The following is a 142,382-nucleotide window of genomic DNA, read 5'->3' as shown; positions in this document are numbered from 1 at the left end:
CAGGAGGTGCGTGTGTATTCACGGTGGAGCTGAACTGAGCTGACAGCTTACGTGCCCATAGAGAGGGAGGGTGCTGCGTGCCACCTCTGGCACACGTGCCAGAGGTTCACCATCATGGTCCTATACCTGTGATGGCGAACCTATGGCACGCGTGCCACAGGTGGCACGCATAGGCATATCAGTGGGCACGCGAGCTCAGCTCCGCCAGCTGATTTTCAGGTCTTCTGGGGCTATCAGAAGTAGGGAAACGGGCTGTTTTCAGCCTCCTGGATGGGGAAGGCTGTTTTTGCCCTCCCCAGACGCCTAGAGAGACCCTGGAGCCAGGTGAGAAAGAAAAACAGGCCTACTGGGCCATCGTGTGCCAGGAGCACGGGGAGTGGGGGGGGGGTCATGCGCACGGGGTCGGGGCGCATAGAATTATGGGTGTGGGCACACACGCATGCGACCCCCCCTCCGCTCCCCGCTCCTGGCACGCGATGGCAAAAAGGTTAGCCATCCTTTTGTCCTATACCCGTGATGGCGAACCTATGGCAAGCGTGCCACAGGTGGCACTCGGTGCCATATCGGTGGGCACGCAAGCTCAGCTCCCGCCACCTGATTTTTGGGCCTTCTGGGCCACCAGAAGTAGGGAAACAGGCTGTTTCCAGCCTCCGGAGGGCCTCGGGAGGGTGGGGAAGGCCCATTTTTTGCTTTCCCCAGGTTCCAGAGCCTTTCTAGATGCCTGGGGAGGGCAAAAATGGTCTTCCCTACTCTCCCTCCTCCGGAGACCCTCCAGAGGCCGGAAATTTGGCAAACGGCCATTTCCGGCATCCGGACGGCCTCCATGGGGGTGGGGAAGGCCATTTTCACCTCCCCAGGCTCCTAGAAAGGCTCTGGAGCCTGGGGAGAGCGAAAAAACGGGCCCACCGTGCCATCGCATGCCAAAAGCAGATGGAGCGCGGGGTGTGTGTGTCATGCGTGCATATGCAGGGGGCGGGGTGCGTAGACTTATGGCTGTGGGCACGTGGGCGGTCGGCCCCCCCATACTCCCCCTGCTTTTGGCACAGCTGTTCCACTGGTTAATTGTGCATACTATTAGGAAGTTTCTCCTTAATTCCAGGTAGAATTTATCTGGAATTTACCATAACTTACAACTATTCATTTAATGACCGTTTTAAAATTACAACGTTTTTCACAGTTACGACCTTGTGCAGCATCCCCATGACGGTCACGTGATCAAAATTTGGACACTTGGCAACGGGTTCCAATTTATGACGGTTCCAGTGTCCTGGGGTCATTTGATCTCCTTTTGTGACCTCCTGACCAGTGGAGAAGCCAGTTACACCCCGTGGGACTAACTTAATCCCTGCCGCGATTCACTTAACAACCGTGGCAAGGAAAGGTCTTAAAATGGGGCAAAACGCACTCGACAGCTGTCTCGCTTAGCAACAGAAATTTCGGGCTCAATTGTGGTTGTTAAGTCAAGGACTACCTGAATTGTTAACCTATTTAACCACACACCAACTTGAAGACGAGCAGACTTCAACTCCCAGAATTCCCCAGCCAGCAGACGTATCTCCAAATACACCACACACATCGTCCGGTGTGGAAGAAGGTTCAGAGAATCGCTAAAGTACAAAAGACAAGGTGAAGATAGGCTTAAGATACAGAAGGATCTGGACAGGACTTGGTCATTGGGCGCTATCTAACAAAATGAAATTCAACAGTGAAGAAAGCAAGGTTCTACATTTAGGGAAGAAAAACAAAATGCACAGGTACCATATATGTGATATCACGCGGAATAGTAGTAACTGGGAGAGGGATCTTGGAGTCCTGGTGGAGAATTGCTTAAATAGGAGCCAGCCGTGTGCAGCAGCTGCCAAAAAAGCCAACACAGTTCTGGGCTGCATCAACAGAGGGATGGAATCAAGATCACGTCAAGTGTTAATACCACTTTATAATGCCTTGGGAAGGCCATACTTGGAATTCTGCATCCAGTTTTGGTCACCATGATATAAAAAAGATGTGGGGACTCTGGAAAGAGTGCAGAGAAGAGCAACAAAGATGATTAGGGGATTGGAGGCTAAAACATATGAAGAACGGTTGTATGAATTGGGTATGTCTAGTTTAATGAAAAGAAGGACTAGGGGAGACATGATAGCAGTCTTCCAATATCTCAGGGGCTGCCCCAAAGAAGAGGGAGTCAAGCTATTCCCCAAAGCACCAGAAGGCAGGAGAAGAAGCAATGGATGGAAACTAATCAAGGAGAGAAGCAACTTAGAACTAAGGAGGAATTTCCTGACAGTTAGAACCTTAATCAGTGGAACAACTTGCCTGCAGAAGTTGTGAATGCCCCAACACTGGAAATTTTAAAGAAGATGTTGGATAACCATTTGTCTGAAGTGGTGTAGGGTTTCCTGCCTGGGCAGAGGGTTGGACTAGAAGACCTCCAAGGGCCCTTCCATCTGTTATTCTATTCTAATTTATCATCCACAAATCCAGCTGTTGCAGATGTAGGCCCTGGACCAGTGTTTCTCATTGTAGAATGGGTGGCTTCCACTCCCAGAAAGCAGCATTTAACATCCAGCTGTCTGCAATTACTGCAGGTTCGAATCTCGCCAGGCTCATGGTTGACTCAGCCTTCCATCCTTTCTAAGGTAGGTAAATTGAGGACCCAGTTTGTGGGGGCAATAAGCTGACTTTGTATAAATATACAAAAGGATGAAGGCTATTGCTGAGCACATTGTAAGCCGCCCTGAGTCTCCGGAGAAGGGCGGCATATAAATCAATTTTTTTAAAAAAAATTCCTGATAGTGAGAATAATCCACTAGAACAGTGTTTCAATCTTGGTAGCTTGAAGATGGGTGGACTTCAACTCCCAGAATCCCCCAGCCAGCAGCGCTGGCTGGGGGATTCTGGGAGTTGAAGTCCACCCATTTTCCAGCAGCCAAGGCTGAGAAACACTGATCCAGAACCCTGTTTGTGACAATCTTGGCCAGTTGAAGATGGGTGGATTCCAATTCCCAGCATGTTGGCTGGGGAATTCTGGGAGTTGAAGTCCACAGGTCCTAAAAGGACCATAGTTGACCAATCTAGTGCTAAGGAACTGGTCTCGTAAGTCCCATGTACATATGCAGCCAAGTTATGGGAGTTGCATGAATGCAGCTAATTGAACGTCTGACCAGCTCCGTAATATCCTGTACATTTTCGGCTCCAAAAAAAGATCTGGGAATATCCTCTTGACCAGGAAGAAAGACCTGAATTCCAGCAGATTCTTCTCGCCTCCTTCTCCTCCCCCTCCCTCCCGCCCCCCCCCCCCACCCCCATCAGACTAGACCAGTTGGAACCAGAGGCTGGGGCTGGGATTGTGTTCGGATTTCCTGCCCCTCCTCACGTCTGTTTCCGTCTTCACCACCTTCTCCATCCTCTGGAAAACTCAGGGCTATGCAAAAAAAGAAAAAAAAAAAGAAAAAGAAAAAAGGCCAGGATCATTATAGGACCATCAGAACACCAGAGTCGGAAGGGACCTTGGAGGTCATCTAGTCCACCCACCCCCCACCCCCACCCCCCGCTCAGGCAGGAAACCCTACACCAGTTCAGACAAAAGGCAGTTGGTGGGTTTCGCATTATGTTACTACCGGTTCGGGTATGCATGCAACTCAGTGGTGAGTTGCCCCCCCCCCACCCCCCCGGTTCGCATCGGTTCTATAGAACTGGTAGTAAAACCGGAGGGAGTCTCCGCCCACCGACTCCGACGTCATCAAAATGCTTCTGCGCATGTGCAGAAGTTTCGCGAGCGCACGCGCGCGGCCCCGTTGCAAAGCAGTAGTAAAGGTAAGTAGAACCCACCCCTGGCATGTATGCCTCATGCACATTTGCGGCCAGTTTGCATGCGTGCCTGCCTTTTATGCATGCACCTGGCCTCAAAAACTTGCCTAAATAGGATGGCATAGAGCTGGGGCATAGAGCCGCAATTTCCGCTACTGCTTCAGTCAAACCTGGTCTGAACCGGCTGAATAGCACCTCTGTTGTCCAGACTCTTCTTGAAAACCTCCAGTGATGAAGCACCCAGAACTTCCGGTGGCAAGCAGTTCCACGGGTTAATTGTCCTCACTGTTAGGAAGTTTCCCCTTAATTCCAGGTTGCTTCTCTCCTTGATGTGTTTCCATCCGTTCTTTCTTGTCCTGCTTTCAAGTGCTTTGGGGAATAGGTGGATTTCCGCCCCCCCCCCCCCACAACTCTTCTTTGGGGCAACCTTGAAGTTAAAGTAGAATTCAAACAGGGAGGCGCCTGCCCCACAAAGCTCCTCCGAGATTTAACAATTGTTTAATATGAAAGACAAGTTTTGGATAATGGAGGAGGAGGCAGGATGTGGAGACAGCCGAAGAGAAGAGGAAGAACTGGTGAGGATAACAGAGTTAGGAGGCGATGGGTTTGGGGAGAGGAGGGGGAGGAGGAGGAGGTGGTGAGGAGGAGGACTGTGGGATCCATTGTGCTCTCTGAGCTTGGTAGTTTCCCTGAAGACATTTCATTACCCAACTAGGAGATATCATCAGTGCTAGAAGGGGGGAGATGGATGTCACTGCGGTCTTGTGAGACATTGGACTACTGCGCACGTCTACATTCTTTCTTTTCTAACTTCCTGATTTATACTTCTTTTTATTCGTCTCTGAGATGGGCTGCCGGTAAAAGATGTAGTTATCTAGTTTTGTTTGTTTTTATAATAAAATCCTTATTAGAATATATACTTTGGGTTTTCTTTCTTTGAAAGTATACAGCATGGAAAACAAGATCCATTCACCTCTAATTAATTACAGTTTCCCAAAGGGGGGGAACGAGGCTGATTCACGCTTCGACAGAGGAGGAGGGGGAGGAGGACTGCGATATCCTTAGTGCTCTCTGAGCTTGGTAGTTTCCTTGAAGACATTTCATTACCCAACTAGGTAACATCATCAGTGCTAGAAGTGGGGAGGAGGAGAAGGACTGCGATATCCTTAGTGCTCTCTGAGCTTGGTGGTTTCCTTGCAGACGTTTCATGACCCAGCTAGGGAACATCATCAGTGCTAGAAGGGAGTGGGATATACAGGGAGGAGGAGGACGACTGTGGGGTCCTGGATGCTCTCTAAGGTTCATTGGTTTCCCGCAGGCATTTAGCTGCCCAACTAGGTAACCTCATCAGTGCTCAAAGTTTGCACGCTCTATATACAAGTGACTTGCGTTGGCAGTGTGATTTTCTCCTTGAAGGTTCTTTGATTAGAGTGTTGCTATCTGCTTAGCGGTGGCTCAGTGGCTAAGACGCTGAGCTTGTCGATCGAAAGGCCGGCAGTTCATCGGTTCGAATCCCTAGTGCCGCATAACGGGGTGAGCTCCCGTGACTCGTCCCGGCTTCTGCCAACCTAGCAGTTCGAAAGCACGTAAATAAATGCAAGTAGAAAAATAGGTACCACTTTTGGTGGGAAGGGAACAGCATTCCGTGCGCCTTTGGCGTTGAGTCACGCCGGCCATATGACCACAGAGACGTCTTCGGGCAGCACTGGCTCTTCGGCTTTGAAACGGAGATGAGCACCGCCCCCTAGAGTCGGGAACGACTAGCATACATGCGCGAGGGGAACCTTTACCTTTTACTTTTATCTGCTTAGTACTTTGTCTGGGGTCAATCCCTGCTTATCTTAATGTTGCTTACTTTGCTCATGTTCCCTTGTTAGCTGCACGGATGGTCTCTTTTCAAAAAACCAATGAAACATCTGCAAGAAAGCCAAGCTCACGAGACCCCCAAGGACCCCCCTTGGGCGACCCAGCGAGGACTGTTGCAAAGGGACAGCGCCCGCATCTCGCTGCCCAGAGGCGGCCACATCTGGCAAGCGAACTCTGGTGAAGGCTGCAGCCGGGGATCCTCCTGGCTCGCTTTTGGGAAAAGGTTGTCGGGATGAGCCTGGATCATCTGGGGGATGGAGGGATCGGGTGGTGGGGGGGGAGAGAGTGCCATCCTGGGTTTGACAGGAAGCGACCCACAGAGGGGCGACCTCCTGGCCAGCTGTCCCGAATGCAACCATCCCGTTCCTGGACTTTTGCGCAAAGAACTTTTTCCTGGCTGGCTGTCCGGCCGGCCGTTTCCTCCGTGGGAGGGGCCGGCAAAGCTTTTCCCATCTGGAGAGACCCCACCGTGAGCAGGAAGGTGGCCTGAACAGCTGGCCAGACAGGCTGGAGCCAGGCTTAGTGGGGAGGGGTGGCGCAGGGGGAGGGAAGGAGGGAGGGGGGGGCAGCGGCGAAGGGAAGGTTGTGATTGCACTGGTCCAGGTGTTGGGGAAACCGAGGCAGGAGGAAAGGGTGGAGAGGGAAAAAAAAGGGGGGCTTCCCTGGAGCCTCGGTGATGCGACCCCCAGACCCACCCACCCCAGGCATTCAGAATAGGAAGTCCTCGCCTTACAGCCACTCGTTTAGTGACTAAAGTTACAAGGGGCCTGAAAAAGGTTTATTTATTTATTTTTATTTATTTTTATTTATTTTTATTTATTTTTATTTATTTTTATTTATTTTTATATGCCGCCCTTCTCCGGAGACTCAGGGCGGCTTACAGTGCGTTAAAAAATAGCCTTCATACTTTTGTATATTTTTATACAAAGTCATCTTATTGCCCCCACAAACCGGGTCCTCATTTTACCCACCTTAGAAAGGATGGAAGGCTGAGTCGACCTTGAGCCTGGTGAGATTTGAACTCGCAGTAATTGCAGGCAGCTGGATGTTAAATGCTGCCTTGGTAGGAGGCATTAGCCTCCTACGCCACTCAGGCTCCTAACTGTTAACTTAACAACTGTTTTTTTCCCACACTTACGACCGTCGCAGCATTTCCCGTGATCAAAATTGGCAACCGGTTCGTATTTATGACGGTTGAGGTATCCCGGGGGGGTCACATGGTCCCCTTTTGCGACCATCGGACCACCAAAGTCGATAGGGAAGCCGGATTCTCTCTTCACTCACCTGAACGACTGTGGCGAGCCAGGTGGGAAAAGGAGGCCAAACTCTCTTAATGACTGTCTCGCTTAGCAAAAGAAATTGTGGGCTCCCTTGTGGTCGTAAGTCAAGGACTACCTGTACAGAGTTGGAAGGGACCTTGCAGGTCTTCCTAGTCCAATTGGGCATGGCACGGGCAGCCGCAATCCAAAGCCATCCTGGCAGGGGATGATGGGAAATGTTATACAAGGCAGGCAGCCCCAGGCTGGTATGGACTGTCTGAGTATGCCAGAGGGCAGAGTTTTCAGGACAGTTGGCAGGAAAATTTATGCAGGAGTCTCTCTCTCTCTCTCTCTCTCTCGTTCTTTCTCTCTTTCTTTCTCCTTTTCTTTCTTCCTTCCTTTCTCTTTCTCCTTCTATCTTTTTTCTTTCTCTTTTTCTTTCTCTCTCTCATTCTTTCTTTCTTTCTCCTTTTCTTTCTTCCTTCCTTTCTCTTTCTCCTTCTATCTTTTTTCTTTCTCTTTTTCTTTCTCTCTCTCATTCTTTCTCTTTCGTTTTCTTTTTCCTTCCTTTGTCTCTCTTTTCTTTCTTTTCTTTCTTTTTCTTTTTTCTCTGTTTTTCTTCCTTCCTTCCTTTCTTTTTCTCTTTCTTTCCTTTCTCTCTTGTCTTTCTTTCTTCCTTTCTTTTTTCTTTCTTTTTCTTTCTTTCTCTCCTTTCTGTTTCTTTCTCTTTCTTCTTTCTCTCCTTTCTCCTTTCTTTCTTTCCTTTATCTCTTTCTTTTTCTTTTTTCCTTTCCTTTCTCTTTTTCTTCCTTTTCTTTCTCTTTCTTTCCTTTCTTTTCTTTCTTTCTTTCCATTTCTCATCTCTTCTTTCTTTCTTTCTTTCTTTCTTTCTTTCTTTCTTTCTTTCTTTCTTTCTTTCTTTCTTTCTTTCTTTCTTTCTTTCTTTTTCTTTCTTTTTCTTTCCAATTCTCCCATCCTCTTCTCCGGCCCAGGCTCAGGCGCCCATCCTTGCAGCCGAGGCCACTAGTAGCTGGCGAAATCACATCTGGAGTCTAGACTTGGTGACTCCTCGGAGGGCCGGTCTTGTGCGGGGCAGCCGTGCCCGTCCCGGCTGAACCGTGTTTGCTTAGCTGGAGGTATTTAATCGCCACTCCAGCGGCCTCTCTCCTCCTCGCGGTGGGCCGAGGCGGCTGCAAGAAAAGAGGCCGCGAGCCGTGGCGTAACATCTGCGGGAGACAGCAAAGGGTCACCCCATGGCAGGGGAGAGAGGCGCCGGGATTGAGGCTCCTCGCAGCCGGATGACAGTGAGGTTTCAATGCTGTTTTTGTGGATGCTGAAGCCGGCCAGCAAACACCAGTTGTTGACTCTGGCAGCTGGCAGATTCCCCAGCCGTGCCAGTTCCCTGCCAGCAGAGAGGCAGCTCACACAGCAGGGCAGCCGCAGAGCCATCCAGCAGAGGCTCGGCTAACCCGACGGGCGAACAAATAAAACTAAAAATGGTAGATTTTGGCTGGAAGGCAACAGCGACAGGCCCTGGAAGGGTCTGAATTATGGGGGGGAGTCTTAAAGGCATCATCTGTCCCCCCCTCCTCTAATTCTCCCCGGCCTCTACCGTCCAAACATAAGAGGAGAGAGCTGGAGAGCTGAGCCTGGGACAATTTACGACTTCTCCGCCAAATTTGGGGAAGGGTTTTAGCTCAAGGATAACAGAATAACAGAGTTGGAAGGACCCTTGGAGGTCTTTCACTCCAACTCCCTGCTCAGGCAGGAAACCCTTGTCCTTCTTTTCATTAAACTAGCAGAACAGAATAAGAGTGTTCGACGGGACCTTGGAGGTCTTCTAGTCCAACCCCCTGCCCAGGCAGGAAACCTTATACCATTTCGGACAAAATGTTGCCCAATCTCTGCTTAAAAACTTGCGGTGTTGGAGCATTCACAACTTCTGGTGGCAAGCAGTTCCACTGATGAATTGTCCTCACTGTTAGGAACTTTCTCCTTAGTTCTAGGTTGCTTCTCTCCTTGATGAGTTTCCACCAGTTGCTTCTTCTCCTGCCCTCAGGTGCTTTGGAGAATAGCTTGACTCCCTCTTCTTTGGGGCAGCCCCTGAGATATTGGAAGACTGCTATCATGTCTCCCCTAGTCTTTCTCTTCATTAAACTAGACATACCCAGTTCCTGCAACCGTTCTTCATATGTTTTAGCCTCCAGTCCCCAAATCCTCTTTGTTGCTCTTCTCTGCACTCTTTCTAGAGTCTCAGCATCTTTTTTACATCGTGGCGACCAAAGCTGAATGCAATATTCCAAGTGTGGCCTTATAAAGGCCTTATAAAGTGGTATTAACACTTCATGTGATCTTGTGTTGTGGCTCCGTTACCTGAGCCTGTGTCATTGGCAGGAGAGGACTCCGAGAGTGAAGGAGAGGAGTTGGCAAGGCCTTCCTCTCCAGGACCCTCCTCTCTGGCAATGCCTTCGGTGTCTGCCGAAGGTCAAGAGACAGGGCCGGGGCCAAGCACATCCATGCAGCCACAGATGGACAGTGATGAGGGTAATGAGTCTTGGCTGGATCCACGCCAGCGTCGCAGAGATAAGCGCGCGCAACAGAAGAAAAGGCGTGCCCGAGATTAGGCTGAGTCACTGGACCACACCCCACAGGGTATAAAAGGGAGCGTGGTGGCCAGTCAAACCTTGTGACAAACAAAGCTGAAAGCTTCCACGCCATTCTGCATTGCCGGACTTTTTGCTATAGATTTTGCTGGATTATCTCTGGACTTGATTGACTCCGTAATTATTGAGCTGTTTCTTTTGATGTACCAGGAGTGGGGGGAAGTTATCTCTCCTCTTCGTAAATAATAAACTCTTGGCAGGCAGCCACTAGGTTGGTGCCAAGTTCCGTTATCATAAGGAAAAGGATTTTGCCGGCTGGTTTGGTCTTTAACTCTTGAACGTCTGTTGGTGTGTGTGCGTGTGGTTGGGGACAGAACATCTTGATTCTATCCCTCTGTTGATGCAGCCCAGAACTGTGTTGGCTTTTTTGGCAGCTGCTGCACACGGCTGGCTCCTATTTAAGCAATTCTCCACCAGGATTCCAAGATCCCTCTCACAGTTACTACTATTCAGCGTGGTATCACATATAACTAATTTAACAATTGCAGTGATTCACTTCATCACTTAAACAAATGTGGCAAGAAGGGTTGTAAAAGGAGGCGAAACTCACTTGACAAATGTCTCACTTAACAACAGAAATGTTGAGTTCAATCGTCATCGTAAAGTGAGGACTACATGGTTGTTAAGTGAATCTGGTTTCCCCATTGACCAGAAGGTCGCCAATGGGGATCACATCATCATAAATACGAGTCAATTGCCAAGCGTCTGACTTTTGATCACATGACCGCAGGAATGCTGCAATGGTCATAAGTGTGAAACAGTCATAAGCCGTTTGTTTCAGTGCCGTTGTAACTTCGGTCACTAAACAAACTGTTGTTGTCTATGGAAATTCTCTGTCATCCAGGTTACGATTGCCCAAAAGTGTTTTTCTTTGAAGGTTTTTCGCTTCTCATCCAAGAAGCTTCCTCCGCTCTGACTGGAGTGGGGGTGGGCGGTTGTTAAGCAGAGGACTACCTGGCGAGATTGGCAACCTGGTTTCCACCTGGAGCAAGGGTGAAATCCAGCAGGTTCTGACAGGTTCTGGAGAACCGGTAGCGGAAATTTTGAGCAGTTCGGAGAACCGGCAAATGCCACCTCTGGCTGGCCCCAGAGTGGGATGGGAATGGAGATTTTGCAGTATCCTTCCCCCAGGAGTGGGGTGGGAATGGGGATTTTGCAGTATCCTTCCCCCAGGAGTGGGGAGGGAATGGGGATTTTGCAGTATCCTTCTCCTGGAGTTGGGTGGAAATGGAGATTTTGCAATATCCTTCCCCCAGGAGTGGGGAGGGAATGGAGATTTTGCAGTATCCTTCCCCTGGAGTGGGGTGGAAATGGAGATTTTGCAATATCCTTCCCCCAGGAGTGGGGAGGGAATGGAGATTTTGCAGTATCCTTCCACAAGAGTGGGAAGGGAATGGGGATTTTGCAGTATCCTTCCCCTGGAGTGGGGTGGAAATGGAGATTTTGCAATATCCTTCCCCCAGGAGTGGGGAGGGAATGGGGATTTTGCAGTATCCTTCTCCTGGAGTTGGGTGGAAATGGAGATTTTGCAGTATCCTTCCCCTGCCAAGCCCGCCACACCACTCCCACCAAGCCACGCCCACAGAACCGGTGGTAAATAAATTTGGATTTGATCACTGACCTGGAGAGTTCACCCCCCCACCCCACCGTGTGGCTCCAGGACCCTGCTGGGGTCAGTCCATGGCCCTGTCCTCAGTGGAGCTGGCCACGAACGGCCAGCCTCGCTGGACACAAAGCTCTCCCGCGCCCCCAGTCCATCAGCTGGGAGGGTCCCTTGGAAACAGCCCAGCAACAGAGGGTTGCATTGATGTGGTTGGGCTCCGGACCCCCCCCCCCCACTTCAAGGGGGAGGGGAGGGAAGTGTCCAGAAAGGACCCACCTGCATCTGAACAGAAGGGTCAGTGTGAAAAGAGAGGAGAAAGGCCGGCCGGAGAGGAGGGGCAGGGGAAAGATCCCTGCTGGGTCATTGCTCCAGATGTGAAAACAGCAGTGGTCATCCCCAGCAGCAGATCTGCTCATCTTCGACTCATCTGGTCCAGCCTTCGGGGTTGGCCGCTACAGAAGTCGACTTATAACGCTTAGTGACCCTTCGAAGTGACAGCAGCATCGAAAGAAGGGACTTACGGCCGTTTTTCACACTTAGCGACCGTTGCAGCATCTTCCCCCCCCCCTGCATGGTCACACGATCGAAATTCATACGCTTGGCAATTGACTCAAATTTACGAATGACCGTGTGACTCATTGAACAAGGGAAGTGCGATTCGCTTAACAACTGTGGCAAGAAAGGTCGTAGAATGGGTCAAAACTCACTTCACAGTCGTGTTGTTTTAGCAACAGAACGTTTTGGGGGCTCCGTTGCAGTCTTAAAAATTGCCAGGGTTGAACAAACCCAGTTCTAGCCAGGATCGTGCTGAAAGACCCCAGATCTCCAGATTTTTTGAGGGGGGGGGCTAATCATTTAAACTGTGTTCTTTCGAAAATTATCTTTATATTCCTATTTTTGCCTCCAGCCGGCTGTACCATCTTTGCCATACTAAATAGTAATCAGTATCGTCTTTCTCTTGTATTTCTTTTGTGAGCTTATCCAATTCTGCACATTCTGTAATTTTGGCTATTATTATATATATTATTAATATATTATATATTATTATTTCGATTATTCAATAGAAATGCATAGAAGTAAACAAGGAGTCAATTATATATATACATATATAACCATGTAAACATGTGAATGTAGATATAGATACAAATAGAAGTATGAAAATAACCCACCGTTGTAGTAACTTCTAAGAGTCAGTCATTGGACTGAATTGATGTTTGTTCGTTTTGTATGTTGTTTTAATGTATCTATGTTGGTTGGTTTTTTTTTTATTATTAATAAAAATATTATTAAAAAAAAAATAAACTGTGTTCTTTATCTGGGACGGAATAACGACTCGGTCAGGGGGTTGGACTAGAAGACCTCCAAGGTCCCTTCCGGCCTTCGAAGATTCTTCGCCTGAGTGATTTGCAATTCATCCTGGGGCGAGAGTGTCTGTTTGTGGCTGGAGCAAAGGGTGCCAAAGCTTAAATCGAGCCCTCGTGCCATCCGTCATGAGGTAAACTCGCAAGATTCGTTTTTCTCGCCATGTACATGTATACCGCCAAACTAAACTGTGGTCTTTCTCTGGTGTCCTCTAATGTAGGTGGGTGTAGGCATAATTTTGCATTGATCGATTGGTTGGTTCTGCCATGTTTATGTAAGTGTATCTTGGAGGTGGCGGCCCTTTTGAGAGCTGGGTGGCAACGAAATTTCGTTTTAATGTATGCAGATTAATGTACGTTCAAAGTGACAATAAAGTTATTCTATTCCATTCCATTCCATTCTATTCTAATTCTATTCTATTCTATTGTTATTCTATTTTGTTCTGTTCCGTTCCATATATTGTTGTGTTCTATTTATATTCCATATTTTCTATTCTATATTTTTTTTCTTTTCTTTTCTTTTTTTCTTTTCTTTTCTTCTATTCCTTTATTCTCTTTTCTATTCTATTCTTCATTCCAATGTCTATTCTATTATTCTATTTTATTCTTTTCTGTTTTTTTCTTTTCTTTTCTATTCTTTTTTCTATTCTATTCTATTCTATTCTATTCTATTCTATTCTATTCTATTTTCTTTTCTATTCATCTATTCTATTCATCCCAATGTCTATTCTATTCTTCTATTTTATTCTTTTCTTTTCTATTCTTTTTTCTATTCTATTATTCTATTCTATTCTTCATTCCAACGTCTATTCTTCTATTGTATTGTATTGTATTGTATTGTATTGTATTGTATTGTATTGTATTGTATTATATTGTATTGTATTCTATTCTTCTCTATTCTATTTTCTTCTTTTCTTCTCTATTCTATTCTATTCTATTCTATTCTATTCTATTCTATTCTCTATTCTATTCCATTCCATTCCATTAATCTATTCTTTTTTTTCTCTTTTCTTTTTCCTTTCCTTTCCTTTCCTTCTCTCCTCTCCCCTCCCCTATTTCTATTCTATTCTATTCTATTCTATTCTATTCTATTCTATTCTATTCTATTCTATTCTATTCTATTCTATTCTATTCTATTCTATTCTATTCTATTCTATTCCCTCTTCTCCCCTCATCTCCTCTCCCCTTATTCTATTCTATTCTATTCTATTCTATTCTATTCTATTCTATTCTATTCTATTCTATTCTATTCTATTATTTCCTGTTCCTGTTCCTGTTCCTGTTCCTGTTCCTGTTCCTGTTCCTGTTCCTGTTCCTATGGTTTGGGCCCAGTGTGGCACGCAAACATAACAATAGAAGCTGGGTTGACAGAATCGCATGCAATTCATTTTCTTGCGGTAAATTCCGCACCAAATACAGCTGGTTTCACTGAACGGGATGAGGCTGTTAAGAAGAGATAAAATCAGCCTATTGCGTAGCAAACATGCAGAAACAAGGCCTTTTAACTGACTCGGCTCAGCGTGTTGTGTGAATGTATACAAGCTTCTGGGTGTTCCAGAACTCTTTGAGAGGCTGCGCTGTCAAATGCAAATTGCCATTTAAAGCCAAAATTCTTTCTTTGGCGCCATATGGTCTTGATCTAAAATTCAGGATTGCTTTTCAGCCTCCCAGCTGGTTACACTGCTGGTTTTTGACTAGGGCAAAGCTTAGCCTGGGATGATCAAGACAGATAACCAAATATATATATATATAATATATATATAGGTCTTTGGTTATTCGGGTTTTCTCCCGCGTAAAATTGGAGGTGTCTTGGCAACGTTTCGACGAAGTCTCATTCGTCATCTTCAGGCTGGTGTTTTCGGCTTCGTGCTTCTAGGAGCAATGTGTGATCGCAGCTGTTTCTTCCTTTTAAATGCCAGTGGGGGTGTGAACTGATTGGGTGGGAGCTTGGCTGTGTTCTGATTGGGTGGAGGTGTGTTCTGATTGGTTGGGGGTTTGGCTGTGCTCTGGTTGGATGGGGGGTTGGCTGTGCTCTGATTGGCTGGGTGTGTGTTCTGTTTAGGTGGGGGCTTGGTTGTGCTCGGGTTAGTCTGAGTAGCAGGGGGATTTGAGCTGGTGAGCTGTGTTGCTGTTGTTTGGCTTCGTGTTCGTGGCCGTGCCACCTCTTCATGGTGGGTGTCAGTCTGCTTCATGTATGGATTGGAGGGGTTTAAAGTGGCTAATGATGCAGCTGTGGTATGGCTTCTGGTCCGTGGTCGTGCCTCATCGTCAGTGTCATATAATATAATAATATAATATAATATAATATAATATAATATAATATAATATAATATAATATAATATAATATAATATAATATAATATAAATATAATATAATATAATATAATATAATATAATATAATATAATATAATATAATATAATATAATATATAGTGTAATATATATAATATATATAATGTTATTATTCATTTAACCAAACCTCAGCTTTCTGCCCAGAGGACCCTAAAGCAATCTCACAGATTTTTTTTTTTTTTAAATGCAAACCATTAAAAAGTTATAATTTTTAACTAACTGAAACAGAAAAGGTTTGAAGGATGAGGTGGGGGGTTATGAAAGCAGGGAAGGTAAGCATAATTGGGGCCACAAGGGGGGTCCCTCCTTATGAATTGGATGGTGGAATTTCTCCTAACCGAACAACTCCAAATCAGTCCTTATCAAGAGAAAAGGACCCTCGGATAGCCAAGTCTAAAGCTGTTAAAATTATCATGGAATCCTAGGATTGGAAGGGACCTTGGAGGTCTTCTAGTCCAACCCCATATGAGGAACACTGCTTAAATTGTACCCCCCCCATGCAGAAAATCTGGCAGTTGGGGGGGGTCTTTCAGCATTGATTCCTTCCATGCTTCTAACTGCCCCACAGAATCTTTCAGAGCGGTGTTTCTTAACTTGGCAAATTTTAAAATAGGTGGACTTCCACTCCCAGAATTCCTCAGCCAGTGTGCTTTAAGATGGGAGTACTTCAATTCCCAGAATTCCCCAGCCGGCGTGCTTTAGGATGGCTGGACTTCAACTCCCAGAATTCTCCAGTGAGCATACTTTAAGATGGGTGGACTTTAACTATCTAGCCAACATCCTTTATGGTGGCTGGACTTCAACTCCCAGAATTCCCCAGCCAATGTGCTTTAAGATGGCTGGACTTCAACTCCCAGAATTCTCCAGTGAGCATACTTTAAGATGGGTGGACTTTAACCTCAGAACTATCTAGCCAACATCCTTTATGGTGGCTGGACTTCAGCTCCCAGAATTCCCCAGCCGGCGTGCTTTAGGATGGCTGGACTTCAACTCCCAGAATTCTCCAGTGAGCATACTTTAAGATGGGTGGACTTTAACCTCAGAACTATCTAGCCAACATCCTTTATGGTGGCTGGACTTCAGCTCCCAGAATTCCCCAGCCAATGTGCTTTAAGATGGCTGGACTTCAACTCCCAGAATTCTCCAGTGAGCATACTTTAAGATGGGTGGACTTTAACCTCAGAACTATCTAGCCAACATCCTTTATGGTGGCTGGACTTCAGCTCCCAGAATTCCCCAGCCAGCGTTGCTGGCTGGGGAATTCTGGGAGTTGAAGTCCATACATCTCAATATGGGCATTAATGTGGCTCCTGTTTATTAATCCAGAGTCATACGCTGCCCTCTGCTGTCCAGATCGAGAAATGATCTGGACATCAGGTACAGATTAAAGAACTCGATTTAGGAAAAACACCTGGACAAAAGGTATGCAAGGCCTTCTGAGCAGGTGACACACCTGTTTGGCTTTCCCCAGTGGGTGCTCACCAGCAACGGACCTGCCACTGCCACCAAGGAACGACCCTAAAGCCGAGCTTTAATTCAACCACGAAAACTGCAGGAGCTGAAAATCTCCACCCCACTATGAACTGAATTGAAAGAGGAGGTGGTAGCACAGAAGACGTCGGTGGCAGGTAGTCCTCGACTTACAACCGCTCGTTTAGCGACCATTTAGGAGCCTTGATAGTACAGTGGTTTAATGCACCCTGTTATTAACACAGCTGCCTGCAATTTCTGCTGGTTCGAATCTCTCCAAGGCTCAAGGTTGACTCAGCCTTCCATCCTTTCTAAGGTAGGTGAAATGAGGACCCAGTTTGTGGGGGCAATAAGCCGACTTTGTATAAAAAAAAATATACAAAAGTATGAAGGCTATTGCTTAACGCATTGTAAGCCGCCCTGAGTCTCCGGAGAAGGGCGGCATATAAATCAAATTAAAAAATAAATAAATAAAAAATAAATAAAAAATTCGAACTCGCACCAGCACTGAAAAGAAGTGACACGACCGTACTTCCCACCACCACTGCGGCATCCTCGTGGCCACGTGCTCCAAATTACGACGCGTGGCAACGGACTCCTATTTGTGACCTTTGCAACGTCCTGGGGTTTTGTGATCCCCTTTTGAGATAAGCCGAGTCCACGGGGAAGCTGGATTCACTTTAACAACTGTGTGACTAATTTAACAATCTGTATCGGAATAACAAGAGTTGGAAGGGACCTTGGAGGTCTTCTAGTCCAACCCCCTGCTTAGGCAGGAAACCCTACACCGCTTCAGACAAATGGCTGTCCAGTCTCTTCTTGAAAACCTCCAGTGATGGAGCACCCACGACTTCTGGTGGCAAGCAGTTCCACTGGTTAACTGTTCTCACTGTTAGGAAATTCCTCCTGAATTCCAGGTTGCTTCTCTCCTTCGTTAGTTTCCATCTGTTGCTTCTTGTCCTGCCTTCTGGTGCTTTGGAAAATAAGTTGACCCCCAACTCTTCTTTGGGGCAGCCCCTCAAATATTGGAAGATGCTATCATGTCCCCCCTGGTCCTTCTTTTCATCAAACTAGACATACCCAATTCCTGCAACCATATTTACTATTGATCCTACTGTTGCTATCACAGTCGTTCTATTTCTATTTGCAGGCCTTCGGATTTGGGTGCCTTTCTCCAAGGTTTATTATTTATCAAATTTATTTGAGGACCGTCTCCTGTAACCGATCTCCCCTGAGCTGCCTGTGAAGGCCATGAGACACCCCCCCCAAATCCAGCCCCTCCCCCAAATACCTCCCAGGAGAGATAATTCATTCCGAACAAATTATCCGGTCAGGTCTGCTTTTGGCTTTCATCTTTTTTTCCCTTTTAATATGAGAAGAAGCAAATCCACAATACAAAATTTAAAAATCAGCACCCAGGACCCCTCCCTCTACCTCCACCCCCCCCCCCAGGCAACGAAGACGGGAAGGGGGACTGGTGTCAAAAGCTTCTTTTTTTGGTGGGGGGGGGAAGTGGGGAGGGAGGTGGGGGGGGGGAGAACTGTTAACTCCACATACATCCCCCTCCCACCTGCCTGTTTCCTCCCCCAGGGAGGGGATTCTAAGTCCAGGAAGGCAGATCTGAGATCCAAACCACGGATCGGCCTCCGGGGCTGCCCCAAGTCCGACAGACAGACAGACAGACGCACAGAGACACAAGCGCACCGCACATACGGCCGTGGCGCCATCCAGTTGGCTTGGAAAACAAAAATGAAAACCATTTGCGATGGGGAAAGGGGTCGGAGGGAGGGGAGGGGAGGGGATGGGGGAGAGAAGCCCAGCCTGGCCAGTCGCTCGCCGTTATTTCTCTTTCTTCTCGGGGTCTGTCTCTGTCGTCTCTTCTTTAGGCTCTTCCTTTGCTTCCTTCGGGGCGGTGTTCTCCTCGTAGCTGGGGAGCAAGAGGGAAAGGAGGGTGAGGCCGACTCGTGGCCAGAGGGGGTCAGTTATAGAACGCTTCCCCACCATAATCACAATTTAGGTTATTTTAGGCTAGGTGGGCTTCAACTCCCAGAATTCCCCAGCCAGCAGGCTTTAAGATGGATGGACCTCAGTTCCCAGAATTCCCCAGTGAGCAGGCTTTAACATGGGTGGACTTCAACTCCCAGAATTCCCCAGCCAGCAGGCTTTAGGATGAGTGGACTTCAATTCCCAGAATTCCCCAACCTGTCATGTTTTAATATGGGTGGACTTCCACTCCCAGAATTCCCCAGCCAGCAGGCTTTAAGATGGGTGGACTTCCACTCCCAGAATTCCCCAGCCTGTCATGTTTTAATATGGGTGGACTTCCACTCCCAGAATTCCCCAGCCAGCAGGCTTTAAGATGGGTGGACTTCCACTCCCAGAATTCCCCAGCCTGTCATGTTTTAATATGGGTGGACTTCAACTCCCAGAATTCCCCAGCCAGCAGGCTTTAAGATGGGGGGACTTCAACATCTTAAAAAATGCTAGCTGGGGAATTCTGGGAGTTGAAGTCCAACCCCTCTTAAAGCGGTTGAGAAACTCTAATCCAGAGTGAGGCCTCCAATGTGGAGCAGCAAACCCTGAAGGAGCCTGGAGAAGACCAGCCCCACCCCCCCACCCCCTCAAGACCCAAACCATCACCACAGACAGAATTCAATTCAGTCTTCTGACTGCGGCAGCGACCCACCGCTTAAGACCCCCTCCCCTTCCACAGTTCAACCCCCAACAAGGTTGCAGAGCTTGGAGGGGAAACTGGGTTAATATTAAATTATTTATTAAAAATTAAATTAAATAAATAAATATATGGCTGATGGAAATCTGAAGTGCAGGGATTTATATTGAGCCTGTCGTGCCCCAGCATATATCTTTTATATACTGTTATTACTCTCTAGCCCCATCTAGTGGCAAGAGGGACAAATATGCCCCAACATACAATCTTTATATACTGTTGTTGCTCTCTAGCCCCATCTAATATTTATATACTGTTGTTGCTCTCTAGCCCCATCTAATATTTATATACTGTTGTTGCTCTCTAGCCCCATCTAGTGGCCAGAGGGACAAATATGCCCCAACATACAATATTTATATACTGTTGTTGCTTTCTAGTTCCATCTAGTGGCCGGAGAGACAAATATGCCCCAACATACAATCTTTATATACTGTTGTTGCTCTCTAGTTCCCTCTAGTGGCCGGAGAGACAAAATACAGATTAACAGAGTTGGAAGGGACTTTATAGGTCATCTAGTCCAACCCCCTGCCCAAGCAGGAGACCCCACACCATTTCTGACCGATGACAGTCCGGTCTCTTCTTGAAAGCCTCCAGGGATGAAGCTCCCACAACTTCTGAAGGCAACTTCTGTTCCATCGGTTGATTGATCTCACTGTCAGAAAATTCCTCCTTATTTCCAGGTTGAATCTCTCCCTGATCAGTTTCCATTCATTATTCCTTGTCTGGCCTTCAGGTGCTTTGGAAAATAGCTTGACCCCCTTCCTCCTCTCTGGGGCAGCCCCTCAAATATTTGAAGATGCTCTCCTGTCTCCCCTGGTCCTTCTCTTCACTAGACTAGCCAGGCCCAGTTCCTGCAACCGTTCATCATATGTTTTAGCCTCCAGTGTCCAGTCCCTTAATCATCCTGGTTGCTCTTCTCTGCACTCTTTCTAGAGTCTCAACATCTTTTTTATAGTGTGGTGACCAAAACTGGATACAATACTCTAGGTGTGGTCTTACTAGGGATTTATAGAGTGATATTAGCACCTCCTTTGATCTTGATTGAATCCCTCTGTTAATGCAATTTAGGATTGCATTGGCTTTTTTGGCTGCCACCGCACACGGCTGGCTCCTATTTAATTGGTTGTCCACTAAGACTCCAAGATCCCTCTCCCGGTTCCTGCTATTAAGCCTGGTTTCACCCAGTCTATATGTGTAATTTTGGTTTTTCTTGCCTAAGTTGTAAGACTTTCCTTTTCTCTACGTTGAATTTCATTTTGTTAGATAGGACAGACAGAGTTCAAGTCTGTCAAGATCCATCTGGATCTTCAGCCTATCTTCTAGGATGTTGGCTATTCCTGCCAGCTGTGTGTCATCTGCAAATTGGGTGAGTTCCCCTCCTATTCCCTCGTCTGAGTCGTTGATGAAGATATTGAAGAGTACTGGGCCTAAGAAGGAACCTTATGGTACCCTATTGCTTACTTCTCTCCATGTAGACTTAGATCAGTGTTTCTCAACGTTGGAAGCTTGAAGATGGGTGGACTTCAACTCCCAGAATCCCCCAGCCAGCAGCGCTGGCTGGGGGATTCTGGGAGTTGAAGTCCACCCATCTTCAAGCTTCCAACGTTGAGAAACACAGACCCATTAAGGGCTACTCTTTGAGTACCAAGTATATTGTTTGAAGCTGACCCCATCCCTTTACCCATCAGCCCGCACTCTCAAACCAAGTGAACCCTGGGAAATCAGACTCCATTTCCCTTTAGCATTTGGGGAAGGCAGAAGCACAAGGAAGCATCCACCTTAATCTGTGGCACAAGGTCATCCAAGGACAAACCCACATCCCACACAAAGAACATCGCAGGTGAGATTTAAATTGCTTGTATTTATTCATTGTTGCGTTCAGCAGTTACTCAATACTGCCTATCTTGTATTTTGGTTCTCGTTGTATGTATCCCTATTTTCCCCCAGTTTCACCGTATCCTGTTCTTTCAACGAAGCATCCAGATCTAGGCACACGGTCCGTTTTATTGGAGAATAAGTAAGTTTAGCTGCACAGTTCGAGCTTGCACGCAGACTAACTTAAGAGTGGGGAACAGAACAAAGCCCTCAATTTCTGTTGCTAAGCGAGACAAGCTGTTAAAGGAGGTCTGCCCCGTTTTACGACCTTCCTTGCCACAGTTAAGTGAATCACTGCAGTTGTTAAGTGAGCCGGACGGTCGTTAAATGAATCTGGCTTCCCCACTGATTTGGCTTATCAGAGGTCGCAAAAGGGGGATCGCGGGACACCCCCCTCCACATCCCCAGGACACTGCGACCGTCATAAATAGGAGCCAGTTTGCCAAGCGTCTGAATTTTGACCCTGCAACAGTCGTAAGTGTGAAAAAAACGGTCCTAAGTCACTTTTTTCCAATGTAACTTTGAATGGTCACTAAGCGAACTGTTGTAAGTCGAGGACGCCCTGTAGTCTGTTCACCTCTTTTCCGACTAACCCCGTTTGTGAAAAGGGATAAGCAATGACAAAGATTTTCTGCGGCTCACGAACATGGCTTCCGCTTTGAAATAAAACCGGTTACAGGTAGTCCTTGACTTAAAACCGTAATAGAGGCCGACGGTTGTACATCGAGACACTCACTTGACCAGCCTGATTTTATGACATTTTTTTGCACAAGTAGTTAAACAAACACAGTGGTCGTAAAACGAACGCTGAGGTCATTAAGCGAACGGCCTTGTCCACAATGGACGGGTTTTTTTGGCCAGGAAGCGGGAGTAAAACCCCGGTTTCTGGCAAAAAAACCACAACCCGTCATAAATCAGGGTCAAGAAATAACTTTTATTTATTTAGCGTACGGCATATCATGATGGAGCAGCCCAAATCCAGCAGGTTCTGGAGAACTGGTAGAAATTTTGAGTAGTTCGGAGAACCGGCAATACCACCTCTGGCTGGCCCCAGAGTGGGGAGGGAATGGGGATTTTGCAGTATCCTTCCCCCAGGAGTGGGGTGGGAATGCAGATTTTGCAGTATCCAACCCTGGAGTGGGGTGAGAATGGAGATTTTGCAATATCCTTCCCCCAGGAGTGGGGAGGGAATGGGGATTTTGCAGTATCCGTCCCCTGGAGTGGGGTGGGAATGGAGATTTTGCAGTATCCGTCCCCTGGAGTGGGGTGGGAATGGAGATTTTGCAATATCTTTCCCCCAGGAGGATGGGAATGGAGATTTTGCAATATTCTTCCCCCAGGAGTGGGGAGGGAATGGGGATTTTGCAGTATCCATCCCCTGGAGTGGGGTGGGAATGGAGATTTTGCAGTATCCTTCACCTGGACTGGGGTGAGAATGGAGATTTTGCAATATCCTTCACCTGGAGTGGGGTGGGAATGGAGATTTTGCAATATCCTTCCCCCAGGAGGGTGGGAATGGAGATTTTGCAATATCCTTCCCCCAAGAGGGTGGGAATGGAGTTTTTGCAATATCCTTCCCCCAGGAGTGGGGAGGAAATGGGGATTTTGCAGTATCCGTCCCCTGGACTGGGGTGAGAATGGATATTTTGCAATATCCTTCCCCCAGGAGTGGGGTGAGAATGGATATTTTGCAATATCCTTCCCCCAGGAGTGGGGTGGGAATGGAGATTTTGTAGTACTCTTCCCCTAGAATGGGATGGGAATGGAGATTTTGCAGTATCCTTCCCCTGCCACGCCCACCAAGCCACGCCCACAAACCGGTAGTAAACAAATTTGAATTTCACCACGGGAGTAGCCTATAAATTAATATTTCCACTAGATTAGTAGAAATAAGCAAATACAAGCTTATTGCTAAACACACAAAATGTGATTGTGTAAAAGCAGGAAGGAGCCTATCCGTTGCAATTGTGAATATGGGTTCCAAATACCTTTTGAGGGGGGGCTTGGATATATCTTGAAACAGTTGATCAGTGGCCAGTCGTAACTTGAGGACCACTTAGGCAGATAGCCCTCGACTCGCGACCACAACGGAGCCCAAAATTTACGTGGCTAGGTGAGAAACTCGTTTGCCCCCATTTTACGACTTTTCTCGCCACATTGTTAAGCGAATCACTGCCGTTTTTAAATGAGTCACGCAGTTGTTAAGTGAATCCGGCCTTCCCCGCTGGTCAGAAAGGGGATCGCGTGACCCTGGGACACTGCGACCGTTGCCAAGCGTCTGAATTTTGATCACATGACCATGGGGATGTTACGACGGTCGTAAGTGTGAAAAACGGTCATAAGTCACTTTTTTTCAGCGTCGTCGTAACTTTGGACAGTCACTGAATGAACCACCATGCGTTTAAAGTTAAGACACTGATCTAGTCGCTCACTGTACATCACAACTTGTTTTGTTTTCTTGTTGTTGGTCCAGATCAGCTTTTCGTAAGAATTACAGAGAATCTCCTACAGACAATCCTCAACTTACAACTATTCACTTAGTGGACCGTTTCAAGTTACGACGGCACTGGAAAAAAAGTGACTTATGACCATATCTCACACTTAACGACCGTCGGCAGCATCCCTGGGGGTCGCGCGATTTACGTTCGGATGCTTGACCACCGACTCGTATTTACGACTGTCGCAGTGTCCTTGGGTTACGTGATCCCCTTCTGCGACCTTCTGACCGACAAAGCCACCGGGGGGGGGGGGGGAAAGCCGGATTCACTTAACATCCGTGTGACTAATTTAAGTGTTTCACTTAAAGACAACTAAGGCCAGAAAATGGAGCAAGCTCGCTTCAGTTTCTCGAGTTTACCACCTACATTTCGGGCTCGATTACGGTCGCAATTCCAGGACTACCCGTACTGTGCTGAACAACTGCCCTGATTCGCTTAACAACGCTTGGCAAGAAGGGCCCGTCAAATGGGACAAAGCTCCCTTGCTCGGCAGTGACAATATTGCGCTCAACTCCGGTCGTAAAACGAGGACTGCCCTGTAGTTCCCTAACACCCCGTTCGTGAGAATTAAAAATAACCTCTTATTGATAAGGGGCTCACGCCGTGCCCACCCATCCCACCCCAGACCCTCCCCGCTCCGTGGGGCCCTCGGCTCTCCCCCCTACCTGGCCAGAGTGTCACAGGTGGACAGGGCCTTGCCTTTGGGGGGGAGGGAAGGGGGGGCTACATGACGCTGGGACTCTGCTGGCGGCGTCTGTGGGAACAAGTCGGGCTCTGCTGCATGGAATCGGCCAAGCTGGACGGAGACCCGGAGACGTTAGGGAAATGGGTCAGCCGTGGGGTGTGGGGCAAGATTTCGGCAGAAGACTCATAGCTGCAGGAGAGAGAGAGAGGGGGGGGGAGAAAGGGGGCCGGTAGGAAGTGGGGGGAGAGGAGAGACAGAGACAAAGTGGGGAAGGGGGCGAAAGAGAAGCTTAGGAAGAGTTGGCAAGGCATAGACGAGGTTGGCAAAGCTGCCCGCATTCCCTCCCTTTCCGGCTGGATTACCCACGGAGAAAGAGTTCGGGGTGGGGAGGTGTCAAAACTGGGGCAGTCCCATGGGGTGATTCGATGACAGAATTAACAGAGTTGGAAGGGACCTTGGAGGTCTTCTAGTCCATCCCCCTGCTTGAGCAGGAGACCTTCTACTAGAGATGTTCAACGTTGGCCACTTTTAAGACTTGTGGACTTCAATTCCCAGAATTCCCCAGTCCGCTACGGAAGTTGAAGTCCACGGGTCTTAAAAGGTGCCAAGGTTGGACATGAATGCCCCTTGGAGGTCTTCAAGTCCAACCCACTGCTTGACCAGGAGACCTTCTACTAGAAATGTTCAACATTGGCCACTTTTAAGACTTGTGGACTTCAATTCCCAGAATTCCCCAGTCCGCTACGGGAGTTGAAGTCCATGGGTCTTAAAAGGTACCAAGGTTGGACATGAATGCCCCTTGGAGGTCTTCTAGTCCAACCTACTGCTTGACCAGGAGACCTTCTACTAGAGATGTTCAATATTGGCCACTTTTAAGACTTGTGGACTTCAATTCCCAGAATTCCCCAGTCCGCTACGGGAGTTGAAGTCCACAGGTCTTAAAAGGTGCCAAGGTTGGACATGGATGCCCCTTGGAGGTCTTCTAGTCCAACCTACTGCTTGACCAGGAGACCTTCTACTAGAGATGTTCAATATTGGCCACTTTTAAGACTTGTGGACTTCAATTCCCAGAATTCCCCAGTCCACTACGGGAGTTGAAGTCCACAGGTCTTAAAAGGTACCAAGGTTGGACATGAATGCCCCTTGGAGGTCTTCTAGTCCAACCCACTGCTTGACCAGGAGACCTTCTACTAGAGATGTTCAATTTTGGCCACTTTTAAGACTTGTGGACTTCAATTCCCAGAATTCCCCAATCTACTACGGGAGTTGAAGTCCATGGGTCTTAAAAGGTGCCAAGGTTGGACATGGATGCCCCTTGGAGGTCTTCTAGTCCAACTCACTGCTTGACCAGGAGACCTTCTACTAGAGATGTTCAACATTGGCCACTTTTAAGACTTGTGGACTTCAATTCCCAGAATTCCCCAGTCCGCTATGGGAGTTGAAGTCCACAAGTCTTAAAAGGTGCCAAGGTTGGACATGGATGCCCCTTGGAGGTCTTCTAGTCCAACCCACTGCTTGACCAGGAGACCTTCTACTAGAGATGTTCAATATTGGCCACTTTTAAGACCTGTGGACTTCAATTCCCAGAATTCCCCAGTCTACTACGGGAGTTGAAGTCCACAAATCTTAAAAAGTGCCGAGGTTGGACATGAATACCCCTTGGAGATCTTCTAGCCCAGTTCCTTCTGAGGAACTCTGGGAGTTGAAGTCCACAAGTCCTAAAGTTGCCAAGGATGGAGACCCCTGTTGTAGGCCAATCCCCTGCTTGAGCGGGAGATCCTAACAACAAATGGCTGTCCAATCTCTTCTTAAAAACCTCCAGTGATGGAGCACCCACGACTTCTGGAACCAAGTCAGAAGGCCAATTTCAAGTCTTCCACTAAGAAGAGAAACTGAGATATCTTGAAGGCCCGACACGGCTTGTCAGACTAACCCAGGGCCACCGTGATCCCCGTCCCATCTTAAACCCCCTCTTGCTGACCCCCAAGTTTCTCCCATGGGAAGAGAATGCCAGACCAAGCTTGAAGAAGTAATGGAACAAGTCATCTCCTGGCTTGTCCTATCTGGGCAGAAAAGCTAAGCAGGGTTGGAAGGATGGAATGGAAGGCCACCACAAATTCCATGGTACGGACTAGATGCCCAGCATATACAGGTGGTGATGGCAAAGCCAAACCCATGCATGAAAACAAGGTGGACATCTCCATATGGTTTCTAGGAGGTGTTCCTGATTGAAGGAAGTCCTATTGGGTCAGTTCTATAAGTCTCAATCTTGGAGACTTTGAAGATAGGTGGACTTCAAGTCCCAGAATTCCCCAGGAGAAACGAGACCAGCTGGAGCAGAAGGTGGAGAATCAAGCACCACAGAACAACAATCCAAAAATGTCCTGAAGGATTTTTCTGGTGGACGTATCTCAGCAGATGCCATAACTCTTAGAAATGGGTCATGAGATGCCTGCAAGCCAACAAGCCAGGCTCAGAGAGCATGAAGGACCACACAATCTTCTTCCTCCTTCTCCACTCCGCAGACCCCACTCTCCTCTAGCACTGATGAGGTTCCCTAGTTGGGTCATGAAACGTCTTCAAGAAAACCACCCAGCTCAGAGAGCACCAAGGAACCCATAATCCTCCTCCTCCAATTCCACAAACCCCACTCCTTTCCAGCACTGATGATGTTCCCTAGTTGGGTCATGAAACGTCTTCAAGAAAACCACCATGCTCAGAGAGCACCAAGGACCCCATAGTCCTCTTCCTCCTCCTCCTCCTCCATGGTCACATGATCAAAATTCCGACATTTGTCAACTGGTTCGTATTTATGACGGTTGCAGTCTCCTGGCATCATGTGATCAAATTTTGGGCTCAAAATGGTGGTCGTAAGGCGAGGATTACCCGTATCTGGGTTTTGAGCCTGTGGGGGAGACCCTAACTCACAAAGGAAGCTACTCTCTAGGGCAGGGGTCTCCAACCTTGGCAACTTTGAGACATGTGGACTTTACAACTCCCAGAATTCCTCAAAGCTGGCTGAGGAATTCTGGGAGTTGAAGTCCACACGTCTCAAAGTTGCCAAGGTTGGAGACCCCTGCTCTAGGGAAGTCTGTCCACTTCTGTAGACTTCTGGGGAGGGGGATTATCATCTCAGCACCCCCCCCCCCCAAAACACTGTGTTCGCTTAACGACTGCCTAAAACTCTTCAAATCAGGTTTGGTCTCACGGATAAAAACCACTTGAGCTCCATCGTAGCTTACGACCGTTAACAACAAGGTCACCAGTATCAGTCAACATGGGCACCTCGATTTACGACGGTCGTGACTGACAGCAGAAATCCCAGGCTCTGCAATGGTCGTTAAGTCGAGGACTTCCTGTACCCATTGGACTCACCTGAACAGGTCGGTCACTTCTCCTTTGGCCAAGGCCACCAGAAGAGGGAAGCCGATGCAAGCCGGAACCAGGTACAACAGAGCGGGCTGAAGAAGGAAGACCAAGGGAGAACGTCAGAGGGAACCGGGGGGCCCAGCCTGCTAAGATACACCCCTCACTCACAGCAGCGGAGTCGCTCATGACCTTCTCGTGGTCCCCGGTGGGAAGCCTTCTCCAATCTGGGGCCGTCATAATCACAAGGTGACGGGAGTCACAGCCCAGAGGTGTCTTTGAGAATCCCAAACTCCGTGCCCAGGTGTTCCTCAACCTTGGCCATCTGAAGATGGGGGGGACTTCAACTCCCAGAATTTCTCAGCCAGCCATGGAAGTCCACAACTCCTGTTCTTCTGCTACTTCTCTTTGGAAGTCCTACACTCGTCCCCAAGTCTACTACAGCTCCTGCTCCTCCACTACTTCTCTTTGGAAGTTCTACACTCTTTTCCCGAGTCTACTACAGATTGTGCTCCTCCACTACTTCCCTTTGGAAGTCGTATACTCTTTCCCCGAGTCTACTACAGATTCTGTCCCTTCACTAGTTCCCTTTGGAAGTTCTACACTCTTTCCCCAAGTCTACTACAGATCGTGCTCCTCCACTACTTCCCTTTGGAAGTCGTACACTCTTTTCCCAAGTCTACTACAGATTCTGTCCCTTCACTAATTCCCTTTGGAAGTTCTACACTCTTTCTCCAAGTCTACCACAGATCCTGTTCCTTCACTACTTCTCTTTGGAAGTTCTACACTCTTTCCCTAAGTCTACTACAGATCCTGCTCCTCCACTACTTCCCTTTGGAAGTCCTACACTCTTTCCTCGAGTTTACTACAGATCGTGCTCCTCCACTACTTCTCTTTGGAAGTTCTACACTCTTTCCCCAAGTCTACTACAAGTCCTGCTCCTCCTTTACTTCCCTCTGGAAGTTCTACTTCTTGAGAAGAGTTATTATTTGCCTTAGACTGCGTCATACGGTTTTAGTTTCCCAAATGAATACTTAAGCACCAACATCACTACACCCGACTGCCTCTCTACTCAGCGTTTACAGCCATAGTTTGCTGGACTGGGTAGTCCTTTATGACTTGTGGACTTCATCTCCCAGAATTCCTGAGGCAACCATGCTGTCGGCCTGTCCCTTTAAGGCAGGGGTGGGAACGATGGTTCCTTTATGACCCATGGACTTCAACTCCCAGAATTCCTGAGGCAGCCATGCTGTTGGCTTGTCTCTTTAAGAGAGGGGTGGGGACTATGATTCCTTTATGACCCATGGACTTCAACTCCCAGAATTCCTGAGGCAGCCATGCTATCGGCCTGTCCCTTTAAGGCAGGGGTGGGGACTATGATTCCTTTATGACCCATGGACTTCAACTCCCAGAATTCCTGAGGCAGCCATGCTGTTGGCCTGTCTCTTTAAGAGAGGGGTGGGAACGATGATTCCTTTATGACCCATGGACTTCAACTCCCAGAATTCCTGAGCCCACCCCTGTCTTAAAGGGATACAGTAATTACCTTTGTGTCCTCTCCCAGATTTCCAATGCCGATTTTGTTCCTGCAAACCTGTTCAGCTCCTACAACCTGGTCGGGGGCGGGGGGAAGGGGGGGGAAGAGGCCGGTCCAGGAAGCTCACCTGAGCATGTTTGAAGACGTGCATGATGAAGATAGTCACGCTGAGTCCAAAAATGTAGGCCACGAAACTGGTGTAGAAGTACGTGTGAGTGTTCTTCTTTAGGCTGTCATGATAAGCGAAGGGGTGGGAGGTTAGGACAGTCCAGAACCCAAGTTACAAACCCACAGGTTGAGGGAATTAGGGAAACAGAGCCAAAGGCAAAGTGATGGTCAGTAATAACAGAGTGAGAAGGGACCTCGGAGGTCTTCTAGTCCAGCCCCCTGCTTAGGCAGGAAACCTTACACCACTTCAGACAAATGGTTATCTAACCTCTTCTTAAAAACTTCCAGTGTTGGAGCATTCACAACTTCTGGTGGCAAGCAGTTCCACTGATTAATTGTCCTCAAATTTCTCCATAGTTCTAAGTTGCTTCTCTCCTTGATTTGTTTCCACCCATTGCTGCTTGTCCTGCCCTCAGGTGCTTTGGAGAATAGCTTGACTCCCTCTTCTTTGGGGCAGCCCCTGAGATATTGGAAGACTGCTATCATGTCTCCCCTAGTCCTTCTTTTCATCAAACTAGACATACCCAGTTCCTGCAACCGTTCTCCGTATGTTTTAGCTTAACCATCTTTTCTGCTCTTTGTCCTCTTAATGCTGGAAGGGGGCGGGGGGGGGATTTTTTTTCAATTGGCAAGTTGTTGCAAAGGATTTACCTGATATCGAAGCGTAAGAGAAGAGCAATGAAGATACCTGGAGGGAGAGGAAGTTGGATAAAGTCACCGTGAATCTTAATGTTTTCAGTCCAGTTTTAGATGTCTTTCCTGCCAGTTAGCTGGATATAGTCTCGTTTCAATTAGCAACCGGCCCACAGCGCCCCCTTGTGGCTACAAATGCAGACACGCCTTGGCTTACAAACACAATGAAGGCCAACGTTTCCGTTGTTAAGCAAGGCAGTCAAATGGGTTTTTTTGCCCCCAAAAAAGCTGCCGTTGATAAGCGAATCGCTACAGTTGCTAACGTTGTGGAAGGAATAATAATAATAATAATAATAATAATAATAATAATAATAATAATAATAATAATAATAATAATAATAATAATAATAATTTTATTTCTATACCGCCCTTCTCCCGAAGGACTCAGGGCGGTGTACAGCCTATTAAAAACACAAAACAACATCAGTTAAAATAGTTTAAAATTATTAAATAAATTCGGCTAAATTTTTAAAACCCCAGAAATTTAAAACCCAATTTAAAAATGTTATGTTGATAGCCCAGCCTGGCGGAAGAAGGAAGGAAGAGAGAGGGAGGGAGGGAGGGTGGGAGAGAAAGAAGGAAGGAAGGAAAGAAGAGAGAAAGAGAGAAAGGAAGGAAGGAAGGAGGGTGGGTAGGTGGGAGATGGAAGAAAGAAGAAAGGAAGGAAGGAGTGTGGGAGAGAAGGAAGGAAGAAGAAAGAAGGAAAGGAAGGAAAGAAGGAGGGTGGATGGGAGAGAAGGAAGGAAGGAAGGAAGATGGGTGGGTGGGTGGATGGGGGAAGGAAGGAAGGAAGAAGAAAGGAAGGAGTGTGGGAGAGAAGGAATGAAGAAGAAAGAAGGAAAGGAAGGAAGGAAGGTGGGTGGAAGAGAAGGAGGGAATGAATGAAGGAAGGAAGGAGGATGGATGGGACAGGAAGGAAGGAAGAAAAAAGGAAAGAAGGAAGATGGGTGGGTGGGTGGGGGAAGGAAGGAAGGAGGAAGAAAGGAAGGAGTGTGGGAGAGAAGGAAGGAAGAAGAAAGAAGGAAAGGAAGGAAGGTGGGTGGAAGAGAAGGAGAGAAGGAAGGAAGAAGGAAGGAAGGAAGAAAGGAAGGAAGGAGAGAGAAAGGAAGGAAGGAAGGAAGGAAGGAAGGGAGGAGGGTGGGTGAGAGAGAAGGAAGGAAGGAAGAAAAAAGGAAGGGAGGAGTGTGGGAGAGAAGGAAGGAAGAAGGAAGGAAGGAAGGAAGGAGGGAAGGAAGGAAGGAAAGAAAGAAGATTTACTGTAACCCTTATAAGCATTTGCCTTACCTGGAATCACAATGTCCCCTAAGCCCAGCATGGCAAAATTGTCAGCTTCCAGGCCCTTCTCCAGCAGATCCTGGGGGAAAACCACTGCAGGGGAAGAACGAGAGAGAGAAAGAGAAAGATGCTGCTTGCCGGGCCCATCCCAGGCGGAGGAGCCCCTGAAATCGGCACAAAAGACATCAAAGGACATTTGGTTCTGGGCTGGGAGGGGTCTTTAGCCTTAGACAAGTGAAAGCCCCTCCCCTCTAAAGCAGGGGACTCCAATCTCGGCCACTGTAAGGCTTGTGGACTCCAACTCCCAGAATTCCTCAGCCAGCTTTGCTGGCTGAGGAATTCTGGGAGTTGGAGTCCACAAGCCTTACAGTGGCCGAGATAGGAGACCCCTGATCTAAAGCCTCAGGGAAATAAGACCAGGTAGTCCCCGACTTACGACCAGTCACTTAGCGACCGCGTGACGTTCCAACCAACACCCCCTCCCCCCCAAAGGTATTTACGACCCGGTTTTGAAGCTGTTTAGCAAATCAGGGCAGCTGTTAAGCAAACCACACGGCCATTAAGTGAATCCGGCTTCCCCCCCCCATTGACTTTGCTCGTCGGAAGGTCGCCAAAAGGGATCACCTGACAAGCGCCCCCCCCCACCTGCAGCCGTCATAAATACGAGCCCGTTGCCAAGCGGCCGAATTTGGATCACAGGTCGTTAAGTGTGAAAAACGGTCATTTAAGTCCGTCCCCCCCTTTTTTTTTTCAGTGCCGTTGTTGACTTCGGTCACTAAGCGAGTATGGTTGTATGCTGAGGACTTATCTTGAAGGGACCCGCCTAGTTGGGGAGGGGCTACCAACGTCGATCAGGGTAAGCTGCCATTAAAGGTAGTTTTTTTGGGGGGGGGGATTTCCATTAACTACTCACATTTGATGGGGGCTTCGAATGACTTGGCCACGGTCACCATCACGTTGGTGCCAAAGACCTAGGAAAAGAGGAAAGCAGAATTAAAGAAGAGGGGAGACCGGCAGGCGGACATCCACCAGGTGCAGCCTGATTGCAAGAAAGTCTGTTTCTACGTCTGAGCTTTTTGGAGTCACCACCTCTTATATTATTATTATTATTACTATTACTATTACTATTACTATTATTATTATTATTATTATTATTATTATTATTATTATTATTTATTTATTGGTTAATCTTTAGTGAGATTCACAGCCTTTGAGGCTGGTTAATAGCTCAGCAGCTCGAGTCCTAACCAAGGACCTAGGAACCGTTAAGGTATCGTTGGAGGATGTAAGCTGTTCCGAGTAAGGTGGTTTTTTGTAGAGTCAAAATGTTCAAGTCCGGCAAATTTAGAATTTCTAAATACATCTACCACCTTGAGTTACTTATAAAATTAACAAAAAGGCGGGATGAAAAGCTAATAAAGAAAGAACCAAGAATGTGGTCCGCGGGATCTGCTGAGATCCTGGGGAACGAATGGCCGGAGCAGAGGCCTACCCAAAAGACGTCGTAGATGAAGAGGCCTCCAAGGAGGATGCAGCCCGTGCTGACGTTGTTCAGGTGTAACAGCTCCACCCCGTTGAGAGAGAAGGCCAGGCCGAAGAGGTTGTTGGCAATCCAGTGCTGGGAAAAAAAGAGAAGAAGGACCATGAACCACGCTTCCCACGCCCTCCGTCCGACAGCAGTCCAGGCCCTCCTGTCTGCGGCCTGCTCAAGCGGCCCAGCCTCGGAATCACAGAGTTGGAAGGGACCTTGGAGGTCTTCTAGTCCAACCCCCGGCTTAGGCGGGAGACCCTACACCACTTCAGACAAGTGGTTAAAAAGAAGGGAGGGAAGGAAGAAGGAAGGAAAGTTGATTAATGTTGAGGAAGGAAGGTTCATTTGGGAGGGAGGGAAGGGAGTTTCAGGAAGGAAGGAAGGAAGGAAGGAAGGAAGGAAAAAGAGACGGAAGGTAGGAAAGAAGGAAGGAATAAAGGAAAGAAGGAAAGAAAGGAAGAGGGAAGGAAAAATAGAATAGAACAGAGTTGGAAGGGACCTTGGAGGTCTTCTAGTCCAACCCCCTGCTTAGGCAGGAAATCCTACACCACTTCAGACAAATGGTTATCTAATCTCTTCTTCAAAACTTCCAATGTTGGAGCATTCACAACTTCTAGTGGCAAACTGTTCCACTGGTTAATCATTCTCACTGTCAGCAAATTCCTCCTTAGTTCTAAATTGCTTCTCTCCTTGATTAGTTTCCACCCATTGCTTCTTCTCCTGCCTTCTGGTGCTTTGGAGAATAGCTTGACTCCCTCTTCTTTGGGGCAGCCCCTGAGATATTGGAAGACTGCTCTCATGTCACCCCTAGTCGTTCTTTTCATTAAAATAACAGAACAGTAATAACCGAGTTGGAAGGGACCTTGGAGGTCTTCTAGTCCAACCCCCTGCTTAGGCAGGAAACCCTACACCACTTCAGACAAATGATTATCTAATCTCTTCTTAAAAACTTCCAGTGTTGGAGCATTAGCAACTTCTGGTGAAATTCAAAAATTTTCCCTACCGGTTCTATGGGCATGGCTTTTTTTTGGGGGGGGGGGGTGTCATGTGACTGGGTGGGCGTGCCCAACTTTTTAAAAAAAGTTTTAAAGCATTTTTTAACTAAAAAGTTTTTTTTAGAAGTTCCAACGATCAGCTGTGACAATCAGCTGTGCCTGTGATCGTGGCAATCTTTTTTTTTTTTTCTACTTTTTTAAAGCATTTTTTTTACTACCGGTTTGGTTGAACCAGTAGCATTTCACACCTGTTCTGGAGGCAGGTTGTTCCACTGATTAATTGTTCTCACTATCAGGAAATTTCTCCTTAGTTCCAAGATGGATCTCTCCTTGATTAGTTTCCACCCGTTGCTTCTTGTCCTGCCCTCAGGTGCTTTGGGGAATAGCTTGACTCCCTCTTCTTTGGGGAAGCCCCTGAGATATTGGAACACTACTATCATGTCTCCCCTAGTCCTTCTTTTCATCAGAATTAGTCACTAGACATACCCAGTTCCAGCAACCGTTCTTTATATGATTGTGATTGAGATGGAAGGAACTTGCACTGATGAAATTACCTAGTTGGGTCATGAAACGTCCACAGGAAAACAAGCCAGCTCAGAGAGCACTTTTCATCAAACTAGACATACCCAATTCCAGCAACTGTTCTTTATATGTTTTAGCCTCCAGCCCCCTAATCCTCTTTGTTGCTCTTCTCTGCACTCTTTCTAGAGTCTCAACATCTTTTTTACATCGTGGCGACCAAAACTGGACGCAGGATTCCAGGTGTGGCCTTCCCAAGGCCTTATAAAGTGGTATTAACACTTCACCTGCCTCGCCAGCAGGTCAGCCTACCTTCCTCAGCAGGTACCAGACGCCCACAACGCTGCTCACGACCAGGCAGACGAGATCCTTGGTGTCAAACTCGTAGTTCACAATCTCTGCAACGAGACAAATGAGAAAAGCCATTTTCACGGTCACTAGCGTGAGGAGACGCTGAAGCTGACCTACCTAAAGACGAAGGAGGCACGTAAGGAAGGTGACGGGGAAAAAAAAAATCAGGGATCTTGTTTAAAAGATCCCTTTGGGAGATAGGTAAGCAGCAAGGAAACGAAAGAAAAAATGTCAGCTGGACCAGATAAAAGGGAGTTGGGCTGAAGGCCATGGGAGCCCCCTCCCCAAATCCCACCAACAGATGCCAGACCTGTCAATCAAGAAGGCAAGAGTTCTTTCTAACATTATTATTATTTCCCCCCTAAACTATACATTTCAAAGCAACCTTCAACTATAAAACTATGTAATAAATCCTAATTTAACGTTTATTCAACTCATAATCTACCCATTTCCTCCCACGTGCATATATCTCCTAATCCAAATCTTTTACGTATATTTATATCTAAACGTAACATAACATCCCTTTTCCTAAACTAAACAGTCAATAACCTAACCCATCTCCACCCATTTTCCTACAGGTCTACCTGACATAATATTAATATCTTTGTTCTTCTGCCCACACCACACAACTAACAAAAATATTTCCATATATGAATCCTCAAATGACTTTAAAATTATAATCCATATAGTGTCTTCTGTAACGTCTTTCAACTAGATTATTAGTTCCATCACCCATGTTAGCATGTGGGGGGTGGTGTAAAAGGATGGTAAAGTATTATAGAATTTGATATCAATCTGGATTTAATTTTTGGAGAAGCCATGGGGGGTGGGGAGGGTGAGGGGGGGTTAGGGAGGAGGAGGAGGGGGGGGGAAAGGGAGAAAAATCTGTATTTGTAAAACTTTTTCAATAAAAAAAAAAGGCAAGAGTAGCTACAGGTCTTGTCAATCTGCAAAGAAGGGGGTGCCTTTTCCACAAGGGGGTGGGGGGTGGGGAGGTTGTTATTAAAATTTAAATATATTTATAAGTGTTCAACGGACAATTTATGTATGTGTTTGTTTTGTCGGGTTTTTTTCCCCTTTTTCTGTACTTTTTGTATATAGTTTTTATCTAGTTTTGTTTTTGTATTCCCCCCCCCCCACTTTTTGGGGAGTTTGTATTTTAAGGCTTTGAATAAAAATAAATAAAAACTGAATAACAGAATGAAAAAAAGAAAGCAAGGAATTTGGGAGGTAAAAGGGGTCCTGAAGACCATCCATAGCTCCCAGCGACCGGTAAGTTCCCACAGAGTTGGTCTCCTCCGGGTTCCATCAGCTAAACAATGCCGACTGGCGGGCCCGCAGGGGAGGGCCTTCTCTGTGGCTGCCCCAGCTCTCTGGAACCAGTTACCTCCTGAGGTCAGGACCACCCCCACCCAATTGGCCTTCCAGAAAGCGGTGAAGACCTGGCTCTTCCGGCAGGCCTGGGGCCATTGATCTCGCTTTGCGATCTGGCGAGATCCGGCCATGAATGGTGGGAATCCGTTCTAAGGTTTTTAATGTTTTTTAATCTTTTAAATGTTTTTAGAATGGTTTTTTTAAAATGTATTGTGAGCTCCCCTGAGTCTCCGGAGAGGGGCGGCATATAAATTTAATATATAAATAAATAAATAAAATCCACTCTTCCGAGTGTCTATGAAGCCAGACGTAGTGATGTCCATCCCTCTGGATGGTACCTGCCCGTCCAGTTGTGGAGGACTTGAGTTAAGTATGGAGGAGAGTGTGTGTGCATTTAAAAAAAAGAGCATGTATATATGTATGTATGTGTATACGAAAGACAAGGCAGGAAAGAAATAACTTTATTTGACCAAGTGTGATTGGACACGCAAGGGATTTGTCTCCGGTGCACAAGCTGTCAAGAGTACATACAACAACAAGGGGAGAGATCATATATCAAAGATCATAGTTACAATAATTAATGGTAAGATATAACAACAATTGATAAAAGATGAGAAGGATAATAGGAAAACAGCCCTACCGTATAGGTAAATATCCTTAGGCTTAAGACAGTGCTGTGGGAATTCAGCAGAGTGAAGGCACAGAAGGGAAAAAAATGTCTTTGTGTCTAATTGTTTTGGCATGCAATGTCAGATAGATAGATGGATGGATAAATAGATAGAGACAGACACAAAGATAGATAGATAGATAGATAGATAGATAGATAGATAGATAGATAGATAGATAGATAGACAGACACAAAGATAGATAGATAGATAGATAGATAGATAGATAGATGATAGATAGATAGATAGATAGATAGATAGATAGATAGATAGTATCTATTTTCTTACTTCTTCGTAGGGTTTATGTGTGTTTTTTCTCTAGCCAGGTTTTCCCTACGTAACCAAGGTTTTTCTGCGCAGTAGAATCACATCCACTCGATTCTGGGCTTTTTTCCTTTCTAGCAGCCAGCAAGCTCTTCCTGCTAGGTGGGAGACCTATATAGATCTATTTCCAGCTCGTTTGCTTTTATCAGTAGGCCACACCCACATCTTATGTATCCTCTCTGTAAAGGTATAGTATCTATTTTCTGCAGAAAAACTTTAGTTACGTAGGGAAAACCTGGCTAGAGGAAAAACATAGATAGATAGATAGATAGATAGATGGATGGATGGATGGATGGATGGATGGATGGATGGATGGATGGACACAAAGATAGATAGACAGACAGACAGACAGATATAGAGACAGAGAGACAGAGAAAGAAACAGACAGACAGATAGATGTTGGTAGGGAGGGAGGGAGAGAGATAGATTGGTAGGTAGGCAGAGAGAGAAATAATAGGTAGGTAAGCAGATACAATAGATCATAGAGAGACATATAGATAGATAGATAGATAGATAGATAGATAGATAGATAGATAGACAGACAGACAGACAGACAGACAGACAGACAGACAGGGTTCAATTAGATAGATGGGTGGATAGATGGATAGATAGATAAAGAAATAGTAACTAATAAAGTTTTGCTGTTCTTTTAAATTCACTCATTGGCCGCAACACAACACAGTCAGGAAAGATGCCGAAAGCATTTGTTACACAAGCAGACACACCAAGGCAAGAAGCAAAGATTCACAGAGGAAATTCTCCAAGCTTTTGGCTGAACAAGGGAACAAACTTACCTTCTTTTGCTTCTCCTGAGCCTTGAGTAAAAAGGAGTTGATACTGCTTGTTGGGAAAGTTGGTTGGGAAGAATTTATTCATCACGGGGCTGAAATGAGATCGGAGGAAGAGAAGGAAAGAAAGGTGAAAAAGAACGGAAGGAATCGTTGTTTTAAAAAGCATAATCAAGAAGGGCAGCGGTATGAAAGGAAAATCAAAATCGCACAAAAATACCTTTATAAAGCTAGCTAAAGGAGTACCAAAGAGTTAAGAGCAGTGTTTCTCAACCTCAGGCACTTTAAGGTGTGTGGACTTCAACTCCCAGAATTCCCCATCCAGCATGTGAATAAATGTTAAGCCGGGTGGACTTCAACTCCCAGAATTCCCCTTCCAGCATGGGAATAAATGTTAAAACGGGTGGACTTCAACTCCCAGAATTCCCCATCCAGCATGCGAATAAATGTTAAGCTGGGTGGACTTCAACTCCCAGAATTCCCTTTCCAGCATGTGAATAAATGTTAAGCTGGGTGGACTTCAGCTCCCAGAATTCCCCAGCCATTATACTAAGGTAGCTGAAATTGTAAAACTCAGAATTATAAACATGGAAATTTGAAGCCTCACAATGATGCCATAAGCTCTGATGCCATTAGCATCAGAGGGGTATTGGGGTATTTTAAATTTTTGGGGTTTTAAATCGGCCAAATCTATTTAATTATTTTAATTTTTAATCATTGTTGTGTCCTGTGTTTTTAAATTGGCTGTACAACGCCCTGAGTCCTTCGGGAGAAGGGCGGTATAGAAATAAAATTATTATTATTATTATTATTATTATTATTATTATTATTATTATTATTATTATTATTATTATTATTTATTAAGAAAATTTATATGGAGCCTGGATAGCTCAACAGACAGAGCTCTGTAATTTAACACCAGCTGCCTGCAATTACTGCAGGTTCGAATCTCCCCAGGCTCAAGGTTGACTCAGCCTTCCATCCTTTCTAAGGTAGGTAAATTGAGGACCCAGTTTGTGGGGGCAATAAGCTGACTTTGTATGAATATACAAAAGTATAAAGGCTATTGCTTAACGCATTGTAAGCCGCCCTGAGTCTCCGGAGAAGGGCGGCATATAAATCAAATTTAAAAAAATAAATAAATTGACAAAGAAAAATATTTGTGATTGGAATAAGGGAATTTAGGGAAATACTGGAAATTATATTATGTTGTGAAAAGGACGCAAAGGGGAAATATTTGAATAGGATGATTTAGAGTTAAGGTTAACTATTAGAAAAATGATTGATTTCAAATTTAAGGGTATATAAATCAAATTTAAATAAATAAATAAAATAAATATGGTTGCCCAATTCACTTGAGGTGACTGTGGGCAACTTTCAGTGGACAACCCAAATACAAACCCTAGTAAAACCCTCCCAACCCCATGATGAAAATCAAACCAGCCACTTGATGGGCTCCTTAATACTCTGGGGTCCCCAGGCCCCCTGGCAAAACCAGGTCTTTAGGGCCTTTATAGAATGTAATGGAGGGGGGGAGGCAATCTTACTCCCGTTACTCCCGTGTTACACCTCTCTGCTCTTTCCGCCGTGACCTGAAGACATGGCTTTTCCAACGAATTTGCTGATCTGACGGTTGATTTTTTTTTAATTGGGAGATTTTAATTGATTATTTTAGTTGCTATTTTTATTGTTTTCATCGTTTTAATTCCTGTGAGCCACCCCGAGTCCTTTGGGAGAAGGGCGGCATATAAGTATAAGAAAAATAAATAAATAAATAAATCTTATCCCTGCAGCCATGAGCCACCACGGAGAAGGCCCTTCGGGGGTCCCACCAGATGGACCTCATTTAGAGGAAGGGGCCCATAACATCTCCCGTCTCCCTGCTCTGGTGGGTTGGATAGATGAAACTGGGGGAAAAAATGACCCTTCAAATAACCTTATAAGAAGCCTGAGTGGCGTAGGAGGCTAATGCCTCCTACTAAGGCAGCATTTAACATCCAGCTGCCTGCAATTACTGCGAGTTCAATTCTCACCAGGCTCAAGGTTGACTCAGCCTTCCATCCTTTCTAAGGTAGGTAAATTGAGGATCCAGTTTGTGGGGGCAATAAGCTGACTTTGTATAAATATACAAAAGTATGAAGGCTATTGCTTAAAAAGGAAGAGCCTGTAGTACAGTGGACTAAAGCACTGTTATTAACAGATTAACATCTGCTGCTTGCAATTACTGCAAGTTCAAATCTCACCAGGCTCAAGGTTGACTCAGCCTTCCATCCTTTCTAAGGTAGGTAAAATGAGGACCCAGATTGTGGGGGCAATAAGCTGACTTTGTATAAAATATACAAAAGGATGAAGGCTATTGCTTAACGCACTGTAAGCCGCCCTGAGTCTCCGGAGAAGGGCGGCATATAAAAATAAATAAAAATTAAAAACCTTCAAATGATAAGGGGATTTAAAGGTGATAACTAGCACCTGGAATTGGAGACACACACACATACCCCAAACAAATCGCCACCTGATAAGAATTGTTTCTGGAGGGGTTTTGAAGCACCAGACGGCAGGACAAGAAGCAACGGGCGGAAACGAATCAAGGAGAGAAGCAACCTGGAATTCAGGAGAAACTTCCTGACAGTTAAGAACAATTCATCAGTGGAACTGCTTGCCACCAGAGGTTGCGGCTGCTCCATCACTGGAGGATTTTAAGAAGAAAGTGGACAGCCACCTGTCAGAAACGGTACGGGGTTTCCTGCCTGAGCAAGGGGTTGGAGTAGAAGACCTTCAAAGTCCCTTCCAACTCTTGTTATTCTGTATTATTAATTTATAATCAACATTCTGACGTGAAATTCTCCAGAAAAAGCAGTGTTCACCCCCCTTTTCTCAAAGCTGGGTGAAAGATCCTACAGGGTTAGGGTGTGAGGCTGTGCACCCCCCAAATTCTGTTCCAGGATTGCCAATCAACAGTTTTTATTAATCATACAAAGACCACCTTGCAAAATAATCCTTCCTTTTTTTGGTTGTTGGCACGGCAATGGCTGAACTGAGCAAGCCGACGTTGAGCCTTTTGTTAGGATATGGTTTAAGCCTAACAGTTGTACAGGCAATATAAGTGTACTGTAACTTTAATCTGTATATGTATTATGTGGCTTTAATGCTGAGTCATGCTGTAATTACATAATTACTGGTTGTGAGAATATTTAAGCAAAGCTTCTGTAACGTGTTCAGTTGCTGCTATGATCTGCTGTTGAAGAGGAAGCTGCAATGCTATGCTGCTGTTAATGATGAAGCTGTGATGATAAGCTACCATTGAGAGGAGTTGTTATCTGTAATCATCGTTGGATGGATCTGCAACCATCGTGGTTTGTGAACCAGAGTGAGTTTGTTATTCTAACCAACTACTGTTTGTTGAGTAAGAAGATTCTGTAACTACTGGGCTGATTTACTGGCAAAGACTTGGAATTTGTTTAAAGACTATGAGACTGTTTTTCCACTATAAAGTAAGCTTTTGATAAACCAGTTTGCGTATCTCTTATTCATTGCTCTCAGCAACGTTTCTCTGTGCAATCCACTCTGCTGGTTGGTAACACAACAACAATAACCTTAACATGGGTTATGGGCCCAGAGCCAACCATAACTAACAAGGATTGTTAAGAGCTAAACTGGCACCCGCAAATCAAAATGAAGCTTTTTTTTAAAAAAAAAAAACTCGTTTTTAAAAGGCCGGGACTCCTTTGTTTTCAACAGGGAAAGCTGGCCTCAAAAGATGGCAGATGTTTTCCACCCACACGTAAATATTCTCATTCCTGGTAACGGGGAGGAAGCTCAGCAGCCAGCTGGGTGCCCGTTTCCCATCTGATAAGACGGTTAACTATTAAACTTAAGCCCCTGCCAGGATTTTAACCTTTCCTTTATGTGCCAATAATCAACTAAGCACCTTTACTTGCAGATGTATTTTGCTTTCACTGAGCCCAAAGACTTAGATTTTCTGCGCTGGTAGAGAAGAGAAGAAACCTATCTAACAAAATGAAATTCAACGTAGAGAAAAGGAAAGTCTTACAACTTAGGCAAGAAAAACCAAAATTACACATATAAACTGGGTGAAACCAGGCTTAATAGCAGGAACCGTGAGAGGGATCTTGGAGTCTTAGTGGACAACCAGCTAAATAGGAGCCAGCTATGTGCGGTGGCAGCCAAAAAAGCCAATGCAATCCTAAATTGCATTAACAGAGGGAGTCAATCAAGATCAAAGGAGGTGCTAATACCACTCTATAAAGCCTTAGTAAGGCCACACCTAGAGTCCGGCATCCAGTTTGGGTCACCACACTATAAAAAGGATGTTGAGACTCTAGAAAGAGTGCAGAGAAGAGCAACTAGGATGATGAGGGGACTGGAGACTAAAACATACGATGAACGGTTGCAGGAACTGGGCCTGGCTAGTCTAGTGAAGAGAAGGACCAGGGGAGACAGGAGAGCATCTTCCAATATTGGAGGGGCTGCCACAGAGAGGAGGAAGGGGGTCAAGCTATTCTCCAAAGCACCTGAAGGCCAGACAAGGAATAATGGATGGAAACTGATCAAGGAGAGATTCAACCTGGAAATAAGGAGAAATTTTCTGACAGTGAGGACAATCAACCCATGGAACAGAAGTTGCCTTCAGAAATTGTGGGAGCTTCATCCCTGGAGGCTTTCAAGAAGAGACCGGACTGTCATCGGTCAGAAATGGTGTGGGGTCTCCTGCTTGGGAAGGGAGTTCGACTAGATGACCTACAAGGTCCCTTCCAACTCGGTTCATCTGTTAAATAGCCAGAAAGGTATAAAAAGGATATTTCAGGGACAGGATGAGCATGACTCACTTAGTGCAGGTAGTCCTTGAGTTACGACCGTAAGGGAGCCTGCCTATCACAGCCGTAAATTGTGACAGTCCACGTATCATGTATCCGAACCAGTTTTTTGGACATTATTTTTGCAGCCGTCGTTAAGTGGCTGCTGCGGTCATTAAGCAGACCAATGGGTTTGTTTAAAAAGCATTCTTGTGTATCAGGTGTGTTTCGGTGTATACAGGTAGTCCTTGGTAACAGATCCTGTTCATTATAAGGCATGACGGTCATAAAGCAGGACAAACGAAGGACCTGATTTTCTTTTGTGGCGGTCATTAAGGGAGGGCCGCATTTGAAAAAACAAAGGCCACGGTCGTAAGGCGAATGCAGCAATCGTTAAAGCAACTGATGCAGTCGTTAAGCGAACCCATGGGGTGTTTTTGCCGGAAACTACAAGTAATTGCCAGTTTTTGGCAAAAAAAATGTCGTAAAATGAGGACACATGACCGCAGTGATGTAAATGGGGGCCAGTTGTAGGACAGCCAAAATGCAGAGGTCAGAAAAGGGGTTATATCTACCCCCAAGGACGTCTGTCATAAGTCTTGTGTCCTGTTCTTTTTTTTTTTTTTTTTTTTACAAAGCAAACAGCTTATTTTCTCTGTTTCGCGTCGCTCGAGACAGTGAGACAGGCTGCGTATCAATTTAATTAATTTAATAGATTTCCTGGAATTACAAGCTTTTTAGATATTTTGCATTCACAGTACATTGTGTTCTTCACATTTCTGGTTTTTACCTGATGGTGTGGGACAGGGCGAGGATCCCAAGGACGAAGAAATACATGGAGAGCAGCAGGTTGATATATTCTTGGGAGAAGATCTAAGAGGCAAGACAAAACCAGGCGAGGTGAAACTTCGGGTTTCCCAACGACACAAATGACATTGTAAAAGCACATTCCCGTTTTTATTTTTTTTATATTTTGAGAGTAAAATCAGCCAGCCAGCTAGCTCATCGAAAGCTCTTTCAGGACATTTTTAGAAAAAAATATTATTTGTTAGATAAGTTTACTTTACCTTATTGATTAGCCCTTGGGCCATATCAAAGTGCAGAGTTCCCGACACAAATTATTATTAAAATCTGATAAAAAAACAATTTAAAATGGAATTGGAATAAAATACGATTTAAAATGAGATTGGAATAAAATACAATAATTTAATATATAGATAAATAAATAAAATGGGATAAAATTGTATTTCGGTGCCCCCCCTATTTATTAGTTCTTTCTCTGTATTCCTGCTTGATTATTAATATTTTTTTTTACAAATAACTCAAAGCGACGAACGTCTCCAACACAAATTCTAGATAACGAAAGCAGCAAAGTTCCTGTTGAATGAAACGTTTTGGTAAGAGCTTTAGGAAAGGAAAAAAAAAAATCCACATTTCTTTCTTTCTTTCGATTGACTTTAAATAATCACAGGAAAAAAAGGAACAAAACGCAGAGATAACAAGGAGAGAAAGGCATACATTATCAAAGGAAAACAAAAGCGTAACAAGTGATTTAAAAAAAAGGTGACAAAAATACAGCGGAAGAAAGAAAGAAAAAAAACAGTTATAGCGATAATCAGTTTCAGTTCTATATATACTTATCTAATGCAAATGTTATGCCAGCATGTATCTATTTATTTCTATTAAACACTTATATAACCGTCGTGCTTTTTTAAAAAGCAACTGTATTTTGCAAAAAGGAGTTTCATATTCTGTATTATTATACTTATCCATACTTATCCATCTGTCTCATAGGAGGTGAGTACAATCAGGTCTCTGATCCATTGAGTGAATGGCCCATACATTTATTTTTTTCCAATGCTGCAATATCAGTCTTTTAGCCGTAGTACAACTGGTCCTTGACTCACTTAATGACAGTTCAAAGTTACAGGTAGCCCTCGATTTACGACAACTGAGCCGCAAATTTGTGTTGCTACGTGAGTTATTTGTTAAGTGTGAATTTTGCCCTGTTTTACGACCTTTTTTTTTTTTGCCACGGTTGTTCGGTGAATCACTGCAGTTGTTAAGTGGGTCACACGGTCATTAAATGAATCCGGCTTCCCCGTTGACTTTGCTCTTCAGAAGATGATCATATGACCTCACATGACACCGCAACTGTCATAAATACAAATCCGTTGCCAAGCGTCCGAATTTTGATCACGCGACCACAGAGATGCCGCAACAGTCATAAGTGTGAAAAATGGTCCTAAGTCGCTTTTTTTCAGGGCCGTTGTAACTTTGAACTGTCACGAAATTGTTGTAAGTCAAGGACTACCTGTATCTGCTAAGTGAGCTTTGTCTCATTTTACGACCTTTCTTGCCACAGTTGTTAAGTGAATCACTGCAGTTGTTAAGTGAGTCACACAGTCGTTAAATGAACCCGGCTTCCCCCCCATTGACTTTGCTTGTCAGGTCGCAAAAGGAGGCTCATGGGACCTCCAGGGACACTGCAACTGTCGTAAATACGAGCCAGTTGCCAATTGTCTGATTCTACGAGCGTCGTAAGTGTGAAAAACAGTTATAAGTCACCTTTTTAGTGCTGTTGTAACTTCAAGTGGCCACTAAATGAATGCTTGTAAACCCAGGATTACTTGTATAGTATTTTAATGTTTTCTAACTTTGTTTTATCATGCTGCAACCACAGTCCCACATTCACGTAACACTGAAGCGGGCAGCCTAGAAATGCAATCAATAAATCGCATTAAATAAATATTCGGCTAAAGAGGGAAGTGAGCCAATGAGGAAGTTCCGTTCTGATGGGGATCCCAGGCTCCTTTGCAGCTCAGTGCCTCAGTTTACAATCCCAAACGCCAGCCTCTCCGGGCAAAGAACAAACCCCAAAGACAAACAAATCCAAATTGCAAAGGATATTTCCGATTTACGCCGTGCATTTGTATTTCGACTGGCATTCAAAGCTGCACCTGGCATCAGGTTAACACCCAGGTATTATGCGAGCATTTTCAAGAAATAATATATTTTTAATTTCCTGTTCTGCAGGAAATTCCTGTCCCCCCCCCCCATACATTAAATCTGTTTAGGACCCTAAGTGCAAGAAATAATAATAATAATAATAATCTACAAACAAATAATAAACAGGATTAAGCCACTAGCAACTCCTGATTTTAAAACACCTGGCAAGCTGTTTGCTCTGCGTATTTACCTCTCCTTCCCTCTGAAAATGAGAACCCATTTGGGCATCCAGACGGTCCTTGAGAAAGCTCATTCTTCTTCCACAGGCTAACATGTGCAGCTGGGCATCCTTAAAATACATCAGGGAAACAATCCAGCTACCTTTTCATTCCCACAATGCATCAGTAAGGGGAGGGGAATTATGGGCAACAAAAATGGTGGCTGTGGGGTCCTTGGTGCTCTCTGGAGTTCGGTCGGTTTTTTCGCAGACGTTTGATGAGCCAACTTGATAACATCAACCCCCCCCCTCCTTCTAGCACTGATGATGCTACCTAGTTGGGTCATGAGACGTCTGCAAGAAAACCACTCAGAGAGCTCCAAGGACCCCCACAGTCCTCCTCCTCCTCCTTTGCAAACTCCATTCCCTTTTCTACTACTGATAATGTTCCCTAGCTGGGTCATAAAACGTCTGCAAGAAGCACCCAAGCTCAGAGAGCACCAAGGACTCCATAATCGTCTCATCTTCCTCCACGAACCCTGCTCCTTTCTAGCACTGATGATGTTACCTACATGGGTCATGAAACGCCTGCAAGAAAACCACCAACCTCAAGAGAGCACCAAGGACCCCACAGCCCTCCTCCTCCTCTTTGCAAACCCCATTTCCTTCTAGCACTGATGATGTATCCTAGTTCGGTGATGAAACGCCTGCAAGAAAACCATCGGGCTCCCCTGTTGATTTGAGGTCACAAAAGGGGACACTGCCACTGTCATAAATAGGAGTCTGCTGCCAAGCGTCTTAATTTGGATCACGTGACCCCAGGGGAGGGGGAGAGAGATGCTGGAACGGCCGTTAAGTGTGAAAAAACGGTCACTTTTTGATCCCAGCGCTGTCGTAATTTCAAACGGTCGCTGAACCAAATGGTCGTAAGAAGAGGACCATGGTATAGCTGGCAACTGTTTATTTTATTTATTTATTTTTATTTATTTGTTTCCATTTCTATACCGCCCTTCTCCAAACAGGACTGCGGTGAACAGCCAAAGTAAAAAACAGAACATACAAAATTTAAAAACAGTTTAAAATAATTAAATATTTTGGCCATAAATTAAAACAACCCAATTTAAAATCAATGTAAAATTTAACTCATTTTGAACTCAACTGTTCCTCATTTCTTGTGGTTATTCCCAGAAGCAGCCTCCCTCCAGGCTTCTGGCTTTCTAAATATCTGGAGATGGAAACCACCGCCCTGCAGGAAACACGATTTGCCAATTAACGACGCTTCCTGTCCTGAGGGCGCGGGCCTCGACGTTGCCTGAGACTGGGAAAGGAGGTGTCAAACAGCGACAAAACCCAGTTCAGTCCAAACATCTGGAGGAGGACGTGAAGCTGCAAAAGGGCCGGAGAGGGGGAAATGGGGATTCCCCCTGCCCTCCCGCCGCCCGGGAAACATGGTATTGGCTGGAGGAAGCCAGTTTGGTCTAGAGGTTAAGGCACTGGACTAGAAACCAGGAGAGTGTAAGTTCTAGTCCCGCCTTGGGCATGAAAGCTGGCTGGGGGACTTGGGCCGAGCACCAAGAGACGGTGAGTTCTAGTCCTGCTTTAGTAGTGAAAGTCGACTGGGTGACTTTGAGCCAATCACCAGGAGACGGTGAGTTCTAGTCTTGCCGTAGGCATGAAAGCTGGCTTGGGGGGCTTAGCGCCAATCACCAGGAGACGGTGAGTTCTAGTCCCACATTAGGCACAAAATCCAGCTGGGGGACTTTGGGCCAATCACTAGGAGTCGGTGAGTTCTAGTCCTGCTTTAGTAGTGAAAGTCGACGGGGTGAGTTTGGGCCAATCACCAGGAGACGGTGAGTTCTAGTCCTGCCTTAGGCATGAAAGCCAGCTGGGTGACTTTGGGCCAATCAACAGGAGTCGGTGAGTTCTAGTCCTGCTTTAGTAGTGAAAGTCGACTGGGTGACTTTGGGCCAATCACCAGGAGACGGTGAGTTCTAGTCCTGCCTTAGGCATGAAAGCCAGCTGGGTGACTTTGGGCCAATCACCAGGAGTCAGTGAGTTCTAGTCCTGCTTTAGTAGTGAAAGCCGACTGAGTGACTTTGGGCCAATCAACAGGAGTTGGTGAGTTCTAGTCCTGCTTTAGTAGTGAAAGTCGACTGAGTGACTTTGCGCCAATCACCAGGAGACAGTGAGTTCTAGTCCTGCTTTAGTAGTGAAAGTCGACTGGGTGAGTTTGGGCCAATCACCAGGAGACGGTGAGTTCTAGTCCTGCCTTAGGCATGAAAGCCGGCTGGATGATTTTGGGCCAATCACCAGGTCAGTGTGAGTTCTAGTTCCTAACTGGGGAATTCTGGGAGTTGGAAGTCCCGCCCCCCAATCCTCAAACTGCCAAGGCTGAGAATCCCTGCCTCTTACAGTAAATCGGAGGACTAAGATATGCACAATGCCTTCCTAGAGAATAGGCACAAGGCCACCTCCCTATATTTACATTATGGATTATAAAATATTTTTAACTTCTCCTCTTTGCATCTGGCATTTGTTCCGATCTGCCCGAGGAACTACTCTTGAATATTTTATTACGTATTGAAGAGCTGAACTCCTAGGCAAGCATCGAATTGCAGCGGTCTCAGATCAGAATATCGCTTCTGCGTCTTTCCCTGCTGGGCTTCCCCGTTAATTTAAGGCAAATTTATTTTATAACTAAGTTGCTTTAAGTTTGCATTTGCTTTTCGTGCAATCCACGCGGCTCTGGTTTCACTGAAATTAATCCACCTTCGCTTTTGTCGCACAATTGTTGCAGATCTCTCACACTAAAAACCCTGCACAAACTTTAAAAAAAAAACAAAAAACTAGGTGTAAACGACCTATAAACTGCCTGCAATTACTGCAAGTTCGAATCTCACCAGGCTCAAGGTTGACTCAGCCTTCCATCCTTTCTAAGGCAGGTAAAATGAGGACCCGGATTGTGGGGGCAATAAGATGACTTTGTATAAAAAAAAAGAACACCGCTTGGGTGGGGAGCCCAAAAAGTCCTACTAAGCAGGTATATACAAAAGTATGAAGGCTATTGCTTAACGCATTGTAAGCCGCCCTGAGTCTCCGGAGAAGGGCGGCATATAAATTGAACTAATAAATAAAATAAATAAATATAATTATTTGCTTTCTTGACCTTTAGGAAACCAAATAGCCGCGTTCCTTTGAATGAAACCAGTGCCTCCAGTACATGGCAGACCAAACCAGACCACGCAGTTAAAGCAATATTTCTCAACCTTGGTAGCTTGAAGATGGGTGGACTTCAACTCCCAGAATCCCCCAGCCAGCAGCGCTGGCTGGGGGATTCTGGGAGTTGAAGTCCACCCATCTTCAAGCTTCCAAGGTTGAGAAACACTGAGTTAAAAGGATGACATTAGATTTGGCTTCCAGAATACAAATTCCTTTCTAACAGATGGTTGGAAAAATATTTTCCTCCATCTCCAAGAGGAACCGCAATCCTTCCTGGTCACAAGATAAAAAAAATATTAGATTAGCTGCAAAGCAGAGGAAAGCTGAAATATAAACCGAGCAAGCCCCACCACTCCTCCCTTAGCACTGATGAGGTTACCTAGTTGGGTCATGAAACGTCTGCAAGAAAGCAGCCAAACTCAGAGAGCACCAAGGACCCCACAGCCCTCCTCCTCCTGTTGCTCCCCTTCTCTTCGCCTCCTCTCCCCTTCTTCACCACTCCATCTTCTCCTTTACTCCACACTCCCTTCCAGCACTGATGATGTAACCCAGTTGGGTCATGAAATGTTTGCAAGAAAACAACCAAGCTCAGAGATCACCCATCACAGCACAAGTTTTCCTCCTCCTTCCTCCTTCTCCTCCTCTCTGCAAAACCCCACTCCCTTCTAGCACTGATGATGTTACCTAGATGGGTCATGAAACGTCTGCAAGAAAATAACCAAGCTGAGAGAGCACCAAGGGGAAGAAAACTGCCCCACCCAGGGACTTCTTGTTTCTTTACTTACTTTGAAGAAGAGATAGAGGCCTAGGAGGGTACAGCTGGCAACGATAGGAAAACGGGCCGCATCTCGGCTTGTGATGGTCTCCGGCATATCCGAAGCATTCTAGAAGAGAAACAGGACAGGATTGAGACCCGCCCCCTCCCTTCGGTGTAGCACGCAGAAGCCAGGATTTTGCAACGACTTTCAAAGCCAGCCCACCTCGGTTCGAATCCCTAGCATAGGTCTCCCGCCTGAGCAGGGAGGTTAGACTAGATGACCTCCAAGGTCCCTTCCAAACTCTTGTTATTTTTTTAAAAAAAGTTTTTTTTTATTTTAAACACATTAAAAACAAACCATAGACATACAACATTTATAGAAGAAAAATAAAATAAAAATAAAAACAAAAAAAAGAGAAAAACATCAGTTTTCTTTTCAGCTGTACGCAGTGATCCTTTCTTTCTATATATCAATATTTACAGATATTTTAACTTATTTAACATTCATATTTAACTTTCTTTCATTCCCTCTGTCCTATAAGTTGATCGTCCATATTTTCCCCCCTCCTTTCTTCATTCATTTAACTTATTTCCTTATTTTTCAACCATTCATACCATCTACTCCGTATCTTATAAATACTTTGATTCAGGGTGGATTTGATTTAAATCGAGTTGATTTAAATCACAATTTAAATCATGATTTAAATCACTAGTAAAAAGGCTTGATTTAAATCAACTCGATTTAAATCATAATTTTTAAAGAGCCACTGTCATCTCTGCTCCTCCTTTGACCCACTGTTGACTCACCGATAGTCCCAGTGTTGCAGAATATGCAGCCTCAAGCTCCATTTCATGCTGAAGAAACTAAATTATTTATGTATCTTAAATAGAAAACTATCTTATGATAGATTCTTACCCCAAAAGTTTTTTATTAAAATAAATTCGATAAAAATCAAAAAAATCCAATTTAAATTTAAATTTTTTTTTAAATTTTTAAAAAAATCATTGATTTTTATCCACCCTGCTTTGATTCTTCTTTTCCCTTCATTTCTTTAGTTGGTTTATCTAATTCTGAGCGTTCCAGAAATTTCTTAATTAAATCTTCTTCGGATGGTGCAATTTCTCTCTTCCAATATTGCGCATATACAATACGTGCTGCAGTCAATATATGCAATATGAGGTACTGTATTTCTTGAGCATAATTTTCTATCGAAATTCCTAACAAAAATGGCTAACCTTTTTGCCATCGCGTGCCAAAAGCGTGGGGGGGGGACACGACACACGCATGTGTGCCCACATCCATAATTCTATGTGCCCCGCCCCCACCTCATGCTCCCCCTGCTTTTGGCACGCGATGGCACGGTGGGCCCGGTAGGCCCATTTTTCGCTCTCCCCAGGCTCCAGAGCCTTTCTAGGAACCTGGGGAGGGCAAAAACAGCCTTCCCCACCCTTGCCTAGAGGCCCTCTGGAGGCCGGAAACAGCGTGTTTCCTGACTTCTGGTGGGCCCAGAAGGCCCGAAAATCAACTGGCGAGCTGAGCTCGTGTGCCCACCGATATGGCTCCATGTGCCATAGTTTCGCCATCATGGGTATATACTGTATATACTGTTGTGGCCCCTCAGCGGCCTGTGCAGCTAGTAGCTGATTCCGACAGCAATAATATACACATCAGCTGAACCCCTCCTCATACCACAGCAGAAGTTGTGGCGTGAGGCAAGCAGTCCACCCCACCGAGGATTGTGGTTGTTGGTTTTTACAGTCTTCACAAAAGCAGTGGCTCCACCAAGGCATCCTTGCACAAGAACCGGTGGCAAATTAGCCATTTTGCAGGAAGGCACCGTACAGGAGCTCTGCCCTGCTACATGCAAAACGGCTGTTTTCATTGAACTTTTTCTGCGTTTTGATTTATTTTATTTTTATTTATTAAATTTGTATACCGCCCTTCTCCTGCTGGACTCAGGGTGGTGCACAGCCAAAATGAAGCAACATTCCAATGCAAAATTTAAATTTTTTTAAAAGAATTACACAACTTCGGCCCAACATTTAAAACGTCCCAACTAAAACCCATAGACAAATTAAAAATCTAACATCTCAAAATTTAATCTGAATATCCTGCTAAAGATCCCTTTTGCGGTGCAGCGCTTGGCTGTTTCGTGGGATGACTTGAAATCCTTCTGGCCTCTTTTTTTTTTTATTTTTTAAACCCCCTAAAATGGATTAAAAATAAAAAAAAAAGAGCAACAACAAAACTCTAGTGTCGCAGCCATTTTCAATTTGGTGCCCTGCAGATGTCTTGAATCACACTTTCCATTCTCCCTGCCTTGGTTTGGAGATGCTGGCTAAATCCGATATACGAACCGCAATCCAAAATATCCAGAGAATGTCTGGGTTTTTTTGGAAAAGATTCTCCGGTTTTTAAAAACTCCGGTCCTTCGGTTTAAATCGGATCGGAAAGCAACCCAACGAAAAAGGGAGAATTTTGCTCCGAAAATCAAGGAGAGGATAGAGATGGAAGAGGGGTGGGGGAGAGAAGAGAAATTTTATAGACTCCAGATGTTGCCGAATTACAACATGCCTAAGCCTCGCTGAGAAATGTAGTTCACCAACATAGGAAGGAGGAACTGAGAGGTTCCTGTATGAGGAAAGAGAAACGGTGATTCAGAAAATAAAGGCAGGTAGTTCTCGACTCACGGCCACAAGGGAGCCCAACAATTCTTTCGCTCGCCCACTTTAGGATTGCAAGCTGTTAAATGAGTGACAAGGTTGTTAAGTGAATCTGGCTTCCGCTTTGGCTCTGTCGGAAGGTCGGAAAAGGGGATCACGGGACCCTCCCCGGGATGCTGCAACCGTCATAAATGTGAGTCGGTGACCAAGCGTCTGAATTTCGATCACGTGACCGCGGGGGAAATGCTGCCTTGGTCGTTAAGTGTGGAAAACGGCCATAAGTCACTTTTTTTCAGGGCTTTTGTAACTTCGGTCACTAAACGAATGGTTGTAAGTCAAGGACTATCTGTAAGAATGATGGATTCCTAAACAGAGACCTGTTCACCTAAGATGCAGTGTTTCTCAATCTTGGAAGCTTGAAGATGGGTGGACTTCAACTCCCAGAATCCCCCAGCCAGCGCTGCTGGCTGGGGGATTCTGGGAGTTGAAGTCCACCCATCTTCAAGCTACCAAGATTGAAACACTCTTCTAGTGGATTATTCTCACTATCGGGAAGTTTCTCCTTAATTCCAGGTTGCTTCTCTCCTTGATTAGTTTCCACCTATTGCTTCTTCTCCTGCCTTCGGGTCCTTTGGAGAATATCTTGAGAATATCCTCTTCTTTGAGGCAGCCCCTCAAATATTGGAAGGCTGCTATCATGTCACCCCTAGTTCCTTCATTAAACTAACAGAACAGAATAACAGTTGGAAGGGACCCTGGAGGTCTTCTAGTCCAACCCCCTTCTCCGGCAGGAAACCCTATACCATTTTACACCAATCTCTTCTTAGAAACCTCCTGCGTTGGAGCGCCAAGAACCTCTGGTGGCAAGCTGTTCCACAGGCTGATTGTTCTGACTGTCAGAAAATTCCTCCTTAGTTCTAAATTGCTTCTCTCCTTGATGAGTTTCCACCCATTGCTTTTTGTTCCTACCCTTCTTCAAAGCAATAATTTGACTCCCTCTTATTTGTGGCAGCCCCTCAGATATTGGAAGACTGCTATCAAGTCACCCCCAGTCCTTTCTTTTCATTTTTAATATCTTTTAGTATTTCATATATTCAAATTTTAAAATTGGTTTTAAATTGATTGGGGTTTTAATTTGTCTGGGCCAAAACTATTTAATTTGATTTTAATTCTACTTTTTAAATTTTGTATGTATGTGTTTTATTGTTTGGCTGTGCACCGCCCTGAGTCTTTCGGGAGTAGGGCGGTATAGAAATCAAATCAAATAAAAATAAATAAATAAATAAAAAATAAACTAGACACACCCAATTTCTGCAACCGTTCTTCGTATGTTTTAGCCTCCAGCCTCCTCCTCCTCCTCGTTGCTCTTCTCTGGCCTCTTTCTAGAGTCTCAACATCTTTTTTTGTATCGTGGCAACTAGAACCGGATGCCGGATTATAAAGTATTTGCAAATCTGTGTGATCCCCTCTTAAGAGTTTTAACCGTACTGGATTAAAACCACTGACTGACTCAGGCGCCAGCAGCTCTCACCAGCTGTTAGTGCCCACACTTTAAATATGCTGCAGAAATAATAGAATTATATAGCCTGAAACTGGACAGCTGCTGCGAACGTCAGCAACTGAATCCGGAGTGAATACACCCAATGCAAATCCCGACCTTTTGCGAGGGTCAATGCATCTTCCCCAACACCCATTTAACCATAATTTCCAGTCGAAGTCTGTTAAGAGGTGGGACTTCTTTCTCACCAGGCCCTCTTGGCTACTAACACGTCAGTTCTTTTGACTGTTTTAGCTCTCACCCGTGAAGACTCCTCGCGGTATACATTCAGGAAGGGGAAGGGAAAAACATGGGGAGGGGGAAGTAGATCCACCTTTCCATCAAAAGTCTTGGCTTATTTAAGGGGAGAGGGAGGCAAGAAGGGGAAAGGGAGGGAGGGAGGGAGGGAGAGAGAAAGAAAGAAAGAAAGAAAGAAAGAAAGAAAGAAAGAAAGAAAGAAAGAAAGAAAGAAAGAAAGAAAGAAAGAGGGAAGGGAGAAAGGGAAAGAAAAGGGAGGGAGGGAGTGTGGGAGAGAGAGAGAGAAAAAGAACGAAAGGAAGGAAGGAAGAAAGAAAGAAAAAGAAAGAAAGAAAGAAAGAGGGAGGGAGGGGGAGAAAGAGAAAGAAAAGGGAGGGAGGGAGAGAGGGTGGGAGAGAGAGAGAGAGAAAGAACGAAAGAAAGGAAGAAAGAAAGAAAGGGAAAGAAAGGGAGGGGGGAGAAAGAGAAAGAAAAGGGAGGGAAGGAGGGAGGGTGGGAGAGAGAAAGAACGAAAGAAAGGAAGAACGAAAGAAAGAAAGAGGGAGGGGTAGAAGGAGGAAGAAAAAGGAGGGAGGGTGGGAGAGAGAGAGAGAGAGAGAGAAAGAAAGAAAGAAAGAAAGAAAGAAAGAAAGAAAGAAAGAAAGAGAGGGAAAGAAAGAAAGAAAGAAAGACGGAGGGGAGAAAGAGAAAGAAAAGGGAGGGAGGGAGGAAGGAAAAACATGAATCATATTTATAAGAATCTCTGGAGAAGGGAAGAGACTATATTCTAAATTCAATCCTTTTAAAATTTTAACCCTAATTGGGTTTTTATCCATTCTTTTGATTTATCGGTTATGTTACATTGCAGAACCCCTGTTTGAGAGAGACAGGCAGTTGAGAAATACACAATGTAAAGAAAGGGCCAAAAAGCAGAGACTAAGTAGAAAAAAGGCAAAAATTTGTGTGTTTCCCCCCCCCCCCTATCAATGGATTCAAAGCCGTTGGGGGGGGCGGGGCGCATACCTTTAGTCACTTCTGGGCACAATCCTTTGCACTAATCCTGGGGACCAGCTGGGGTTTCACACACACACACCGCTGCCGAAAAAGGACAAGGGGGGGGGGGAGGCAGACAGGGACATACCCCATTGCTCTATATGGGACCCCCCTATTTGCTCAAACAACACCCCCCACCCACCCAGCCTTACTGGATCCCAGGCAGCAGTCAAGACTGCTGGGATAGATGGTCAGAACCAGCCAAGCTGGGAGCCCAGGAGAAAGAAAAAGACCCTCCCCCCCAATACAACCGGTCTCTTAAATGATCCTTGAAAGCTACAAGCAGTCCTCGCCTTACGACCACAACAGCCCAATTCCTTGTTGCCAAGCGAGGCCATTTTCTAAGTGAACCACCCCCCCAAGTCCCCCCCACCCCCAGTTTTACCACTCTTCTGGCCACAATCCCTGCACGCCGTTAAGCGAGTTGCACGGTCGTTAAGCGAGTCCCCGTGGACTTCGCCATTCAGAAGGCGGCCCAAAAAAAAAAAAAGGGTGGGATCACATCCACACACACACACACACACACACACAACCACGTGAACCGTCGTAAAGGCGAGTCACCCACCCAGCGCGTGAATTTTGATCACGACGGGCCGCGGCGGTCGTTAAGTGTGACCAACGGCCCCTCTTGCTCAAGAGACGTCGTTCACTTTGAGCGGTCGCTAAATGAATGGTTGTAGACGTGTTTCTCAAACGTGGCCCCTTTAAGAGGGGGGGGTTGGACTTCAACTCCCAGAATTCCCCCAGCCAGCTTTGCTGGCTGGGGGATTCTGGGAGTTGAAGTCCACCCCCCCTCTTAAAGGGGCCACGTTTGATTTTTTTTTTTTTTTTAGGGATGAAAGCCCCCCCAAATGAGATAGACTGCCCCTGCTTGGGGAGGCTCTCCTCCTCCTCCTTGCTCACCTTCCCTTTGGCGCAGGTGACGGAGCGCAGCGCCCCGAAGAAGATGGGCAGCAGAGCCATGACCACCAGGCTGCCGTAGGCCAAGGCCATGCCTTCGGGGGTAGCCGGGGGTCTCGTGCCGGCCGCGGGGGCTTCGGCCGCCCCGCTGCCGTTGTGCGCTTCGGCCTGCTCCATGTCGCCGCCGCCGCCGCCGCCGCCGCCGCCACACAACCCCGCAACTTCCGACCCGGCAGAGGCGGCCCCGCAAGAGAGCCCAGGGACACGTTCCCTTACCAGCCGGAAGTGCTCCCGCGGCGCATGCGCGGGCGTCGCAAATCGCAAACCACGCCCCTTGGAAACGACGGCGGCCCGGCCCGTTGCTAGGCAGCCGCCACCACCACCACCACCGCCGGGCCTACTTTGGAGTAAAAAAATAAAAATAATAATAATGGGGAGCCTCGCCTGGGTTTGACTCTTTCTTTCCCACTTACGACCACCACCACCCGGGCCTCGGCAGTGGGGCCTTGAAGCTACGAGGCTCTTTTCTCCCGCTTCCCCCACCCTCGCTCCCCAGACGGTGCGTTCCCACGTAATGATGGCGAGACACGTGTCAGGAGCTGGTGATGCTGGTATGATGACTATTATTGCCCTGAATACTTGTGGTGATTATTGCTGTGTTCCTAGTATATTCTATATAATATAATTAACATAACATAACATAACATAACATAACATAACATAACATAATGATATATTATATTATTATAATATAATATTATAATATTATATTATAATATAATAACATAATATAATAATATAATATAATATAATAAATTTATATTTTAAAATGTTATCTAATTTTAGGTTCTATTTAATTGGGCCAAACTATATTATAATAATAATTTTAATTAGTAATTTTATGATGTTTGTGTATCTATATTTTTCTTGACTGTACACTGCCTTGAGTCCTACGGGAGAAAGGCGGTATAGAAATATAATAAATAATAATATAATATAATATAATATAATATAATATAATTAATATTATTATTATTATTATTATTATTATTATTATTATTATTATTATTATTATTATTATTTTATTTATATACCGCCCTTCTCCCGAAGGACTCGGGGCAGTGTACAGCCAGAATTAAAACATAAATATACAGATATCATGGTTAAAATTAATTAAAATCATTAAATAGTTTTGGCCGAATTTTAAAACCCAAAATTAAAACTCAATTTAAAATCATTCAGTTAGACAGCCCCGCCTGTCGGAACAGTAGGGTCTTGAGGGCACTTATATTATATTATATTATATTATATTATATTATATTATATTATTATAATATATTATATATTATATTATATTATATTATATTATATTATATTATATTATATTATATTATATTATATTATATTATTATATTTGTTATATTATATTATATTATTATAATCATATAACATAACATATAATATAAAACATAATAATACAATAAATATAAATTATATATATAATATAATATAACATAAAATAACATAATATAACATAACATAACTAACACAACACAACACAACACTACAATATATAATAAATATAATATAATATAATATTTCTATAATTGTTGAGGTTATTGTTGTTGTTACTGTGGTTATTATAGCTCTTATTGCTGTAATTATGGGTGTTACTGCTGCGGTTGTTATAGTGCTATTAGTGCAGTTATTATTTTTATTGCTGCTGCAATCATTGCTATTGCTGCTGCGATTGTTATTGCAATTGTTGCAGTTATTTCTATTATTGCTGCAATTATTTGCTATTACTTATTTGCAAGTATTGCTATCCCCTTGGGGATTGGACCAAGGTCACCCAGTCGGTTTACGTGTTTTAAGGCAGGACTAGAACTCCCAGTCACCTGGTGATTGAAAAGTCACCTGCTCAGCTTTATTACCAAAGGCAGGACTAGAACTCAGCATTTCCGGGTGATTGCCTCATTCACCCAGCCGGCTTTCATGCCCAAATTGGGACTAGAATTCATCTAAAAAGATTAAGACAACTGGACCAAGGTTTTTTTAAAACGGAGACGTTTCATTACCCATCCAAGTAACTTCATCAGTCAAATTGAAAATAATATTTAATAATCCTTGATTTGATTTAACCTTTTTAGATACTTTTGGCCTGGATGATTGACTCTTCATTTACATATTGACTATGTGAGAAACAGACTCACCAATCAGAAATTCGACAGAATCATGAAGTGAAGCAGCAAGCAGTTTATTGCATGTAAAATACGTTCTTGCAAGAGCGGGTGGCTAGCAGGTAGGAACACAGAGGAATACATTTCTTCAACTTTTTATTCTCTCCACCCAAACCACAAATCCCTCCCTTCAGCCCCCTTTGACGAAGACCACACGTTTGCAATCTTCCTCGAATGCCTGTTTCTCCATGAATTTCCCCATGCTTCATCTGTTTTCCCACTTTTGCACAGTTCCCCTTTTCCCAACTACCTTTTGTCCCTTTTTAAAAATTTCTTAACCTGTATTCCTTGTTTCCTTACAATCCTTGCAGCATAAGCATTATGAATTGAGGCAAACAATTAATTAAGTTCTCCACTATATTACTAGACTGTTCGTTTAAAACTGTTAACTAATCTGTTTGACCAAGCTGACTCGCTTACCAGATTAACAGTTGCTTCCTGTTGAATTTTTTACCTTTAATGTACCAATGTCCTACTGAACTTTTTATTATTATTATTATTATTTATTAAATTTTTATACCGCCCCCTCTCCCGAAGGACTCGGGGCGGTGAACAGCCAAAATTAAAAACACACAATACAAATATTAAAATACATTAAAACAAAATTAAATTATCTTAGGCTTCTCCAATTTAAAACCCCGTTACCCATAAAATTCACCCAATTAAAAATTTTTAACCCAGCCCGGCTTGCTGAAATAAAAAAGTCTTCAGGGCCCGGCGGAAGGTCCGGAGGTCCGGGATTAGTCGTATCCCTGGGGGCAGCTCATTCCAGAGGGCGGGTGCCCCCACAGAGAAGGCTCTTCCCCGGGGGGTCGCCAGCCGACATTGCCTGACAGACGGCACCCTGAGGAGACCCTCTCTGTGGGAGCGTGTTGGCCGGTGGGAGGTTATCGGAGGCAGCAGGTGGTCTCGTAAATAACTGGGTCCTAAGCCATGGAGTGCTTTGAAGATGAGAACCAACACCTTGAAGCGCACTCGGAAGATCACTGGAAGCCAATGCAGCTCGCGCAGGAGAGGTGTCACGTGGGAGCGCCATGCCACCCCCATAAGTACCCGCGCGGCCTCATTCTGCACCAGTTGGAGCCTCCGAGTGCTCCTCAAGGGGAGCTCCATGTAGAGAGCATTGCAGTAGTCAATTTTATACCCACAACTCTTTAAAAATTGCTTTCTCTGCATAAACAACATTCTCTCCATCAGTTTCTTACAACTGGAACTCGTGTTTTCCTGCTTTCCAGTCTGATGTCTTAACCATTAGACCAAACTTCCTCTCACCAATTGATCGAGGTGGGGAGCGATGATGATGTTCCCAAAGGCAGGGGAAGCCATGGACAAAGGCTATCTTGAAACCCTATAGTGGCATTCTTTTGTTGGTGACATCTGGAGCATGCCAGCCTTGCTGAAGCTCGAAGGACGGGCAGGAACAATAGGAGACAGGTGTCCCAGGCCCTGAAGCGTGAAGACCTTGATAGAGAACGACTGGCACTTTAAACTCCCTAGTGGTGGGATTCAAGTAATTTAACAACCAGTTCTCTGCCCTAATGATTTCTTCCAAAAACATTCCAACCAGTTTTCCAAATTGCTCAGAAAGTTAACAACCGGTTCCACTGAAACTCCCCCAGAACCCAGCTGGTCAGCTGGGAGGGGAAAATGCTCATTTTGCAAGGTGTCCTTTGGTGACAAAGGCTGTGTTTGCATCTCTCTCTTTTTTCAGTCACACCCTTTTCTTTCTCCTTTGAAAACGGTCACGGAAGACGACATGACAAGAAACAACAGATGGAAACTCAGCAAGGAGAGAAGCAACCTAGAATTAAGGAGAAATTTCCTCACAGTGAGAACAATTAATCAGTGGAACAACTCGCCTCCAGAAGTTGTGAATGCTCCAACACTGGAAGTTTTAAAGGAGATGTTGGATAACTATTTGTCTGAAGTGGTGTAGGGTTTCCTGCCTGGGCAGGGGGTTGGACTAGAAGACCTCCAAGGTCCCTTCCAACTCTGTTATTTTGTTATTCTGACATAACATAAGGGATTAGCGCCAGACTAGGCAAAATTAAACACAATACAGAATAACAGAGATGTACCTTATACAGGTAGTCCTTGACTTACGACCACAGTTGAGGTCAAAATTTCTATTGCTAAGTGAGACAGTTGTTAAGCGAGTTTTTTCCCATTTTATGACCTTTCTTGCCACCGCTGTTAAATGAATCGCTGTAGTTGTTAAATTAGTAACAGGGTTGTTAAGTGAATCTGGCTTCCCCATTGAGTTTGCTTGTCGGAAGTTTGCAAAAGGGGATCATGTGACCCTGGGACACTGCAACCGTCATAAATACGAGACAATTGCCAAGCATCTGAATTTTGATCACGTGACCATGGGGATGCTGCAGTGGTCATAAGTGTGAAAAGCCGTCGTAAGTCACTTTCCTCACAGTGCTGTTGTAACTTCGAATGGTCACTGAACGAACTGTTGAAAATCGAGGACTACCTGTGTATACAACCCAGGATTGTATTCCATCTATCTAATGGAATGGACCATAAAACCTTATTTGTGATCATAATAAAGGATTATCTTGCAAGGCTTGGTACAAATGATTAGTGAAAACAGTTTTATTGCCGTTCCTGAAACAGAATGTGGGGTGCGCAGCCTTGCACTCCCTACTACAGGATCTTAATCAGTATATTCACTGATTTTTCTTGAAAATTTGAAAACCACTCCAGAAGCAATGCATATCAGCTGCCGATGCGCTTCTGGATCCATCTCAGGATGTCGGTTGCCACCTTCAAAGCCCTCTATGGCTTAAGGCCAGGTTATTTGAAGGACCCTCTTTTCCTAGTTGCATCTACCAACCTAGCAGCATGAGGAGGCAGGGGATGTTTTGAGTCCCCTCTCCTAAGGAGGTCCATCTGGTGGGACCCAGAAGAAGGGCCTGCTCCGTCGTTGGTCCATCCCTGTGGAAATAAGCCAAAAGTGCTTTTTCAAGAGGCAACTGGACTTCCTTATTTTTCTTTGAAGATGTTTCACTTCTCGTCCAAGAGGTTTCTTGTGTTCTAGTAGTTGAGGGGCTGCCACAAAGAGGAAGGGGTCAATTATTTATTTTCAAAAACACCAAGAAGGCAGGACAAGAAACAAGGGATGGAAACGAATCAAGGAGAGAGGCAACCTAGAATTGAGAAGAGATTTCCTAACAGAGGACAATTAACCAGTGGAACAGAAGTTCCAGAACTTGCCTTCAGAAGTTTTGGGTGCTTCATCACCGGAGGCTTTTAAGAAGAGACTGGATTGTCACTTGTCTGAAATGGTGTAGAGTCTATTGTGAAGTTTCCGAAAGATGCCCTAATTAATTCATGAGCCATGAGCTGAACTTCAAAAGAAATACAGTCATTTATTAGGAGCACCATTTCAGCAATATTCGGATGCAGTTAGAACTAATCCCACGTAGATTTACGTTCCCCTATGACCCTGTCTCTCCCCTCCTCTCTGGCCATGTCATAAATCACATTCTCCAATTAACCACTTTGGCTGGCTGTGAAATCCAACACCCTCCTTCTGACTGCGGTCAGGAAGAATGTATGGAATGCGCTTCAGTTAGGGAAATCAATCAGCTCTATCAGTTCTCCCTCCCTCCTGCTCATGGCAACTTGAAAGCTTTGCAAGTTGACATCTATTGCTTGAGCAGGGGGTTGGACTAAATGACCTCCAAGATCCCTTCCAGCTCTATTCTGATTCTCTCAGAGGTGAAGAAACTTCTTGGTTGAGAAGTGAAACGTCTTCAAAAGAAAAAGCAGAAAGTCCAGTTAGCAATAGCAATAGCCCTTGCAGGCCTCTCTAAGCGGTTTACAGAGTCAGCATAATTGCCCCCAACAATCTGGGTCCTCATTTTACCCACCTCGGAAGGACGGAAGGCTGAGTCGACCTTGAGCCAGTCGGTCAGGATTGAACTGCTGGCAGTGGGCAGAGTTAGTCTGCAATACTGCATTCTAACCACTGGGAGGGAAGGAAGGAGGGAGGGAAGGAAGGAAGGAAGGAAGGAAGGAAGGAAGGAAGGAAGGAAGGAAGGAAGGAATAGCACTTAGACTTATATACCGCTTCATAATACTTTTATAGCCCTCTCTAAGCGGTTTACCCCCAACAATCTGGGTCCTCATTTTACCGACCTCGGAACGACGGAAGGCTGAGTCAACCTTGAGCCTGGTAAGATTTGAACTGCCAAATTGCAGGCAGCCGGTAGTCAGCAGAAGTAGCCTGCAGTACTGCACTCTTAACCACTGCGCCACTGTGGCTCTTGAAGAAGCATCTTTGGGATAACCATGACCTGAATGACTGAGCATAGACACTGCAGAGATAAGACTGGCCCCCACCCTAAAAAGGCCCCGAAGACCTGAACAGGCCTGGAGACCCCAGGGGGATACGGAGTCCACCAACTGGTTGTTTTGATCACGGTCACCAGAAAGTTTGAGGTTCATTGGCGCTTGCATTTGGAATTTTATTTCTCCGAGCTGCCAGAATCGCCCTGAGTCAACTGGGCTGCCAAATCAACCTGAAGCAATGTATTTATTCAACTTAACAAACCGTCCATCTCTCCTGGAGATTTATTTATACATAAATGATGGTAGGAGGGGAAACGCCAGGAAGGAGCAGAAGAGCAGGATGGATCTGCTGCTGAAGGAGGTGGTGAGCTCAAGCCAAGCTCGGTTCGTCTTTTGTCTCTCGTTTTGGAGGAAGAGGAAACCCTGAATACTTGATTGGTGAGAGCTGGACCAAAGAACCTCGATTATGGCAGGGAATGCTGGGTTGTAGACTCGCCAGGAAACCCTTGTAGGAAACCAATCACATCGGGAAACCAAGCCACACTAGGAATGCAGGAAGAGTCCTAGGGAATGAGTCACCATGCAAGTTTCTCGGCCTCCAGGGGGTAGCAAAATCCCATTATATGGACTATCCTGTTTGTGGAAAGTCTGGAGAGATTCTCAGTTCTCCAGGTCACTGTTGTCCCAAAAGTGTTTTTTTTTTTTCAGGAGGCAACTGGACTTCCTTGTTTTTTCTTTTTGAAGACGTTTCGCTCCTCATCCAAGAAGCTTCTTCAGCTCTGGCTGGATGGTGGGGAATGGAAGGATTTATACTCCTTGCAAGACAGCTGGAGATTTGAACCCTTTTAGAGGGTCGTTGAAGCCCTTGGAAGTTTATCTGTGTCCTCAGGGTCACCTGAGTAGTGCTCTTGGTTCCTGTAGTGTGCAATTTTTTCCTCTGGAAATCTGTTCCTACTCCCGCACCATCCAAACGAGGTTCATCCCAAATTGAATAGCTAAAAGTCTTTAAAAAAAAACAAAACAAGAAAGTTTGCTGAGCACATTGTAAGCCGCCCTGAGTCTCCGGAGAAGGGCGGCATATAAATCAAATTTAAAAAAAATTAAATTAAATTAAATTAAAAAACAAAAGTCCAGTTTCCTCCTGAAAAAGCACCTTTGGGACAGCCATGACCTGGAAGATTGAGAATCTCTACAGAATTTTAGCTATACAAGTTGGGACAAACACCCTTGGAATGGTGTAGTCCAGGGGTCAGCAACCTGCGTCCCTGGAGCCGCATGTGGCTCTTTCACCCCTCTGCTGCGGCTCCCTGTCACTCAAAATATGCGTCACAACCACCAATGTGTGACACCCGCCGGCACACCATGTATTGAGCTTTCCAACCTCCAGTAGGCCAACCATGGATAAATCCAAGAAAAGAAAAGTTTCAGAAGAAAACAGAACGTTTAATTCAACTATATATGCTAGTTTTGTGGCTGCTCAAGAAATAGGAAGATTATTTTTTTTTTTGTGGCTCCCGGTGTTTTCTTTTCTGTGGGAAAGTGGTCCAAATGGCTCTTTGAGTGTTTAAGGTTGCAGAGCCCTGGTGTAGGAGTATGAACAGATTTCCAGAGAAAAAATTGCAGACTACAAGAACCAGGAGCACCACTCAGGTGAGCCTGAGGACACAGATAAACTCCAAGTGGCCTCAACGACCCTCTAAAAGGATGCAAATGACCAGCTGTCTTGCAAGGAATATAAATCCTTCCCTTCCCCACTGTCCTGACAGAGCTGAAGAAGCTTCTTGGATGAGAAGCGAAACGTCTTCAAAAAGAAAAAACAAGTCCAGTTGCCTCCTGAAAAAGCACCTTTGGGAGATCCTATTCGTGGCAGCCAGAAAACCCAACGTGAATTACATCCATCGTCCCCTGCATTCTCTTCTGGAGCAGGTGTCCAAGTCTGTATTTGGATCTCAGGGGCTGCCCCAAAGAAGAGGAGGTCAAAACTATTCTCCAAAGGAAAAAGGAACAGCAACGGATGGAAACTCATCAAGGAGAGAAGCAACCTGGAATTAAGGAGAAACTTCCTGACAGTGAGGACAATTAAACAGTGGAACTGCTCGCCACCAGAAGTTGTGGGTGCTTCATCGCTGGAGGTTTTTAAGAAGAGATTGGACAACCATTTGTCTGAAGTGGTATAGGGTTTCCTGCCTGAGCAGGGGGTTGGACTAGAAGACCTCCAAGGTCCCTCCCAACTCTTCTGTTATTTTGTTATTCTGAGTTAAGATGTTTTTGTCTTTGGTTCTGTTTTCATTTAAAGGCTAGTCCCTGGGGTTTTTTTTTTAGCTAGGTGGACTGTAAACTAAAAGAAAAATACAAAGCTGGGAACACTGGGAAGAGCCCAAGATTAGTTATTGCTAATAAAATCAATTTTTTCCAGCCAAGGTTTGGATTTCTCTTTGATTAGTTTCCATCGGTTACTTCTTGTCCGGCCATCTGGTCCTTTGGAGAATAGCTTCACTCCCTCTTCTTTGGGGCAGCCCCTTAAATTTTGGAACACTGCTATCAAGTGACTCCCTCGTCCTTCTTTTCATTAAATTAGAAATACCCAATTCCCGCAACCGTTCTTTGTGTGTTTTATCCTCCAGCTCCCTAATCATCTTTGTTGCTCTTCTCTGCATTCTTTCCAGAGTCTCAACATCTTTTTGTGTCACGGCGACCAAACGCGGAGGCATATAACATGCATCTCATTTAACATATAAAATTTAGCAATTAACATTTTACAGAGACGGAGAAAGAAGGGCAAAAGTATAGCAGCTCTCAGGATGACGTACATTGCAAAATAGAATGGAATGGAACAGGAACTAAGGATAGGATAGGATAGGATAGGATAGGATAGGATAGGATAGGATAGGATAGAATAAAAGAGAAGAGAAGGAGAAGAGAAGGAGAAGGAGAAGAGAAGAGAATTAGGATAGGATAGGATAGGATAGGATAGGATAGGATAGGATAGGATAGGATAGGATAGGATAGGATATTGGAATGAATAGAATAGAATAAATAGAATAGAATAAATAGAATAGAATATAGAATAGAATGAGAATGAGAAGAGAAGAGAATTAGGATAGGATAGGATAGGATAGGATAGGATAGGATAGGATAGGATAGGATAGGATAGGATAGGATAGGATATTGGAATGAATAGAATAGAATAAATAGAATAGAATAAATAGAATAGAATATAGAATAGAATGAGAATGAGAAGAGAAGAGAATTAGGATAGGATAGGATAGGATAGGATAGGATAGAATAGAATTAGGATAGGATAGGATAGGATATTGGAATGAATAGAATAGAATAAATAGAATAGAATAAATAGAATAGAATATAGAATAGAATGAGAATGAGAAGAGAAGAGAATTAGGATAGGATAGGATAGGATAGGATAGGATAGGATAGGATAGGATAGGATAGGATAGGATAGGATAGGATAGGATAGAATAGAATTAGGATAGGATAGGATAGGATATTGGAATGAATAGAATAGAATAAATAGAATAGAATAAATAGAATAGAATATAGAATAGAATGAGAATGAGAAGAGAAGAGAATTAGGATAGGATAGGATAGGATAGGATAGGATAGGATAGGATAGGATAGGATAGGATAGGATAGAATAGAATTAGGATAGGATAGGATAGGATATTGGAATGAATAGAATAGAATAAATAGAATAGAATATAGAATAGAATGAGAATGAGAAGAGAAGAGAATTAGGATAGGATAGGATAGGATAGGATAGGATAGGATAGGATAGGATAGGATAGGATAGGATAGGATAGGATATTGGAATGAATAGAATAGAATAAAGAAGAGAAGAGAAGAGAAGAGAAGAGAAGAGAAGAGAAGAGAAGAGAAGAGAAGAGAAGAGAAGAGAATTAGGATAGGATAGGATAGGATAGGATAGAATAGAATAGAATAGAATAGAATAGAATAGAATAGAATAGAATAGAATAGTTGGAAGGGACCTTAGAGGTCTTCTAGTCCAACCCCCTCCTTAGGCAGGAAACCTATACCATTTCCAGTGTTGGAGAATTCACAACTTCTGGAGGCAAGTTGTTGTTCCACTGGGTAATTGTCCTCACTGTTAGGAAGTTTGTCCTTAGTTCTAAGTTGCTTCTCTCCATGATTAGTTTCCACCCATTGCTTCTTGTCCTGCCTTCAGGTGCTTTGGAGAATAGCTTGACTCCCTCTTCTTTGGGGCAGCCGCTGAGATACTGGAAGACTGCTATCATGTCTCCCCTCTTTTCATCAAACTAGACCTACCCAGTTCCTGCAACCATTCTTCATATGTTTTAGCCTCCAGTCCCCTAATCCTCTTTGTTGCTCTTCTCTGCATTCTTTCTAGAGTCTCAACATCTTTTTTTACATCATGGCGACCAAAACTGAATGCAATATTCCAAGTGTGGCCTTACCAAGGCCTTATAAAGTGGTATTAACACTTCACGTGATCTTGATTCTATCCTTCTGTTAATGCAGCCTAGAACTGTGTTGGCTTTTTTGGCAGCTGCTGCACACGGCTGGCTCCTATTTAAGTGGTAGAGAAACACCACGGTCTACTCCGGATGTGTACATGTACATGGCGAGAGAAAAAAATCTTTTGAGTTTACCAGACGGATGGCCCAGGGAACGAAGACGTTCCAGAATCTGGCGGTCCTGCTAGAAATAGTTTGAAACCTCCTCCCAGAGGGGAGCCACAGAAACAGACCGTAAAGAGGGTGTGGGGGGGTGTGGGGGGGTGTGGGGGGTCTCTCACAATGCTTTGAATTCATCATGGATTTGGGTGACCGGAAGGGATGTGCTCAGAAAAAAAATTACCCCTGCGAACTTTAGCCCATTTTAAGATCTGTAATTGACTCTGTGCAACTAATCTGGGGGTTTCGTTGCCGCAGAAAAGCGAAGCCTCCTGGGTTTTTGTCCTTCCCTGGGAAGCTGCTTGTGCAAAGCTTCCCATCGTCCGACATGGCAAGAAACGGCCCCGGGGAGGACCCAGCTGCATCGTCCAGCCTTTTGCTTCTGACCACAGCCGGTCCTCAACTTACGACCGTTCATTTAGTGACCGTTCCAAGTCACAACAGCTCTGGAAAAAAAAGTGGCTTGTGACCGGTTTTTGTACTTAACGACCGTCGTAGCGTCCCTGAGGTCAACATGATCAAAATTCGGATTCTTGCCAACGGGGTTCGTATTTATGACGGTCGCAGCGTCCCAGGAGTCACGTGATTTCCCCTCCTCCCCCCACTTTTGCGACCTTCGGACAAGCCAAGTCCATGTGGAAGCCAGATTCACTTAACAACCAGGTTACTGCAGTGATTCACTTAATAACTGGGGAAAGAAAGATCTTAAAAGGGGGCGAAAAAAGTCACCGAACTCGTGTCTCCCCGAACAGCAGAAATGTTGGGCTGAATTGTGGTCGTAAGACGAGGACTCTCCCTGTAAACAGAGCAAAACTTCTCTTGGCTTCTTTCTGGATCTTTTTCACCGGGGCGAAGTTTATAGCTCTCTAATGAAACTGCCTTGTAAAGGGAATCAGATGTTCCACATAGCTGGAAAGGAGCCAGGAATCACTGGAAAATTGGCCGAAAAATGCATTTTCCTTTGGAATTCTTCCTTTCCTTGTGGAGTTGTTGATTAGCACGTTGGCGTTCGCGTTATTATTTCCTATTAAACATCTTTCCCGTTTCCCAGCATCTTGTTGTCTGGTCTGTTAGCCAGCTGTGGGGGGGGGGGGGGGGTTCCTCTACGGGCAGTCCTTGCCTTATGACTGTGATGGGGACCAGAATTTACATTACAGGTAGTCCTCGATGTACGACTGCAATGGAGCTCAGAATTAATGTAGCGAAGGGAGAAATTTGTTAAGTGAGTTTTGCCTCATTTTCCCGACTTTTCTTATCAACGTTGTTAAGTGAATCACTGCAGTTCTGAAACGAGTAACACAGTCGGTAAGTGAATCCAACTTCGCTACTGACTTTGCTTGTCAGAAGTCGCAAAAGGAGATCATGTGACTCCGGGACGCTGCAACCGTCATAAAATATGAGTCAGTTGCCAAGCGTTGAAATTTTGCAGCATCCCCACGGTCAGGGAATTTGGACGCTTAGTAACTGACCCATATTTATGACGGTTGCAGCATCCCGGGAACATGCGATCCCTTATTTGCGACCTTCTGACAAGCAAAGTCAACGGGAAGCCTGATTCACTTAACAACGCAGTTACTAATATAGCAACTGCAGTGATTCCTTTTAACAATTGTGGCAAGGAAGGTCGTAAAATGGGGCAAAATTCATTTAACAAATGTCTCACTTAGCCACAGAAGGAGTCAACTTATTTTCCAAAGCACCCGAAGGCCAGACAGGGAATAATGGATGGAAAGTAATCAAGGAGAGAAGCAACCTGGAATTAAGGAGCTGACAGAACGCTGACAGAAACTTCCTGACAGTGAGAACAATTAACCCGTGGAACTGCTTTCCACCAGAAGTTGTGGGAGCTTCATCACTGGAGGCTTTCAAGAAGAGACTGGACTGCCATCTGTCAGAAATGGTGTAGGGTCTCCTGCTTGGGTAGGGGGTTGGACTAGATGACCTACAAGGTCCCGTCCAACTCTGTTAATCTGTGAAAGAGGAGGTCAATCTACTCTACAAAGCACCTGAAGGCAGGACAAGGAATAATGGATGGAAGCTGAACAAGGAGAGATTCAACCGGGAAATAAGGAGGAATTTCCTGACAGTGAGAACAATCAATCGATGGAACAGAAGTTGCCACCCGAAGTTGTGGGAGCTTCATCACTGGAGGCTTTCAAGAAGAGACTGGACTGCCATCAGTCAGAAATGGTGTAGGGTCTCCTGTTTGAGTGGAGGGTTGGACTAGATGACCTCCAAGGTCCCTCCCAACTCTGTTATTCTGTTAAAGCACAGCCATGAACAGAGATTTTTTTTTTTAATTTGATTTATATGCTGCTCTTCTCCGGAGACTCAGGGTGGCTTACAGTGCGTTAAGCAATAGCCTTCATCCTTTTGTATATTTATACAAAGTCAGCTTGCCCCCACAATCCGGGTCCTCAATTTACCTACCTTAGAAAGGATGGAAGGCTGAGTCAACCTAGAGCCTGGTGAGATTCGAACTTACAGTAGTTGCAGACAGCTGGTGTTAATCACAATGCTTTTAGTCTGCTGAGCCACCAGGCCCTTCTCTTGAATTGAGGTTCAAGCCAACATCTAGATAACAGGGACAAGCAACCAAGTAAGTATAAAATAATATCCTCGTGATGGAGCTACCAAGGAGAAAAACCACACCCATACTACCCACACTGGCAGGGGAAGCTGCTGCCAGACTACAAGATCTAAATCAAAGGAGCCCAAGTTTCATATTACGGTCTTTATTTACTGAGGCAAGTGATCCTTAACGCAACTCTTTGTCTTTCAAAGTCTTCTTGGGACCCATCAAAATTTCTGAATGGAAGCTGAGCTTAGGAGATGGGAGGGAGAGGGTTTAGGGTGTTTTTAAAATGTCCCCTTAAAAAAAAAAAATACTCTGAGCGTCTTAAAATAGAGATGAATCATGAATTCACATTTCAAGCTAAGAACAAAGATAAGAGGCTCCTGGGAGCAGTGGTCCTTTCTCACCCCCTCCCACTCCCCACCTCCCAAAATCTGACCTTTTGCCTTCGCATGTTGTTTCCTTTGGACAACATCTGCCCACCAATCCTTCTTCCTCAATCACACACAAGTGGCGCACAAGCAGTTCACTCTTTGTAGCCCAACATTTCGGATTCCATCCCACATCCGTGTGGCTGCATATATTATATCTCTGGTCTCTGGGATTTCCAAAGCTGCACACATATGTAATTAAAGATGCTGGGTTAAGAAAGAGTGGAATAGAGAATATTTCAGGACAATTGCAAAATCACATCCAAAAAATCATTTTTCTCTCATTTTACTTATTTCTATCTATTTCTATATCTATCTATCTATCTATCTATCTATCTATCTATCTATCTATCTATCTATCTATCGGTTCAATTTATATGCCGCCCTTCTCCGGAGACTCAGGGCGGTTTACAATGCGTTAAGCAATAGCCTTCATACTTTTGTATATACCTGCTTAGTGGGGCTTTCCCCCCCCCAGTGGTGTTTTATTTTTATACAAAGTCATCTTATTGCCCCCACAATCTGGGTCCTCATTTTACCTACCTCGAAAGGATGGAAGGCTGAGTCAACCTTGAGCCTGGTGAGATTCGAACTCACAGTAATTGCAGGCAGCTGGTGCTATTTAACAGCACTTTAGTCTGCTGCGCCACCAAGGCTCTGTCTATCTATCATGCATCTATCTATCATCTATTCCTACCTGCCTGCCTGCCTACTTCTCTCTCTATCTGTCATCTATATCTATCTATCTATCTATCTATCTATCATGCATCTTATCTATCATCTGTTCCTGCCTACCTACCTCTCTCTCTATCTGTCATCTATATCTATCTATCTATCTATCTATCTATCTATCTATCTATCTATCTATCTATATATCTTTGGATTTTGGATTTTTAATCTTTTGCATAAAATAAAAATTAAAGAAGAAGAACAAAATAAAACAGGAGAGGAGACAGTGGGCATCCTTATTTTGTTCCTTTTTGTATCTCACAGGGTTGATTACAACTCCATTAATAACTTTTCTCCTTTCTGTGAAGTTTAAATCAATATTATAAAGTTCTCTCCAAAATTCTCATCTTCCAAAACCTTTGAACAAAAGAAGGTAGGAAACCTTTGTTTGTCTCCTGCACAATTTTTGGACACCTCTTGGGACGTACGCATCAATTGTGGCTTTTTGTTTCTTTGCAACAGGTAAATCAAGGTTAGAATGGCATATCCAACCCGCTGGCTTAGCTTGACGGGAGAATCTAGTTTGTTATGACAAAGAAAAATTGTCCCTTTCGTCGGTCGAAGGTCCAACAAATTATAACCTAACAAAGCCCTGGCTGCAAGTAATTCTCTTCGCTGCAGCAGCTCAGATTTTAAACAACTTGCAAAAAAACCCGTTTAGCTTCCATGTAATCAGCTCAATTCTTGGAAAATTCCCCTTGTGTTCACTCATCCTATTTAAAAAAAAAAAACTGCAGCACAGCAGATGCTCCCTAGAAGGAAAACACACAGCAAGGAAACGGCCGTAAGATTGGATGCCTTGGCAATGGTACAGTGAATTGAGGGCTCAGTCTGAGCATAACTTGTTAGAAAGATGCCAAGAACAGTGATGGCTAACCTTTTTGCCATTGTGTGCCAGGAGGGAGGGGGTGGGGGGGTCGTACACGCGTGTGCCCACGCCCATAATTCTATGCGCCCCGCCCCCGTGCATGCATGCAAGACACCCCTCCCACGCTCCCCATGTTCCTGGCATGCGATGATCCGGTAGGCCCATTTTTCTCTCTTACCATGGTCCAGAGCCTTTCTAGGAGTCTGGGGAGGTTGAAAACAGCCTTCCCCACCCCCACCCCTAGAGGCCCTCTGGAGGCCAAAAACAGCCTTTGGGATCAGAAGTTGGCAAACGGGCCGTTTTTGGCCTCCGGGGGTGGGTGGGGAAGGCTGTTTTCGCCCTCCCCAGACTCCTAGAAAGGCTCTGGAGGCTGGGGGCAGCAAAAAACGGGTCTTCCCCACCACTGCCCAAAGTCCTCCGGAGGCAGGAAAGAGCCTGTTTCCCTACTTCTGGTGGCCCCAGAAGGCCCGAAAATCAGTTGGCGTGCACCGGAGCTGAGCTCGCGTGCCCACCGATATGGCTACACGTGCCATAGGTTCGCCATCACGGCCCTAGAAAGTGTGCAGAGAAGAGCTACAAAGTGAGGGAAGACCCCCCCTCCACCTCTCCTAGAAGAATGAAATATTTTGAGAAATATTTAAAAAGGCAGAATATTATATTTCCCCTAAAAGAGAAATAGAAATCTTAAGGGAGACAAAAACTCAGAGCCCCAGCTCCTTTCCCCCCAGCAGATATTTTGTGCCCATTAAGAAAGACTGGGCCATCCTATCTACGAAACAAAAGATCTTCAGCTCCAGAGTGATGGGATTAAGAAGAACAGATCCTTCAGGACATCGTAGGATTAACCCACTACCATTTAACAGCAGAGCTCACTACATTGCCCCATCCCCTAAGGACATTGCATCACCTTCCAAACTTCAACCAAACTTAGCTCAGACCAACCTATAGAGCCAGCTATGACCTCTACATAACCCCTGCAACAGCCAATAGAATACATGGTTCTTGCACAGGAACAGGAAGCTCAAGTGCAAAGCCCAAGAGAAGGTATAAATACCCTTCACTCTCAACTCCCTGTGGTCAGCTGCACCAGGACCTCGAACCCATGTGGTTCTGCTTCACCATTAAACCATCTTTCCAATCAGCCTCCATGTTTCCAGTGTCTTTCTCCCGGCTTGGCACTGAACCCCAATGAATATTTCTCCCAACAAAAAATAATAAACAATCTGGGTGCTAAATCGTACGATGAACGGTTGAGGGAACTAGATATGTCTGGTCTAACGAAGAGAAGGATAGGGAAGGACAGGATCAATATCTTCCAGGACTTGAGGGGCCGTCACAGAGAAGAAGGGGTCCATCTGTTCTCCAAAACACCTGAGGGCAGGAGAAGAAGCAACAGGTGGAAACTAATCAAGGAGAGAAGCAACCTAGAACTAAAGGAGAAACTTCCTTACAGTGAGGACAATTAACCAGTGGAACAGCTTCCTTTCAGAAGTGGTGGGTGCTCCATCACTGGAGGTCTTCAAGAAAGCCATTTGTCCGGAGTGGTGTAGGGTCTCCTACTTGAGTAGGTGGTTGGATTAGAAGACCTCCAAAATACCTTCCAACTCTGTTATTCTGTATTCTGCAAGGGTTCATGAGTGCAGAGAAGAGCAACAAAGACGATTAGGGGACTGGAGGCTAAAACATATGAAGAACGGTTGCAGGAACTGGGTATGTCTAGTCTAATGAAGAGAAGGACTAGGGGAGACATGATAGCAGTCTTCCAATATCTCAGGGGTTGCCGCAAAGAAAAAGGGGTCAAATTATTCTCCAAAGGACCAAAAAGAAGAACAAGAAGCAATGGATGGAAACTAATCAGTGGAACTATTTGCCTTCAGAAGTTGTGGAAGCTCCATCACTGGAGGCTTTTAAGAAGAGACTGGACAGCCATTTGTCCGGAATGATATACAGTCAGGTCCAGAAATATTGGGACATCGACACAATTCTAACATCTTTGGCTCTATACACTACCACAATGGAGTTGGAATGAAACAAACACAATGTGCGTTAACTGCAGACTGTCAGCTTTAATTTGAGGGTATGTACATCCAACTCAGGTGAACGGTGTAGGACTTACAGCAGTTTGCATATGTACCTCCCACTTGTTAAGGGACCAAAAGTAATGGGACAGAATAATAATCATAAATCAAACTTTCTCTTCTTAATATTTGGTTGCAAATCCTTTGCAGTCAATCACAGCCTGAAGTCTGGAACGCATAGACATCACCAGACGCTGGGTTTCATCCCTGGTGATGCTCTGCCAGGCCTCTACTGCAACTGTCTTCAGTTCCTGCTTGTTCTTGGGGCATTTTCCCTTCAGTTTTGTCTTCAGCAAGTGAAATGCATGCTCAATGGGATTCAGGTCAGGTGATTGACTTGGCCATTGCATAACATTCCACTTCTGTCCCTTCAAAAACTCTTTGGTTGCTTTTGCAGTATGCTTTGGGTCATTGTCCATCTGCACTGTGAAGCGCCGTCCAATGAGTTCTGCAGCATTTGGCTGAATGTGAGCAGATAATATTGCCCAAAACACTTCAGAATTCATCCTGCTGCTTTTGTCAGCAGTCACATCATCAATAAATACAAGAGAACCAGTTCCATTGGCAGCCATACATGCCCATGCCATGACACTACCACCACCATGCTTCACTGATGAAGTGGTATGCTTAGGATCATGAGCAATTCCTTTCCTTCTCTATACTCTTCTCTTCCCATCACTCTGGTACAAGTTGATCTTGGTCTCATCTGTCCATAGGATCTTGTTCCAGAACTGTGAAGGCTTTGTTAGATGTTGTTTGGCAAACTCTAATCTGGCCTTCCTGTTTTTGAAGCTCACCAATGGTTTACATCTTGTGGTGAACCCTCTGTATTCACTCTGGTGAAGTCTTCTCTTGATTGTTGACTTTGACACACATACACCTATCTCCTGGAGAGTATTCTTGATCTGGCCAACTGTTGTGAAGGGTGTTTTCTTCACCAGGGAAAGAATTCTTCGGTCATCCACCACACTTGTTTTCCATGGTCTCCCGGGTCTTTTGGTGTTGCTGAGCTCACCGGTGCATTCCTGCTTTTTGAGAATGTTTCAAACAGTTGTTTTGGCCATGCCTAATGTTCTTGCTATCTCTCTGATGGGTTTGTTTTGTTTCTTCAGCCTAATGATGGCTTGCTTCACTGATAGTGACAGCTCTTTGGATCTCATCTTGAGTTGACAGCAACAGATTCCAAATGCAAATAGCACACTTGAAATGAACTCTGGGCCTTTTATCTGCACATTGTAATTGGGGTATTGAGGGAATATCACACACCTGGCCATGGAACAACTGAGAAGCCAATTACTGAGAGTCCCATTACTTTTGGTCCCTTAACAAGTGGGAGGTACATATGCAAACTGCTGTAAGTCCTACACTGTTCACCTGAGTTGGATGTACATACCCTCAAATTAAAACTGACAGTCTGCAGTTAACGCACATTGTGTTTGTTTCATTCCAACTCCATTGTGGTGGTGTATAGAGCCAAAGATGTTAGAATTGTGTCGATGTCCCAATATTTCTGGACCTTACTGTAGGACAATGATGGCTAACCTTTTTGCCGTTGTGTGCCAAAAGTGGGGAGACCGCAGGGGGATCACTCACACATGTCCACACCCATAATTCAATGGAACCACCACCCCCCGCGCATGCAGATGGGACCCCCCCGCACTCCCCCTGCTTTTGGCACATGATGGCCCAGTGGGCCCGGTAGGCCTGTTTTTCGCCCCCCCAGAGGCTTTCTTGGAGCCTGGGGAGGGCGAAAACGGCCTTCCCCACCCCACCCCCGGAGGTCCTCCAGAGGCCGGAAATGGCCCATTTCTCGACTTCCGGTGGGCTCGGAAGGCCCGAAAATCAGCTGGCCAGTGTGCTCATGCATGCTGGAGCTAAGCTAGGGCAACACTTGCGTGCCCACAGATATGGCTTCACATGCCACCTGTGGCCATAGGTTCGCCATCACGGGTATAAGATCTCTCGCTTAAGCAAGATAACACCAGACATGTCACTGGAAGGCAAAAAAATCACAAAACCGTGACTTCACTTATTTTGGCCACGTGATGGAAGGGAATTCTCTGGAGAAAGCAATTTTGTTGGGAAGACTTAGCGGTAAAAGGCAACCAGGCCGCCAAAGAACTCGGTGGCTGGACACCGTCAAAGCTGACACCGGCCAGAGCATCGGAAAATTCAAAGAAGCAGCACAAGATCGGGAGGCGTGGAGAGACCACCTGGCCTACAGAATCAACAGGAGTCAGTCCCGTCTGAATGGATAACAGTAGCAGCAGCAGCACTGCTTAAACAGGAGGGTGGACTAGAAGACCTCCGGGGTCCCTTCCAATTCTGTTATTCGATGGAATAGATTGCCTGCAGGACAAAGTTCCAAATAGCGCAGTCTTGGAACGCGCTGGAATTTCTAGCATGTATATACACTATTGAAACAGTGTTGTGGCTCCGTTACCTGAGCCTGTGTCATCAGCAGGAGAGGACTCCGAGAGTGAAGGAGAGGAGTTGGCAAGGCCTCCCTCTCCAGGACCCTCCTCTCTGGCAATGCCTTCGGTGTCCGCCGAAGGGCAAGAGATAGGGCCAGGGCCAAGCACGTCCACGCAGCCATAGGTGGACAGTGATGAGGGTAATGAGTCTTGGCTGGATCCACGTCACAGAGATAAGCACGCGCAACAGAAGAAAAGGCGTGCCCGAGATTAGGCTGAGTCACTGGACCACACCCCACAGGGTATAAAAGGGAGCGTGGTGGCCAGTCAAGCCTTGTGACGAACAAACCTGAAAGCTTCCACGCCATTCTGCATTGCCGGACTTTTTGCTATAGACTTTGCTGGATTATCTCTGGACTTGACTGACTCTGTAATTATTCAGCTGTTTCTTTTGATGTACCAGAAGCGGGGAGAAGTTATCTCTCCTCTTCGTAAGTAATAAACTCTTGGCAGGCAGCCACTAGGTTGTTGCCAAGTTCCGTTATCATAAGGAAAAAGATTTTGCCGGCTGGTTTGGTCTTTAACTCTTGAACGTCTGTTGGTGTGTGTGCATGTGGGACGGGGACAGAACAAACAGCAACGTCTACGCTGGCTGGGGCGTGTCGTGAGAATGGCCGATGGTCGGATTCCGAAAGATCTCCTGGATGGAGAATTAGTGCAGGGAAAGCGCCTCAGAGGGAGACCACAGCTGCGATATAAGGATATCTGCAAGAGGGACCTAAAGGCCCTGGCAATGGACATTAACGACTGGGAAAACTTGACCTCCGATCGTTCAGCTTGGAGGCTAAAGACGCAGCATGGCCTTCTCCCCTTCTCCTGTTCGGCAGGCCGAGGCAAAGAGGGAGTCCCGGAACCAGTGAAATCTGGGGGCTGGGCAGGGGACAGAATGCATCTGCCCTCAGTGTGGAAGGGATGGCCACTCTCAAATTGGCCTTTTTAGTCACACCAGATGCTGTTTTAGGACCTCTTTCCAGAGCACGATACCATAGTCCCATGATGGTGAACCTATGGCACGGGTGCCACAGGTGGCACACGGAGCCATATTGGTGGGCACGCAAGTGTTGCCCTAGCTCAGCTCCAGCATGCATGCGCGCACCGGCCAACTGATTTTCAGGCCTTCCGGTCCCACCGGAAGTCGGGAAACTGGCTGTTTCCGGCCTCCGGAAGGCCTCTGGGTGGATGGGGAAGGCTGTTTTTGCCCTCCCCAGGCGCCTAGAAAGTCTCTGGAGCCTGGGGAAGTGGAAAAACGGGCCTACCGGGCCATCGCGTGCCAAAAGCAGGGGAAAGTGTGTGTGGGGGGCATCACGGAAGGAAGGGCGGGGCGCAATGAATTATGGATGTGGGTACCCACATCTGTCACCACCACCCCGCTCCTCCCGCTTTTGGCACGCGACGGCAAAAAGGTTAGCCGTCACTGCCATAGTCTCTTGAGACTGAAGGATGCCAATGAGATTGCCTGCAGGAATGGTGGCTGCTCCATCATTGGATGTTTCCAATAACAGACTGAATTTGACCGGCATGATCTAATGTCCCTCGCCTCTTGCAGGGGGTTGGACTAGAAGACCTCCGAGGTCCCGTTCACCCCTACGATTCTATATTCTGTTACACCAGTGTTTCTCAACCTTGGAAGCTTGAAGATGGGTGGACTTCAACTCCCAGAATCCCCCAGCCAGCGCTGCTGGCTGGGGGATTCTGGGAGTTGAAGTCCACCCATCTTCAAGCTACCAAGGTTGAGAAACACTGTGTTACACCAAAGCCTGTTTTTACCTCAGTGAATGGCCGCTGGCCAGCCCTCCTCCCCAAAGGGGTTAGAGACTGAGGGACGGAATTAAATAGGAGTTAACGTATCCCAGATCCGACCGTTTACGACAAGCCCAATCAACCTCCAGCAACGTCTTACCACCACCGGCCAGATGGCTGTCAATTTACCTCCCACCCCCAAACCCTCACGCACCGTTTTCTATTTTTGAAAATCTCAGGGAGGCAGTTAAACAGAAGATAAAGCTAGGAAACTCGTGATTAACGAGCTGCAGTGAGGTTGTGCAGAGAAAACTTGAGTTACTAGGCATTAGGCATGACTGTATACATAGGATTGTGCCACCCAGATGCGTAATTCAAGAGCCAAGAATTTGGGGGTCTCGGGTGGAAAAAAAATGAAATTTTTATGGCTAAAATGATTTGTAAAACCGACACACGTCTCATGTCGCACGTACTTCGGTCTTCAGATTTCACCTATTCTTTCACGGAGAGATGGCATGTCAACATACAGTCTGTTTAGCGACCATTCCAAGTTACGACCATGCTGGAAAAAGCAGGATTTATGACCTGCTTTTTTCATACTTACGACTGTTGCAGCATCCCTGTAGTCGTGCGATTGAAATTAAGATGCTTGGCCATGGACTCATATTTATGACGGACCCCGGGATCACGTGATCCCCTTTTGCGACCTTCTGACGAGCAGAGTCCAATGGAGCAAGCTGGACTCACTTAACAACCGTGTGTGCACTGGCTGGGGAATTCTGGGAGTTGAAGTCCACAAGTTTAAAGTGGCCAAATTGGAGTCCTGCTGGCTGGGGAATTCTGGGAGTTGAAGTCCATAAGTCTTAAAGTGGCCAAATTGGAGTCCTGCTGGCTGGGGAATTCTGGGAGTTGAAGTCCACAAGTCTTAAAGTGGCCAAATTGGAGTCCTGCTGGCTAGGGAATTCTGGGAGTTGAAGTCCTCAAGTAGTGGCCATGTTTGGAGATCTGCTGGCTGGGGAATTCTGGGGGTTGAAGTCCACAAGTCTTAAAGTGGCCAAATTGGAGTCCTGCTGGCTGGGGAATTCTGGGAGTTGAAGTCCTCAAGTAGTGGCCATGTTTGGAGATCTGCTGGCTGGGGAATTCTGGGAGTTGAAGTCCACAAGTCTTAAAGTGGCCAAATTGGAGTCCTGCTGGCTGGGGAATTCTGGGAGTTGAAGTCCTCAAGTCTTAAAGTGGCCATGTTTGGAATCCTGCTGGCTGGGGAATTCTGGGAGTTGAAGTCCACAAGTCTTAAAGTTACCAAGTTTGGAGTCCTGCTGGCTGGGGAATTCTGGGAGTCGAAGTCCTCAAGTCTTAAAGTGGCCAAATTTGGAGACCCCTGTTCTTAGAGTCCTCTGTATTTTGCCCAAGCCGCAGCCCTTTGGCTGCTTCTAATCCCTGCCCAGATGTGGTGGTTATCTCCCGACAATTTCCTGTGTTTGCGCCCCGCATTTTTTGTGTCGGATCTCACTGTTTCCATTCCTCCTCTTGCCAACTTTCCATCCGTGGCTCTGCTTTCTCTCCCTCCCCTCCTTTCTCCCTTCCATCTTTTCGCCGCCTCTTGCTGAATGACAACATGGATTTTTAAAAAAAAAATAATAATATTTTTTTTCTTTTTTTGGCAGGACGGGGGTGGGAAGTAGGCAGCGGGACAGGACGGGGGGGTTCTGGAGAGCAGGGGTCCTTGCCTGCATCAGGTCCGCTGAGCTAGAAGTTGGGAGGGGGCTAGGCTTGTGGGGGAGGGGATATTCGGGGAACGTGCAAATGCTTTGCAGGAAATCCCCTTTTTCTTTGGCAAGCACCTTCCTAGTCAGGAGGCAAACACAAGATTTATTTAACAGTTGCAACGCACTTGAGAAATGGATTGTGTTTCTGAGGGGCTCTGCTTAATGAGGGAGGGGCAATTCAGTCGCAAGCAGAGTGCCAAAGGCCCCCCACTTTCTATGGGACAGGACAGCGTGAAGGCTCTAAAATCTCACTTTATGACCGTTTTAGAGGCAATAATATTTGGACAGCGATCCAAATGGACAGAGAGCCAATTTGGCATACTGGTTTAGGTGCTGGCCTAGAAACCAGGTGACTGTGAGTTCTAGTCCTGCCGTAGACACAAAAATCGACTGAGTGACTTTGGGCCAATCAGGAGGAGACAGTGAGTTCTAGTCCCGCCTTAGGCATGAAAGCAGTTGGGTGACTTTGGGCCAATCAACAGGAGATGGGGAGTTCTAGTCGCGCCTTAGGCATGAAAGCCAGCTGGGTGACTTAGGGCCAATCACCAGGAGACAGTGAGTTCTAGTCCCACCTTAGGCATGAAAGCAGTTGGGTGACTTTGAGCCAATCACCAGGAGATGGTGAGTTCTAGTCCCACCTTAGACATGAAAGCCAGTTGGGTGACTTTGGGCCAAATACCAGGAGACAGTGAGTTCTAGTCCCGCCTTAGGCATGAAAGCAATTGGGTGACTTTAGGCCAATCACCAGGAGACGGGGAGTTCCAGTCCCGCCTTAGGCAAGAAAGCCAACTGGGTGACTTTGGGCCAATCACCAGGAGACAGTGAGTTCTAGTCCTGTTTTAGGCATGAAAGCAGTTGGGTGACTTTGGGCCAATCACCAGGAGATGGGGAGTTCTAGTCGCGCCTTAGGCATGAAAGCCAGCTGGGTGACTTAGGGCCAATCACCAGGAGACAGTGAGTTCTAGTCCCACCTTAGACATGAAAGCCAGTTGGGTGACTTTGGGCCAAATACCAGGAGACAGTGAGTTCTAGTCCCGCCTTAGGCATGAAAGCAATTGGGTGACTTTAGGCCAATCACCAGGAGATGGGGAGTTCCAGTCCTGCCTTAGGCATGAAAGCCAACTGGGTGACTTTGGGCCAATCACCAGGAGACGGTGAGTTCTAGTCCCACTTTAGGCATGAAAGCAGTTGGGTGACTTTGGGCCAATCACCAGGAGACGGGGAGTTCCAGTCCTGCCTTAGGCATGAAAGCCAGCTGGGTGACTTTGGGCCGATCACCAGGAGACGGTGAGTTCTAGTCCCACCTTAGGCATGAAAGCAGTTGGGTGACTTTGGGCCAATCACCAGGAGACGGGGAGTTCTAGTCCCGCCTTAGGCATGAAAGCCAACTGGGTGACTTTGGGCCAATCACCAGGAGACGGGGAGTTCTAGTCCCGCCTTAGGCATGAAAGCCAACTGGGTGACTTTGGGCCAATCACCAGGAGACGGGGAGTTCTAGTCCTGCCTTAAGTATTAAAGCTGTCCAAGTGATTTTGGGCCACTTCCTCTCTCTCAACTCAACCCAGCTCACAGGGTTGTTGTGGAAAATAGGACGAAAAAAATATGTTGGCCGTATTCCTCACTTTGAATCATTTATAAAAAAAGTAAGTGTTGGATATCAATACATAAAATACATAAATTACATAAACAGGGTCCTTGACGGAGAGGCGGGATACCACCAAGTAGGCTCCTGGGTGATGGGTCACCAGGTCGCCCTGCTTGGAAAAATTTCTGGGCATTACATGTTTCGTGCAACCCAAGCAGACCAGAGGGACGTCCGCCCGTTCCAAACATCTGGAATCTCTGGGAAACTTCAGAATGGGTGCAAGGAGGGAAGCCACCTCCGAATCGCTCCCTGGAGCATGGCCAGTCAGGGCAAAGGGTTCCCAGCCTCTTCTAAAGCTCAGAAGGTCCACTTGGATTTGGCTGCAAACAGAGCTAAACCAACCGCTTGTTTCCATAAGGAAGAAATGGAGAAGCTAGAATTTGCTGGAAGAATCCTTTCTTCCTCCCCTCCTCCTCCTCTTCCTCCCCCTCCCCCTCTTCCTCCTTTTCTTCCCCTTTTGCCTCCGGCTCTTCCACCTCTTTTTCCTCTCCCTCCTCCTCCTCCCTCTCTTCTTCCTCCTCCTCTTCTTCCCCTTCCCTTTCTTCTCCCATTCTTCCTCCTTCTCCTCTCCCTCTTCTTCCTCTTCCTCCTATTCTTCCTCCCCCTCCTCTTCCTCTCCCTCCTCTTCCTCCTTTTCTTCCTCCTCTTCCTCCCCTTTTCCCCTCTTCCTCCTTTTCTTCCCCTTTTGCCTCCGGCTCTACCACCTCTTTTTCCTCTCCCTCCTCCTCTTCCCTCTCTTCTTCCTCCTCCTCTTCTTCCCCTTCCCTTTCTTCTCCCATTCTTCCTCCTCCTCCTCTCCCTCTTCTTCCTCCTCCTCTTCTTCCTCTCCCCCTCCTCCTTCTCTTCCTCCTCCTCTTCTTCCTCCTCCTCCTCTTCCTCTCCCCCCTCCTCCTTCTCTTCCTCCTCCTCTTCTTCCTCCTCTTCTTCCTCCTCCTTCCTTTTCCCCTCCCGCTCTTCCTCTTCCTCTCCCTCTTTCTCCTCTTCTTCCTCCTCCACCTCTTCCTCCCCTTCCCTTTCCTCTCCCATTCCTCCTCCTCCTCTCCCTCTTCTTCCTCCTCCTCCTCCTCTTCCTCTCCCTCCTCCTTCTCCCTCTCTTCTTCCTCCTCTTCTTCCCCTTCCCTTTCTTCTCCCTCTTCTTCCTCCTCCTCCTCCTCTTCCTCTCCCCCCCTCCTCCTTCTCTTCCTCCTCCTCTTCTTCCTCCTCCTCTTCTTTCTCCTCCTTCCTTTTCCCCTCCCGCTCTTCCTCTTCCTCTCCCTCCTTCTCTTCTTCCTCCTCCACCTATTCCTCCCCTTCCCTTTCCTCTCCCATTCCTCCTCCTCTCCCTCTTCTTCCTCCTCCTCCTCCTCTTCCTCTCCCTCCTCCTTCTCCTCTTCCTCCTCCTCCTCTTCTACCTCCTCCACCTCTTCCTCCCATTCCCCTTGTAGAAAGTCACCACCCTTCTAGAGAATGAAATATTATTAAAAATGCAAGATAGAATATCTCCCCTAAGGGGGAAAAAAATCTTAAGGGAGGCAGAAACCAGTCCCCGTCTCCCTGTTCCCAAGCAGAAACTGAGGAGGCCAGCTATTAAATAATGCAGATGTTGTAAACCATTCAGAAAGACCGGGTCAGACAGAGACTCCAGATAAGCAATTAGGCAAGACAAGATTAGCTCAGGCAAACACCCAGGATTTGCATTTCCCCTTTTGCCAATAGAGCCAGCCACGAACCCATTGAAATCAAAAAGGTATAAAAACCCACCCTCCTCTCAGCTGTCAGCTGTCCCAGAACTGTACACTGTGGTTCTCTCCATCAATAAACTTTCTTTCCAATCAGCCTCCATTTTATTCCCTGCTTGGAACTGGACCTGGATTTTTCTTCCAACATCCTCTTCCTCTTCCCAACCCTCTCTTCTTCCTCCCCTTCTTCCACCTTCCTCCTTTTTCTCCTCCTCCCCCTCCCTCTTTCTCCTTCACCTCTTCTTTTTCCTTCTCCTTCTCCACCCTCCTCTTCTTCCCCCTCCCTCTTCCTCCTTCTCCTCTTCCTTCCTTTTCCTTCTCCACCCTCCTCTTCCTCCTCCTCCCTCTTTCTCCTCCTGTTTTTCATCCTCCTCTTCCTCCCCCCTTCCTTCTCCTCCTCACACTCTCTTCCTCCTCTTCCTCTTCCCAACCCCCTCTTCCTCTTCTTCCTCCCTCTCTTCCTCCTCCCCCTCCCTCTTTCTCCTTCACCTCTTCCTTTTCCTTCTCCTCCTTCCCCTCTTCCTCCTCCCTCCTTTCTCCTCCTCCTCTTCCTCCTCCTCCCTCTTTCTCCACCTCCTCTTCCTTCCTTTTCCTTCTCCTTCTCCTCCACCATCCTCTTCCTTCTCCTCCCTTTCTCCTGTTTCTCATCCTCCTCTTCCTCCTCCCTTCCTCCTCCTCCTCCCACTCTTCCTCCTCTTCCTCTTCCCAACCCCCTTCCTCTTCTTCCTCTTCCTCCTCCCTTTCTCCTCCCCCTCCGTCTTTCTCCTTCACCTCTTCCTTTTCCTTCTCCTCCTTCCCCTCTTCCTCCTCCCTTTCTCCTCCCCCTCCGTCTTTCTCCTTCACCTCTTCCTTTTCCTTCTCCTCCTTCCCCTCTTCCTCCCCCTCTTCCTCCTCCCTTTCTCCTCCTCCTCCCTCTTTCTCCTTCACCTTCTCTTCCTCCCTTTTCCTTCTCCTCCTCCCTCCTCCCTTCTCTTCCTCCTCCTCCCTTTCTCCTTCACCTCCTCTTCCTTCCTTTTCCTTCTCCTCCACCCTCCTCTTCCTCCTCCTCCCTTTCTCCTTCTTTTCCTTTCTCCTTCTCCTCCTCCTCCTCCTTTCTCCTCCTCCTCCTGTTTTTCATCCTCCTCCTCTTCCCTGTTCCTTCTCCTCCTCCCCCCTCTCTTCCTCTTCCTCCTCCTGACAATTAATTCTGCAAAGGGACCGAGCTAAGCCTTCCTCCTCCTCCTTCCCCTCGCTGTTGCTGCCAAAATTAATTCTGCAAAGCACAGAAGCTGAGCCCCCCCCCTCCCCAGTCCTCCCCAAACAACCCTGGTAACTCCCACCAGCTACGGAAACTGTTGACCTGACTGACCCCAGGAAGGAGCAGCTCCCGGAGCTGAAGTCAGGGCTGGCGCCGGGCCCAGCCACGTTCCCCTTCAGCCACCGTTCGGCCTTCCCTCCTCCCCCCCCCCACCATGGTTGCCAGTCTTATGCTGCCTTTCGAAGGAAGCGCTTGGAGACACGGAGGGTTTGTGTGGCATTCGGTTTTATTTACAACTGTGCAAGCCGGAGAGGAGGCGACTCTGGCAGACCAGGTAGCCCAGAAATTGCGGGTGATTTTCCCACCAAGAGTTTGGCCCTCCTTGAGAAGCCCTCGCTGTAGTTCCAGTCCGCGGGGAAACTATTTTCCCATTAGCACTTTTCACCATCATCCCTTGCTCCTTCATCGTCATCATCGCCTTCTCCTTCATCCTCATCCCCTTCGTCTTCATCATCATCACCATGCCATTAATTGAAGGCTTCTGGAGCGACAGCAATGGTTGCCTGATGTTCTAAAAAGCAGTGATTTTCAACCTTGGCCACGTTAAGATGGGTGGACTTCAACTCCCAGAATTCCCCAGCCAGCATGCTTTAAGATGAGTGGACTTCAATTTCCATGGCTGGCTTGGGAATTCTGGGAGTTGAAGTCCACCTATCTTAAAGCCTGCTGGCTGGGGAATTCTGAGAGTTGAGGCCCACCCATCTTAAAGCCTGCTGGCTGGGGAATTCTGGGACTTGGAGTCCAGCCATCTTAAAGCCTGCTGGCTGGGGAATTCTGGGACTTGCAGTCCAGCCATCTTAAAGCCTGCTGGCTGGGGAATTCTGGGACTTGCAGTCCAGCCATCTTAAAGCCTGCTGGCTGGGGAATTCTGGGACTTGCAGTCCAGCCATCTTAAAGCCTGCTGGCTGGGGAATTCTGGGACTTGGGAGTCTACCCCTCTTATAGCATGCTAGGTGGGGAATTCTGGGAGTGGAAGTCCACCCATCTTAAAGCATGCTAGGTGGGGAATTCTGGGAGTTGAAGCCTACCCCATCTTAAAGCCTGCTGGCTGGGGAATTCTGGGACTTGGAGTCCATCCGTCTTAAAGTTGCCCTAAATTAAAAAATGTTGGATTAGGAAACAGTTACCTTCCACTCTGCTTAGCAATCATGGCTGACTGGGAGATTCTGGGAACTGAAGTCCACCCATCTTCAAGTGGCCAAGTTGAAAATCAGGTTTGCTGTAATGAAGAGCGCAAAAAAGCTCGGGACCATTTCTGAACCTCCTAAATCCCTTCTGTTCAATTCGAGAACAGACCCACTCCCCAAAAATGCTCTTTCTAAACCCTCAACCCTCCAAGGTGACATCTCCAGTTTCCATGGGCGACTACAGATAATCCTCGACTTAACGGTTCATTTAGTGACCGTTTCAAAGTTACAACGGCACTTGTGACCAATTTTCACACTTGCAGCATCCCTTCAGACACTTGGCAACGGTCTCATACTTATGACGGTCACAGTGTCCCGGGGTCACATGACCCCCTTTTGCGACCTTCCCGATAAGCAAAATCTATGGGGAAGCCAGATTCGCTTAACGACCAGGTTAGGTAACAACTGCAGCGTTTCGCTCAACCACTGTGGCAGGAAAGGTCGTAAAATGGGGCAAAACCAGTGGTGGAGTGATTTGAATAATTTAACAACCGGTTCTCTGCCCTAATGATCACCTGGGTAGGCATGGCTCGGTGGTCATGTGACTGTGTGGGCGTGTGGGCGTGGCCAACTCAACATCACTCACATTGATGGGTGCTTCACCTTAGCTGTTACAATGTAACAAGGGTTAATCGGAGAGGCAGTTTCTGTAAGCAGGGCAATAAAGTTTAGGCTAGAAATAACACCAGAATGTTTCCTTCCTGCCTTCCTTACAGGATTAGCCCTGTAAAATGGAAAAAAAACCAAAATAAAGATTTCTTCCAACAACCGGTTCTTCGAACTGCTTAGAAAGTTAACAACCGGTTCTCCCGAATAGGTGCAAACTGGCTGAATCCCACCACTGGGCAAAACTCACTTAACAACCATCCTGCTTAGCAATGGCAACAGGTCATTGTGGTCGTAAGTCGAGGACCACCTGTACTTCAGTTTTAACACCGGAAATACCGTTTGCAAAAAGGGACATTCGGGTAATTACAATGCGAGACGAAGCCGCATTTCAGAAAACTTTCCCGTTGAATTGCATTTTTTTTTTCTTTCCTTCTGCTTATCTGTGCTGACCAGGGCTCAGGAACTGGCATCTGCCAAGCAGCCAGCTGCATTCCTGACCCAGCCTGGCACGAAGCCACTGGCCTGAATCTCGAAGATAGCAGGGAGCCTTGCAGAATCAGGAGGGCAAAAAATCACAACCCTCGGGGAGCCAAGCGAATCGGGTCGGCGTAAGTCCCACGTTGTGGTCTCATTCTCATTCTCGCGCTCATCCACCAAACTTACGCTAGAAAGCGTGAATTTCTTGCACCTTTCTCAGATATGCCAAGGGGGTCGAGCCTTCCCGAACGAATCCTGAGCAAATCAGCTCAGGGGAGACTCCTTCTCTGCCATTCCCCCATGCTACCCTCCGCTCTTTTACTACCATAAAGATAGAATACCGCCCACAAAGACAGAATAACCAGATTTGGAAGGGACCTTAGAGGTCTTCTAGTCCAACCCCCTTCTCAAGCAGGAGACCCTATTCCAGACAAGTGGCGGTCCAGTCTCTTTTTAAAACCTCCAGTGTTGGAGCATTCACAACTTCTGGTGGCAAGCAGTTCCACTGGTTAATTGTCCTCACTGTTAGGAAGTTTCCCCTTAGTTCCAGGTTGCTTCTCTCCCTGATTAGTTTCCATCCGTTGCTTCTTGTCTTGAACTGTGATGCTGTGGAAAATAGCTGGACCCCCTCTTCTTTGGGGCAGCCCCTCAAATTTTGGAGGATTCTTATCATGTCACCCCTGGTCCTTCTCTTCATTAAACTAGCCTGACAAGGTGGCTCAGTGGCTAAGACACTGAGCTTGTCGATCAGAAAGATCGTCAGTTCGGCAGTTTGAATCCCTAGTAGTGGTCTCCTGTATGAGTGGGGTTGGACTAGATGATCTCCAAAGTCCCTTCCATTTCTTGTTACTGTTAGACATTCCCAATTCCTGCAACCATTCTTCGTTCTTCATATGCTTTAGCCCAGGGGTGAAATCCAGCAGGTACTGACAGGTTCCGGAGAACCGGTAGCGGAAATTTTGAGTAGTTTGGAGAATCGGAAAATACCACCTCTGGCTGGCCCCAGAGTGGGGTGGGAATGGGGATTTTGCAGTATCCTTCCCCCAGGAGTGGGGAGGAAATGGGGATTTTGCAGTATCCTTCCCCTGGAGTGGGGAGGGAATGGGAATTTTGCAGTATCCTTCCCCAGGAGTGGGGTGGGAATGAAGATTTTGCAGTTTCCTTCCCCTGGAGTGGGGAGGGAATGGGCATTTTGCAGTATCCTTCCGCTGGAGTGGGGAGGGAATGGGGATTTTGCAGTATCGTTACCCAGGAGTGGGGAAGGAATGGAGATTTTGCAGTATCCTTCCCCTGCCACGCCCACCAAGCCACACGACGCCCACCATGCCACGCCCACAGAACCGGTAGTAAAAAAATTTGGATTTCACCACTGCTTTAGCCTCCAGTCCCCCAAATTAATTGGTCTGTCAGGAAGTTTCTCCTTAGTTCTTGACTGCTCCTCTCCTTGATTTCTTTCCATCCATTATTTCTTGTCCTGCCTTCAGGTGCTTTGGAGAATAGCTTGACCCCGCTTCGTCCCTGTGACGGCCTGTCAAATATTGGAAGGCTGCTATCATGTCACCCCCGAAATCCTTATTTCAGTAGACAAGAGATATCCAATTCCTGCAACCGTTCTTCGTAGGTTTTAGCCTCCAGTCCCCAAATCCTCTTTGTTGCTCTTCTCTGCACTCTTTCTAGAGTCTCCACATCTTTTTTACATCGTGGCGACCAAAACTGGATGCAGGATTCCAGGTGTGGCCTTACCAAGGCCTTATAAAGTGGCGTTAACACTTCAGGTGATCTTGATTCTATCCCTCCGTTGATGCAGCCAATAACTGTGTTGGTCTTTTTGGCGGCCGCAAGCACACGGCTGGCTCAATATTTAAGCGATCGTCCATTTGGACCCTTTCGCAATTACGGGCATTTTGCAAAGCCACGCTAGGCACCAAAAGGAAGACCGAGGCCAGACCCTCCGTGGTGCAAGAGGGACGAGCGAACGAGGAACACCCCCCCCCCGGTCCCCGATTGTCTCTCACAGCACAGAAAGGTCGTGGCAGGACTTCGAACGGACTTTCAGGGCAACTTTCTGGTTGTTACGCGCCACCAGGCGGTCCAGGAAACGCCGCACTTTCTTGGTCAGGCTCTCCTTGCGTTTGTAGAGCGACATGCGCCGTTCGTTGGCCTCCTTGCTGTCCTGGCGAAGCCGGATTTGCCGCACGACCCCTTCAAAAAGTTCGGTCACATTGTGCTGGAGGGCAGCGGACGTCTCGATGAACTTGCAGTCAAAAACGACGGCGCAGGCCCGGCCTTCTGCAAGGGAAAAATGGCCAGGTTGTGAGAAGCTGCCGGGCAAGAGATTGATGGATGTCTCTGGCATCTTTTAAAGTGTGTGTGTGGGGGGGGTGTCCCTAAACCAGTGTTTCTCAACCTTGGTAGCTTGAAGATGGGTGGACTTCAACTCCCAGAATCCCCCAGCCAGCATGCTTTAAGATGAGTGGACTTCAATTTCCATGGCTGGCTTGGGAATTCTGGGAGTTGAAGTCCACCCATCTTAAAGCCTGCTGGCTGGGGAATTCTGGGACTTGGAGTCCACCTGTCTTATAGCATGCTGGCTTGGGAATTCTGGGAGTTGAGGCCCACCCATCTTAAAGCATGCTGGCTAGGGAATTCTGGGACTTGGAGTCCAGCCATCTTAAAGCCTGCCGGCTGGGGAATTCTGGGACTTGGGAGTCTACCCCTCTTATAGCATGCTAGGTGGGGAATTCTGGGAGTGGAAGTCCACCCATCTTAAAGCATGCTAGGTGGGGAATTCTGGGAGTTGAAGCCTACCCCATCTTAAAAGCCTGCTGGCTGGGGAATTCTGGGACCCGTCTTAAAGTTGCCCTAAATTAAAAAATGTTGGATTAGGAAAGAATTACCTTCCACTCTGCTTAGCAATCATGGCTGACTGGGGGATTCTGGGAGTTGAAGTCCACCCATCTTCAAGCTTCCAAGGTTGAGAAACAGTGCTCTAAACCTCGGCCCCTTTAAGACTTGTGGACTTCAACTCCCAGAGTCCTTCAGCCAGGTCTCCAAAAATGGCAACTTTAAGCTCCACTGAATAAAATTGGCTGGGGGATTCTGGGAGCTGAAGTCCACACGTCTTAAAGGGGCCAAGCTCCGAGACCTGTTTTAAAAGCACAATTAATAGCCAAGAAAATGTAGAAGAATCCGTTCAGGCATTACTGCTGTACACAGGAAGTCCTCGACTTATGACCTCAATCAGGACCAGAAATGCCCTGGCTAAGCAAGACGGTTGTTAAGTGAGTCGCACCCAATTTTACCATGTTTTTTTTTAACAACTGCAGTTGTTAAGTGAAGCGTGCTGTTGTTAAGCGAATCCAGTTTCCCCCGGTGATGTTGCTTGTCCGAAGCCGTCTGGGAAGATCCCAAATGACCATCATCTAAGATTACAATCGTCAAAAATACATGCGAAGCGCTTGAATTTTGATCGCTCGTCTCTGGGGGGTTCTGCAACAGCCCGAGGAACGAATATATGTCCCTTTTTTCAGTGCTGTTGGTAATTTTGAACCGTCGTTAAAAGAATGACCGTAAGTCGAGGACTCTCCGTAGCTAACAGGACGGTTTCCTCCCATAACCTCCACTGAAAGCAACACCCCACAAAATTGGGGGGGTGTTGCTTCAGTCCTAGGTAGAGTGCTTCAGTCCTAGGTAAGAAGGTGGTGTGGATAAGATAAGATAACTTTTATTGTCATTTTTTTTTTACTGTGAGCACATTGGCTCACATTAAAAATGGAATTCTGTTGCCTGCTCTTCAAGAGAAAGTATATATTCACCCAAACACATACATAACACACATATGCACATGCTATATACATACATAAATAAATATATACCTACACCCATACTTATAAATATTAATCACTATCCCTCTTGAATACATAGCGGGGAAAGAGGAAACTTAAGAGTTCACAAGGTTGATGCTACATGGAACAAAACTGGCTGAATCTGGATGTTCTGCTTCAGGTACCACGAAGCCCCCTTGTCAGGGTAGTGACTTAAGAGCTGACCAGCTGCTGCAATGATGTAATGATGGGAATGAGTCAGCAAGGCTTTTTGGCTGTTATCCCTTTAAGAGTCTGTATAATAAGAAGAGGCCCTGTTAGGCGCTCTTTCTCTCTCTCCCTCCCTCCCTCTCCCTGTGTTTTTCCCTGCTGTAATTGCTGATTGTTTGACCTCTGCCTATAGTACATGAATGTATAAGATATATTCTTTTGTAGATAAAACCACTATTTTATGACAAACCTCTATTTGCTGTTATTGTTCCTGGGTTGTCTCACACAATAAAGCTATGCACACTCTGACACCCTTCCCAAAAGGTAACAAGCAAAACAGATCATGAAGAGGATGTATAGCATCCCAAACAATCCTATGGACCCCACTCAAGCACCGCTCATATGTCATGTCCTGGATAATAGGGAGTGAACTCCCAATGATCTTTTCTGCTGTCCTCACCACTCTCTGCACCACCTTCCTGTCCGAAGCAGTTAAGACCAAGGAGTCCCTTGGGAGTTGGGCGGCATAGAAATGCGACAAAATAAGTAAGTAAATAAGTAAGTAAGTAAGTAAGTAAGTAAGTAAGTAAGTAAGTAAGTAAGGAAGGAAGGAAGGAAGGAAGGAAGGAAAGAAAGAAAGAAAGAAGGCAGGGGTTCCCAACCTTTCCTGCACCCCTAGAATGCTTCTGATATATTCTCACACCCCTTAAAAAATAATTATACACATATAATTATACATATACACTATAATTTTGAAACTTCTAAACCCAAGTTTTCGCATCCCCCTGGAATATCGCCTCGCACCCCCGGTGGGGAACCCCTAATGCTTCCAAACCAGACAGTAATGCCATAGAATAGGATGCTCTCCATCGTCTCTGTACAGAAAGTGGTGAGGACAGAGGGAGAGAGGAAGATGTACTAAAAGGTAGCTTTTGTGCAATACATTCAATCAGGCCAAAAAAGGAGGGGAAGCAGAGAGAGAGAGGGAGGGAGGGAGGGGGAGAGAGAGATGGATAGATATAGATAGATAAAGAGAGAGAGAGAGAGAGAGATGGATATATATATATAGAGAGAGAGAGAGATGGATAGAGATAGATAGATGATGATAGATAGATAGATAGATAGATAGATAGATAGATAGATAGATAGATAAATAGATAGATAGATGGATGGATTGATGGAGAGAGAGAGAGAGAGAGAGAGAGAGAGAGATGGCGGATTCCGAAGTGCCAGTTAAAAAAAAAACTTTTAAAAACTTTTTTTTTAAACTGGCCTAAGGAATCTTAAATTGAAGGATTCCTCCGTGCAGCACTGAAAGCTTGGTTAGAGAGCTATATGTTCACCGGCTCAAGGTTGACTCAGCCTTCTGTCCTTCCGAGGTCTGTAAAACGAGGACTCAGGTTGTTGGGTGTGGGGAGGGGGCAAGAGGCTAACTCTGCAAACCGCTTAGAGAGGGCTGGAAAGCACTGTGAAGCGGCCTATAAGTCTAAGGGCTATTGCTATACCTACGTACAATAAAGGTTGATCAACAAGTGCGTAACACCAGAAATGGGAAGAGAAAATCAGGAAACTGTTGTCTCATTTATTTTGGCCACGTCTTGTGGGAAAATTCACTGGAGAAAGCAATTATGTTGGGAAGAGTTAGTGGTAAAAGGAACTCGGTGGCTGGAGACCATCAAAGCTGAGCAGATCATAAGAAAAATCAAAGAAGCAGCTCAAGATCGGAAGACATGGAGAGACCACCTGGCCTGGAGAACAGAGCAGAATTATGGAGCTGGAAGGGACCTTGGAGGTCTTCTAGTCCAACCCCCTGCTCAGGCAGGAGACCCTATACTAGGGGTCAGCAACCTGTGGCTCTGGAGCCGCATGTGGCTCTTTCATCCCTCTGCTGTGGCTCCCTGTTGCTGGTCGGCTCCACAAGTGATAGGGCTTTCGGTTAGGACAGGTAGAGGGAAAAGGATGCCGCGCTAGGAGGAGACTCTATGGTGGGGGAACCAGACTTCTGGTCATCAGAGGAAAAAGGACACTGTGCTAGAAGGAGACTCTATGGTGGGGAAACTGGACTTCCGGTCAGCAGAGGAAAAAGGATGCTGCGCTAGGAGGAGACTCTATGGTGGGGGAACCAGACTTCCGGTCAGCAGAGGAAAAAGGACAGTGTGCTAGAAGGAGACTCTATGGTGGGGGAACCAGACTTCTGGTCAGCAGAAGAAAAAGGACAGTGTGCTAGAAGGAGACTCTATGGTGGGGGAACCAGACTTCTGGTCAGCAGAGGAAAAAGGACAGTGTGCTAGAAGGAGACTCTATGGTGGGGGAACCAGACTTCTGGTCAGCAGAGGAAAAAGGACAGTGTGCTAGAAGGAGACTCTATGGTGGGGGAACCAGACTTCCGGTCAGCAGAGGAAAAAGGACAGTGTGCTAGAAGGAGACTCTATGATGGTGAAACTGGACTTCCGGTCAGCAGAGGAAAAAGGATGCTGCGCTAGGAGGAGACTCTATGGTGGGGGAACTGGACTTCCGGTCAGCTCCAGAATCGAACGGGGGACTTCTGGTTAGGACCTTTGGGGCTCTTTGAGTGTTTAAGGTTGCCGACCCCTGGCCTATATCATGCTGGACAAATGGCTGTCCAGTCTCTTCTTAAAGACCTCCAGGGATGGAGAACCCACACCTTCTGGTGGCAAGCAGTTCCACTGGTTCATTGTTCTCACTTGTTAGGAAATTTCTCCTTAATTCCAGGTTGCTTCTCTCCTTCATTAGTTTCCATCCATTGTTTCTCGTCCTGACTTCAGGGGCTATGGAAAAATCTATGGAAAATAGGTGGAAACCCCTCCTCCCCTTCCCTCAAATAGACTGCTATCGTGTCTTCCTTCTCTTCATTAGACTAGACATTCCCAATTCCTGTAGCCGGTCTTGGGGAGGGGACCATGCTAGGTGTGGGGAGACCCCATTCTAACCGGTTCTCCAACCCCCACATTCTTCCAACATTCGAGAACCGGCCCCCAAAGGTGCTTTTTCAAAAGACAGCCGGACTTTCTGATTTTTTTTTCCCCCTTGAAAACGTTTGGCTTCTCATCCAAGAAGCTTCTTCGGAGTTAACAGAATAACAGACTTGGAAGGGGCCTTGGAGGTCTTCTAGTCCAACCCCCTGCTCAGGCAGGAAATACGTGACTATACCATTTATTTAGGACTTCCTTTCTTCCTTCCTTCCTTCCTTCCTTCCTTCCTTCCTTCCTTCCTTCCTTCCTTCCCTGCCCTTCCCTTTTTCTTTCTTTTTTCTTTCTTCTCTTTCTTCCTTTTCTTCCTTCCTTTCCTTCCTTTCCTCCCTCCCTCCCTTACTTCCTTACCTCCTTCCTGCCCTGCCCTTTTTCTTTCTTTTTTCTTTCTTCCCTTTCTTTCTTCTTTTCCTTCCTTCCTTCCTTCCTTTCCTTCCTGTCTTCCTTCCTTCCTTCCTGCTTTCTTTCCTTCCTTCCTGGTTTTTTCTTTCTTTCTTTTTCTTTCTTTCCTTCCTTTCCTTCTTTTTCTTCCTTCCTTTCTTTCCTCCCTCCCTCCCTTCCTTACTTCCCTCCTGCCCTGCCCTGCATTTTTTCTTTCTTTTTTCTTTTTTCTTTCTTCCTTCTTTTCCTTCCTTTCTTTCCTTCCTCCTTCCTTTCCTGCCTCCCTCCCTCCCTTACTTCCTTACCTCCTTTATGTCCTGCCCTTTTTCTTTCTTTTTTCTTTCTTCCCTTTCTTCCTTCTTTTCCTTTCTTTCTTTCTTCCTTCCTTTCCTTCCTTTCTTTCTTTCTTCCTTCCTTTCCTTCCTGTCTTCCTTCCTTCTTTCCTGTCTTCCTTTCTTCCTTCCTTCCTTCCTGGTTTTTTCTTTCTTTCTTTTTCTTTCTTTCTTTCCTTCCTTTTCTTCCTTTTCTTCCTTCCTTTCTTTCCTTCCTCCCTCCCTCCCTCCCTTCCTTCCTTCCTGCTCTGCCCTGCATTTTTTCTTTCTTCTTTCTTCCTTTTTTCTTTCTTTCCTTCCTCCTTCCTTTCCTGCCTCCCTCCCTTACTTCCTTACCTCCTTTATGTCCTGCCCTTTTTCTTTCTTTTTTCTTTCTTCCCTTTCTTCCTTCTTTTCCTTTTTCTTTCTTCCTTCCTTTCCTTCCTCCTTCCTTCTTTCCTGTCTTCCTTCCTTCCTGCTTTCCTTCCTTCCTTCCTTCCTTTTTTCCTGGTTTTTTCTTTCTTTTTCTTTCTTTCTTTCCTTCCTTTCCTTCCTTTTCTTCCTTCCTTTCTTTCCTTCCTCCCTTACTTCCTTCCTACCCCGCAGTTTTCTTTTTTCTTTTTTCTTTCTTCCTTTTCTTTTCTTTCTTTCCTTCCTCCTTTCCTTCCTTTCCTTTCTTCCTCCCTGTTTCTTCCTTTCTTCCTTTCCTTCCTGTCTTCCTTCCTGTTTTTCTTCCTTTCTTCCTCCCTGTTCTTTCTTTCTTTCTTTCTTTCTTTCTTTCTTTCTTTCTTTCTTTCTTTCTTTCTTTCTTTCTTTCTTTCCTTCCTTCCTTTTCTTTTCTTTTCTTTTCTTTTCTTTCTTTCCTTCCCCCCACCCCCTGAAGAACTAAAGAAGCTTCTCTGCTGAGAATGAAAACATTTCCAAGGGGGGGAAAAAAACCCCAAGAATGTCATTTCCTTTGGGAAAAGCACCTCTGGGACCCCGTGACCTGAATGACGGAGACCCCCCCACGGACCTTCTGGAACTAGCTTGGCACCCTTTTTGCACCCACCTTCCACCGAGACTTCCCGGGAGCGCACCAGGTCGGTCTTGTTCCCCACCAGGATGATGGGCAGGTTCTCCGCCTGCCGAGTCCTCCGGAGTTGAATGCGCAGCTCGGAGGCGCTCTCGAAGCTGCCCCGGTCGGTGATGGAGTAGACAATCACATACGCGTCTCCCACCTGCATGCAGTGGTTCTGCAGCCAGATGTCTTCTTCCGATGCCTGCAAGAAGAGGGGACCGAGAAGGGTGCTCACAAGAGGGGAAGGGTCTCCTTTGCCCTCCGCCCCACCTGGATCCACACTTAGCATTTTGAGCCCAAAGGGAGAGGTATAAATCTTGGCATCCTTTTCTTGTTAGCAGTGATGCGGTGGCCTAGAGGTGGAGCTCTCGCCTCACAATCAGGAGGCTGGGAGTTCGATCCTAGGTAGAGGCACATATTTCTCTCTCTGGGCACATTGAGAATATATCTGCTGAACAAAACTCCGTACTGGCGACAGGGACGGCATCCGGCCAGTAAAACACTCGGCTCCATTCAGTTGCCCAGACTCCACCATGCAAAGGATTATGGGGTCATTAAAAGATGATGATGATGATGATCCTTTTCTTGCTAGCACAGGTAACCCGCAACTCACAACTTTTGGTTCAGTGACTGTTCGGAGTTACAACGGCCCTGAAAAAAGTGACTTATGGCTGTTTTCGCACTTACGACCGCTGCACCATCCCCACCGTCACATGATCAAAATTCAGACGCTTGGCAACAGACTCCTATTTACAACGGTGGCAGCGTCCCCGGGGGGGGGGCGGGTGTCACATGATCCCCATTTGCGACCTTCCAACAAGCAAAGTCCCTGGGGAAGCCGGATTCACTTAACAACCGTGTGACTCATTTTACAAGTGAAGTGATTCACTTAACAACGGCGGCAAGAAAGTTCGTAAAACGGGGCATCGCTCACTTAACAGCTGTCTCGCTTAGCAATGGAAATTTTGGGCTCTACTGTGGCTGTAAGTCGAGGAGTACCTGTCCCTGGAGTGCCCCATCACACAGGTGATCAGTTTGTGCCAGGTGAGGACAGGACCAAAAGATACCCATCGCTTGATTACCTGAGCACAGGTGATTTCCTTGAAAGGCCACTGCCACCCCTGAACTGAAGCTCTAAGAATTAATTGAACTGAATTCATGTATTTGTTTGTTTCCTGATTTTATTATTTTTTTTTTTACAAATAACTCAAGGTGGTAAACATGTCCAACACTCCTTCCTATTTTCCACACAACAACCCTGTGAGGTGAGATGGGCTGAGAGAGAGAGAGAGAGAGAGAGAGAGACTGGTCCAAGGTCACCCAGCCAGCTTTCATGCCTAAAGCGGAACTAGAACTCACCGACTCCTGGTGATTGGCCCAAAGTCACCCAGCTGGCTTTCATGCCTAAGGCGGGACTAGAACTCACCGACTCCTGGTGATTGGCCCAAAGTCACCCAGCTGGCTTTCATGCCTAAGGCGGGACTAGAACTCACCGACTCCTGGTGATTGGCCCAAAGTCACCCAGCTGGCTTTCATGCCTAAGGCGGGACTAGAACTCACTGTCTCCTGGTGATTGGCCCAAAGTCACCCACCTGCCTTTCATGCCTAAAGCGGGACTAGAACTCACCGACTCCTGGTGATTGGCCCAAAGTCACCCAGACGGCTTTCATGCCTAAGGCGGGACTAGAACTCACCGTCTCCTGGTGATTGGCCCAAAGTCACCCAGACGGCTTTCACGTCTAAGGCGGGACTAGAACTCACTGGATCCTGGTGATTGGGCCAAAGTCACCCAGCCACCTTTCATGCCTAAGGCGGGACTAGAACTCACTGTCTCCTGGTGATTGGCCCAAAGTCACCCAGCTGGCTTTCATGCCTAAGGCGGGACTAGAACTCACCGTCTCCAGCTTTCTAGTCTGGTTCCTTAACCAACAGACCAAAGCCACAGCTTTCTGCAAAGTTTGACAGTATCTATATTAATACTGTATTTTTCAATCTTGACAACTTTGAGACAGATGGCCCTGTCCATCTCTCCCAGCCCAGCCCACCTCACAGGGTTGTTGTTGTCATTGTGGGGGAAAATGGGAGGAGAAAGGTATGTTGGATATGTCTGCTGCCTCTTTGCAAAAAATAATAACGGCAGGATACGAAGAAATAAAGAAATTTTGTCCATCGGTCAGGAAGAGCTCTTTGCAAATTTTCTCCAGCCGAGAAAGATGCAGGCTCCCTTACCTGTCTGAGAAAGGTACGCCTGGCCTAGCTCCCTAGGTCAGATCACTCCCACCTACCCGCTTTTCTGCTTCCCAAGTGTCAATCACCACCAGGGTGGTCTCCTCCCCGTCCACGGACAAGGTGCGCTCAAAGGTGTCATCTGGAAGGAAGCAGAAGCGGTTCAGGATTAGCAATAAAGAGAGACCAGTCTTGGGATTCAGCCGGTTCGGGTGAAACGGTTTTTAAATTTCTGGCTGGCCCCGCCCCACCCCACCCCTTCCAGGAGTCCCTTTTGGCTCCCAGGCAGGGAGGCCTACTAGGCCCAAAATGGGACATGGGGGGGGGATGCAGCACAGCCCCACCATGCCCCATTTTTAGCTCCCAGGAGGCTGCAGGGAAGCCTGCTTGGCAGTGATGGGATTCAGCCGGTTTGGGCCGGTTCGGACGAATTGGTTGTTAAATTGCTGGCTGGCCCCGCCTCTCCCCACCCCTCCCCTTCCAGGAGTGACTCCCAGGTAATTGCAGGGAGGCCTACTAGGCCCAAAACAAGGCATGCTAGAAGGAAGGAAGAAGGAAGGGAGGGAGGGAGGAAGGGAGGAAGGGAGGAAGAAGGGAGGGAGGGGAGGAGGAAGAGAAGGAGAAGGAGAAGAACTCTGGTTCCTCCTTCCCTGGTGCTCTCTGAGCTTGGTTGTCTTCTTGCAGACGTTTCATGACCCAACTAGGGAACATCATCAGTGCTACAAGGAAGGAAGGAAGGAAGGAAGGAAGGAAGGAAGGAAGGAAGGAAGGAAGGAAGGAAGGAAGGAGGAGAACTGAGGGGTCCCTGGTGCTTTCTGAGCTTGGCTGTTTTGTTGCAGATGTTTCATGACCCAACTAGGGAACATCATCAGTGCTAGAAGGAAGGAAGGAAGGAAGGAAGGAAGGAAGGAAGGAAGGAAGGAAGGGAGGGAGGGAGGGAGGGAGGGAGGAAGAAGGGAGGGAGGGGAGGAGGAAGAGAAGGAGAAGGAGAAGGAGAAGGAGAAGAACTCTGGTTCCTCCTTCCCTGGTGCTCTCTGAGCTTGGTTGTCTTCTTGCAGACGTTTCATGACCCAACTAGGGAACATCATCAGTGCTAGAAGTGAGAGGGGTTTGTTGAGAAGAGGGAAGAGAAGAGGAAGAGAAGAAGGAGAACTGTAGGATCCTTGGTGCTCTCTGAGTTCAGCTGTTTTCCTGCAGACGTCTCATGACCCAACTAGGGAACGTCAGCAATGCTAGAAGGCAGGTAGTTGTGGAGTGGAGGAGGGCTTGTGGGGTCCTTAGTGCTCTCTGAGCTTGGATGCTTTCATACAGACGTTTCCTGACCAAACTAGGGAACATCATCAGTACTAGAAGGAAGGAGGGGGTTGCAGAGAGGGGGAGGAAGAGGAGGAGGACTGTAGGGTCCTTGGTGCTCTCTGAGTTTGGTTCTTTCCCTGCAGATATTTCATGACCCAACTAGGTAACATTATCAGTGCTGGAAGGGGGTGTGGAATGAAGGAGGAGGAGGAGGAGGAGGAGTGGGGAAGAAGGGGAGAGGAAGCAAAGAGAAGGGGAGGGGGGAGGAGGAGAGAGACTGTGGCGTCCTTGGTGCTCCCTGAGCTGGGTTATTTTTCTTGCACACATTTCATGACCCAACTAGGTAACCTCATCCATGCCCCCCCCCCCCAAAAAAAAACCCTTCCTTTTAGCACTGATGACGTTACCTAGTTGGGTCATGAAACGTCTGCCAGATTAACAGCCAAGATCAGAGACCACCAAGGACTCCACGGTTAGAAAGATTCCTGGGGAATCCGGATTGAAAAATAATTCTGCATTTTCCAACGCATCTCCAAATGCTCTTTCGCCGTCTCCGCTTCGAGCCTCGGGCTTCTTCGAGAAACTGCTTTTTAAAAAATTAACCGGCCTCTTGTCGGGGTCACAGATCACCCACGAAAGGGAGACCATCAGGCCCACCATTTTCTCCTCTCCCCCACCCCAAAATAAGCTTCGCAAAAATCTGACTCTCGCCCCCATCCAGCCCCCTCCCCAGGAAAGAAAGAAATAATAAATAAATAAATAAATAAATTTATTTCTATACCGCCCTTCTCCCAAAGGACTCAGGGCGTTGTACAGCCTATTAAAAACACAAGACAACATCCGTTAAAATAGTTTAAAATTATTAAATGAATTCGGCTCAATTTAAAACCCCAGGAATTTAAAACCCAATTATTTATTTATTTTTATTTATTTATTTATTTAAATTTCTATACCGCCCTTCTCCCGAAGGACTTCAGGGCGGTGAACAGCCACAAGATAAAAACACATAAATACAAAAATTTTTAAAATAAATTAAAAACAAATTAAATAACTTGGCTGAATTTAAAATACCCCATAATTTAAAAACAAATTAAAATTTACATTTAAAAAGGGGAGAAGATTTAGGCCAGGCCAGTGGCCTAAATCTTAAAAATTAGAGACCCCCCTACCTCTCTGCTGCTCCAGCGAGTCCTTTTCCTGCACCCCGGCAAAAACGCTCACCAGGGTGCTTTTGCCCACTCCGGGGTCACCGAGCAGGACCACGCGGTAGAGAGATCCACAGGATTCCTCCGAGCCGGAGGATTCGGACCGCCAGCCGCTGCAGGGCTCCGGGAGGCGGGCTCGGGGTTCGCAGGATAAAGACTGCCCCAACTGGGGGTGGCAGAGCTCAGCCCGCCTGCTCCCGGGGTTCAGCCTCTCCCGATGAGAAGCCGGAAGAGGGGTGCTGGCCCGTCGCTGGCACGGACCCCCGGGGCTTCCCCGCTGGATGTTCAGCGTCATCTTCTGCCCAAGAGAATCGGTCCACGGTTAACTTTGCGGCTCTGGTGAAAGAAGGGATCCACCTGTTCTCCAAAGCACCTGAAGGCAGGACGAGAAAAGACGGGTGGAAACTCATCAAGGAGAGAAGCAACCTGGGATTAAGGGGGAATTTCCTGACCAAAGAATTAACCAATGGAACAGCTTGCCACCAGAAATTGTGGGTGCTCCCACACTGGAGGTTTTCATGAAGAGATCGGATAACAATTTGTCCAGAATGGTATAGGACAGGGGTCGGCAACCTTAAAAAGTCAAAGAGCCACAAAGGTCCTAACTGGAAGCCCCCCATTCCAGGGGTGGGTTCTAAATTTTTTTACTACCGGTTCTGTGGGCGTGGCTTATTTTGTGGGTGTGGCTTGGAGGTCATGTATCTAGGTGGGTGTGGCTAGCTGGTCAGAGTCATTTCTGGAAGGTCCTCGTACTTACGACCAGTCCTCGCACTTACGACCCAACTCATTTGTTTGCTTTTAACACTGATCAGCTGTAGGGCGGCCCTTTGAAGCCCCGCGGCAAGAGTTTAAACAGGTTTTTTTCCCTCTAGTCATCAGCTGGGACTCAGGAGGCAGCAATAGATTGGGGGTGGGACCAAATAAAAGGTAAGAATAACGTGGGTGGGTGGGTGGGTGGGTGGGAGGGCGGGAGGTAGAACCGGTTCGGTGACGTCATATCGTCACCGCTACTGGCTCAGCCGAACCGGACTAAACCGGGAGGAACCCACCACTGCCCCATTCCATTCTGGAGCCGACCGGAAGTCCAGTTACCCCACCATAGAGTTTCCTCCTAGCACGGTGTCCTTTTTCCTCTACCTGTCCTAACTGAAAGCCCTATCAATTGTGGAGCCGACCAGCAATAGGGAGCCGCAACAGAGGGATGAAAGAGCCACATGCGGCTCCAGAGCCACAGGTTGCTGACCCCTGGTATAGGGCAATGATGGCTAACTGTTTTCCATCGCGTGCCAAAAGCTGGGGGAGTGTGGGGTGGTTGTGTGCGTGCGTGCCCACACCCATAATTCTATGCACCCTGCCCCCCCCCCATGTTCTGTCCCTGTCCCACACACGCACCCCCACAGACGGCCCGGAGTTAATAAGCCACACGACAAAGTCTTTGAAGATAAAGCCGGCAGCAACCCAGTGGCTAGCTGCCAATTCAGACTTTACTCACACAAAACAAAGATTAGACTGCAAGCATTCCAATAAAGCAGGCAAAGTTTCAGCAATACAAGGATTAGTCCAAATGCAGTCCGACAAGGCAGGCAGAAGTCCAGTAACGCAGAGATCATGGATTATTTCTAGTTTTTGCTCGTCACAAACTGAACCGGCCACCACACCCACATTTATACCCTGTGGGGTGTGGTCCAGTGACTCAGCTAATCTCTGGCACGCCTTCCCCTCTGCTGTGCACGCTTCTCCCTGCACCCCTGCCGAGGATCCAGCCAGCACTTATCTCCTTCGTCGCTGTCCACCTGTGGCTGCGGGGACATGTTTGGCTCTGGGCCTGTCTCTTGGCCTTCGGTGTCCTCCGGAGGCATTGCCAGAGAGGAGGGTCCTGGAGAGGGAGGCCTTGCCAACTCCTCTCCCTCACTCTCAGAGTCTGCATCTGTCGATAGCCCAGGCTCAGGCAACAGAGCCACAACACCCCATGCTTCCCCGCTTTTGGCATGTGATGCCATGATGGGCCTGGTAGACCCGTTTTTTTTGCCCTCCCCAGGCTCCAGAAGCTTTCTAGGAGCCTGGGGAGGGTGAAAACAACCTTCCCCACCCCCTTCTGTTTGCCGACTTACGGTGGACCCAAAAGGCCCAAAAATCAGCTGGCCAGTGCGCATATGCACGCTGGAGCTGAGCTAGGGAATGCTCGCGTGCCCACCAATATGGCTCTGTGTGTCACCTGTCGCACGCTAGGTTCACCATCACAGGTATAGGATTTCTTGCTTGAACAGGGGGTTGGACTAGAAGAACTCCAAGGTCCCTTCCAGCTCCATTGAGCTGGATCAATTACAAAGAAGCGTACACGATAGCAGTGGTTCCGGTATTTGAGGGGCTGCCCCAAAGAAGAGGGAGTCAAGCTATTCTCCAAAGCCCCTGAAGGCAGGACAAGAAGCAACGGATGGAAACTCATCAAGGAGAGAAGCAACCTAGAATTAAGGAGAAATTTCCTAACAGTGAGGACAATTAACCAGTGGAACAGCTTGCCACCAGAAGCTATGGTTGCTCCATCACTGGAGTTGTTTAAGAAGAGACTGGACAGCAATTTGTCGGGGATGGTTTAGGGCTATGAGGTTGGAGTAGAAGACCTCTATTATTCTATAAAAAAGCCTTGGTAGTACAGTGGTCTAAAGCACCGTTATTAACACCAGCTGCCTGCAATTACTGCAAGTTCGAATCTCACTAGGCTCAAGGTTGACTCAGCCTTCCATCCTTTCTAAGGTAGGTAAATTGAGGACCCAGTTTGTGGGGGCAATAAGCTGACTTTGTATAAATATACAAAAGGATGAAGGCTGTTGCTTAGCGCATTGTAAGCCGCCCTGAGTCTCCGGAGAAGGGCGGCATATAAATCAAATTTAAAAAAAAAATTGATTATTTTGCAAACAGCAGCTCTTGCTCTGACCTTGAAAGCCTCCTGCATCCAGACTAGTGGGGACAGGATAGCAGTCTCCCAATATTTGAGGGGCTGCCAGAAGGAAGAGGGGGGTCAACCGGGGTGAAATCCAGCAGGTTCTGACAGGTTCCGGAGAACCGGTAACGGAAATTTTGAGCAGTTCGGAGAACCAGCAAATGCCACCTCTGGCTGGCCCCAGAGTGTGGAGGGAATGGAGATTTTGCAATATCATTCCCCCAGGAGTGGAGAGGGAATGGGGATTTTGCAGTATCCTTCCCTTGCCACGCCCACCAAGCCACGCCCACCAAGCCACGCCCACAGAACCGGTAGGAAAAAAAAACTTGGATTTCACCACTGGCGTCAACCTATTTTCCAAAGCACCTGAAGGCAGGACAAGAAGCAACAACGGATGGAAACTAATCAAGGAGAACGTAACAGAATAACAAGAGCTGGAAGGGACCCTGGAGGTCTTCTAGTCCAACCCCGTGCTCAGGCAGGCAACCCTATACCATTTTAGACAAGTGACTTTCCAATCTCTTCTTTAAAAAAAAAAACCTGTTCTCCAAAGCACCAGAAAACAGGACGAGAAAGCAACAGACGGAAATTAACCAAGGAGAGAAGCAACCTGGAACTTCCTGACAGTGAGGACAATTAACCAGTGGAACAGCCTGCCACCAGAAGTTGTGGGTGCTCCAACACTGGAGGTTTTTAAGAAGAGACTGGACAGTCTGGAATGGTAGAGGTAGTCCTCGATTTACAACAGTTCATTTTAGTGCCTGTTCAGGGGTACAAACGGCACTGAAAAAAAGCCACCAAGATGGGGAAAGACTCCCTTAACAAATGTTTCACTTAGCAACATAAATTTTGGGCTCAATTGTGGTCCTAATTCGAGGACTACCTGTATTTATTTATTCAGTTTATTTATTTATTCAATTTATATGCCGCCCCTCTCCGAAGACTCAGGACGGCTCACAATACACTCAAAAAATCACTATGAAAACATTTAAAAATTAAAAACATTAAAAACTCATTCACGCCATTCATGGCCGGATCTCACCAGATCACAAGAGCGAGATCAAAGGTCCCAGGCCTGCCGGAAAAGCCAGGTCTTCACCGCTTTCCAGAAGGCCAATAGGGTGGGGACGGTCCGGACCTCAGGAGGTAACTGGTTCCAGAGAGCTGGGGCAGCCACAGAGAAGGCCCTCCCCCGCGGGCCCCCCAGTCGGCATTGTTTAGCTGACGGGACCCGGAGGAGACCAACTCTGTGGGATCTTACCGGTTGCTGGGAGCTATGCGGTAGAAGGCGGTCTCGAAGATAACCTGGCCCTGAGCCATGTAGGGCTTTAAAGGTAATAACCAACACCTTGAATTGTGACCGGAGACCAATAGGGAGCCTGTGCAGCTCGCAGAGAATTGGTGTAATGTGGGTGTACCTAGGTGCACCCACGACAGCTCGCGCGGCTGCGTTCTGGACCCACTGTAGTCTCCGAACGCTCTTCAAGGGTAGCTGCATGTAGAGCGCATTGCAATAATCTAACCGTGAGGTGACAAAGGCATGAGTGACCGTGAGGAGAGCCTCCCGATCCAAGTAGGGTCGCAATTGGTGCACCAGGCGAACCTGTGCAAAGGTCCCCCTAGCCACAGCTGTCAGATGTTGCTCTAATCTTAGCTGCGAGTCTAGGAGGACACCAAATTGCGAGCCCGTTCTGAGGGGGACAATTTCTACCCCCCCCCCCCAGAACCAAGGATGGACAATCGACATAGTCTTTAGGGGGCAATACCCACAGCCACTCGGTCTTATCTGGGTTAAGTCTGAGCCTGTTGACTCCCATCCAGACCCTCACGGCCTCCAGGCACCGGCCCATCACATCCACCGCATCACTGAATTGACGCGGGGGTAGAGATATACAGCTGGGTATCATCCGCGTATTGCTGATACCTCACCCCGTATCGTCGGATGATCTCACCCAGCGGCTTCATGTAGACGTTAAATAGGAGGGGAGAGAGGACCGAGCCCTGAGGCACCCCGCAAACGAGGGGCTTAGGGGGTCGACCTCTGTCCTCCGACCAACGCCGACTGTGACCGACCAGAGAGATAGGAGGAGAACCACCGTAACACGGTGCCTCCCACTCCCAGCTCCCTTAGTCGTCCCAGGATACCATGGTCAACGGTATCAAAAGCCGCTGAGAGGTCAAGTAGCACCAAGATGGAGGAATGATCCCCATCTCTCATATTGCTGATACCTCACCCCGTATCGTCGGATGATCTCACCCAGCGGCTTCATGTAGACGTTAAATAGGAGGGGAGAGAGGACCGAGCCCTGAGGCACCCCGCAAACGAGGGGCTTAGGGGGTCGACCTCTGTCCTCCGACCAACACCGACTGTGACCGACCAGAGAGATAGGAGGAGAACCACCGTAACACGGTGCCTCCCACTCCCAGCTCCCTTAGTCGTCCCAGGATACCATGGTCAACGGTATCGAAAGCCGCTGAGAGGTCAAGTAGCACCAAGATGGAGGAATGATCCCCATCTCTCATATTGCTGATACCTCACCCCGTATCGTCGGATGATCTCACCCAGCGGCTTCATGTAGACGTTAAATAGGAGGGGAGAGAGGACCGAGCCCTGAGGCACCCCGCAAACGAGGGGCTTAGGGGGTCGACCTCTGTCCTCCGACCAACACCGACTGTGACCGACCAGAGAGATAGGAGGAGAACCACCGTAACACGGTGCCTCCCACTCCCAGCTCCCTTAGTCGTCCCAGGATACCATGGTCAACGGTATCGAAAGCCGCTGAGAGGTCAAGTAGCACCAAGATGGAGGAATGATCCCCATCTCTCATATTGCTGATACCTCACCCCGTATCGTCGGATGATCTCACCCAGCGGCTTCATGTAGACGTTAAATAGGAGGGGAGAGAGGACCGAGCCCTGAGGCACCCCGCAAACGAGGGGCCTAGGGGTCGACCTCTGTCCTCCTATCAACACTGACTGTGACCGACCAGAGAGATAGGAGGAGAACCACCGTAACACGGTGCCTCCCACTCCCAGCTCCCTTAGTCGTCCCAGGATACCATGGTCAACGGTATCGAAAGCCGCTGAGAGGTCAAGTAGCACCAAGATGGAGGAATGATCCCCATCTCTCATATTGCTGATACCTCACCCCGTATCGTCGGATGATCTCACCCAGCGGCTTCATGTAGATGTTAAATAGGAGGGGAGAGAGGACCGAGCCCTGAGGCACCCCGCAAACGAGGGGCTTAGGGGTCGACCTCTGTCCTCCGACCAACACCGACTGTGACCGACCAGAGAGATAGGAGGAGAACCACCGTAACACGGTGCCTCCCACTCCCAGCTCCCTTAGTCGTCCCAGGATACCATGGTCAACGGTATCGAAAGCCGCCGAGAGGTCAAGTAGCACCAAGATGGAGGAATGACCCCCCCCCATCTCGGGCTCGCCAGAGATCATCCATCAGCGTGACCAAAGCAGTTTCCGTGCTGTAGCCAGGTCTGAAGCCAGACTGAAAAGGGTCTATTGGGTTTATTGTGCTTATCACATGCACATGTCTTTATTTATTTATTTATTTTTTATCCTTGGTCACGCACTTTCCGCCGCGCTCTCAAGACCTTTTTATTTCACCAGGCTGGTCTGGCCTAACCTCTCCCATTCTCTTTTCAATGTAAATTTTAATGTAAATTTTAATTTGTTCTTAACCTGGGGTTTTAAATTTGTCTTGGGCTAAATTGATTTAATCCGATCTTACTTCTGCTCTTAAATTTTTGTATTCTACGTGTTTTATCTTGTGCCCGTTCACCGCCCTGAGTCCTTCGGGAGCAGGGCGGTATATAAATCAAATCAAATGAAATGAAATGAAAATGAAAAAATGGGTTCACCATTTAAATCACACACCCACACCCAGAGAATGCTGATAGAGCTAATCTTCCCCTGACAAGCATTTGTTTAGTGACGATTCAAACCCAAAACACCACTGAAAAAAGTGACTTACGACCACGTTTCGACTTACAACCGTTGCAGTCATCCCCGCCCTGCCCCCCCACCCTCCCACAGCCACGTGACCAAAATTAATGAGCTTGGCAATTTGGCACTTATTTATTTATTTATTTATTTATTTATTTATTTATTTATTTATTGGTTCGATTTATATGCCGCCCTTCTCCGGAGACTCAGGGCGGCTTACAATGCATTAAGCATTAGCCTTCATACTTTTGTATATACCTGCTTAGTAGGGCTTTTGCCCCCCCCCTCAAGCGGTGTTCTTTTTTATACAAAGTCAGCTTATTGCCCCCACAATCTGGGTCCTCATTTTACCTACCTCGGAAGGATGGAAGGCTGAGTCCACCTTGAGCCCGGTGAGATTCGAACTCGCAGTAATTGCAGGCAGCTGGCAGCTAAGTGCTACTTAACAGTACTTTAGTCCGCTGCACCACCAAAGCTCAGCATCCCGGGATTGCGTGATCCCACGCCCCCCCTTTTTGCAACCTTCCCACCAGCAAAGTCAGTGGGGGAGCCAGATCCACTCAAAACACCCACATGACCAATTGCACAGCTGCAGTGATTCACTTAATAACTGTGGCAAGAAAGGTCATAAAACAGAGCTCCTGCCTCGCTTAACAACGGGAACTTATGGGGCTCCCTCGTGGTTGGGAGTCGAAGATTGCCTGCAGTTCGGGCTGATTCGTGCATTTTTGACTTTATTTGCCAAGTAAGACAAAAGGTGCCTCTTTTTTTTGTGTGTGTCTTGTGTTTGCCGCTCCCTCTCACAACACACAACTCTCTTATCACCATGACACCAGGAGAGCCCAGGATCAATGAAATAGAGCCCTGACTTTTGGCTCCTCCGAACTCAGCTCCACCTGCCAGCAAAAACTTTAATTTCTGCATTGATCTCAGAAAACGGACCTACCCTAGGCCCTTCCTTTATGCTCCTTCCTTCCAATTCCTCACAATTCGTGACTCACGAATTCCTTGTTGCTTTTTTAGAATAGAATTAGAATAGAAGCTGGAAGGGACCTCAGAGGTCTTCTAGTCCAGCCCCCTGCTCAGGCAGGAGAGCGTATCCCATTTCAGACAAATTGGCTGTCCAGTCTCTTCTTGAAAACCTCCAGTGATGGAGCACCCCACAACTTCTGGAGGCAAGGAGTTCCACTGGTTAATTCTCACTGTCAGGAAATTTCTCCTTAGTTCTAGGTTGCTTCTCTCCTTAACAGAACATTTAATTAAATGTTTAATTAACGCATTGTAAGCCTTCTCCTGAGTCTCCGGAGAAGGGCGGCATATAATGATTTTTATGGTGGGTTTTTAAAATTTGAAATTGGTTTTTGAATTGAAATGTTTTAAATTATGGGCCAAACTTTATTTAATTACCTTAAATCCATTTTAACTTTTGTGTACCAATGTTTTACTTTGGCTGTTCACCGCCCTGAGTCCGAAAGGAGAAGGGCGGTATAGAAATCTGAAAAATAGATAAAATTAAATAAATAAATAAAAAACAAAAAAACCAACAACAACAGAATAGGGACCTCAGAGGTCTTCTAGTCCATCCCCCCTGCTCAAGGAGGAGAGCCTACCATTTCAGACAAATGGCTGTCCAATATCTCCTTAAAAACCTCCAGTGTTGAAGCAACCCACATTTTCTGGAGGCAAGTTGTTCCACTGGATTACTCGATGAATCCAACTCATTTCCTTGGCTCCCCCCCCCCCTGCTGCTTGCAGATTTCTCTCTGCTACCTTGGCTTTTAATTTCAATTTAATTTCAGTACCTGGATCCTCTTTTGGGCTAGATGAAGTAGAAGCCCCTTAGCCCACAAGTGAAATTAGAGCCTTGGGAGTACAGTGGTCTAAAGCACCCTGTTATTAACACCAGCTGCCTACAATTACTGTAAGTTCGAATCTCGCCAGGCTCAAGGTTGACTCAGCCTTCCATCCTTTCTAAGGTAGGTAAAATGAGGACCCAGTTTGTGGGGGCAATAAGCTGACATTGTATAAATATACAAAGGGATGAAGGCTATTGCTTAACGCATTGTAAGCCGCCCTGAGTCTCCGGAGAAGGGCGGCATATAAGTCAAATTTTAAAAAAAGAAAGAAAGAAAGAGAGAAAGAAAGAAAGAAAGAAAAAGAAGGGAGGGAGGGAGGAAAAAGAAAGAAGGAAAGAAAGAAGGGAGGGAGGGAGGGAGGGAAAGAAAGAGAGAGAGAGAAAGAAAGAAAGAAAAAGAAGGAAGGGAGGGAGGGAGGGAAAGAGGGAGGGCCTGGTGGCTCAGCAGATTGAAAGCATTGTGATTAACACAGCTGCCTGCAATTACTGCAGGTTCGAATCTCGCCAAGGCTCAAGGTTGACTCAGCCTTCCATCCTTTCTAAGGTGGTTAAATGAGGACCCAGTTTGTGGGGGCAATAAGCTGACTTTGTATAAATATACAAAAGGATGAAGGCTATTGCTTAACGCATTGTAAGCCGCCCTGAGTCTCTGGAGAAGGGCGGCGTATAAATCAAATTAAAAATTAAAAAAAAAAAAAAGTATCACCAAGCCCATCGTCCTTTTGCGTCTTTTAGGTTCTCTCTCCCTCCCTCCCTCCCTCTCTCCGGGTTGCAATCCAACTCTGCTTTCTTGCCAGGGCACCAGTAACCCAACGCCGGGCAGCTCTGGTTTTGCCAGCTCCCTCCTTCCAAAACACGGTTAAAAATTCAAAAAGGGAAAGCAGTTTCCGATTGTCACCCGCGGCATAAAGTTACAGGCGCGTCCCGCAAACCGGGCTGGCTGTAGTAAGGTTGAGGAGGGGGAGGAAAGGCGAAGGTGCACCTGAGCACGTGCAAAGCTCATGGCCCTGCTTTCCCACGGGGGGGGGGTTATTCCCAAAGGGGCCGCGCGCTTCCACTTGGGTGGGGGTCTCTATCCCAGGGGCGTCCATCCAACCTTGGCAACCTTAAGACTTGCGGGTTCCAACTTCTTCGCTTGGCTGGGGAATTCTGGAAGTTCTGGAGTCCGCAAATCTTAAGAGTTTACCGATTAACGGAGCTGGAAGGGACCTTGGAGGTCATCTAGTCCAGCCCCCCCGCCCAAGCAGGAGACCCTACACCATTTCTGACCGATCGCAGCCCAGTGTCTTCTTTGAAAGCCTCCAGGGATGAAGCTCCCACGACTTTCCGAAGGCAACTTCTGTTCCATCGCTGGATGGCTCCAAAACTGCAGAGGTTGCAAGACCCCCTGCTCTACCCTCTTTAATGGGGGGGGGATCCGGAATCCTTCTCCCTCCCCCAGAAACCTCGCGAAAAGCGAGTCACGGGTGGAAAGCTTTCCAGGGCACTCTGCATGGCTTCGGGGGGGTCCTCTCGCCCGCATCTTGGGGGGGGGCTCTAAAAGTCGCAGGAGGGGCTCCCACTGGAGCGGGGGTCGCGCGCTACTCCACCCACTCACCCAGGTGGACGAGACCTCCCCATGCGCCGCTTTCCAAATTTGGGTGGGTGGGTGGGAGGGAAGGAAGCTGGCCGTCACTTTTCCAAGCTTACCAACTCGACGGGTCGCTCCCGGGGGTCCTCCGGCCGCCCCCAACCTTGCGCCCGATCCAGCCCGTCCGGCTTCATGGCGCAGCGTCGGCCGCGGCGGGGCAGGGCAGGGCAGGCGGGGACTTTTAAGCGGAGCGGGCGGGACACACCCCCTGCGACCCAGATAGACCCCCCCCCCGCTTCCCTTCCTCCCTCCCTCCCTCCCCGCCGCCGCCCTTCCCAAGCAGGACGAGAAGAAAGGGGTCACTCTTGAGAGCATCCAGACGGCTGGGCAGGGGTCTCCGCGGGCTGAGCCGTGGAGGGGAGCCGAGCTCTGCAGGGCTGGGGAGGGGGGGGGCATGGCTCAGTACCAGCCCCATCTCCTCTAGGGAAGACCCAGGCTGGCACTGGTCTCAGCCGTCTCCAAACTGGTTTTCCTTGGAAACTCACATTCCATTCGGAAGGGGGGAATAACCAGAACCGAACAGCCAAGTCGGGAAGGGACCTTGGAGGTCTTCTAGTCCAACCCTCTGCTCAAGCAGGAGACCCTACACAATTCTGGACAAATGTCTGTCCAGTCTCTTCTTGAAAGCCTCCAGTGATGGAGCTACCCACAACTTCTGGTGGCAAGCAGTTCCACTGGTTAATTGTTCCCACTGTCAGGAAATTTCTCCTTAATTTCAGGTTGCTTCTCTCCTTGATTAGTTTCCATCCGTTGCTTCTTGTCTTGCCTTTTTTTTAAAAAAAATTGATTTATATGCCGCCCTTCTCCGAAGACTCAGGGCGGCTTACAATGCGTTAAGCAATAGCCTTCATCCTTTTGTATATTTATACAAAGTCAGCTTATTGCCCCCACAAACTGGGTCCTCATTTTACCTACCTTAGAAAGGATGGAAGGCTGAGTCAACCTTGAGCCTTGGCGAGATTCGAACCCTGCAGTAATTGCAGGCAGCTGGTTTTAATAACCAGCTTAATAACAGGGTGCCTTAAACCCCTGTACTACCAAGGCCTTCGGGTGCTTTGGAGAATAATTTGACCCCCTCTTCTTTATGGCAGCCCCTCAAATACTGGAAGGCTGCTATCATGTCACACAGTGGTGAAATCCAAATTTTTTTACTACCGGTTCTGTGGGCAGTGGTATGGCTTGGTGGGCGTGGAAGTGAAGGATACTGCAAAATCCCCATTCCCACCCCACTCCTGGGGGAAGGATATTGCAAAATCCCCATTCCCTCACCACTCTTGGGGGAAGGATACTGCAAAATCCCCATTCCCTCCCTACTCCTGGGGGAAGGATACTGCAAAATCCCCATTCCCTCACCACTCCTGGGGGAAGGATACTGCAAAATCCCCATTCCCTCCCTACTCCTGGGGGAAGGATACTGCAAAATCCCCATTCCCTCACCACTCCTGGGGAAAGGATACTGCAAAATCCCCATTCCCACACCACTCCTGGGGGTAGGATATTGCAAAATCCCCATTCCCTCCCTACTCCTGGGGGAAGGATACTGCAAAATCCCCATTCCCACACCACTCCTGGGGGAAGGATATTGCAAAATCCCCATTCCCTCCCTACTCCTGGGGAAAGGATACTGCAAAATCCCCATTCCCACCCCACTCCTGGGGGTAGGATATTGCAAAATCCCCATTCCCACCCCACTCTGGGGCCAGCCAGAGATGGCATTTGCCGGTTCTCCGAACTGCTCAAAATTCCCGCTACCGGTTCTCCAGAACCTGTCAGAACCTGCTGGATTTCACCCCTCCTGACACCCCTTCCATTTTTGTTATTCCATATTTGGGATCCAGACGGCTCCCTGGGGCCGTTCAGAGGACCACGAGAAACCAAGGTGGAGCTGTGAGAAAGGATTTAATGAGAGCAGCAGATGCTCAGCGATGTCCAAGTTCAGCCCTCCATGGCAATGTTGATGCTTACCAGGAACTTTCCATCCCAATCCCAATGTGGAAATTTTCCGAAAATGTGCATTTTTAAAAAGATCCCATCTGTTTTTATTCCGAGTTCACAACCCACAAAAAGGTAATTCTTGAATTAAGCCCTTTCCTGGGGGGGGGTCCAATGCCAATGAACACTGCAGGTAAACCCCGACTTATGACCAAAACTGTCAAGAACTACCTGTATTTATATACTGACTTTATTATTATTATTTTTAGAAACAACTCATGCGGTACAGATAGTCCTCAACGTACGCCCAACTTTTCCGTTGCTAAGCAAGACAGTGGCTTGGCGAGCTTTGCTTCATTTTATGACCTGTCTTGCCACAGGTGTTAACGTTGAACGGTCACTAAATGAATGGGTGGTAAATCGAGGACTATTTCCGTGGCAGACCCCGAGAGCTGCCCAAAGATACGAACATTTTGCATCCGCTCCAATTTTTTTTCCTTTTCGTCTGCGATTCTCTTTCTGCTCCGTTTCAGGCCGAAAGCTTCAGGTCTCTCGAGGAGACATGGGTATGTCATGATTTGGACCGGATGTCCTTAATAAACGAGTTGCTTTGATGTAAATGGAATAGAATAGAATGAATGAGTTGCTCAAGCAGGAAAACCTATACTCTTTCAGATCAGTGACTGTCCAGTCTCTTCTTAAAAACTTCCAGTGATGGAGCGCCCACAACTTCTGGTGGCAAGCTGTTCCACTGGTTAATTGTCCTCCCTGTTAGGAAGTTTCTCCTCAATTCCAGGTTGCTTCTCTCCTTGGTTAGTTTCCATCCATTGTTTCTTGTCCTGCCTTCAGGTGCTTTGGAGAATAAGCTGACCCCCTCTCCTTTGGGGCAGCCCCTCAAATGCTGGAATCCTGGTATCATGTCACCCCTAATTTTTCTTTTCTCTAGACTAGGCGAACCCCAAATCCTGCAGCCGTTCTTCATATTATTTTAGCCTCCAGGCCTTTGATCCTCTTAGTTGCTCTTTTCTGCACTTTTTCCAAAGTCTCAGCATCTTTTTGTTAAAGACCCCTTTAATTTGATCAATTTAAAGGCCATCTGTCTCCACCTAGTGGTGAATTCAGAGGCTGCAATGAAAAAAAACCTGACTCCACTGTTCACTCTCACAAATGTGTTACTAACTTCATCAACAGCAGGGATTCACCTAACAAATCTGGCAAAGAGACGGCGTAAAATGGGGCAAAACTCATTTAACAACGGTCTGGCTTAGCAATGGGGAATAACAGAGTTGGAAGGGGCCCTGGAGGTCTTCTAGTCCAACCCCCTGAGAAGGGGGAGAGCCTTCTCTGTGGTGGCACCTACCCTCTGGAACGATCTACCTCCAGAGATACGAGTGATCTCAGACCTCCGGACTTTTCGTCGGGCCCTAAAAACTTATTTTTTTCAGCTAGCCAGGCTGGCCTGATTCCATGTTGGTTTTAACATTTGATGTTGATTTTAATTGATATGTTTTAAATTATGGGCCAAATTTTATTTAATTAGTTTTAAATAATTATTTTAACTTTTTGTGTACAAATGTTTTTATTTTGGCTGTGCACCGCCCTGAGTCCGAAAGGAGAAGGGCGGTATACAAATTTAATAAATAAATAAATAAATAAATAAATAAATAAATAAATAAATAAATAAATAAATAAATAAATAAATAAATAAATAAATAAATAAATAAATAAATAAATAAATAAATAAATAAATAAATAAATAAATAAATAAATTGTCCTCACTGTTAGGAAGTTTGCTCCTTAGTTCTAGGTTGCTTCTCTCCTTGGTGAGTTTCCATCCGTTGCTTCTTGTCCTGCCCTCAGGGGCTTTGGACACTAGGTGGATCTTCTCTTTTTTGTGGCAGTTCCTCAAATATTGGAAAACTGCTATCATGTCACCCCTGGTCCTTCTCTTCATTAGATTAGACCAGAGGCCTTCAAACTTGGCAGCTTTAAGACTTGTGGACTTCAACTCCCAGAATTCTCCAGGCTGGGGAATTCTGGGAGTTGAAGTCCACAAGTCTTAAAGCTGCCAAGTTTGAAGGCCTCTGGATTAGATGTTCCCAATTCCTGCAACCATTCTTCATATGTTGTAGCCTTCAACATCCTAACCATCTTCATTGCTCTTCTCTGGGTTCTTTGTTGGGTTCAATTCTGGCTGTAAATCAAGAACTACTGTGTTTCCCTGAAAATAAGCCCTCCCCGAAAATATTTAAACGCCGGCCCAGCCGGTCCCCGCCATACCCTCTGGTTAGGATCAGGGAGACAGAGCTGGAAATCGGGTAAGACAGCAAGAGGAGCTCCGTCTTGTTCCACGTGCCCCAAAATAATAAGACCTCCCCGAAAATAAGGCCAAGCGGTTATTTCGGGGTTCAAAAAATACAAGACAGGGTCTTATTTTCAGGGAACCATGGCATTGTAAGCCGTTCCTTGCAGGGCTGAATTTAACAGGGTGCTGGCTTTACGAATAGTCCTCCTCGGCTTACAACAGTTCATTTAGTGACCATCCAAAGTTACAACGGCACTGAAAAAAAAGTGACACAGGACAGTTTTTCACAGTTATGACCTTTGCGTAAATCAAAATTCAGCCACTTGGCCGCTGACTCGTATTGCTGTGTCTGCGATCATGTGATTCCCCCTTTTGTGATCTTCTGATAAGCAAAGTCAATGTGGGGAAGCCAGATTCCCTCAACAGCCAAGTGTTGTGGCTCCGTTGCCTGAGCCTGGGCTATCGACAGATGCAGACTCAGAGAATGAGGAAGAGGAGTTGGCAAGGCCTTCCTCTCCAGGACCTTCCTCTCTGGCAATGCCTCCGGAGGACACCGAAGGCCAAGAGATAGGCCCAGAGTCAAGCACGTCCCCGCAGCCACAGGTGGACAGCGACAAAGGAGATAAGTGCTGGCTGGATCCTCGGCAGGGGCGCAGGGAGAAGCGTGCGCAGCAGAGGGGAAGGCGTGCCAGAGATTAGCTGAGTCACTGGACCACACCCCACAGGGTATAAATGTGGGTGTGGTGGCCGGTTCAGTTTGTGACGAGCAAAAACTGGAAATAATCCATGATCTCTGGGTTACTGGACTTTGCCTGCTTTATCGGACTGCATTTGGATTAATCCTTGTATTGTTGAAAACTCTGCCTGTTTTATCGGAATGCTTGCAGTCTAATCTTTGTTTTGTGTGAGTAAAGTCTGAATTGGCAGCTAGCCACTGGGTTGCTGCCAGCTTTATCTTCAAAGATTTTGTCGTGTGGTTTATTAACTCCGGGCCGACGGTGCGTATGTGGGACGGGGACAGAACACCAAGCTACTAACTTAATAGCAATGATTCACTTAATAACTGTGGCAAGGAAGGTCGTAAAACGGGCCACTCCCTTAAACAAATGTTTTGCTCAACAGAAATTTTGGGCTCAATTGGGGTCGTAGGTCGAGGACTACCTATATAAGAAAGCAGGGATCCTGGTCGCTGATCCTATCACTGCAGCCTTCACAGGGCACTCTGTACTGGGGGGCAATGAGAACAGAGCATTGGCTTTTCGGGTGCCCCAGACAATAAACCTACCACCATTGAGTCAAATAAGGACTGCATTTAATAGAGGAAAAGAAAACCCCAATATATTTGATTGAGGAGATTTAAAGGCAGCTGCAAGATTTAGCCTGGCTAGGCTCTGGCCAGGAGGCGGCACCCAATCTGGGCCAAACACAGTCAAACCCAACCGACAACGGAGCTCAAGCAGGTTTTGGCAGACGTGTCCTTCCCCGCTTCCTTTCCGGCGACTACAAGGGGAAATCTTCATCGGTTGGGATGTTCAGAACGACGTCCATGTCTGGGGTGCATCTGGGGGTGTGTGAAAGAGAGAAGCAGACATGAGATTACGAGTATCGATTAGGTAAAACCTGGCTCAATAATAGTATAACTGCGAGAGGGATCTTGGAGTCCCAGTAGCTTAAATCTGAGCTAGCCGTGTGCCTTAAAGCCTTAGTAAGGCCACAGCTGGAATCCTGCGTCCACCTTTGGTCCCCACATTACAAAAAAAAGAGGTTGAGAGTTTGGAAAAAGTTCAGAGGAGAGCAACTGAGCAGCCAAAAAGAAAGAGAGAGGAGTGGGGAGAAGGAGAAGAAGAAAGAGAGAGAGAGAGAGAGAAAGAAGGAAGAAAGGAAGAAAGAGAGAGAGAAAGAAAGAAAGAGAGAGAAAGAAAGAGAGAAAGAAAGAAAGAAAGAAGCCAAAAAAGCTAATACAATCCTTGGTTGTATCAACAGAGGCATAGTAAGGCCACAACTGGAATCCTGCAACCAATTTTGGTCCCCACATTACAAAAAAAAAAGAGGTTGAGAGTTTGGAAAAAGTTCAGAGAGCAACTGAGCAGCCAAAAAGAAAGAGAGAGGAAGGGGGAGAAGGAGAAGAAGAAAGAGAGAGAGAGAGAGAGAGAGAGAGAGAGAGAGAGAGAGAGAGAGAGAGAAAGAAGGAAGAAAGGAAGAAAGAAAGAGAAAGAAAGAGAGAGAAAGAAAGAGAGAGAGAGAAAGAGAGAGAGAGAGAGAAAGAAGAAAGAAAGAAAGAAAGAAAGAAAGAAAGAAAGAAAGAAAGAAAGAAAGAAAGAAAGAAAGAAAGAAAGAAAAGAGCAGCAGCCAAAAAAGCTAATACAATCCTTGGTTGTATCAACAGAGGCATAGTAAGGCCACAACTGGAATCCTGCAACCAATTTTGGTTACCATACTACAAAAAAGATGTTGAGAGTTTGGAAAAAGTTCAGAGAAGAGCAACTGAGCAGCCAAAAAGAAAGAGAGAGGAGGGGAGGAGAAGGAGGAGAAGAAAAGAAGGAAGGAAGGAAGGAAGGAAGGAAGGAAGGAAGGAAGGAAGGAAGGAAGGAAGGAAGGAAGGAAGGAAGGGCAGCAGCCAAAAAAGCTAACACAATCTTGGGTTGTATCAACAGAGGCATAGAATCAAAATCATGTGAAATATTAGTACCGCTTTGTAAAGCCCTTAGTAAAGCCACACCTGGAATCCTGCATCCAGTTTTGGTCCCCACATTACCAAAAAAGATGTTGAGACTTTGGAAAAAGTGCAGAGAAGAGCAACTAAGAGGATCAAAGGCCTGGAGGATAAAACATATAAAGAACGGTTGCAGGAACTGGGGTTTGGCTAGTCTAAAGAAAAGAAGAATTAGGGGAGACATGATAGCAGTGGTTGCAGTATTTGAGGGGCTGCCCCAAAGAAGAGAGGTCAACCTATTCTCCAAAGCACCTGAAGGCAGGACAAGGAACAATGGATGGAAACTAATCAAGGAGAGAAGCAACCTGGAACTAAGGAGAAACTTCCTAACAGGGACAACAATTAACCAGTGGAACTGCTTGCCACCAGATGTTGTGGATGCTCCATCCCTGGAGGTGTTTAAGAAGAGACTGGACAGACATTTGTCTGAAATGGGATAGTATGAAATGGGGTTGGGCGAGAAGACCTCAAAGATCCCTTCTAGCACTACTTTGATTGATTGGTTGATTGATTGATTGATCCACACTAAGAAAGGAGGAGAGGTAAAAAGTGCCGAACCCTCCAAAATGCCATCACAAGACCGTGCAGGTCTGGAAGGCAGCCATCGGAACTACGAACTCGGGTCATAAGTACAGGTCGTCCTTGATTTACGACCGCAATTGAGCCCAACATTTCTCTTGCTAAGCGAGGGAGCGGTGAAGTGAATTTTGACCCATTTTACGACCTTCCCTGCCGCCGTTGTTAAGTGAATTACTGCAGTTAGTTAAGTTAGTAACACGGTTATTAAGTGAATCTGGCTTCCCCGTTGACTTGGCTTGTCGGAAGGTCGCAAAATGGGCATCCCTGCGGCTGTCATAAACATGTCAGTTGCCAGGTGTCTGAATTTTGATCATGTAATTATGCTGCAATGGTCGTTAAGTATGAAAAATGTCCTTTTTGCAGTGACGTCGTAACTAAGCGAACTGTTGTAAGTCGAGGACTACCTGTATATGTACATTATAGGCCCCTAGTATGCATTATGGGATGCTTATGCATTATATTCATCACCATCATCATCTTTTAACCCCATAGTCCCTTGCGGAGTGGAGTCTGGGCAACTGAATGGAGCTGAGTGTTTTACTGGCCGGATGCCGTCCCTGTCGCCAGTACGGGGTTTTGTTCAGCAGATATATTCTCATTGTGCCCAGAGAGAGAAACATCTGCCTCTACCTGAGATCGAACTCACAGCCTCCTGATTGTGAGGCTAGAGCTCTACCTCTAGGCCACCGCACCAATCCATGCTTATGCATTATATTCCTGTTTTTTAAATCCCAGGTTGCCACTGAATCCTTTTCATCGGTCGTAACTTAGAACGGTCGCTAAGCGGCCGGTCGTATATCAAAGACCACCTATATACACTTCTGGGTTTGGTGTTTCTCCCAGCCTCGCTGCACGCAAGCCGCAGAGGTGAGATTCAGATAATTCACCTACTGGTTCGCCCAGCGCCAAAAATGTGAGCTTTGCTCACGCGGGCGCTTTTCGCGCATGCGCCCAGACTCAAAAACGTGCCTAAATAGGACAGCATAGAGTCGAGGCGGGTGCGATTTCCGCTACCGGTTCGAGTAAACCGTCTGAATACCACCTCTGGCAACCCGTGCGGCTTCATGAGAAGGAGCATGAAGGTGCAAAGGGAGGGCAGTACTTGGGCCGGCGCAGAAGGATGTCTGGGAAAATGATGTCGTAGGGGTCCCCCAGGGCGTGGTGCAGGTAAATGATGCTCTCGTGCAGCTCCGTCACTTCTTTCACCAGGTCGTCAATCACCTGAAACGGGAAACAGGGCCAAAGTTTCAGGGCTCCGAACATCTCCTGCTCCCCGTTGGACCTCCCAGCACCTCCTGCGTGGAGTTTTCAACATGGCTGGCCTCCAGGGCCCCTCTTTCAGATAGTCCTCAACTTACAATGGCTCATTTAGTGACCAAAGGCACTGAAAAAAGGGATTCAGAACCGTGATCCACACTTACGACCGTCGCATCATTCCCCATGGTCACGTGATCAAAATTCGGACCCTTGGCAACGGACTCCTCTTTATGACGGTCGCAGTGTTTCTTACGACCTGAACATTGTTAAACGAATCACTGCAGTCGTTAAAAGTTAGTCACGGGGTGATGAAGTGAAAATGGCTTCCTCATTGACTTGGCTGGTCAGACGGTCGCAAAAGGGGATCGTGGGACACGACGACCGTCATAAATACGAGTCGGTTGCCAAGCATCTGAATTTTGACCACGTGGCCGTGGGGATGCAGCAACGGTCGTAAGGGTGAAAAAACAGTCGTAAGTCGCTTTTTTTCGATACCATTGTCACTAAATGAACTGTCGTAAGTCGAGGACTACTTGTCTAGCAAAGACCTCAATTCAGGATTTCTCTTTTGCCATCTATACGTAACAGTTTCTAGCGGCCACGAAACCTCTCCTGGAAGGTTATCCTGCTGTGGGATAGGGAGCCACCAGGTGATCAAGAGGAGAAATTTCTAACCAACCCTGACATCAGCTCAGTTCTTTGCCAAGTCTACAGACTGCAATTCCCAGATTTTCTTGCCTCCTTTTGCACGTCGATCTGTCTTTTCAACTCCTTGTTGTTCCGGTGCATCTGCTCCAGACCATCCTGATACTGAAGCAGCGTCTTCTAGAACGACAAAAAAAGAAGGACAAAATTAAGGCCGTAATTCAACGTAGAGGAAATTAAAGTCTTACACTTAGGCAAGAAAAACCAAAATTACACATATCAACTGGGTGAAACCAGGCTTAATAGCAGCAACTGTGAGAGGGATCTTGGAGTTTTAGTGGAAAACTAATTAAATAGGAGCCAGCCATGTGCAGCAGCTGCCAAAAAAAGACAATGCAATCCTAAACTGCATTAACAGAGGGATTCAATCAAGATCAAGGGAGGTACTAATACTATAAAGCCTTAGTAAGGCCACACCTAGAGTCCTGCATCCAGTTTTGGTCCCCACACTATAAAAAAGATGTTGAGACTCTTGAAAGAGTGCAGAGAAGAGCAATCAGGATGATGAGGGGACTGGAGGCTAAAACATACGATGAACGGTTGCAGGAACTGAGCACGGCTGGCCTAGTGAAGAGAAGGACCAGGAGAGACAGGATAGCATCTTCCAGTATTTGAGGGGCTGCCCCAGAGAGGAGGAAGGGGGTCAAGCTATTCTCCAAAGCACCTGAAGGCCAGAAAAGGAATAATGGATGGAAACTGATCAAGGAGAGATTCAACCTGGAAATAAGGAGGAATTTTTCTGACAGTGAGAACCATCAACTGATGGAAGAGAAGTTGCCTTCAGAAGTTGTGGGAGCTTCATCCCTGGAGGCTTTCGAGAAGAGACTGGACTGCCATCAATCAGAAATGGTGTGGGGTCTACTCTGGAGTGAAATCCAGCAGGTTCTGACAGGTTCTGGAGAACCGGTAGCGGAAAACTTGAGCAGTACGGAGAACCGGCAAATACCACCTCTGGCTGGCCCCCGAGTGGGGTGGGAATGGAGATTTTGCAGTATCCTTCCCCTGCCATGCCCACCAAGCCACACCACGCCCACCAAGCCACGCCCACAGAACCGGTAGTAAAAATTTTTGAATTTCACCACTGTGCAGGAGGCTTTCCAGGCCCGCAAAGGGGCATGGGGGGGGGGGCGGTGAAGGCAGGACACATGCGCGAGGGACGCATGCATGGGGGAGGGGCGCATGTGCAAGGGACGCTCGCATTGCATTTTAGGGGTTTCGGCCATGCACTGAGGGACAACCCCGTTCCGAAGAAATGGCTGTCCAGTCTCTCCCCTCCAGTCCGTAAGAACTGAAGAAGCTTCCTTCCAGCAATGGGAACAGATTTGGTTGAAAAATATGAAATTAACCATGGCCTCCTCATATAAAGAAAACATATATAAAATGTTATACCGGTGGCATCTCCCCCCGGCGAGATTAGCTAAAATATTTCCCGGGACATCTGCCTGCTTTTGGAAGTGCGGTTACAGTAATGGAACTTATTTTCACCAATGGTGGACCTGCCCGCAGGCGGTTAAATATTGGGAAAAAAATACGGCAATGGATTTTGGAAATTACACAGATTAATTTGGAATTAAGGCCCGAGATTTTCCTATTGGGGGCAAAACCTTTGAATGTTAAATCAGATATATGGTTCTTGTTGATTCACATTATCACTGCAGCAAGATTAGCGTATGCGCAGGAGTGGAAAAATCAAGACTTACCGATGGGTTTGAAAATAATCTATAAAATGAAGGAGTGTGCGGAATCAGATAGATGAACTAGATTGGTCAATGGTAAAAAAAGATTCAGAATTTTATAACGGTTGGAAAGTATGGTACGATTGGGTCCAGAAAAGGTGGGAGAGAATAGATATATGATGATGTATATATATATATATATGATGGCAAATATGTATGTATAAAGGAATGACTTTATATTTATGGACCATGTAATCACATTATACCATGGTGGCAGGATTGTATATTTTATTTGTGTGTATAGAATATATTAATAAAAATTATTGTAAAAAAAAAAAAAAGAAGAAGCTTCCTGGGATGAGAAGCGAAATGTTTTCGAAGGGGGAAAAAAAAAAAAAAGGATGAAGCCCTTTGGGGCCAGTCAGAGCGATCCCACTCACATCGGCCACAGACCGCAGAATGCGCTCCTGCTCGTCCCTGGCTTTTCCCGCTAAGGTGTCCAGGAAGCGCCTGGCCAGATCTTCAGTGTCTTCCAATTCGTACTGGAGAAGGCAGAACAGCAGAAAGGGAAGGGGGGGGGGTCTTTAAAAAAGGGTCCGAGGACTGCAAGATACCCCCCCACCTCACCCCCACCCTTGTGACAGGGGCCTGGGAAGGACATCCACCCCCCCTACACCCCCCTCCCTCCCGCCCACCTGTTGCTCCTCGTTCAGGTTCCGGATGCTGCGGAGCAGGGAGGCGATCTGGACCGCCTTCAGCGGGTACTCCTTGTCCATGTAGCTCCGCAAGATGTTGACCTCTTCCTGCATGGTGTGGACTTTGGTGCCGACCCGTTTCAGCTCCTGGTCCATTTCTGAAAGAAAAGAGAAGAGAACCTCGATGGTCACTTTTCTTTTTTGACCGGGAACAGAAAGTATTCTGATGCCCGATCTCAAAAAAAAAAACCCAAAATAAAATATATCATAGCAATAGCGCTCAGATTTGCTGTATATACCGCTTCCCAGTGCTTTTGCAGCCCTCTCTGAGCAGTTTACAGAGTCAGCACATGGCCCCCCCCCAATAGTCTGGGTCCTCATTTTAACCCACCTCGGAAGGACGGTGAGAATCAAACTGCTGGCAGTTGGCTGTGAGTTAGCCTGAAATACTGGCTTCTAACCACTGCACTACCAGATATAGAATAGGTGACAGACAGACAGACAGACAGACAGACAGACAGACAGACAGACAGACAGATAGATAGATAGATATAGATAATAGGTAGGTAGGTAGGTAGGTAGATAGATATAGATAATAGGTAGGTAGGTAGATAGATAATAGGTAGGTAGGTAGGTAGGTAGATAGATATAGATAATAGGTAGGTAGGTAGATAGATAATAGGTAGGTAGGTAGGTAGGTAGATAGATAGATAGATAGATAGATAGATAGATAGATAGATAGATAGATAGATAGATATAGATAATAGGTAGGTAGGTAGGTAGATAGATATAGATAATAGGTAGGTAGGTAGATAGATAATAGGTAGGTAGATAGATAGATAGATAGATAGATAGATAGATAGATAGATAGATAGATATAAAAAAGTTCCACAATTCGCAGTATGTCTGCTTCTTTTTTTTACTAATATACCTGGAACTCGTATTTTTAGAATAGTTTGTAATAGATAATGATATAGATATAGATAATAGATAGATAGATACATAGATAATGATATAGATATAGATGATAGATAGATAGATAGATAGATAGATAGATAGATAGATAGATAGATAGATAATAGGTAGGTAGGTAGGTAGGTAGGTAGATAGATAGATAGATGATAGATAGATAGATAGATAGATAGATAGATAGATAGATAGAGATAATAGGTAGGTAGGTAGGTAGGCAGGCAGGTAGGTAGGTAGGCAGGTAGGTAGATAGACAGACAGACAGACAGACAGATAGATATAGATAATAGGTAGGTAGGTAGGTAGGTAGGTAGGTAGATAGATAGATAGATAGATAGATAGATAGATAGATAGATAGATAGATAGATAGATAGATAGATAGATAGATATAGATAATAGGTAGGTAGGTAGGCAGATAGGTAGATAGACAGACAGACAGACAGACAGATATAGATAATAGGTAGGTAGGTAGGTAGGTAGGTAGGTAGGTAGATAGATAGATAGATAGATAGATAGATAGATAGATAGATAGATAGATAGATAGATAGAGATATGGATAGTTGGACGGATGGATGGATGGATAATTGCAAGGACCAGTCATGGCTCCCTTTTTCCAAGGCAGCTATAACCAAACGGTCACTAAACAAACGGTTTTAAGTCAAGGTATTCTGACCCAGCTCCCCAAACACGACAAACCCTCTGAAGTGAACTTAAAAGATTCTTTTATTAGGAGCGCCGGCAGCCCCGGTATAAAGTTTCTCTCGCAGACCGACAAGTCCGTCCAGCCGGAAGACGAATAGTTGTCTGTCACACCTATTCATCTCCGCCCGCTGCCTTTTATCCCCAGAGCCAGGGTGGGGCTTCTCTAGCAGCGGTGACTCTTCCGTCCCAAGGACCGGCCCATAGATTTCCACTGCTCTCCTCTCCTCTGCCTTCTGAGCATCAGGCCCCCTCCTCCTCCTCCTCCTCTGATTCGGCTGCTGGAGGGGCTGGCGGCCGATAGGCCACAACAAAAGGGCTACCTGTACATTTACCTATACATTAAGAGGAGGTGCTTGATAAGCAACCTGGCCACAATGTACTACTCCTTCCTTGGGGATTTGAAAACCGTGGAGCTCTCTTCTGCCCAGCCCCACCCCACCCAGATGAGGAGGAGAGGCGGGCAACGCTTACTCGCCATTTTCTTCTCCACTTCCTTCTCCGCGGCGTTGAGCTCTGCTTTGGCGACGCCCACTTGGTTCTGATTGGAGTCTCGGAGAGTGGCGATGATCCGCTGTGGGATTTGAAGCGACAAGAGTACGATTAGCCAGGGGAACTGCTCGCCACTAGAAGCTGTGGGGTGCTCCATCCCTGGAGGTTTTCAAGAAGAGACCGGACGGCCACCTGTCCAAATGTCTGTACTGGCACACCAAACTCGACCAATTCAGTATTCGTTCCCGACAAATGCCCCTCCCCACAGCGTCTCCTTAAGTCTCAGTCCCCAGGTGTGCCCTGTGAAGAGGGGCGGAGCACTCTCCTCCCGAGTCGTCAGGTCGGCCTGCGCTGTTCCCGCCTTCTCTCCACTCTCCGTGCTCGGGGATCAGGAGGGGGCGGTCCTTGCTCACCGCCTGAGCTCCGTCGCTGCTCCTCGTTTCCACTGCTTGCCCTCTCTCGGCATCCTGTCCCCGTTCCTCCCTGCTAACAAGGCGTCCCAATCCTGAGGGACCCTGCGCTGCCTGGCCCTGCTCCTCCCCACGTTCCTCTGAAGCCAACGAAGCCGCCCCCTCGATCTCCGCAGATTCAGGCTCCGACAGGAGCATGACACACTACAAAGAGGATTAAAGGACTGGAGGCTGAACTATACGGCGAGTGGTTGCAGGAACTGGGTATGTCTGGTCTAGCAAAGAGAAGGACGAGTGGAGACATGATAGCATCTTCCCATGTTTGAGGGGCTGTCATAGAGAAGAGGGGGAGGGGTGCCAACCCATTCTCCAAAGACACCTGAAGGCAGGACAAGAAGCAACGGATGGGAACTTTCCAAGGAGAGATCCAACCTACAATTCAAATTTCCTGACAGTGAGAACAATTAATCAGTGGAACAGCTTGCCACCAGAAGTTGTGGGTGCTTCATCAAAGGAGGTTTTAAAGAAGAGATTGGACAGCCGTTTGTCTGAAATGGTATAAGGTCTCCTGCTTGAACAGGGGGTTGGACTAAAAGACCTCCAAGGTCTCTTCCAAATCTGTTATTCTATTCCATTCCATTTTATTCTACCTTCCTTCCTTCCTTCCTTTCTTTTTATTTCTGTCTTTCTTTCTTTCTTTCCCTCCCTCCCTTTCTCTTTCCCTCCGTCCCTCCCTCCCTTCTTTCTTTTCTTCTTTCTTTTTCCTCCCTCCCTCCCTTCTTTTTCTTTCTTTCTTTCCTTCTTTTCTTTTCCTTTCTTTCCCTCCTTCCCTCCCTTCTTTCTTTCCTTCTTTTCCTCCCTCCCTTCTTTTTCTTTCTTTCCTTCCTTCTTTCTTTTTCTTTTCCTTTCTTTCCCTCCTTCCCTCCCTTCTTTCTCTTTCCTTCTTTTCCTCCCTCCCTTCTTTTTCTTTCTTTCTTTCCTTCCCTCCCTTCTTTCTTTCCTTTTCTTTTTCCTCCCTCCCTCCCTTCTTTTTCTTTCTTTCTTTCCTTCTTTCTTTTTCTTTTTCTTTCTTTTCCTTTCTTTCCTTCCCTCCCTTTCTTTCCCTCCTTCCCTCCCTTCTTTTTCTTTCTTTCTTTCTCTCTCTTTCTTTCCCTCCCTCCCTCCCTTTCTTTCCTTCTTTCTGTTTCCTCCCTCCCTCCCTTCTTTTTCTCTTTCTTTCTTTCCTTCTTTTTCTTTTTCCTCTTTCCCTCTCTCCCTCCTTTCCCTCCCTCCCTCCTTCGCTCCCTTCTTTCTCTTTCCTTCTTTCTTTTTCCTCCCTCCCTCCCTTCTTTCTTTCTTTCTCTCTTTCTTTCTTTCCCTCCCTCCCTCCCTTTCCTTCTTTCTTTTTTCCTCCCTCCCTCCCTCTTCTTTTTCTTTTTCTTTCTTTCCTTTTCTTTTTCTTTTCCTTTCTTTTTCTTTCTTTCCCTCCCTCCCTTTCTTTCCCTCCTTCCCTCCCTTCTTTCTTTCCTTCTTTCTTTTTCCTCCCTCCCTCCTTCCTTCCTTTCTTTCTTTCTTTTTCTCTCTTTCCCTCCCTCCCTTCTTTCTTTCTTTCTGAATAACAGAGTCGGAAGGGACCTTGGAGGTCTTCTAGTCCAACCCTCTGTTCACGCAGGAGGAGACCCTATGCCATTTCAGAGAAAACTGGTTGCCTTTTCTCAAGAAACAGGCTGTTCCGGTGGACCCCCGAGCGCTAATCCCTCGCTGTGTGGCGAAGGCCCCCAACGGCCCGTGGGCTCCCCGTGGCCCAAAGCCTGGTTCCGCTGCTCCCCGCTTGCCCTTCCCAGGCAGCCTCACCCCAAACATGTCGTACTGCTGCAGGAGGGACCTGGCCTGGTTGGCCGAATCCGTTTCCGTCTCCTGGATGGTCTCCATCAGGTCCTTATTCTTCTCCAGGAGCACCACGGAATGGCGCCTCAGTTCTTCCAGGCTGGCCGTCTTGCTCTTCGAAAGCCGCTAAGGTGGGTTTTTTTGGGGGGGGGAGAAAAAAAGGGGGTGACAGTAGGGGCAGCGGTCCTCTGCCGCTGCCACTTTAAAAATGTGGGGACTTCAACTCTCGGAATTCTGGGAATGGAAATCCTGCCACCTTTCAAGATTTTCCAGGTTAAGAAACCCTGGATGACGAAACAGCTCCAGTCCATCCTGATTGGCCATCAGATGGAAGGAGACCCCAAGTCCTAGAATGGGGAATTCCCACCTAGCTTCCCCCTTTTCTTCCTTCCTTCCTTTTCCCTCCTTCCCTTCCTCCCTCCCCCTTTCCTTCCTTCCTTTTTCTTCCTTTCTTCCCTCTTCCTTCCTTTCTTTCTCCTTCCCTTCCTTCCTTCTCCCCTCCTCCCTCCCCCCTTCCTTCCTTCCTTCCTTCCCTCCCTCTTCCTTCCTTCCTTTTCCCTCCTTCCTCCTTCCCTCCCTTCTTCCCCCTTTCCTTCCTTCCTTCCCTCTTCCTTCCTTTCTTCCTCCTTCCCTCCCTCCCTTCCTTCTCCCCTCCTCCCTCCCCCTTTCCTTCCTTCCTTCCTTCCCTCTTCCTTCCTTCCTTTTCCCTCCTTCCTCCCCTTTCCTTCCTTCCTTCCCTCTTCCTTCCTTCCTCCTTCCCTCCCTCCCTTCCTTCTCCCCTCCTCCCTCTCCATTTCCTTCCTTCCTTTCTTCTCTTCTTCCTTCCATAAGATCAACCTTCCTACCTAGTTTCCTCTTTTCTTCCTTTTTCCCTCCCTCCCCCTTTCTTTGCTTCCTTCCTTCTCCCCTCCTCCCGGCCTTCCTTTCTTCCTTCCTTCCTCAAGATCAACCTTCCTTCCTCCTTCCCTTCCTCCCTCCCTTCCCCCTCCCCCTTTCCTTCCTTCCTTCTTCGTTTCTTCTCTTCTTCCTTCCATAAGATCAACCTTCCTACCAAGTTTCCTCCTTCTCCCTCCCTCCCTTTCTTTTCTTCCTTGCTTCCCCACTCCTCCCCTTTTTTTCCTTCCTCCTTCCCTCCCTCCTCCCTTCCTTCCTCAAGATCAACCTCCCTCCCTCCCTCCCTCTGTCTTTCCCTCCCTCTCTCCTTTATCTTTCTCAACCTGCCCATCTCAGCCAAGTCGTCCTGAGTGGCTTAACAATTCTAAAATCCCTGTTTCTCCAGGTGTGATCCATTTGCCCTTCGGTTCCAGAACATAATAAGGGGGTCTGATCCCCCAATTTGAGCTTCTGGTCTCAAACTCCCTGGTGAACACCATGTGAAACCTGGACTCCCAGCCAGGAAAGAGTGGGGCCCGAGGGAGACCCCCCCCCCCAGCCCTGTTTCCAGGTGGCTCTTTCCTTCAGGTACCTGCAGAATTTTGATGTTGGCCTTGGCCATTTCTTCGGTCAGGGCTTGGTGCCACCCCACCTTGTGCCTCATGGACGGGGTTGCCTTCAGGGCCACGCTCCAGACCTTTCGCTCCTCTAGAAAGAGAAGAGAAGTGGGGGGACCTGAGGCCGCTGCTCGGAGGACAGCGGGTCAGGGAAGGCGGGCGCAGGAGATTCTGGACCAAAAATATTGAACGTTTTGTCTACTGGGGAAGGCACCAGGCGAGAAACCAGGAGGTGGGGAGTTCTAGTCTGAAAGACAGCTGGTGACTTTGGCCAATCACCCGGGGACTGTGAGATAATTTCTATCTGTCTGTCTTTCTCCTTCCTTCCTTCCTTTTCCCTCCCTCTCCTCCTTCCTTCTCTTGCTTTCTTTCTCTTCTTTTTCTTTTTTCTTCCTCCTTTTTTCTCTTCTTTTTCTTTTTCTTCCTTTTTCTTTCCTTCCTTCCTTCATATTTCTTTTCCTTCATTCCTTTCCCCTCCCTCTCTCCCTTTACTTCCATCCTTCTCTTTCCTTCATCTTTTTCTTTTTCCTTCCCTTCCTTCCTTTTCCCCCCTCCCCTCCTTCCTTCTCTTGCTTCCTTTCTCTTTTTTTCTTTTTTTTCTTCCTCCTTTTTTTCTCTTTTTTCTTCTTTTTCTTCCTTTTTCTTTCCTTCATATTTCTTTTCCTTCATTCCTTTCCCCTCCCTCTCTCCCTTCCTTTACTTCCATCCTTCTCTCTTTCCTTCATCTTTTTCTCTTTTTCCTTCCCTTCCTTCCGTTTCCCCCCTCCCCTCCTTCCTTCTCTTGCTTCCTTTCTCTTCTTTTTCTTTTTTTTCTTCCTCCTTTTTTTCTCTTTTTTCTTCTTTTTCTTCCTTTTTCTTTCCTTCCTTCATATTTCTTTTCCTTCATTCCTTTCCCCTCCCTCTCTCCCTTCCTTTACTTCCATCCTTCTCTCTTTCCTTCATCTTTTTCTCTTTTTCCTTCCCTTCCTTCCATTTCCCCCCTCCCCTCCTTCCTTCTCTTGCTTCCTTTCTCTTTTTTTCTTTTTTTTCTTCCTCCTTTTTTTCTCTTTTTTCTTCTTTTTCTTCCTTTTTCTTTCCTTCATATTTCTTTTCCTTCATTCCTTTCCCCTCCCTCTCTCCCTTCCTTTACTTCCATCCTTCTCTCTTTCCTTCATCTTTTTCTCTTTTTCCTTCCCTTCTTTCCTTTTCCCTCCCTCCCCTCCTTCCTTCTCTTGCTTCCTTTCTCTTCTTTTTCTTTTTTTTCCCTCCTTTTTTTCTCTTTTTTCTTCCTTTTTCTTTCCTTCCTTTCTTCATATTTCTTTTCCTTCATTCCTTTCCCCTCCCTCTCTCCCTTCCTTTACTTCCATCCTTCTCTCTTTCCTTCATCTTTTTCTCTTTTTCCTTCCCTTCCTTCCTTTTCCCTCCCTCCCCTCCTTCCTTCTCTTGCTTCCTTTCTCTTTTTTTCCCCTCCTTCCTTCCTTTTTTTATTCCTTCTCTTCTCTTCTCTTCTCTTCTCTTCTCTTCTCTTCTCTTCTCTTCTCTTCTCTTCTCTTCTCTTCTCTCTTCTCTTTCTCTCTCTCTCTCTGTCCCGCTAACAAGCCACACAGTTTCCTAAGCAGAGGGTCAGTGTTGCAGGCTCTTGCCTCCTTCCTGACAGAAAACAACCGATTCAAAATCACCCAACTGGTTTCGGGGTTTAAGGCAGGACTCGAACTCAGGTTCCTCTCTTCCACTAAACCAAACTGCATCCCCCTTCTGCTACTTAGAAGAAGGATCCTCTCAATGATAGCATGGGCTAAAAATATTGGACACAACATTGAGTTAGAAGATTGGGAAAAAATTTGGGAGAAATTTTTCTCCGCATATAAAGAAAATAAAGATAAAGAAAATCAGTATAAAATGTTCTATCGGTGGCATCTAGCCCCACAAGACTTGCAAAAATGTACCCCGACCTAAAACCTAATTGCTGGAAATGTAAACAAGCACAAGGTACCTACTTCCATGTATGGTGGCTTTGCCCAGAAGTCAAAAAAATACTGGATTAAAATACAAAAATGGCTAAAAGAAATCACACACTGTCAAATAGAATTGAAACCTGAATTGTTTCTTCTGGGGATCATTAAAGGAAATTATCCTAAAAGGATTAAATATCTGATTATTCATATTACTACAGCAGCGAGAATCGTGGAAAAAGCCTGGAAAATGTCCATTATACCAACAGACTGTGTAATAATCCGGAAAATTTTTGAGTGTGCAGAAATGGACAAACTTACTATAGAATTAAATAATAAGGAAGACTCGGAATACTACTCAACTTCGGAAAATTGGTATCAATGGATAGAAATTAAAAATAGGAAATGTATAGAATAAAATAAGATATAAATTGTGTTTACATATGTCTGATTAAGTAGGAATATTTGGGATTATATGAACAAAGTTAAGAATTGTGTACTGTCAGAATGACGTTAGATTGTACAATTATTACGGATATATTTTTTGTCATAGATGTATTTTTACTTGTATTTTAATATTTTAAATGTTAATAAAGGTTTATAAAAAAAAAGAAAGAAGAAGGATCGTCTCAGCCTCTCCTTACAGGAAGAACCGTTCCTTTCCTTTCTGTCCGGGAGGACAGAAAGTTCGAAGATGCTTTCTACCCAGGACGTTTTATCCTTGCTAGTTCTTTTTGGACTTTCAGCCTCTTGAGTATCTCTGAGTGGCCTTCTTTTCACTCAGCCACAAGTGAACTCTACCAAAAAGGAAAGACTGGAAATGACTTCCCCCCGCGCCCCTTCGCAGGCCAGACTACGCCAGCCAAACTCTTTTCCCACCTGATTTCTTGGGTTGTATCTTCTGCAGGAATTTGTTTCCCTCCTTCTTCATCCCTGGAGGCAGTGGGGTTGGCAGGAGTAATCTTAATTTGGGCCTTCTTGGCACCTCTTCCCTTTCCCATTGGCTGTAATCCTAAATGCCAGAGGAGAAAGAGGCAGACAAACAATGCATCTTCATTAAAACAATGGGGTTTAAAACTTGACGAAAATCAGCAAATGAGGCACACACACAAGCATTGATTTTCCCAGTCTCTTTGGAAATGAATGGAAGCCTGAAAATCCTTGATTTGTGTTCACTATTGAGGCCAAAATTTCCATTGCTAAGTGAGACATTGGTAAAAGTGAACTGTGCTCCATTGATGCTCTTTCTTACCACATTTGTTAACTGAAGCATAGCAGTTGTTAAGTTAGGAACACAGTTGTTGGGGGTTTTTTTGTAAATGTTTTTTTTATTTTTTACACAAACAAACAAACAATGCATTTTTTCTGAACAGAGTATTGGCCGAGTCACAAATTTATACAATTTTTAGTTATCTCCAACACAATTTATATATTTCACTTTTTGCCATAATAATCTTTCTCTCTAATTTTTCTTTTCTTTTCCTTGTTTCTTCTAATAACCAATATTACCATTCGCCCTGATCTCTAACCTTAATCCAATTTAATTCTTTCCCTTACTTTCTCCAAGTTAAAACCCTTAAATTTGAAATCAATCATTTTTCTAATAGTTAACCTTAACTCTAAATCATCCTATTCAAATATTTCCCCTTTGCGTCCTTTTCACAACATAATATAATTTCCAGTATTTCCCTGAATTCCCTTATTCCAATCACAAATATTTTTCTTTGTCAACTTTTTTTTTTTTTTAATTTGATTTATATGCCGCCCTTCTCCGGAGACTCAGGGCAGCTTACAATGCGTTAAGCAATAGCCTTCATACTTTTGTATATTTATACAAAGTCAGCTTATTTCCCCCACCAAACTGGGTCCTCAATTTACCTACCTTAGAAAGGATGGAAGGCTGAGTCAACCTTGAGCCTGGTGAGATTCAAACTTACAGTAATTGCAGACAGCTGGTGTTAATCACAATGCTTTTAGTCTGCTGAGCCACCAGGCCCTTATCCAAATATTACAATCCAATATCTTACTAAAAGTCACTTAAATATATAACAGGACAACCATTCATTTCTTTTCCATTGCTTTTTTCAAATATATATTATATTTGTTAGTTAGGAACACAGTTCTTAACTGCAGTGGCGCAGTGGTGAGAGTGCAGTACTGCAGGCTACTTCTGCTGACTGCTGGCTGCCTGCAATTTGGCAGATCGAATCTCACCAGGCTCAAGGTCGACTCAGCCTTCCCTCCTTCTGAGGTCGGTAAAATGAGGACCCAGATTGTAGGGGGCAAGAGCCTGACTCTGTAAACCCCTTAGAGAAGGCTGCAAAGCACTGGGAAGCGGTATATAAGTCTAAGGGCTATTGCTATTGCTAACATCATCAGGGCTAGTGCTGATGCTGTGGCAGGTAATTAGGGTTGATCAGTGCTAAGTAGCTAGCCCTGATGATGTTACCTAGCTTGGCTAATGAAACGTCTGAAAGAAAATAATCAAGAAGTGAATGTGGTTCATGGAGGGGGAGGGGGAGGAAGAGGAGGAGGAGGAGGAGGAGGAGGAGGAAGAGGAGGAGGAGGACTGTGGGGTCCTTGATGCTCTCTGAGCTTGGTTGTTTTCTTGCAGCAGGCGTTTGATTACCCAAACTAGTAACACTGATGATATTACCTATTTGGGTCATGAAATGTCTGCAAGAAAAGAACCAAGCTCAGGGAGTACCACAGATCACCCATGTCTATACTTCTACCTATTATATCTCTGAGAAATATCTGTTTAAGATAATCTTGTCATCCACCCACATACCAGCATAGCATGGAAATAATATTCAGTTTGACATAGAAAGCCAATTCCCTCCAGCAATCTTCTGCTTAAACATACATATTTTCTTTGTAGGTAACGATAATAATATGGATTTGTGCACAGCTGTTCCATTTTATTACCTACTCAGTAAAGGATACAAAAAATACGATTTGGATCTTTTAAACCGTACTGCTTCCTTTTGCAAAATTCCTATTCTATTTTCTATTCTATTCTATTCTATTCTATTCTATTCTATTCTATTCTATTCTATTCTATTCTATTCTGTTCTCTATTCTATTCTCTATTCTATTCATTCTACTCTATTCTATTTTCTATTCTATTCTATTTTATTCTCTATTCTATTCTATTCTATTTTATTCTCTATTCTATTCTATTCTATTCATTCTATTCTATCTATTCTATCTATTCTATTTTCTATTCTATTCTATTCTATTCTGTTCTCTATTCTACTCTCTATTCTATTCTATTCTATTCATTCTACTCTATTCTATTTTCTATTCTATTCTATTTTATTCTCTATTCTATTCTATTCTATTCTATTCTATTCTCTATTCTATTCTATTCTTTTCTTTTCTTTTCTTTGCAGAACTCACCGTTTGGTTTAAGGAACTGATAAAACTCTTGGGAAACAAACTTGGATTCCTGGACGACATTTTTGCAGCCAGGGAAAAGCCGTGCGAGAGGAAATGTCAGCACCTGGAGGGACAAAGAATTATATACAGAATATATATAAAAAGAAATGGACAAGGGAAGAGAGATCTTGAAGATCCATTGCCATCAAATCTTGCAAAACGTAGTGTTCTTGTCTCTGTAAAATGATTTTTTTTTTCCCCAGAGGAAAAATAAATGATTTGAAATAACATTTTGGGAATGGGTGAGAGATCCTGATGACCTCAAACCATTATTTTATTATCTTAATATTGTTCATGATGGAATATTTATAGGCTGCCCCACCTTTCTAGCTTCAGAGAGGCTCCCAATAATATAGCTTTAAATATTAAAGCGGTTTTAGCTTTTGTACGCCGCTCACTTTGGTGTGTGTGTGATGGGTTTTGCAAGCTGCCCAAAGTCATGTCTAATTAAAATAAATGACATTAAATTTAAATTTAAGAAACCCTTGGAAGGGAGGAAGCAAAAGCTACCCCACCACCACCAAGGAAAAGACAGGAGCACAAATGTGAGCCAGGATTTTATTCCAGGTGTATTTATTTTATTCATCTAGGTGGAGAAATGTTAATATCCTTAGCTAGTCCATGTATGATATGCCATACGCTAAACAAAATAATAAAATGCAATGCAATGCAATAAATACCGTAATAAAATATAAAATAAAATAATAAAATATAAAATAATAAAATGTAAAATAAAATATAAAATAAAATAATAAAATGTAAAATAAAATAAAATACTAAAATATAATATAAAATAAAATAATAAAAATAAAACGAAAAAAATGCCAGGGATAGGTCTCAATTTAGGTTCCCCCCACCCACCCGCACGGAGGACCTGAGGGACGGAGCAGTCAGTACCCGGAAACCTCTGCCGTTTGGTTTCCTGGGGGTAGACTGCGCCCGTCGCTGGAGGCTCCATTTAAGATGAGCCAACCCCGCCTCGTTTCCCCCCTTTACCTGCTTCGTGTGTCTCCCCGTCTCCTAGCAACGCAGCGCGCGCTCATCTCCATGGCGACCCGGAGGACCTACGGAAGCCCCGCAGGCCCAAGCATCACCCCGCCCTTCGCTCTGCTGATCCCTCCCGTCGTCGTCGTCCCCGCCCCTTGAAGGTCGACCCCCACCCCAACGCCCGTTCTTTCCATTGGGCCGCTTCCATGCCGCGAAGGCCCCGCCTCCCGGCTCCTCTTGCGCGTGCGCAGGTCTTTCGCTGGACAGCCTTTCCTGGCTTGGAGCGCCTCTATCGCCAACCTGGCGCCCCCCAGCCAAATGAGTTGACTTGCGCTTCCCATCAATGGCTCTCCGGATTATTGATTGCAGTTATTGGATAATATATTTACCAGAGGAAGACGGGCCAGTTAAGGCACAGCATCTATTCAATCTTGGGTGAAGAAGCTGCGACCTAAAGAGAGTTGGATAGGAGACCACGAGGAAATCACGGGGGAAACCAGAGTGGAAAGTCCAGAAATCATTTCAAAAGGAACAAACTTTTTTTCTGCCAATAAAACCAAATGGAATAAAGAGAAAATCCTAACTTACTTCCTCCCCATCTCCTAACTGTAGCTTTTGACTATAATTCTATTTTATTATATATATTATATATTATATTTATTATATTTCTATACCGCCTTTCTCCCATAGGACTCAAGGCGGTGTACAGTCAAGAAAAATATAGATACACAAACATCATAAAATTGCTAATTAAAATTATTATTATAACATAGTTTGGCCCAATTAAATATTTTATTGTTTTTAGAAATATTTATCTTTTGTGGTTTTATTGCTTTTAATTATTTTATTGCTTTTAATTAATTATTAATTGCTTTTAATTAATTATTTTAATTATTGTAAGCTACCCAGAGCTGCTTCGAAGCCAGATGGCAGCAAGCAAATATAGATAGATAGATAGATAGATAGATAGATAGATAGATAGATAGAATTCTTTATTAGCCAAGTTTGATTGGACACACAAGGAATTTGTCTTTGGTGCATACATTCTCGGTGTACATAAAAAGTAAAAAAGATACGTTCATCAAGAACCATAAGGTACAACACTTAATGATAGTTATAGGGTACAAGTAAGCAATCAAATCATATTAGGAAACAATATAAATCATACAGCAACAAATTACAGTCATACAATAAGTGGGAGGTGATAGGAACGCTGAGATGAATAGTGATCTTATATAAGATAATATGATCAATAAGTAATTAAATAAATCAATAAAAGCGGAACCCCAATTGTTGCCTTGGAGCTCAGGCACCCCAAGTTTGGCATGGAGCCACTAAGTGGGTCTCTGAATTTGAGAGAGACACTTTGACCTTTGCAAAAGGATTTATTTGCCCAAGCTAAAATATAAACTACCAAATAATTCATGCAAAATATAAGTCTTTAGGGTACAGAAGCTTATGATATGAGCTAGAAAGCAACACATCATGATACATTAACTGGTGTAAGAAAAGACAGCCGCCCTTAAAATATTTTGCATTTTTCCCTTTTTCCATCTTGGCTTATTTCTTTAACATCACTGAAGGACCCCAGAATAAGCTCCCATTGTTTAATTAATGAATAGGCTAGGTTTTGCATATTAAAGAGAGAAAAATGGCTTTGGCTAAAAGAGAAAACATGGTTTCCTGAACTTGTAAGGGAGTCATGGGATGCCTTGCTAAAATGTTGATATCTCCTTTATTCAAAGGATAATGAAGAAAAAAAAATCTCCCTTTTTACCACTCTGTAATCTCTTAATTTGGGTTAATAATGAACCCTAAAATTTCAAGTAACAATATGATCCTGTTTTATGTGAAATCTTCGAATGATTGAAGGGTAAATTGATCGTCTGGTGAAAAAAAAAAGTTGGGAAATAAAAAGATGGAAAGAAAAAAGTTTAACCTTTTAATCATTTGCTTTAATGGAACATAGAATAATAAGAGTTGGAATGGACCTTGGAGGTCTTCTGGTCCAACCCCCTGCTCAAAGAGGAGACCCTGCCCCATTCCAGACAAGGGGCTGTCCAGTCTCTTCTTTAAAGCCTTCAGTGATGGGTCACCCACAACTTCTGGTGGCAAGCTGTTCCACCGATTAATTGTTTGCACAATAATTTTTTCCTTAGTTCTAGGTTGCTTCTCTCCTTGATTAGTTTCCATCCATTGCTTCTTGTCCTGCCTTCAGGGGCTTTGGAGAACAAGCTGATCCCCTCCTCTTTGTGGCAGCCCCTCAAATCCTGGAACACTGCTATGATGTCAACCTAGCACTTCTCGTCATTAAACCACGGGACAGACCCAAGTCCTGCAACCATTCATCATATCTCCATTCCGCTTAGCAGAGGAAGGGTCCTTGCCCTGAGATGCTAAAGCAGTTTGAGTTTGAGGAGGGGTCCTTGCACTGAGATATTTAAGGCGGTTTGGACAAGCCAGGAGTATAAAGCCATCTGCTTGCAAACATGCCTGGAGCCAACTCAGATGGTCCTTATTGCTATGCAGATCAATTTGGCCTTCTCTGGTGATTGGGGTGGTGGGGGGTCAGTCTAGCAGGAAATTTGGGAGGAAAAGAGAAGTTTGGTGAAGAGAGCGCAAAGGCAGCATTAGGAGGATGCAGAAGTTTCTGCTCACCCATCATCACCCAATAGATGCCCCCTTCCCCAGGAGTGGCAGCTAAGAGGAGCTTCAGTTCACAAATATCAGGCCCAGGAGATAAGAGCAGACCAGAAAACCTGATCTATAGGAAGGCTAGAAGTTGAGATTGGCTCTGATAAAAGAATCTTGCAGATCAGATTTTGCTTAATAAATTACAACTTCCTCCTCCTCTTTCTTCTCTACCACTACTTCTTCTTCTTCTTCCCCTTCCTCCTCCTCACCATAAACACTACTCTCTTTCAATACTGATGATATTACCTAGTTGGGTCATGAAACGTCTGGAAGAAAAGCACCAAGCTCAGAGGCCCTACAGTCCAACTCTTCTTCTTCTTCTTCTTCTTCTTCTTCTTCTTCTTCTTCTTCTTCTTCTTCTTCTTCTTCTTCTTCTTCTTCTTCTTCTTCTTCTTCTTCTTCTTCTTCTTCTTCCTCTTCCTCTTCCTCTTCCTCTTCTTTTTCTCTTCTTCTTCTTCTTCTTCTTCTTCTTCTTCTTCTTCTTCTTCTTCTTCTTCTCCTTCTCCTTCTCCTTCTTCTCCTCCTCCTCCTCCTCCTCCTCCTCTTCTCCTTTCTCTCATCTTTTTCTTGTCTTCCTCTTCCTCTCCTTCCTCTTTCCTCTCCTTTCCTCTCCTTTTCCTCCTCCTCCTCCTCCTCCTCCTTCTCTTCCTCCTCCTCCTTAAAATTAAGACTAAACTAATCCAGGAGAGAAGCAACCTAGAACTAAGCAGAAATTTCCTGACAGGGAGAACAATTAACCCATGGAACAGCTTGTCCCTGGAGGTGCTCCATCACTGGGCTCAATTGTGTCGTAAATTGAGGACAACCTGTGCAAACGTTCAGAATTCCATACTTGGGAGGTCTGCAAAAGTTAGCACAAAAGAGGAGCTGGCTATTGAAATTAAATTGTCATTTTTGGTACACTGAGGTTGGAAGCCTAAGTCAATGGTAGCTGTGCAAATCACGACATCTTCAAATTTCCTCCCTGAGTGAATAAAAGGTAGATCTCCCTAAACAGAAAGAATTTACCGGAGAGAAGAAACTAATGAAAATACACTGGGGAAAAAAAACAGTCCAGTAAAATTCACAGCAGTCAAAAATCCAGATAAAATCCATAACATGTGTCTGATGAAATCAATGACTTGTTCCCTGCTTAATGGCCCTAAACCATGTTTACAACTCACTTGCAAAAAAATATTAGTTAAAGGCAGCTCATCTATAATGGATTAATGCATCCGAAAATTCTTTTTAGTGAGAAAAATGAATTGAGCATCAACCTGTAACTCTCAAAATCGTGCAATACCCTGTATGATTTGGGGGGTGGGGGGAGAAATTAATCAATTAGTCAAGCTATTCTCCAAAGCACCTGAGGGCAGGACAAGAAGCAACAGGTGGAAACTAATCAAGGAAAGAAGCAACTTAGAACTAAGGAGAAATTTCCTGACAGTGAGAACAATTAACCAACAGTGAAACAACTTGCCACCAGAAGTTGTGAATGCTCCAACACTGGAAATTTTTAAGAAGATATTGGATAACCATTTGTCTGAAGTGGTGTAGGGTTTCCTGCCTGGGCAGAAGGTTGGACTAGATGACCTCCAAGATCCTTTCCAACTCTGTTATTCTATTCTATTCTATTCTATTCTATTCTATTCTATTCTATTCTATTCTATTCTATTCTATTCTATTCTATTCTATTCTATTCTATGTTTTATCTGTATCTATTGTTATTGCTGTTGCTGATACACTTTTAAAAATATAATATGGCTTTTATTATTCTAATCCCTGAACAATCATTTAATATTCCTATTTATTTTTTAGGACTACAGTTAGTCTTTGATTTACAACAGTTCATTTAATAGCCGTTCGAAGTTGGGACTGAAAAAAAAAAGACTTACGACTGTTTTTAATAGTTACCATCTCTGCAGCATCCCCAGGGTCACATGATCAAAATACAAACACTTAGCATGTGATTCATATTTATGACGGTTGCAGTGTCCTGGGGTCACGTGATTCCCTTTTGCGACCATCCAAAAAGCAAAGTAAATGGGGATTCACTTAACAACCTTGTTACTAACTTAACAACTGCAGTGATTCCCTTAACAAAAGTGGCAAGAAAAGTTGTAAAATGGGGCAAAACTCACTTAACAAATTTATCACTTTTTTTTTTTAAATTTAATTTATATGCCGCCCTTCTCCGGAGACTCAGGGCTGCTTACAATGCATTAAGCAATAGCCTTCATACTTTTGTATATTTATACAAAGTCAGCTTATTGCCCCCACAATCTGGGTCCTCAATTTACCTACCTTAGAAAGGATGGAAGGCTGAGTCAACCTTGAGCCTGGCGAGATTCGAACCTGCAGTAATTGCAGGCAGCCGGTCTTAATAACAGGGTGCCTTAGACCACTGTACTACCAAGGCTCTAATCACTCTAATACCAATCACTTTGCAATGCACGTTTCGGGGCTCAATTGTGATTGTAAATTGAGGACTACCTGTATTGCTCTTATAAATGCTGATTTATTATTTTTATTCTAATCCCTGAACAAGACCTTAATATTCAAATTAATTTTTTTAGGACTACTTGCAAATAAAATAATAATAAATAAAATATTTCTAACGCTCTATAAATAAGATTAAGACATCTACAACTATTTTTCTTCTGCAGCGCTGAAAAAAACCTGGAAGTCAATACTTTCTTTTCCCCTTTTCTTTTCTCGCTCCACTTTCTCTTATCATCTTTCTTGGCGTGTATAATTTATATTAGGATGATGATGTCAATAACAGTTATGCAAAATAAATAAATAAATAAATTGACCCGGGGTGGTGTGTACAATATAATTATTTATAATTACGATTCAGCATTTATAATTACGATTCAGCATTTGCTAAATTTTATACAATTTATTTATAATTTTGTGGATCGAGGATCCGAGATGGTTTGGTGGCTTTTATCCCTGTGTGTCATAAAGGACCACCAGGCAGGGCATACTTGATGCTGAGCCCATCCCCAGCGCCCAGCGGTGCCCCCTTGGCCAATCTGGCGATACATTCCAAGCATCCAAGCCAGCTGGCACAAAGCAGGAAAGACCAGCCAGATGCCCGGCTGATGTTGCCAAAGCGACTGGGAGCTTCCTGGGGCAGGGAAGGCTCCGATTGGCTGCCCGGCGTGACTGAGCGCATCCCAGAACAGGCGAGAAGCTCATTGGTCGCCCGGGTGACGGCGAGGAAGGCAGGAAAGAAGCGCTTCGGATTGGCTGGCGGCCTGAGTGATGGGTTGCCCTGGCGCCTCATCCTGCGGAGGCAGTTTCCGTGGCAACAGGAATTGTAAAGGAGAGGGAGGGGGGCCTAGGCGGTCCTTGGCAAAAGGGGAGATGCCGGGGCAGGGGGGGGGAGAAAAGGGCGGAGAGGTGGGGGAAATGCCTTTGGAGATGGGTTGCTAAAAAAAATAAAATTAAAATTAAAATCCCTGCCTCTAGGCTGGATCATAAGCCAGCCAGCTGGGCCCCGATTTCATAAGAGGCTTTGCTTTGGCATATGTGTGTATGTGTGTAATACACACACTATATACTCTGTGTTCGTGTGTGTCTGCAAATACTATATACACACACGTCTGTATAATATAGTGCATACATACATACATACATACATACATATATATATATATATATATATAGAGAGAGAGAGAGAGAGAGAGAGTATATAGTGTATATGTGTGTGTGTGTGTGTGTATGGATGTGTGTGTGTGTATACATACATACCCTATATATGAATGTATATACTATATATATATATATATATATATATATATAGTATATACATTCATATATAGGGTATGTATATACATACATATATATACACACACACACACACACACACACACGTATGGACACTATATAGCCGTGATGGTGAACCTATGGCACGTGTTCCACAGGTGGCACACGAAGCCATACAGGTGGGCACATGAGCGTTGCCCTAACTCAGCTCCGGCGCGCACATGGGCGCCGGCCAGCTGATTTTTGGAGGCCCCCTGGAGGCAGGAAATGGCCCATTTGACGACTTCCGGTGGGACAGGAAGGCCCATTTTTCGCTCTCCCCAGGCTCCAGAGCCTTTCTAGGATCCTGGGGAGAGTGAAAACGGCCTTGCCCATCCCACTGGAGGCTCTCCGGAGGCCGGAAACAGCCCATTTGCCGACTTCCGGTGGGACCAGAAGTTGGGAAATGGGCCATTTCTGGCCTCCAGAGGACCTCCAGGGGGTGGGTTGGGGAAGGACATTTTCCAGAAAGCCTCTGGAGCCTGGGGAGGGCGAAAAACAGGCCTATCGGGCCCACTATGCCATCACATGCCAAAAGTGGGGGGAGTATAGGGAGGGTCATGCACTCATGCGCGGGGTGGGGCGCATTGAATTATGTGCATGGACACGAACGTGCGCCCCGCCCTCCCCGCACCTTGCTTTTGGAACGTGACGGCAAAAAGGTTAGCCATCACTGCTATATAGTATATATACTATATATAGTGTGTGTATACATACACATATATAGTATATTTATATCCAGAGAGTATATATTGTATATATTGTACAATATATTGTGTATACTGTATATATAAATCAGAACAAATTTAATAACACCTTTTTTCCCATAATTTCTGATTTTTCTCTATTTCTTCTGCTAACAAATAGTTCCCAAATATAAGCTAGGAATAAGCAAGGATTCAGATCTACCTAAAAGCCACAATTGAAATAAGCCAGGATTTCCCAACCAG

At 46.1% G+C, this 142,382-nt stretch overlaps 3 protein-coding genes across 4 annotated transcripts; all 3 read right to left on the bottom strand.

Moving 5' to 3' along the window:
• Positions 1–17,721: 17,721 nt before the first annotated feature.
• Positions 17,722–56,377, bottom strand: HM13 (histocompatibility minor 13). Of its 2 annotated transcripts, XR_011600286.1 has the most exons (13): positions 56,104–56,377; positions 49,738–49,836; positions 43,358–43,440; positions 37,760–37,848; positions 34,564–34,649; positions 32,699–32,824; positions 32,120–32,177; positions 31,216–31,299; positions 29,890–29,926; positions 29,198–29,300; positions 27,543–27,628; positions 24,148–24,356; positions 18,222–18,308 (listed from the first exon to the last, which is right to left on the bottom strand). XR_011600286.1 is itself a non-coding variant. In XM_070941842.1 (12 exons), exons 1-12 carry the CDS (start codon positions 56,275–56,277, stop codon positions 18,221–18,223), a joined length of 1,113 nt encoding a protein of 370 aa, XP_070797943.1. In that variant the 5' UTR covers positions 56,278–56,377; the 3' UTR covers positions 17,722–18,220. The 2 variants fall into 2 exon arrangements, 1 of the variants encoding a protein (XP_070797943.1); XM_070941842.1 differs by lacking the exon at positions 24,148–24,356 and having other exon boundaries at positions 17,722–18,308.
• A 28,464-nt stretch (positions 56,378–84,841) lies between these two features.
• REM1 (RRAD and GEM like GTPase 1) lies at positions 84,842–110,928 on the bottom strand. Its single transcript, XM_070941841.1, has 5 exons — positions 110,859–110,928; positions 100,374–100,782; positions 97,968–98,050; positions 95,674–95,884; positions 84,842–89,195 (listed from the first exon to the last, which is right to left on the bottom strand). The coding sequence occupies exons 2-5, from the start codon at positions 100,702–100,704 to the stop codon at positions 88,918–88,920; spliced, it is 903 nt and encodes a 300-aa protein (XP_070797942.1). The 5' UTR covers positions 100,705–100,782; positions 110,859–110,928; the 3' UTR covers positions 84,842–88,917.
• Positions 110,929–116,507: 5,579 nt separating this feature from the next.
• On the bottom strand, positions 116,508–133,980 carry CUNH20orf96 (chromosome unknown C20orf96 homolog). Its single transcript, XM_070940270.1, has 10 exons — positions 133,921–133,980; positions 131,398–131,530; positions 128,563–128,678; positions 127,065–127,223; positions 124,804–124,903; positions 122,662–122,819; positions 122,407–122,508; positions 120,324–120,410; positions 119,431–119,549; positions 116,508–116,597 (listed from the first exon to the last, which is right to left on the bottom strand). The coding sequence occupies exons 1-10, from the start codon at positions 133,978–133,980 to the stop codon at positions 116,537–116,539; spliced, it is 1,095 nt and encodes a 364-aa protein (XP_070796371.1). The 3' UTR covers positions 116,508–116,536.
• Positions 133,981–142,382: the final 8,402 nt, after the last annotated feature.

The sequence above is a fragment of the Pituophis catenifer genome, unplaced genomic scaffold, assembly GCF_029215685.1.
Source record: "Pituophis catenifer annectens isolate HBS135680 unplaced genomic scaffold, rPitCat1.0.hap2 SCAF_3, whole genome shotgun sequence".
NCBI classification, from domain to species: Eukaryota; Metazoa; Chordata; class Lepidosauria; order Squamata; family Colubridae; genus Pituophis; species Pituophis catenifer.
This window is presented reverse-complemented; position numbering and strand designations above follow the sequence as displayed.

Bases quoted from the DNA above. Each gene is read 5' to 3' on its own strand.
- HM13 (XM_070941842.1), bottom strand. From the start codon at position 56,277: ATGGAGCAGGCCGAAGCGCACAACGGCAGCGGGGCGGCCGAAGCCCCC. The intron at 32,825-34,563 runs GTAGGCTGACCT...TTTTTTTCCCAG, and splicing joins TCTGGTACCTGCTGAGGAAG to CACTGGATTGCCAACAACCT. The intron at 29,927-31,215 runs GTAAGGCAAATG...CTCTCCCTCCAG, and splicing joins AGGGGACATTGTGATTCCAG to GTATCTTCATTGCTCTTCTC.
- REM1 (XM_070941841.1), bottom strand. From the start codon at position 100,704: ATGACGCTGAACATCCAGCGGGGAAGCCCCGGGGGTCCGTGCCAGCGA. The intron at 95,885-97,967 runs GTAGGTGGGAGT...CTCTTCTTGCAG, and splicing joins CTTGGGAAGCAGAAAAGCGG to GCATCGGAAGAAGACATCTG. The intron at 89,196-95,673 runs GTGGGTGCAAAA...TTTCCCTTGCAG, and splicing joins CCGGGAAGTCTCGGTGGAAG to AAGGCCGGGCCTGCGCCGTC.
- CUNH20orf96 (XM_070940270.1), bottom strand. From the start codon at position 133,980: ATGTCGTCCAGGAATCCAAGTTTGTTTCCCAAGAGTTTTATCAGTTCC. The intron at 120,411-122,406 runs GTGAGTGGGATC...TTGTCGTTCTAG, and splicing joins TTCTGCGGTCTGTGGCCGAT to AAGACGCTGCTTCAGTATCA. The intron at 116,598-119,430 runs GTACTGCCCTCC...ACACACCCCCAG, and splicing joins ATCCTTCTGCGCCGGCCCAA to ATGCACCCCAGACATGGACG.